Source organism: Xiphophorus couchianus, chromosome 11, assembly GCF_001444195.1.
Source record: "Xiphophorus couchianus chromosome 11, X_couchianus-1.0, whole genome shotgun sequence".
In the NCBI taxonomy this organism is placed as follows: domain Eukaryota; kingdom Metazoa; phylum Chordata; class Actinopteri; order Cyprinodontiformes; family Poeciliidae; genus Xiphophorus; species Xiphophorus couchianus.
The window spans coordinates 27,903,577-28,025,472 of record NC_040238.1 but is presented as its reverse complement, the minus strand read 5'-3'; the positions used below and the strand labels follow the sequence as shown (position 1 = coordinate 28,025,472).

The 121,896-nt window shown below is 37.6% G+C and overlaps 1 protein-coding gene across 1 annotated transcript; it reads left to right on the top strand.

The window, feature by feature from the left end:
* The first annotated feature begins 16,390 nt into the window (after positions 1 to 16,390).
* Positions 16,391 to 65,076, top strand: mtnr1bb (melatonin receptor 1Bb). The gene is made up of 5 exons (XM_028032287.1): positions 16,391 to 16,966; positions 17,062 to 17,620; positions 53,646 to 53,764; positions 53,870 to 54,214; positions 55,074 to 65,076. Exons 2-5 carry the CDS (start codon positions 17,413 to 17,415, stop codon positions 55,491 to 55,493), a joined length of 1,092 nt encoding a protein of 363 aa, XP_027888088.1. The 5' UTR covers positions 16,391 to 16,966; positions 17,062 to 17,412; the 3' UTR covers positions 55,494 to 65,076.
* Positions 65,077 to 121,896: the final 56,820 nt, after the last annotated feature.

Sequence of the window (121,896 nt, the reverse complement as noted above, 5' to 3'; positions counted from 1 at the left end):
GGACTTGAACATGCTCCAATCAAGCAGATTTGTACTTCAGTAGAAAGAAAAAAAGGTTATTTGTCCTGAGGTTGAATATGTGCTTTGTGTTCATGAGCAGTTTTGCTTTATTATTTCTCAAAGAGGACTACGTCAGACATATAATTCCCATAAATATTACTCTTGTCATACTTTTTATATGTTTTTCTTTTCCCACCTCACCAGAATCTAGTAGATTTGCTTAGCAAAGCTTAAGCTCGTTTAATGTCCGGAGATTGCACAGACGTGTAGGGACATTTCCTGGACTGTTTGCACTGTGGAATCATTCAAGCAAACAAAAAATCATTTTTGAGAAAACCTGAGGTTATTCTATAAAGCTGTTATGATTGTATCACATATATAGATTGTTGGTATTGAATGCCAACAGCTGTGCAGATTGCAGAATAATCTTTGCTGCATTATGTTGTTTTTGTTTTCCTCTGAAATGGATTTGTTTGCTGACTTGAATAAATGAATCCAGTTTATTGTGTAGCATTCCTCATGCCAGCAAATTTATTCCCAAAATGACCCAGTTCAATGATTGAATCATGCATCTACGATTAGAATTGTTAAACGGTATACAGATTGTTTTTTTTAATAGAACTGACAATGAGTTTCATATTTATATAAAGAAGTATTGTATATTTGCAAAATTTATCATTTTATTTAGCAGTTACATAAGAAAGAGCTTAATGCACATGAGGTCAAAGGCTCCAACCTGCATGGAACAGATCATATAAATGAACAAACACATGAAACAAAGAAGCTACCTGGAATTTGGTTTTAACGTCCTTGAAGCTTTAAAAATTCTCAGAATCTGTGAAAAATTCATGTGAAAAATAAATTTCTTACTTCATGATTGAATTAGCAGTTGCAATTATTTAGAGTCCTGGTAGATTTGAATTTTTAAATATCTCTACTCAACCAAGATGTTTGTTTCTGATAGGAACAAGACGGACATCTTTCACAAGATCAGAAAACAATGTTACGGCTATGAAACAAAAACATGTTTTTTTTTCTTTTTTAAAGCTTTATTTGACAGGAAAGAGGGTAATGAGAAAAGGGGGAAGACATGCGGCAAAGGTCACCAGGTTGGGAATCGAACCTGCGACAGCCACGTCGAGGACTAAGGCCTCTATATGTGGGTTGTGCTGAACCCCTGCGCCACCACAGCACACCCAAAACAAAAACATGTTGAAAAAATATTTATTCTCCATCCATCCACTGTCTATACCCACTTATCCTTCAGTTGCAGGGGACTGATGCCCATCACCGGGGACAACCAGGCTACCAGATCCAAACCCAGCACCTTCTACCTACAAGTAAATCATGTTACCTACTGCACCATTGTTAAGCCCAGATTACTTCCCAATGCTAGGTCATAACCATTAAAAGTGTCCTCAAGTCATATTTACTAAATGTGATTAAATAAACCTAAAATTTAAAAGACTATTGTCTCTCAGAAGAAAAAAAATGGAGTTCAAAGTTCTATTTCAATCTAAAAGCGATGAGATGAAATAAAAATGAGAAACGTTTTGTAGAAATTTTTTGACCCAACAGCATTTACTGCTAGAGCAATCCATCTCAGATTGTGCCTTATTCAGACGTGGCTGTTGAACTCCCCGCAAACCCAGAGAAAGCGCCCGTCTCCCTTGGCTGTAAGGGAACAATCAGGTTTCTGCTCCAACATTACAATTATGGACTTCCTTCACAGCACATGGGAAACACAGTATGTGCCCCTGCAATTTATCAGTTACAGCAACTTCTGCCATAACTTGGATGATTTATGCATAATCTGAATGGGAAAAAACAGTTGAAAGTTCACAAAGGCTACAAGCTCCCTTCATTTAGTCTAAATCATAGAATCCAGCAAGAGTAGCCAAAGTGGGCAGTAGAAGAAAATAGTGTTTGACAAAATCAAGAAGAGACCTGTCTGGGAAATAGATTTTACAAATTTAATATATTTGTAAAATAGTGCATTACATAGAGAATAACATAGAGGATGGTCACACTGTTGCATGTCTAGCCGTTTATTTTTAACTACCAAGGACATGAATCAAAGAACCTTTTTGTGGTTATTGTTTACTCCAGCTCGCCTTTCTAGTTTGTGAATAAACTTTGCTTTTATTGTCATCCAACCCATCTTGGGTTATCACTACTATGATGAATATTTTCTAGACAAGTACTTCCTTGGTGGACAGATCTTTGCCTGTCACATATTTCTTTTCTGTTTTGCTGTTTTATTTGTCATTCCATCATTATCCATAATAGGTGATTTTATTATGTCACAAAATATTAAACATGTTGGGGGCTATACGAAACTTGGGATTGGGGTTGAGATTCATATGCCAGTAAAAACGACACCCTAAAGCATACTGCCAGAACTATGGGATGCCATAGATTAAAGCATATTTAAGAATCAGATCCAATCAGAATTCCAGACCTAGATCCTGAGTGAGAATTTATGAAAAGATTTGAAATTATATTCACAGACTCTCTCAATTTTGTCTGATTGAGCTCAGCACTACTTTCTGTACGTCTACCTCATACAACATCAGTGTATATTATATTTTAGTTTGTGGTTATTATGTTGGCTGCTTTGTTCTTGCTTTTAGTTCTCTCTCTTAGCAGAATCAGATGAAGCACAAAAGGCTAAAACGGGTACAAAGAGGAACTCAAGGGAGTCGGTTCTCTGTTCTAGTCAGCCTTTTAAAAATGAATCCATCAACGGGTGAAATGTTTATAAAACCAGATGAAACTTGCCTCTGTAAAGTCATTAATGAAAACTTTACAGCCTAATAAGCTCATCTTGCAATCTAATGTGATTACAAAATCTTAATTTATATTAGGTAATGCGTCATTGAGGGTATTATTTTATTAGTTATCTTATACTATTCAATTTACGGTTTGGTAATTTGGTGTGTGTTTTCAAGGCTACATTGAAGTGAGCGTCACTTTTTAAGCTCAGTACAGCAAGGAATGCAGGCTGGACACACTGTAGAGACCTCCTTTTTCAGTGAGACGGAAGGCCATTTTGAAAAACATTAGGATATGAGCACTTTTGCCAAATCTTCATTGTGGTAAGATCATGTAAGTTTTTCTTAAATTTATGAAAATTTAACATCATGTATGGCCGGTTAGCTCAGCTGGTCAGAGTGTAGAACTAATAACTCCAAGGTCATGGGTTCAATCCCCATACTGGCCAATTGAAACATAAAGTCTTTCAGAAAATCAACACTTCAAAATAGCAGAAGGCTTTAAATTAAACCATTATGCATATTGATTTTAAAAAACATAAGCGCTTTTGTCAAGATCATGTAAGTTTTTCTAAAATTGATGGAAATTCAACATTATGTATGGCCGGTTAGTTCAGCTGGTCAGAGCGTCGTGCTAATAACGCCAAGGTCATGGGTTCAATCCCCATCCTGGCCAATTGAAATCCAAAGTCTTTCAGACAATCAACACTTCAAAATAAAAAAGGCTGGAAAATAAAATCAACACCTCAAAATGAAAAAATGCCTCTGAAATAATATCAACACTTCAAAAAAAATGTCTGGAAAATATACCTTTATGCATGTTGATTATGGAAAACATTAGAATATGAGCACTTTTGTCAAATCTTCATTCCGGTAAGATCATATAAGCTTTTCTTAAATTGATGAAAACTCAACATTGTGTATGGCCCGTTTGCTCAGCTGGTCAGAGCGTGGTGCTAATATCACTGAGGTCATGGGTTCAATCTCCATAGTGGCCAATTGAAACATAAAGGCTTTCAGAAAATCAACACTTTCAAATAGCAGAGGGCTTTACACTAAACCATTATGCATAGGAATTGATTAACAACATATAAGGCCTGAAACATGGCTGCTCAGTGGTCTCCATCTCAGCTTATTTTAACATTTGACAGAATGAAGAACTGGGGGTATCCAGCCAATGCAGTCCTTCAGAGAAGTTCCAAAAGAAAGCCCTAGGACAAATTCTGTTTTATTAAAAGTTAGTTTGACCCTAGAGAAACAGAGAACAACTATTTTCATTAAAAGATGAGAAATGTGACTGAGAGCAGCCAACACAACATGGTTCCACATATTTCTGTGGCTGTGCCCTGTGGTGTACAAGCTAGTAGAACAGACACTGAATGATGGTCAAGACCAAAAGTTAAAGGTGTCATATAGAACTAGAGACTCCCACATGCTAGAGCATTCTTTGCATACTCTGTGAGTCCACAGACAGTTGAGATTTTTAATTGAGCGTACCGTGCATTCATTGTGTCAAATTCCTTTATTTCCCATAATCTGAATGGAACTTGCAAGTTTTGTGAGCTAGTTGGGTGCGTAGCCCTGTTCTTCTCCACCAGGGCAGCCAATCTACTCCTGTTAGTACAGCACAAAGTGTCAGTGTGGTTGCTGTGTGCCATTGTGACTGGTTGGGTCAAATCAACCTTGTCAGATTGGTGTTGCATACAAAGCAGTTGTAAAAATGTACCTTCTAGTGGTCCAGCAGAGAGCTGCTTTCAGTCCACATTGAGCCCATTTTGAATACAAGTGGACCTCTGTGGAGGTATGCCTCAATATGTGGAGGCCTTAAACCTGTTTTCACCTAACTGGTGGGATGAGCAACTTGCCTTCCCCTTCATATTTATTTAGAACATTCACCAAACTCATAAATGTCGTAATCTGTTGATGTTTGCATTTCTGTTTCTCACTTGTTACTTCTCCTGTTTGTTTATTTGCGTTTTGGTTCAGCTCCCTCTTTGTTTACTTTGTGTTTTATGTTCCCTTTTCATTTCCCTGATCACTGTTCAGCATTCCCCTGACTAGGCTCTCTGCTTTGAACCAGCTGCAACACCAAAACCTATGACAAGAATTTTTTTACTCATTTTATGCTTTTATTGCACCTGCCACTGAAGAAGTTTGTTTTTTTCTCCAAATGTAAACTAGCTGTCTCCTTTCCCCAAAGGGAGTCATCGTTCTTTGAACAAGGAGGTGGTGACGTGGTGTTGAATTTATCCACTGGTAGAAAATTGTTCTTATTGAATTAAGAAAAGATTTGATGCTTTTTTAGATTGTCTCATTTTAGAACATATTTAGCTGTTTCAGTTTACATGCTTGGAGGAGTGATGAGACTCATTGCCTGTGTGTGGATGTTCACATTATAACTTTATTGCAGCTGACATAAGACTTCAGTATGAACAGTCAATGGCCTTGAAGTGACCTCAACATGTAGAACTTGTGTGACCTCAAATGAAACACACACAGTACACATGTGAGAGTGTGTGTTGACATTCTGACATTGTGCAATCTGAACAACAAAAATTCTCACAGGCTCAATCAACAGTGTCTGCACACTTCTTTTGCTTCTCAGTTTTATGTTGCTGCGTACAACCTCCTCTTCTGAAAAATTGGGATGTTTGACATTCTTCAATGATGTAAAAGTCAGATGAAATGCAGCAACAACAAAATCAACCCCTCCTTTAGAACAAGACAGGACAACATAGTCATAGTCATAATCAATATCATCAGAGATCAAAGCCCAGAGGAAAGGACTGTGGTGCTTGGTGATGGCACTTTCTACGAAGTCCTTATCAAGCAGTTACACATCTCAGCTGTGGAAATCCAGTGAGGCAGACCTGAAGCACAGGAAGAAAACAACCTATCTCATCATACGAGACCTTGGAGTAGTTTTGAAAGATTGAACAATATTTTGAAGAGGAGCAGCAGATTTGGAATGTCAGTGGTGGTTTCAAATTTATTATCGTAAAAAGCCTTTCTAGCAGAAGTGACGTTAGATGTGAAAAGACAGGATTGATTTATATCCTGCTGGATTGCTGAATGTGTGCCAGTTTTTCTCAACTGCCTTTGTTTGGCATCATTCAGTCTGTCATGTTTGCTTTCTAGTTGGACCCAAATGGAGCCGGAACTGGAAGAAGAAAGGTGAAGTTAAAAGTTATTTAAATAATGGAAAAAATTAAGGTATTGGAGTCATCACAAAGGGAACAGTCAGCGGTAACAGACAGTATAATGAAAGAAATGCAGGACCTTAAGTACTGAGGCAGGCAAGAAAAATTGCAAAGAAACCAAATAAACTAAGGAAATGTGATACAGCTGTGGCATGAAAAAAACAAGAAACCAAGGGAAGGAGACTAATTAGTACAATAGGGAGCAGCAGTAAGGCTCTAAGGGAAACATAAACCAAGAGGTAAAATTAATACAGATTTAAAATTCAAATTCACAAAGAACAAAACACAAGTTAAAAATTAACAAACTAAACACAATATAATGAACTACATTTACATTGTTTGTGTTGCGGTTGTCCACAACGTTCAAACTTTGCACAGCAGATGCAAAAAAACTAGATAAACAACAACAATAACAAAAAGGAAATGTAAAACTAAGCTGAGTCCCTAAGGACAGTGACTTTATATTTAGATGACCTCACCCAATCTAGACTTGTCATCTTAGTATTTGCGCTGCAACAAAAGTCACCACCCACCGCTGTATGCAAACTCACTGGCTCTTAAAGTTTGAAGATCTGACACAAAAATGGGGTTTAATTTGGGGGCACAGATTAGGATACTCTCACCTGACACCAGCAACAAACAATAAGCCACAAATTATTCAAGTATTTTGCAGCACACATGACTATTAAGAAATATTGTAGAAAAATTAACACTGATATTGCAGCTCTAAAAGCCTAGCAAGTAATTTGTAGTGTTTTTCAGCAACTTCTCTCTAAAAGGTCCTGTTCGCATAACATCTTTTTCTTTGTCTTACTCTTTTTTTGTCCTGTATATTTTACTTGTGCTGATGTTTTTCTCTAAAGTCTTTATAGGATGCATCCCTTCCAGCAAAAACTTGCATAGCATTATCTTCGCCTCAAGCATTTTGTGTGACGCAGTCAGAACTAACAATAACACTATAAACTGTACTCAGCAGGTAGAAACAGTCCTGCTGTCTTGTCAGCAATTTATTAATTCACATTTAGTTCTTCTTAAATAATTCTGACAGAGATTATGCAACATGCACCAATAACTTGCGCCGTCTCTTTCGTTTGATGATCGTCCTGCTTGTTTATTGTATTCCAAGTATGGTGACTGCTTTGGTGACAGATACAGGGTCAAACCAAAGGCAAATACAAGTGTGGGAAAAGAGAGGCGGTGCAATAAACAAAGTCACTGTTGTGTTTATTCATCATGCTACTGATGAAATTGATCAGGAGCTGCCAGTCAATGCCGTGCTGAGTTTTTATTTGTCCATCTGGCATTTACACCACACAATCAACTAAACCAAATAAAAGCTTTGTTTAAACCCCTTCTACTTTTTTTTTTTTCCCCCGGCTTCATTTTTCCTGCTTAGATTCTTTCAGTGTCTTTTCTCCAGATCTGGTTGGACACAGCAGGGTAGGAGAGGCATGAACGGAGGGATGAAAGAATGTTACATAAAGTAGGAGGGGATTGAAGGATATATCACGTAAGAAAGGCAACAGTGGAGTGGAGAACAGGGAAAAGTGCGAGAGATTACCATTCCCCTAGTTCTTGCTCATCGAGGGGTAGCTGTGTGGGTGATTTTAAATCCCTGCTGTTCTCAGTAACACCGGGATTACAAACTCAGCCGGACCTAATCTATGTGCCGAACATCTGTCTCTGATGACTAAAACACATGCAACCAGAAAGATGTATATATCTCACACATGCTCAAAAACAAGCACACAAATATCCATTAGGTGCAACCAGGCTCCTTCAATAGAGACTTTGATCAAAGATGCAACATACCTGAACTGCAAAAATAAAGGTAAAGCATCATTGAATGTATAGTAGGCAAAACAGATATTGAAAGTATCAATGTTTTATTGGTACAAATATGTTTAATTAATATGCTAAATTACATGGAATTCACACCAGATAACAGTCCTAACATACAAGGAAATGAAGACAAATGAGTTCACGAGTAAGGTTATTGGTATTAATTTAGAATGACACAAGGTCAACTTATTGCTTATTGAAAAATATTATAAAGGCAGCAGAAAAGTCTTTATTAATGAGGACAACTTCAAGATACCTGTGAGGAGAAACCATTAGTATGTATTGCTCAAGTGTATTTTTGGCTCAGTTTTAACAAGCCCAATAAGCAAACAGAATGAGAAGTTGTGTAAAATGATATTGATTTTCTGCACTGTTTTAGAAATGTACCCTGCCATGGTTTTAGTTTGGAAATGGCATGTTGGCCATGCTTCTAAATATTATGCAATTAAAGTAAGCTTAAAATAATGTATAAGACAGTCTTTTGACTAGTAAAGATATCTTGGCAATACTCCCCACAGGGTTGTTTACAGAGCACACAAATTCCGGTAAACATCATCAAGCTGACAAATTATACGCGTCAAGGGCAAACCTTCGTGATTGGATGAAATCAGATCCAGTCATTTAAACTTCATCAAAGTCCATGCCTTCTGTGAGTTATCATTTGCTCCTAAGGAAAGTGTGAACAAATTCAAATTTTAAAATTTTTTAACTTTGCCACTTGTTGTACGACTATGTGTTGCAACAGTATGGTTATAAACATTTTGCTTTTTCCCATCTTGAGAGACTTCTTGTGCAATAAGTTGGAGGCTTGCACAGTGAGTGTGGATGGAGGTCATGGCACTACATTCATGACTTATGTTAATATTAACTAACACTGATAAGAGCAGGACTTCTTTCTAAATGCTGTCAGATTTAAAGTATTTTCTTCGTTTTCTATGCAATTCTATTCCTTTTTTTCCCAATACCTATTCCCTGTGGACACATTTGTTTTGGTTACTTTGTAAGCATGAGTTGCTACCAACTTCACGTGTGGATTTAATGTCAATAAGCTAATTGAAAATGTATTTACTGAGAAAAAATTGACATGTCCAACACTTAGTATTTTTTCCCTGCTGTACATGTAAGAAGCTGTAAGGTCACATCCAAACTCTGCCTTCAACCAGGAAGCTGTGTACTGGCCCAATCCCTTCACAACCCTCCCCTTGCTGTTTGGAGAGATTATCACTAAGGCAAGCCGCTGGCATATGCCTGCAAAATTGCAATGTGAGAAACAGCAAAGTTAACCGTGCACTTCATGTCCCCTATTGTATTTTCTTACAAGATGAAAGCTGATAAATACTGTTGGATTACGCCAAATGTACAAAACATTAGAAATCAGTCATTGCTTCAAACATGGATACAGTTACTTGATTCATTGTTTATTTATATCTTTTTTATACCGATGCAGAATTTCTGCAAGTCAAACAAAACCAGGGAAATAAACGCTGAATTCAATTTTCCTGCACTTCTTTATTCTACCCTCATTAGGACTTGGCTTGAGCTCTTATGTGCTGATTTGACAACGTCCTTGTACTAACAGTACTTCATTTCAATGCTTTGCCAATTTGGTCCAAAGCTGTAAACAAAGGCTTCCTTAAACAGAGGTGAGACAGAATGATAGATCAACATGCTCCAGAGAAATCTGGCAGCATCATGGGCCCCAGTGCTCAGCTCGTTATCTCCTTTGGCTGCAAGAAATGGGTACACTGTCACCCTTGAGATTGCTGAGATCTGATTTTATTAAGAAGAAGGCCTGCTTTATGTTGTGCTTTGATCATCGGGGCTTTTTATACTCGCCAGCAGAATAAGCATCAAGATATGCTGAAGTTGCTGTGATTTTTATTAGGCTCTTGTTGGACTGAGGAACCATAAAAGGCTTTTTGTAGAAACCTTGTTCGTCCAAGTGATGAGTCATATGTTAGAATAACCTTAACACACTTGAAGTGTGTGAAAAGAAAACAGTCTTAGAGTCCCACAGCCTTAGAGAAAAAAAATATATAAATTGTGCTATCACACTTACATTCTTTATATTTGTTGAGCATCAACAAACCTAAAACTTCCCTCCCTAGGTTTTATCTATTTGCCATGTTCTGTGTTGTGACTTCAAAATGGTAATCTAATGACATAAATTTAAAATCCAGATTACATCAAAATCTCTTTACGTGTTCTTTGGATCAAGACCCAATTCCACCAAATTCCCTGCAATATTTTTGTTCTGTGCAAATGTGATGAAGTGACTTACAACCCATCTAAATGAGAGTTAATATTTTATTTAAAAATGGTCACACAATACAAAATCAACTATGCAGTTTGGTTTATATATGATTACCATGGTGATCACCGTGCTATTAATTTTGGGCCTTTAAGGATGTGGTGTCATTTTTTTTTCATTGTGAAATTATCATACAACAGAAAATATACTCCTCCATGGGCTGCCACCTTATCGTGGTGGAGGGGTTTGAGTGCCCCAATGATCCTAGGAGCTATGCTGTCTGGGGCTTCATGCCCCTGGTAGGGTCACCCAAGGCAGACAGGTCCTAGGTGAGGGACCAGACAAAGTGCAGCCCGAAGACCCCAATGATGAAGGAAAACCTTGGACTTGGTGTTCCCTCGCCCGGACGCGGGTCACCGGGGCCCCACTCTGGAGCCAGGCCTGGAGGGGGGGCACGATGGCGAGCGTCTGGTGGCTGGGCTTTTACCCATGGAGCCCGGCCGGGCTCAGCCCGAAGAGGAAACATGGGCCCCCCCTCCCATGGGCCCACCACCCGTGGGAGGGGCCAAAGGGGTCGGGTGCACTGTGTGATGGGTGGCGGCCAAGGGAGGGGACCCTGGCGGTCCGATCCTCGGTTGCAGAAACTGGCTCTTGGGACGTGGAATGTCACCTCTCTGGTGGGGAAGGAGCCGGAGCTAGTGCGTGAGGTCGAGAGGTTCCGGCTAGAAATAGTCGGTCTCACCTCGACGCATGGCTATGGTTCTGGAACCAGTCTCCTTGAGAGGGGCTGGACATACTTCCACTCTGGAGTTGCCCAGGGAGAGAGACGTCGGGCAGGAGTGGGCATACTTGTTGCTCCCCATCTCGGCGCCTGTACGTTGGGGTTTACCCCGGTGAACGAGAGGGTAGGATCCCTCCGCCTACGGGTGGGGGGACGGGTTCTGACTGTCGTTTGTGCTTACGGGCCGAACGACAGTTCAGATTACCCACCCTTTTTGGAGTCCTTAGAGGGGGTACTGGAGAGTGCTCCTCCTGGGGACTCCCTTGTTCTGCTGGGGGACTTCAACGCTCACGTGGGCAACGACAGTGAGACCTGGAGGGGTGTGGTTGGGAGGAACGGCCCACCCGACCTGAACTCGAGCGGTGTTCTGTTGCTGGACTTCTGTGCTCGCCATGGATTGTCCATAACGAACACCATGTTCAAGCATAAGGGTGTCCATATGTGCACTTGGCACCAGGACACCCTAGGCCGCAGTTCGATGATCGACTTTGTCATCGTTTCATCGGATCTGCGGCCGTATGTCTTGGACACTCGGGTGAAGAGAGGTGCGGAGCTGTCCACTGACCACTACCTGGTGGTGAGTTGGCTCCGGTGGCGGGGGCGAAAGCCGGTCAGACCTGGCAGGCCCAAACGTGTTGTGAGGGTCTGCTGGGAACGTCTGGCGGAATCCCCTGTGAGACGGAGCTTTAACTCCCATCTCCGGCAAAACTTCGAACACGTCCCGGGGGAGGTGGGGGACATGGAGTCTGAGTGGACCGTGTTCCGTGCCTCCATTGTCGAGGCGGCCGATCGGAGCTGTGGCCGCAAGGTTGTCGGTGCCTGTCGCGGCGGCAACCCTCGAACCCGTTGGTGGACACCTTCGGTGAGGGATGCCGTCAGGCTGAAGAAGGAGTCCTATCGAGCCTTTTTGGCCTGTGGGACTCCGGAAGCAGCTGATGGGTACCGGCGGGCGAAGCGGCATGCGGCTCGGGCGGTTGCTGAGGCAAAAACTCGGGTGTGGGAGGAGTTTGGAGAGGCCATGGAGAAAGACTTCCGCACGGCTTCGAGGCGATTCTGGTCCACCATCCGGCGTCTCAGGGGGGGGAAGCGGTGCAGCACCAACACTGTTTATAGTGGGGATGGTGTGCTGCTGACCTCTACTCGGGACGTTGTGGGCCGGTGGGCAGAGTACTTCGAAGACCTCCTCAATCCCACCAACATGCCTTCCACTGAGGAAGCGGAGCCTGGGGACTCTGGGTTGGGCTCTCCAATCTCTGGGGGCGAGGTCGCCGAGGTGGTTAAAAAGCTCCTCGGTGGCAAGGCCCCGGGGGTGGATGAGATCCGCCCGGAGTTCCTTAAGGCTCTGGATGTTGTAGGGTTGTGTTGGTTGACGCGACTCTGCAATATCGCATGGACATCGGGGGCAGTTCCCCTGGATTGGCAGACTGGGGTGGTGGTCCCCCTGTTCAAAAAGGGGGACCGGAGGGTGTGCTCCAATTATAGAGGGGTCACACTCTTAAGCCTCCCTGGCAAGGTCTATTCAGGGGTCCTGGAGAGGAGGGTCCGTCGGATAGTCGAACCTCGGATTCAGGAAGAGCAGTGTGGTTTTCGTCCTGGTCGTGGAACACTGGACCAGCTCTACACCCTCAGCAGGGTCCTGGAAGGTGCATGGGAGTTCGCCCAACCAGTCTACATGTGTTTTGTGGACTTGGAGAAGGCGTTCGACCGTGTCCCTCGGGGAGCCCTGTGGGGGGTTCTCCGGGAGTATGGGGTACCGGGCCCTTTGATACGGGCTGTCAGGTCCCTGTATGACCGGTGTCAGAGTCTGGTCCGCATTGCCGGCAGTAAGTCGGGCTTGTTTCCGGTGAGAGTTGGACTCCGCCAGGGCTGCCCTTTGTCACCGATTCTGTTCATCACTTTCATGGACAGAATTTCTAGGCGCAGCCAAGGTGTTGAGGGGATCCGATTTGGTGGCCTCAGGATCTCATCTCTGCTTTTCGCAGACGATGTGGTCCTTTTGGCTTCATCAGATCGTGATCTGCAGCTCTCGCTGGATCGGTTCGCAGCCGAGTGTGAAGCAGCCGGGATGGGAATCAGTGCCTCCAAATCCGAGGCCATGGTCTTGAGCCGGAAAAGGGTAGAGTGCCTTCTCCGGGTCAGGGGGGGTGTCCTGCCCCAAGTGGAGGAGTTTAAGTATCTCGGGATCTTGTTCACGAATGGGGGAAGAAGGGAGCGGGAGATCGACAGGCGGATTGGCGCAGCGTCTGCTGTCAAGCGGGCGCTGTACCGGTCCGTCGTGGTGAAGAGAGAGCTGAGCCAAAAAGCGAAGCTCTCGATTTACCGGTCGATCTACGTTCCCACCCTCATCTATGGTCATGAGCTTTGGGTCATGACCGAAAGAACGAGATCGCGGATACAAGCGGCCGAAATGGGTTTTCTCCGTAGGGTGGCTGGGCTCTCCCTTAGAGATAGGGTGAGAAGCTCAGTCATCCGGGAGGGACTCAGAGTAGAGCCGCTGCTCCTTCACATCGAGAGGAGCCAGTTGAGGTGGCTTGGGCATCTGGTCAGGATGCCTCCTGGACGCCTCCCTGGTGAGGTGTTCCGGGCACGTCCCACCGGGAGGAGGCCCCGGGGAAGACCCAGGACACGCTGGAGGGACTATGTCTCTCGGCTGGCCTGGGAACGCCTCGGGATTCCCCCGGAGGAGCTGGAAGAAGTGGCTGGGGAGAGGGAAGTCTGGGCCTCCCTTCTGAAGCTGCTACCCCCGCGACCCGACCTCGGATAAGCGGAAGAAGATGGATGGATGGATGGACAGAAAATATATTAACAAGTATGAATTTATTGTTTTTGTCTACAGAGGTTCAAAATCAAACATACAAACTTAAACATAAACATAGACCCTCACTGACATTTGTTGAAATTGGCAAGTTGAACTTTGATCAGATTATTTTTGTTTTAATTATCTCTAACCTTCCGGTGTAGTGCTAGCTTCATATGCGATGATTCCTGTCGTCAAGATTTGTCAAATTAATTTGGAATGGTTGGTTTAGGAACCTGAAATTTGCTACGTACCAGAATACCAGGTCCAGAGTCTTTCTGGAGAATATTGTCAGGGTCAGACAAGGCAAATGCTGAGCTATTTGGTTGCAGTGCCTAGAAGTACATTTGGAGGGATCTACAGTATATGTGGCTCTAAAACCTAAGAACACTCCACCATCTGTCAAGCACGGTGGCATGCTATGCGTCTGTTTGTAACCATTGAAACTTGTTCATTATGCATTGTGAGTGTCACCTCAAATCAAAATCTAGATATATGGATAAAGTTAGGTGCAACAACAGAAAAACGATTCCAAATATAGATGAAAATGTATCTTGGAGTAGGCTAATATTAAGTTTCTGAAATAGTCTAAACTTCAACCCTGTTGTAAACTTGTGGACTGTGACAGTTAACATACTGGTTTTAATGAATTTTGTCAATTTTTACAAAAAATTTTAACAAATGCCAGAATTTTATCATTGCTCTACAACTTGCTGGGGACATTTAACCAGAGAATAGTGGTAATGGTATGTATGGACAATATTCTGGTACATCAGAATTACAGACGTGGTTCAACAGGCCACAGTATTCCTAAAAAATAATAAAAGTTTCTAATCTCTATTTTGGCCTAGCTGGTTTCCCTTCCTTGTCTTGAAATTCCCCTCCCCAGACATTGTTTTGGCTGCACCATCTGGCAGATCCAACAAATCTCTATGTGGAACAATGACTCGAAACAAAGAAACACTGTGCCATCAATATTAATAAACCATATTTTCCTGTAGGTCACCACGCAGAATGTATCCATATGGAGCAGCTGTGTTCCAGTTTTTTTTTTTTTTTTGTTCTTTGGAGAGGATGGTGTTTTGTCCTAATGTTACTATATTCCTTATTTTTTTACAGTGTGTGATTTCACTGTTATATAATAAGTCAGTGCCATTATTGTAAGAGTTCATTCTATCGGGAAAAACACACACACAAAACTTACTATGGATTGCGAAACTACTCACACTCTGGGATTTCCTATATTACAACCACAATAACCAATGTATTTTATCAAACTTTTTGTGACAGACCAACACAATGTATTGCACATGTGAAGTGACAGGATATATGTGGAAAGGATATATGATTTCAGTATCAGAACATATTGCCTAAAGTCAAAACTACCTTACACTGCAATTACAGCTGCAAGACCTTTGGGGTAATTGCTCCTAGCTTCATGGGTGTAGAGACAGAAATATTTGCCCATTTCTCTTTCTGGAATAGATTGAGCTCAGTCAGACTCTGTGTAGTGTGTCTCTGTTCAGATTCACAATGAGCTTTAAGCTTTTGTCTTCATAATGTCATTTGTTGATTGAGGTTACATATCAATGCTCTGAAGCCTTTGCAGAGTAACTGCATTTATACAGATAGAACTACATTAACATCCGAAGCGGGTGACTGTCCAGGGTGTACCTTGCCTCTCGTGACGGACGGATTAAACTGCCCTAAATTGGAATGTGCTTACTCTGACTTCCACGGACAAGATTGCCCTGAATTTTATTTAAAGGTATCAAACTAAATGAAAACTTTTAAATGCTTCCTTTTTTAGATTTTATAAGAAGAATAAATAAAGATATATGTATCAAGTTCCTTCCATTTCAAAATTATGCACTACCCTATAAAATCCAACTTTGGACTTATGGCAAGACAATATCTTTAACTTTAATGAAAATGAATACTTTTGCAAAGTAATGTAGCTATATAGATCCAGACATCTGTGAGGCCAGCAGAGAATTGCCAGGGAAGTGCAGTTTCAATTAGCAGACTTTCATTTCTTTTGCCTCCTCCCATGGTATTGATTTTATTTCCCTCAGATGTGTGGTATTGTTATGAGCCCAAGAGCCCAGTACTGAATGCGTTTCCATATAAAGTGCATCTACATGAGAGAACAGGCTGCTCAGACTGACCTCGTAACCGGGAGATGTCTGTCTCCTGGCCATCACATCGGACCCTGCTGAACCCATCAGCTTTTCTTTATAGGCTGTCTCTAATCTCCGCTTGCTGACTTTTAAGGGCATCCAGCTGCAGACCAACAGCAAGGGGTTAAACATGGGAGTGATGGCACTGGCCCCAATGTGTCACAACTGACACAGATAATTGATAACTTATGAATCCAGAGAGCCTGACTGCACTGTTGCCCCCAGTCTCCCCACCCTTTTCAGTCACCCATGTTAAGCATGAATGGGATTAAACTGCCACCTCCTCTTGCTGTGACTCTGCTGCCCACAAATACTCCAGAGTCCAGAAACGTGCGCGTACTGTTCAAGCATTCATCAGATCGATAAATTACACAGTTGTGTTTACAACTTATATAATCTATATACCTCCATGTGATTTAGCGTTTCTGTTATTTATTTCACGTCTAAAATTAGATTTTGAGAAACATTCACAGCGGCAACATGTCTGATTTGATCTGTTTTACTTTCAAAATGTCCTCCCCGTTCAGCCCCGGTGGAAAAGAAAAAGAAAAGATTACGCGAAGTCACAGCGTGATCATTGGATTTCCCGAACCGACCCGACTCTGTGTGCTTACAGTCGGAGCACCTCCGAGCAATTGTGCCGAGATCAAAGGCAGATTCTGGGAGGTCACGCCGGGATAGAGTTGGAATAAAATACAGCGGGGCAAAAATGGGAAATATTTTTGTCTGCACGCAGAGTAGGGGATGAAGGAGAAAAAGAGAGAGGGGGACACACAGACACACACACACACACCGAAAGAGGCGAGTCTTCGCTCCATCCTCACTCTGTGGATGTCTCCACATCATCATCATCATCATCATCATCATCATCATCAGTGTCTCACCCGGGGCTGCTACTGTGACATTTCGCTACGTTCAACTCCAGTTGCGTCGTTTAAGCTGTACGGTCCTGTACATGGACAGGACGTCACACATCGCTAAAGAAGATAAACTAAGCTGCACGTTGAACACACAAATATACCCAGCCATTTGACCGCTTCCAAGGAAATCGCTCGCTTTCCCATTTTTATTTAGCCTTTTTTTTTTTTTTTGTCAGCACACGCAGACGAAGGAGATTTACAAATGCCAACCAGCAAGCCAGGTAAGGTGTCACATGAAGAGTTCAGAAACAAGAGCCGTGTTCTTTGAAATTTATTTTCTGAAAGAGAAATATTTCACATTCTTTTCTCCCGGCAGGAGGTATGGCACCGTGGCCGTGTGTCGTTTGTTGTGGGACGTGGAGCGGTCACTTTGCTTCTGAAGATGTGAGGGAAAAAAGGAAATCAAGAGTCAGAGTAATTTCATACGTCACACGTGATCACCACAGCAACTAATTGTCGCCTTTAAGTGGGGGACTTTACCTGCGCTCTCGTGGAACTTGGGGAAGGGTGCGCTCCATGTTTCATCTAGGACACACCGGTACAGACGGTGCCGGCGGGACGTTGAAATAATAATAAAAATACACTTATAATAACAAAAAGAGGGGGGAAAAAATCAAAATTTTAGCGGGGGACTTGAGGCGGGCAGCTTCGCGCTGTGGACCGAGTGATGCCGGACACGTTGATGCTCCTGAAGAACCGGACAGAGCCACGGCTGGGGCAGCTGGAGCGCAGCCTGCCCGCGGAGGGGACCGCTCGCCCTGCCTGGGTCATTGCTATCCTGGCCAGTGTCTTGATCTTCACCACGGTGGTTGATGTGCTAGGAAACCTGCTGGTCATCATCTCGGTGTTCAGGAACCGCAAGCTGAGAAACGCAGGTGAGGTGTTTTTTTAGACAATTCAGCAGAGGTCACACAAAGATGATCTGGATGATGAGTCAACACAATTTTTTAGAGAAACTGTCTTTCAGCATCTAAAAGTTTTACATAAAGTGCCAACAGAAGGTATCCACAACCTTTCACCTCTAAAATAGATTTATTTTATTTTATTTTTTTTAAAGTCTGCACAAAATAGCTAAAATTGCCAAGGGAAAACGTCTTAGATTTTTCTTTATAAATGTATAACAATATAAACCTTGAAACATAACAGGTACTCATACATTCACCTGTTTTTGCTGTCCGACTCAAAATTGAGCTCGGGTTTCTCCAACTTCCACCAATCATCCTTGAGATGCTTCTGCAACTTGAATGCAATCCACCTGTGGCAAATTCAGTTGACTGAACATGATTTGGATTGGAAAACAAGGTCTCACGGTTGACTGAGCACATCAAAGAAGCAACCAAGCAATGAAGTTAAATGTATGTCTCTAGACCTCTGGGACCTGTTTTGTTTCAGGGCACAAATCTGGATAAGTATGTAAAAATACTTTTCCACAACTAAACATAGCCGGAATCACCCTGGTATCCACTGCCTAGAAATGAAAAAAGTTTGGAATCACAAGAACTCTATTTGAAATTTTGCTATATGTCTGAACTGGGGTTCATTGGTTAGCTAGGTGAGTGCTAGGGCAGAGCCAAAGTATTGGTAGAGATAGAAGCATCATTTTACCTTTGCAGTTAGCATTTAATTGTTCATTGTTTCAGTTTTAATTAAAATTGTGCACTGTAATAAACATTGTATTAATGCAAGCAGCATTACCATTCTATTGCTATGTAGTTGACAGATTATCTTTAGATTCATTCCCTAATTATGATTATGAGAGATAAACGTCACTACGTAAACAATAACTTCATGTTATGTGACTATTTAGTAATTAAATATTAATAATTCTGATATTTAGATAATATTACTCAGTTGTAAAATTTGTATCATCATTAGTTCCTCAATCTCCACATCTAATTACAAGCTAGTTTTTCTTGATCATTAAATTTCAACAGTTTATAACGACATAGGGAATAATAGGATTACTACCCTATTGTGGCTATCTACTTAACCAAGGTATAACAGGAAGTGCTGATATTTTTCATACCGACAAGGAGATTACAATAAACTAAAATCTTATGCAGCCTGATTGGATGTAAGTCTGTAAATGCCAGCATGCACAGATGCCTTTAACCTCCAGGAGTTGACAACATTATCCAAACCTCCAAAGGATTCCTATTTTCCTGACAGGCACATGAACTGGCCACATGGTGCTGATGTAGTAGAATTCACACTACATTACGAGTTGCTGTATTGAGCCTACTACAGCCTTCAGCTTCCCCTGCATTCCTTTTTCTTCATATGCACTATTTTCTGATTAACGTCTGTGCACATGGGCAACAATAAAACACAAAGCATTCTTGGAAAAGCTAAATATAATAGTGGAGGTGGACATATTTTGCAAACGTGTTGACAGCACTTTTAGATTATTCTGATTCCTCATTAATAATCCAATTTCCCACACACACTGTGTGATGTTGTCTCTGCTCCTTATATAAATAATAATAAAATTATTGGACAACCTTATACGTTTATAATAAAATAGTAATAAGAGTAAAAAGATTTTCTTGCTGAATGGCTCTAAGCCAAATAACTGTTTTCCTGTATTACTGAAAATCTACAGAGTCCAGTTAAATCCTCCTGATCAAAATACATTAAAATGTCTGTCAACAATATTTGACAGGAAATAAGCCACATATTGATATTACTGTATGTGTGAAATGATTAAATTGTTTATTTGTTTATTATACTGATGCACTTTATGTTGGCATTTTGTTTTATATTAGAGACAACATCTCACAATGTGTGAAGGAGATTTGAGTCTGCTGCATACTTCTGGAGTTAATCAAGATTTAGTTTTCTCTTGATTATTAGAAAAGCTCCTGTTGGGTTCTGTAAGAAATAAGTTCCACACTGAAGAGTGTTGTCAGTTTGACTTGCAGGTGTGTTGACTGATTGGAGAAAGGCAGAATTTAGTTTTCATAAAATTGTTCAGTTCTGGTCACAAGAAAATATATGAGTCTGTCTCTATATAGTGGCCTTGATAAATTGACATTTATACTTGACTTCATGCAGTTATACAACATCACAAAGCTTGGAAAGTGCAACTCTGAGTGCATATCAGCTTAAGGGAAAAAATAGGCTTTAGTAAATATATGCATTTCCCTTATTAGTGGAATCTTTGCATTTCAGACTTTTATTAAGTCTTGCAAAATTATAATGGGTTACAGCCTAATAATGTTCTGTCGCAAGTATTTCAGCCAAAGTAGCAGATTTTAAATAAAGATGCCTGCTACAAAGGTGAAACCTAAAACTTGTCAACACCAATATTTTCTGAAACACACTGTGCTGACTGACCAGATTTTGGTTTATCGAACAACAATTAAGGGTTCCTGTGATATGCATTTATTTGCATATCCCACAAATCAGCAACTATTTTATATCAAGCAGGATGCAACAGGGATTCTTGCTTCCCCTCATGCATGTCAAAGCAGGTACAACCTTTTATTTGAAGATGTAATAAATTCTGTCTTTGTATTTGCTCACATGAGAGAACATTTTGTTTGAGCTTGTTTTCCTTCAGTCAGATAAGCACAACCATCGCTGGAGTATTTGAATGTAACCCTGACTCCCACATTGAGCACTAAAGCATGTATAAAAAAAATCTCCAATATAGGTATGCTAGATGGAATTTATAACTTCGAATTACCTTGACAAAAGAGGTTTCAGTATTTCAAGCTTTGCAAAAAAGTTTAAAAATCATGTGTCAAAAGCTCACTTAGCTGTTAGATGGGATTTTATTTGAGAAGCTTGACCTGCAGAGCCTCTGTTTTTTCCTCCTGTGTTTTCAAACATTTTTTGTCCTCTTCAGTCGAGTGCTGTAACCAATTAAACATCAACGGCAGTGTGCAAATCTCACATAGACCTTCCAGAGGAAGCGCTCCTGGCTTTGCATGTTTGAAAAACGTAGGATCCTGTTGGGGCTTCTGCTGAATTAGAACAACTACAATGCCAATGGGCTAAACAACACATTTTGCTTCCTTGGACATATCATACTTGCTTTAATCTCTCCTTCCTGGAAGACTTGCTTCTGTTTAATTGCATGACTTCACTTCAATTTCCCTTTATTTCCCTGCCTTAAAAAAAAGCTCCTGTTTCGCTTTTTCTTCATATACCTCCTAAGTGAGAGCATAACCGAAATAAATGTGCTTGAGTTTTAAGCTCTGACAGTACATTTCTGCCTTAAAGCTAGTCTCTCTCAACCCAAACAGTCCACTCAGCAGTTCTGTAACTGAACCCACAGAAGTCAAAGGATGAGATGACTGCTGTGGACTGAAACAACCCACTTAAACAAATATAAAGGGGAAAGCACCTGACGGGAGCGTATTAAGAGTCACAGCTAGATCTTAGGCTGCTGTGTGATTACGCACCACTGAGCTAGAGGAGCAAGCCTACCGCACAGTGCAGCATTATAACAGACACAAGGTTGGCGACTGATGAGTGGCCTTGCTGCTCTCTCACCTACCCGCTCTGATTGTACGTGCCGCCCCTATAGTAAATAGTATAATACCGACTCATTGTCAAGACGTCTGCGTATACTATAAACATTGGAACAAATATTACCTTTGAAATGTGTTATTTGAAACGAAATCCACTCAAAAGCACTTTAAACATAAACATTTGTGTGTTTGTGCAAAAAGGTACAGCGTAGGGAGGGTTATCTGCAAATGTTGATGTTTTTTTTTGGTTTTTTTGTATTGCACTCTGTTGTACAAATTTGTGAATGAACATGTGAAAAGCTGAGTGTACGCTTGTGTTGGACACGGTCTTTTGTCCCCAGAGATTTGTCTTTGAAGATGCTTGGGTATTGCAAACCTCAAAGAGAGTTAGACTTTGCTGAACCATTCTTCAAAGAGACTTTATTTACATCATTCACACACCTACCTCTCTTTCCTTCTTTCTCCCCCTTCCTTCTTCATTGCTACTTTTCTCATCCTGTGCAAAAATAATACTTGAAGTATTCCTTATTTAACACTGTGTAAACTTTTTTTTCCCCCTTGCTTACTTTCCATCTTCCTTGCCTCTGTCCATGGTGCTGAAACCTTGAACATCAGTCTTGCCATCAGTCTCTGTGGTGCTAAAACACTCAAAACATAGATCTGTCTTCTTTCATGTAATTGTCTGTTTGTATACTTGTGTAGACTTGATCAGCAACATAGCTATTATTCTTAATATTTCAGGATGAAGTCACACACTTTCGCTAGTATAAAAGCTTTAAAAGCAGTAAGGCAGCAGAAATTTCCAAAATTCTTTTCAGAGTCAAAATTACTTTTTGTCTTCCATTCACAAACCATAATGTGACATTAAATTGAGTCAGGATTCAAGTACGTTTCGACCATCTGAGCCCAGTTGGCTCATGGAAAGCTCTTTAAATGATTGTCTGAATTGACTACAGGCACACAAAATAAGACATGCTGTATCCAGGGAGGCCATTTAGTAAACCATGTCATGTACTGTTAGCTTATCTTTAGGTAGCCCTGCACAAAAAAGTAGATGCATAATTATTTGGCACAAGGATCTTCTGTGTTGCTGTGACTCTTTAAAGAATTGCAAAGGAGATGGCATAGAGTCAACAACTACAGGCAGAGTCCAAGAAAATAAAATCACCGGTGAGAAAACTGGGCACAGAAAGACCTTGTATCTTTATGGCAGCTCTATATTAAGTGAAATACCAAGAAATATTTGGATAAGATGATCTGGCATATTCAGCATAATCCTGACCCACATAACTGAATCACAATGAATGCTCAGTGATGATATTAATGTAATGACTCTTAAGTATTAGGGATTTACATTTATGGAGCTCTGTCTGTAACTAAAAAGTGAATGAAAAAGCAACTTACCAGACTTATGAGCAGTGGCTGTTTTTGATATAGACACTGTGGCTCCCTGCTCAGGGTGACTTTACATTAGGATGTGGCACAAGGACTCATAAAAGAAAAAAAAGAGAAAAGGTTGTTGTAGTTTCAATTACTACCAGATTACTCAATGAAAATGTTACACTGTGGTGTTATGTTGTAAGCATTGCAAGAAAATATAGCCATACACTATTGCTTTTGATGATAAATTAAAGGGATATTCCTCTCCCTCTTTCTTTTATAGGCTATCTGGAGTGATAATTAAAACCCCTTTTGTTTAAAATATCAAACATAAACCATTTACAATGGTTAGACCTGATCTGTATGATCCTTTAAATAACACTGAACATATCTTGAAAAGCCCAACTCTTTATGTAAAACATACAATTGGGGCTTTTTTTCCAATGGAACCAACTGAGATTGAGAAAAGCGTGAAAAACAAAAAATATAAGTCAGTCAAATGTGGTATGAATTATTGTACACTGATCACACTCTTTAAAGCACAGTTTTGCTTCTAAAGGCTTTTAATCTACATGGAATAAAAAGGTGCAGAAGTCTGGGCTTGTCTTGAGTACCAGACATGTAACAAATAAAATGCCCTAAAGGTTTGTTAGGATGATCCCAACAACCATGTGAGAATTTTAATGGGAGATAATAATAAAAAATGCTATTTTAAATGTCCTTTGAGTGTTGTCCTTGATTTTTTTTTCAGTAGAAGAGAACAAACCCTTACCTTGAAAAAAAAGACTAGAATAGAATATTTCTTAAGGAATGACAGAACCATTGCTATTGGGATATATGAAAGACTTGTATCACTCATGCCCAGGAGGACTAAATGTGTCATCAAGAATAAAACTGGACATAGGACAAAAATAAAACAAGAAAATGATAATAAAATAAATTCTGGAAACGGATATACCATGTAGCACAGGGGAGTATTTCTTTGAGCTATGTCAATCTGTTCCTGTAACTCTTCCTTTTTCTTTAATATGAAATATCCTCTCACATTTGAGTCCATCCAACAGTTAACAACTCCTATAAAATGCTATATATGTACCTGCTGAACCCTGTTTGTGAGCTTTGACATGAAGTAAAGTAGCTGCACAGTTGAGTTTGAAGTATAGTCTGCAACCTCAAGCGGGAATGTCAGTGAGGAACACTTCTGCTGCTTCAACAGCATATAGAGTACCCCATCCTTATGTTTTGGGGATTTTGGATGCTCAGACAAGTTTGAACTGCCAAAAGTGCCATTGTGAATTTGGCATACAGCATATTTAGAGAGAGAAAGGGAGAGCCAGTTTCTCTGTAGCACTCTTCATACCATTTCAGTCTCCGTCTGAAGCGCTCTGTTTCAGCCAGCAAGCCTCTGGGTTATCTCTTGCTACTCTTAATTTCACCATTGCTCTGTCCCAGCTGTGCATCAGTTGGCTGTTTCTACACTGATAAAACATGACAAAGTGTTTAAATTATAAACACAGCAGAGAAAAAAATGAGAGAGAGAGAAAGAGAGGGAGCTGCACAAGTGCATGGCAGGATACTGCTTTAGAGAAGTAACTCATTCAAAAAGTGAAATGTGATGGTTTGAAGAGAGTTCACATTTGGCTAAAGTTCCATTTTTCAAGTACAAGTATGTTTGATGTCTCTGAAATGTTTTGTGGTTTAACAGTTGGAAAATGCGGGTGCGCGCATTCCTTTGATTGACAGAGGAATTATTAAAAAACTTTGATAGCGAGACGATTTGTGTAGAGTTTATAATGGACAGCCTCGTCTTTTCAGTTTATTGGACAGTTCCTAAGTCTGTATTCCACGTCTTTAAATTTGAGGCATTCAGCCGACAGCATTAATCCAGAGCGTCTCCGTAGGAATAAGCATGGGGGATTTCTGTGTCTTGCTCAAAGACATTTTGACAGGACATACAGCTGTTGGCAGACTATATCGAGCTATCCCTCTGAATACTAACACCAGCCCTCTGCCCCTTCTTTACAGATAATTGTTACTAGATGTACGTTAACTGTCAGTCACATCAATGGGCTATTAGTGGCTGGTCCACACAGTGATTTAAAGTGAATTAGAGCTGACACATCTACACTACACACAAAGAATAAAGAAAATAAACTCTTGCTGTTGCACATTCGTGAGCGATTTGTGTAATAAATGCCAGAGAGAATTAGGTCATTTCTTAAGGAATGACCTCCATCTGACCTCCATCCACCTATTGTATAATTTTCGCAGTAGAACTTTTGACTTGACAAACTGTTCTTCCATTTGACTTTTACCTTAATAATAAATTGCTTATTCTGAGTTTGATGTTTAATTTAATGATCCAGAAATGTTTCTTCGTATCAAATACATATTTCAAAATGACAGGAAGAGAAGACGGTTCCAGGACCTTATAAAAGTGTTAATACTTTTTGAACTGTTTCACATTCTGTCACATTATAACTATAGTTTAATGTGTTTAACTGGGATTTTTTATGATAGACCAAAGCAAATTAATACATAAAAAAGCTTAAGAAAAGGGATGTACGGGTTTAACTAGCTTTTTCACAAAGATGTGAGACATGCATTTGTATTCAATCCATGTGAGTCAAAATGTACTTGCTGTTACGTCGAAGCATTGACAGCTGCATGTCTCCACCACCCTTGTACAGCCAGCAGTTTTTCCCATTCTTCTTTGCAAAATAGCTCAAACTCAGTCAGATTGAATGGAGACTGTCTGTGAAAATTGATTTTCAAGTCTTGCCATATATTCGTAATTGGACTGATGCCTGGACTTTGAATGGGACATTTTAGCACATGCATGTACTATTTAGTTGTAGCTCTTATTTTACGTTTATCTTTGTTGTCCTGCTGGAAGACAAACGTTTGTCTTACTGTAGATATCAAGTTTTTTCTGACTTTTAACAGGATTTCCTGTTAGTAGGTATTTGTTGCCTCAGAAATTTGACCCACATCCTTGTCATTCCTGAGGAAAACCATCTGCACAGCATGATTCTGCCACAAGGGCTCACTGAGTGAATGGGGTGTGTTAAAGAGTCACACATTACCTTCACAGAACAGCTGTATTTATACAGAATTAACTTACATAGAGATGTAAGTAACAGATTTCTCAAAGCAAGTAATTGCACTGGACTCAGAGTACCAGGGTAACTTTAACATTAACTAAACTTTCAGCTTCTTATAACTTCCTCTCTAAGTGACTTTCCTCCTACTACTCCACAAAGGCCAGATTTGTGGTGTGCACACAGCTGTCCTGTTATGGTTGGACTCTACAGTAGTTTCTGATTAGGTGACATGTAAAGATAGATAGAGAGATGCTAAACCTTTCAAGTTTTTATTTGTAATTATTTTAATAAAGCATGCATTACACTTTGCAATTATGCACTACTTTGTGTTGGTCTATCACATACAATCCCCCCCAAAATAAATTAGAAGTTGTAACATGACAAAGTTAAGTGGATGAATATTTTTTGCAAGGCTAACTTAGGACTTCATCTTCTGACCTTGATAAACTTTATCTTTTCCACTTTTCAGACAGGAATAATTCATATTCTGTTATTCATTTTAAAAAAATTATAATTACCTCAGTTTCCACCATGACCCAGTAGTAGTTTCCACTAATATTTATGCTCCAGACCAAGGCTTTTTTTTTTGCCATCGGGGTGCTCTGATGTTTGATTTTAATCCATTAAAATCAAAACAGGAGGTAGGCACCCTTAACTGTCAGATCAATCAGACTCCCTTTAATCCTGAGGAGATTTTTTTCAGCTTCCTGTTGAACAGTTAACTTCTCCAAATCAGAGAGCTGAAGGTAGACTCAAAACATCCAACCCAATGACTCTGCTGGAACCTTTATTTTATGTTCATATCAGGAGAGGCAAAGGAAACCAGGCACAGTCAGTGCACACTCAGATAATTTGCAGAGCAGATGAAGTGAAAACAGAGGAATACTAAGCTGTAGCTCAGAAAGAAGAAGGGGGAAAAGATTAGATGCAGAGGCTCTGTTGATAGTTTGATTTGAATTAATCCATTTACTTGATATTGAGTAATCTGGATTCACGCGTGAAAATTGTATTTGACATCCCATTATACATACAATGTGACAAATATTAGCCACTCAGTCTGGTTTCATCATGTCACTCCATGTAGACTCCATAGGGGAGCTGAGATACCACTGATCTATAATGCATGGGGGAAGAGTATCTCCGGGTTTTGGGGGGGATTTTCCGAGTGTGTTAGGCTTCGCTATATAATTCTTTTATCATCTGGCATTACTGTATTTTTTCTCTTCCTTTCTTTTTTGTCTCGGAGAGTATTTAGGCTGAAGTGAAGGTTGAACATGACTGCTGGTGATGTTTTCAGCAGCATTAAGTGCTCTGGGAGCTGACGTCTGCCTGAGCTGTGTGCCCAGGCACTGTCCTGTATCTTCTGGGTGAAGCATGACTTCTGTAATTCCCTCGAACACAGACAGCTGGGAAAAGGGAATCGGAGATGAGACCGGCTAGAATGCAGGAAGAACAACAAGGGGATGATGAAAGAGGTAAAAAGAAGGAGGAAGTATTTGGAAACAGCTAAACAGGGGATGAAATACAGAATGACAGTGCAAGATTCAGAAAAGAGGAGGGGACATGACTACTCTAAAAAAGTGGGAGAATGTAGGAACTACTGCCATGTGTCATCAGAATCACCCAGTTGTTATCAGTGCTTTGGTGCTGAGATGGGAGATGATTCAGTAGCACAAGTTCACAGATGTGCCGAACACACACACAGCAGCTGACAGAACCATTTCTGTTAATCTCAATAACTATGGAAATGATAGATTGACCCATTTAATCTGCAAAGCAAGTGATCAGAAATTTTATTCCCCCGTCTTTCTTATCACATCCTACAATGTCTGCCATATCTGCCCGTATCCATAATGCATACGCTGTGATAATTTGAAGTGTGTTATGTAACAGCTTCTGAAAACCTTCCGGCAGCAGTGGGTGAAGAGGTGGAAGGAAGCGAGGGATTTGCTGCAGGAGAAGGAGGAGAAAGAGAATGAAAGAAGAAGGAGGGAGGTGAAATGGAGAAGATGTTAGAAATCAAGGGCAACGTAAGAAGAGAAAATGAGACTGGAATAAGGAAGAGAGGAGGTTAGGTGTTGCAAGGATGCACACAACTGTATCCTTGCAAATGAATCCATAGACAAAACTGTCACCCAGGATGTTTGTGTTAGGACACAGAGACAAACTGGGTGTGGGTGTGTGTGTGTGTGTGAGAGAGAGAGAGAGAGAGAGAGAGGACAGAATAATGTCTGATTTAGGTGAAAGTCTGGACCAATTTCTTTTAAACTGTGAAACAGAACACTGGTCTTAACCACAGACTCATCTCTCTGAGTGGTTGTCTCATTTTTTTCATTTATTAATACAAATTTATGACTTCAGATTGAGGTTTGAATGTTTTAGGGCAAAACAGTGTGCTTGGACTCAAATACCTCATTATATGACAATTTGCAATAAAAATCTGTCTGGCTGTCTGCACAATTTCATGTCAGTATATTAAATTGCACAGAGGAAATGCTCACAAAACTGCTCCATAAAGGCTTATCATAAAGACCAACATAGGAGACTGTTTTAGCAGGGTTACTTTAAAAACAATGTGGCAATGTGTGAATATCTCATCTCATGGGTTGCTGTTTAATCTATCATCTGAAGATGGAATGAGTATGGCACACCTGCAAACTTGCCAAGACATTATGGTTCATCTAAAGTGGCAGGCCATGCAAGTCAAGGAAAGTATAAATTAGTTTTTACTCCACAAAAATTGGTCATTAATAAAGATTGTATGGAGAAAAGTGAACTTTCTGGTGTACATACAAAATGAAAATTCCACGTCCATTGCAATTCATGGTGGTGAAAGCATCATGCTGTGGGGATGATTTTATTAAGTAGGTAGGCTAAGCGGAGTCAGGTAAGTGTTGATGGGAACACTGATGAAGCTAAATGCTGTGAAAAAGTTGATTGATAGTTTGTTGAGGCAACAAAGAAGTAACAGTAAGACTGCTATTGAAGTTCACCTTTCGGCAAAACAATTACATACTGCCAGAACTATAATGGAAGGCTTATACATGCTTTGAAATGGTCTAGTCAAAGTTCAAATCTAAATCTAATTGAGGATCTGTCAAGGACTGAAAGATACTGTTAACATGTTTTTGACAAGATATTTGTATTTTTGCAAGGCACTGCAACTCTTGTCAGATTATTAAAACAACATAGCTCTATTTTCTAGGAACAAAAAGCTTCACAATGCTCTATCAGCAAACCAACTGAGGTTATGCCAGGCTAAGCTACATCCTAGTGCAATGTAAGTCATTGAAACCTGTTAGTATTAAAGGGAGCATCCTTAGCCTCAAAGAAAATTAAAAATGGAACAGGTTTTATTAACCAGCTTTCCATTTGTGGACCCTGAAGTCATGTTAAATACATTGCAGTAGCACATCTCATTAAAGTTGGCATAATCAGCCTCTTCCAAGATAAAATTAATAGAAAATTATGTTTGAAAAGAAATCTAAGTAGTTCTTAGATTTATCTAGAACACCTTGGACTTAAAACTTGCTTCAAACTTATTGTTTACAATTCTTGTTCTGTCCTGTTTTAAAACTGCAGTTGAAGTTGTTCAAGGTTTCAAATGCAAAATCTGAAATACATTATTTCATGCATGGATTTATTCTCCCAATTTCCACATTTTGAAAAAGTTATTTAGCCTTTTTTTTTTTAACTTCTAATCATTTTGCAGGTGAATGGGTTCAGAATATGAATGAACCCATTCAAATTTGTCCTGAAAGCATTAGTTGGTTTAGAAAATGTGCTTGCTGAGGCTCATCAAGCTGCTCTCAGGGCATATTCATTGCACTAGGACACATTAGGATTACAATTAATTAGGCAGAAGGGATATTTTTGAAATGACAAAAAAATAAAATAAAGTCTGTCCTCTTCCTCTGAGGGTTACACATCCTTCAGTTCTTGTTAATCCTTTTCACAACTCATGATCGGAGCATGCTTTTGGATCCCTAGCGTAACAGGCAGCTGTACCACTTGTACAGTGCCTAAATTAGGGTCAACTAAAATTCCTATGCTTTTTTATTTTGATCAAGCACAGAATGCCCAGATAAATTAAATGCATTCAAATGCTACGGTCAGTCCGTTTGAAGTAATTCAGCAAGTGTGTGAGGAGATGTAGGCAATATTAATCGGAATTTTTATTTTCTCTGTATTCACAGTTAAAATGATGAGTTAAGACAGCTTTCTGATTTAATCATCTGCTTTGCTTTTTGGTTCAGCGTGCACTTCAAAGGTCAATCTCCCAGCACTGACCAGACTTAATTTTTTATTGCTGTCCTCAGTGGAGATGCCAGTAAGCTCAAGTATCCAAATATTTTTAACCTAACCTACATTTTATTTTTTTTAAAAGTCATAGTTTACGATACAAAAGAGTTTGTGCATAGCACTGCTGTTAATTTGCAGCACACTTCCTAGCAAGATGTTAAACTACAACAGATATCTGGGACAACAGAATGAGGTGAATCAATGGCAGTTTTGATGCGAAAGGAATAGAGGAGAAAATCAGCTCTCTTGCGGTGCATCATAAATGTTGGGGTTTGGATGCCGGGGGCGGGGGTGGGTGTGGTATGAGGTAAGGTTTTTGCTTGCCTGGGGCAAAACATCCATGGAGTGCATTTTGAATTTGAACTGCCCTGACTTGAGTTCATCTCCCTGCTCTATCAAAAGCTTTGCAAAAGGTGATGGCATGCTCAAAAACGTGCGTCTCCCTCTCATCCTGTGATGAGCAGAAACAGTCCTTTGTATGTTATTTGTTGTGGAAGATGCTCAATAGATTTCATCTGGCTTTGAGAGGGAGCTTGAGCTGGATTAAAAGCTTTGCAAAAGAAGAACAGTTGGCAGCAATATCTCTGTTATCCTAGCATCTGAAAATCTGACCAATAATTGATTTTTTACTTGCCTCATCAAATACTTAATAAGTAAAGAGAAACCTTTTCACTTGAGGTCAAGCATATAAACATATAAATAGAAAACATACCTAATGTAATTTGTCGTCATATAGAAAATCAGTACAACCCTGTCTTTCGAAATAAACATTTACATGTTTATTTATTTTTTATATATCTGGGAACAGGTGAAAAATTAACTTAGATTTACTCAGTAAACACCAAACCCAAACTATCCAGTTTTACTCATTTTGGTGAAAATATCTTCTGAGTCGGATAAATTCACTTTCCTTGAATGCTGTGTTTTCTTTACATCAAACATGTCTTCAGTTCTGGCCTAGAAAAATTTTAGATTTTAAACAAATCTGTCCAAAGAACCTTGTTCCAGAAGAGTGCTGAGGTTTCTTCCTTTCATCCCTCCCATGAAAACTAAATATACTTGAACTTAGTCAGATGGTCAGGCCTGGACATGTGGCCAGTTTGCTTTAAATATCCTCCACTAGAAGATCATTTTCTATGCGGAGGAATGATCGGATGTCTTTTTCATACAACTTCAAATCCCTTACCAGACTCATGAGCCGCTACAATCCTCTTTCTGAAGGTCTCAAGCAGCTCTTTCGAACTCCCAATTCATAAATCAGGAGCACAGCAAGCTAAGTAATTATGATCTCATTGTTGCTGGCTGAGATCAGCAACAGTGATCTCAGCCATTGAGATTTTTAGTCAGAATAAATGTGGATATGTCCTGAATTCTATGAAGCAATACTAGTGCTAACATTTACAGTAAATATCCATTAGAAAATAATTTGAGATTTTATGGGGTGTCCTTTTTTCATACGACTTTTTGTTTTCGGGATCTTAATGCTTTGTGGAGTGTGATTTCTATCATTTTTGTAAAGTCTGATCACAATTTTCCCATTATGAAACTCACAGAGGAATTGTTTGGGACTGTATTATGTGGGTAACATTGTTAGAGCTCATTATTGAATCAATATTTATGTCTTTTTCCACCAACTAATACAAAAATCTACCAAAATGCTTGTTAAAAATTTTTAAATGGAGAAGGACTTTGTTGTCTTCTGAAGGTTTTCATGTATATTGGTCTAATTATGTGTGGCAGAGGCATCCGCTCCATTCCCCTATGTCTTTGTGTCCTTGGGCAAGACACTTCACCCACCTTGCCTGCTGGTGGTGGTCAGAAGGGCCAGTGGTGCGATATAGCAGCCTTGCTTCTGTCTGACTGCCCCAGGGCATCTGTGGTTACACAGCGTGCCATCATCAGTGTGTGTGAACGGGTTCATGAATGGAAATTGTCTTTCCTGGTCCAGAAAAGGATTATACAAGTCTGATGTTATTTCCTTTCATTATTGTAACACATGGATGTGGTTTGATCAAAACCATTCCATTGTATATCTGGTTGAATGTTTAGAAAAGCAGTCCTACTGCAAGGTGACTCTCTACGCCTGTCTCAAATCTTGTGTGACCTCTAACAGGTTTTCTTCCAGGATTGGCTGGTATTTCATCCCCTCCACCTAAAGTCTCCACCATATTTCACAGAGGTAATGGTGTGTTCAGGATGATGTACAGTATTAGTTTTTAGAAACATATTAGACTTTATGCACAGTTAGTTATACAATAAAGGACCGGTTTGTGGAGTGAATGACTTATAGTTGCCCCTTCAGTAGATTCTGCCACATCAGATGTGGATTTAAATGATTTAAAATGTTTTGCCTTTTTATTTTTCATTTACTTATGTTTACTTAATCTTTTGTTCTAAAATCAATTTACCATATGTTACGTTAAATTTTGTTGTTTTTGGTTGGGATATATAAGCAAATTTGACACTTATATAAGGGTCTCAGTTCTTCTGCAATAAAAAAGGCTTCTTGGTAAAAGCCAAAAGCCTTGCACTGAAAGAAAAAGAAACTAGATGAATATGTGTCAGTGCTCACACACCTCAGCCTTTCCGATCCTTTTCACATGTCAGATCCTCTTATCTTAAAACCTAACCTGCCCTCAAGCATTTTAGGTTTTCATCATAAGTTGCCACTGTGATAGATCCCGCCAAAGCGGGAAGCTACTAAAAGATCCAGAACTGAACGTGAAGTAACATACAAGCCCCTGAAAAACAAGGGCTTGATCTGGAAGAAAAACAAGAACACAAACATGGAACTGAGCATCAAAGCTACTAATCATGACAAAAGTAAACATACATCTAATTGTTACTGGAACATGTCACATGGAAGTCCAAACTGGCCTGATGCAAAGCGATAATTTGTAAGTTAAGTGTTTGTGGTTTAAAAAATATGAACCTCCAAGCAAAGGTGAGAAAATCTTAATTTCTTTCCTTGAAACATCCCACTCCAACTCAGCAGTCTGCTGTTCTGTTTGAAAACACATCAATTACAACAACCAGGAAACTGCTCCCACCAGTCACACACTTTTCTATATGTAGCTCTGCTACATGTTTCCAAGACAGGAAGTTTAATTAAAGAACACAGAAAAACTAATTTGTACTTGGAAATTGAAATACTATGGAATGTATCAATAGTCCTAAGTATTTTTGATGAGTGTTAATTCATGTTGACGCAATCTTAGGGTGAAACTGAAAAAAAGGCATCAGTAGAATGATACATCTGTAAATGTGTCTTTTGTTCATTGAATTTTTAAGTTATCAATATGGAAATGCAAAAAGAAAAAAAAAAAATTTTTTACATCTAGACTCATTAAAATCTTAAATATTTCTTTGCTTTATATTGTCTTATTCATTTGTCTTGTGGTGTAGCCACCACTTTTTCATTTCACTTTGTTGGTATTGTTTTTATTTCTTTCTATGTATTGTTTCACTGTAGGGATGTTTTATAGTGCAGTGTTTTTTTCAGACGTAGCATTTTGAATGTAGGCCCGGCAGTTCAATTTTAATCTCGTCTTACCACAGCAACTATATCCATATGTTGGCTGTATCATCTACACGGCTTCTGACAAACTTTAGACAGTATTTTTATATATATATATATAAAAAAATCTCTTCTAACAGTGGCTTTATTCTTACTGCTCTTTCATAAAGGCCAGATTTTTGGAGTTCACAACTACTAGTCCCCTCTGGGCTGTAGACCGTGACAGCTCCTTCAGTTGCCATGGATCTCCCGGCTGATTCCAACGAAATACGCTGAAGATTGTAGTCGCAGTTTGACAAAAGGTGAAAAATACCAAGGCACTGTCAGTAACAAGGGATTCAAGGATAATATTAAAATTTAAAACTGCAGTTGGTCCGTTTAATGTTCAAATAGAGAATGTATGATAATATGAGTAAGAACATAAAAGTCAATTTGAATATTTTATTTCTGTAATCTGATGAGATTTTGGAGAGAAGGTGGGGGCTTACTTGTATCGTTTGGACATTCTTCCACAGTTTTATACCAAAGACACTCATTATCACTTTGCAGGTGACTGTTATTAGAAATAGGAGCTTCTCTTAAAATGTAAGTCATTTTCCATTGTGAAATATTATTAGATCTCTTGCTAAAAATGCTCTTACCCATCGGGTTTCTTATATGTGCTCAGAGGTTTCTGTGAATGGTAAATATCCTTTGCAACATCTAAATCGATTTTAAAATACTGATTTCTTGTTTTTGTGAAACTTTTGATTTCCTGTACTGACATTAGTAGATTATGAGAGCTATAATTTTACAGAAATCAAAGTACTTTTTTTCTAGCCTCCTAATATGTTTAAATTAAATAAACGACAAATAATGTAAATCATTTTGTCTTTCAATGCTCATTTCCAAAAGCAAAATGAGATTAGAATTGAAAAACATCCAGTGCTGTTACATATCCTACAAGTCTTTTTGGATGAGTACCTTGTGTAGGCTGCCAATCCAGAGCTGTGTTCCACTCCTTTGATCATAACGATGAATGCACACACAGTGCCATTTTACCGATTAGTTGTAGAATGCGTTGATAAAATGTGTTACAAATTATATTCCTTCACCTAACAACTCTAATAAATAATGTGCGCTATTACCTGTGCTGAATTTGCAAAGTCCAAACTTTTTTTTTAAATCTGTTATTTAGTGCATGAACATGCCCAATAATGCATTATAATTCAAAGAATGTCAGGAATAAGACTTGAATTCTCAGTCAAAGTTCCTTTCTATTTTTTTTTTTCTTTTTTTACTTATACAAAACTGTCACACACATGCAACTCTACACAGCAAAAGCATGATAGATTCCATAGGTGTAATATATCATTATTTGACTGGAGGGCAGCATGTTTACCTCAAAGGGGAATTGACTTAAACTGCTATAGCTTGGGATTTATGACTTAACAGTTTTCACATTATATTTCCTAGCTTTGCAGTACAGACACAAACTCTCTTTCGTACGGTTCTATTCATCATTTTTGACAAAGTGCTCAGCTGCTACACTTTCTACATTTCAGTGATGCATGTAGATATAATATGAAAATATTACCCTATCTTCGTATATATCATGACAAACAAAAGAGTTGAATGGAACTTTGCAGATAAGTTCGGACTCACCCCCTAAAGCAGAGTAGTTACTCATCCATTTTCCAAGCTCACTTTGTCCTGTTTGGGGTCAGAGTGGGCTGCTTCCCATCTGAGCTCCCATTTGGGAGTGAGCCAGGGTCCATTCTTGCAATGTCAACAGTCCATCACAGGGCCAGTACAGAGACACACCAGGCAAACGACCGTGCACGCTTACCCCTTCAATCAAATAGAATAGCCAATTAACCCAACACAGACATTACTTCCTTCTTGCTATGTAATTAGCAAAAGCAGCACAACTAAACGTTAACCCGACAATGTTCTCACAGTGGGTTAAACATTTTAATCAGTACACTTGTATCTTTGACAGCTGCTTTAAACACAAAACAGAAAGTTTTGCATCCATTACCCTTCATTTCCATTTCAGTTTTTTTATAATGCCCTTTTGCTTCTACTTTTAAGTTCAAGCCCGAAATAAAAAAAATGTCATTCATTGCCCTAAAGTGTAATGTCTTTGCTTGATGATATTTGAACAAAGAAGGAAATATGTGGACATGATTAGCAGACTACGATAGCACTGATTTAGTAATAGGAAAAAATGCTTATCAAAAAGATTACACACTGATTAAACATCCATATGAGCTGCTACACAATGATTGACGAGAACACTTGAAGAAAATGTAAATCTTTAATATTTTCCAGCTTGTTTCCATGCATTAGTCAAACCAGTGACATGTTTGTAATGTCCACAGTCACAGTTAGCCCAGGGCATAACTGCACAAATGATTGCTTGTGGTTTCACAGCAACAACATGGCAACACAGAGCATAAAAAGGACAAAGAGAATTTGTTTTTCACCTATTTTGCCAGAAACGTTCTTCAAATGCAAATCTATTTTATTTTAACATCATGTTTTTTTCCACTATCTCTTGTTCTTTTCTCTCTTGTCATGGAAGACATTGTAATCTCACATGAATAAATTTGCAATTACAATTTCCAGATTCATGTTTCACAAAGGAGTACAAAACCTCAACATATAACACAGAGACATTTACCCTCAGATACTGGACCACTATTGACATTTTAAGGCCATTTCAGGTCTGCCAGTCATTGTCCCTACTTGATCAAATTTAGCATATACAAAGCTGTATATGCTTTGTATATACAAAGTAAGGTTTGTTTAGCTCATTTAATCAAACAACTTTTCAACCACCAATGACTTTGTGTGATTATTTTTTCCTTTTCCCTTTTCAATTACAAGTAAGATAAAGAGCATCATTTTCTTTTCTCCTTTTTCTACTAATTTTGTTTAGTAAAAAAAAAAAAAAAAAAAAGACATTTACCCTGAGATATCACTGAGGGTAAACATTCACTATGTAGGACAACTTTTGGTAGAGAATGTATGAATGGACATTACATGACTGGTTTTATAGTTTTTAAAGTAATTTTGTTTTAATGCACATTCTACACGTCGAGTCAGGACTGGGTAGAGGGTATATAACTTTAGCCATGATGTCACTCTTATTTTGTTGTTTTCCAAAGCAAGGCCTAACATATGGAAATTAAATTCCCATGCTCTATGAGTGACCCCAATAGGTCAGCCAATTATGCACAGTTATTCAGAATGTAGTTCAAGCATTCACTATCAGGAGGTGTGTGAACATTCATCATTAAATACAGAAAGAACAATTTCATAGTGTTTGGGTTTTTTTTCTTTAGATGATGTCATGTCATTGTACCTGAGCTTTTGTTGCAATATGTGAGTAGCAGTTGTGTAAATGCTGTAGCAGTGGTGCCCATGTGAGAACTGGAGCACATATGTTGTGTAATTCTTCTACATGTTCAAAAAAATCTGGAATCTTGTTTAACTGTTGATTAAATTAGGTATGCTTATATAGCATTACATAGAATGCAGATATGCAATAATGTGTGACAGGGGCATTACTACCAGTAGGGCAGAGTAGTTTGATTTGTCAAATGATGGAGAAGTTGAAGTATCTTAGCATAGAGCTGGAGTCGAACGAGCAGAAGGACAGAGGAAAACAAGATTTTGAACACTATGATATTATAATATGATAATTGTACAAACGTGATAATATATTGTTCAAATATGATAATAAATTGTATGACCACAATACTTACATTTTAGAAACGTGACCATGTTATTGCACAGATATGCTATTATATTGTACAAACATAATATTTATAACATGATAATATATTGCATAAACATGATTATTAGATTTCATTAACAGGATTAATATATATAATATAAAGGTGATGATTATTTTACATAAGCATGACAATTTTAGCTAACAAAGATCTCATCCACATTGTGCAGCAGAACCATTATCTTTCCAGTTTTAGACCAAGCATGAAGTAAAATATGACTAACTCATGTAAATTAGCCACTCTACTAGCCGTCATTATGCATGCACTTTAAACACACTACCACCATCATCTGGATGACTTTATTACATTTATACAAGATAATTATCACGTTTGTACAATCTAATTATTATGTTATAATGTGATAGAGTTCAAAACCTATTTTCTTCCTCGACAGCAATACGCTTCTGCAGATTGAGGTCTCATATGCAGCAATGTAAAATCTGTTCCAGTCTGTTGTCATAAAGAAATAAAAGCTTTCAGTTCAGGTACATATCTACGTTCCAATCCTCACCTATGCTTGAGATATGGATCACGATCAAAAGAATAAAATTTTGGTTACAAGCAGCTGATAGGAGCTTTCTTCGTAAGGTAGCGGCACACGGCTTTGTGATATGTTGATGCAATCCACCAACCAGGGGAAGCTTGGCATAGAGTCTATAAAACCAGTTGAGGTGGTTTTGCATCTAATGCGAAGTCTCAATTTGGAGGTTTTTCAGATGCCTTCTGCATCCTACATTGGGAAAGGCATGTCTGGATTTCCTTCCTGAACTGCTCTCTCTGAGTCCCAAATGACTGAATGACTGAATGAAGTATAATTTGGCCTTTGTACGTCTCACAGGCCTGCAATAGAGTAACTTTTAAGAAGCTGGGCACAAGCTTTCAGTTCATGTTAAATTAGGGACAAGCGATCCACTCTGTGTGGATCTTTAACAGAGTTTTTACAGAACAGTCAAATGCAGATGGAGGATTCTTTTTGAATTCCCACATTAACATTACATAGGATGTACCATTAAATACCCTTTAATCATTAACTACACCGTAAAGCCAGCTGCTTATCTCACCTATGTGCTGAACTCCAAAAACCCGCTTACATTTTTCATGATATCTTCACGCAGAGCTCCGTCATTGAGGTAAGAGCAGTTTGGAGATGTTACGGGAGGCTTCAACCTCCCATCTGACCTCTGCAAATCAGTGTGCATGGCTGGTGAGCTGGATGAACTTGAACAAATCAGTCGCCAAGTCTTTGAAACTTCTGATATTTCTTCAGTGTTTCCCAGATCAATGAAACATTTTAACTTCAATAAAGCCTTTTAAAGTGTTGGGTTTTCTCAGATGTGTTCTGATCTTGCAAACAGATCTCTCGCCTGTGTTAGTTTCATTATCACTTTCCATCTCTCTAATCATGTTCAATTTAGGTTAAAGATTATGCCCTTGGCAGCACGTCCTACCAACAATCTCTTTTCCAACTATAATAATTGATTTTTCTTTTGCAAACCTTTCCTACTCTTTGCATAAAACAAAAAATACACTTTCAGCCACAGTCATAATGAACACAATCTTGGTAAAAAATTAAACCTAAATGACAGACTTAATAGAATAACTGCGTTTGAGATGTTTTAAATGTTTTAGCACTGGAGAAAAACCTGTTCAAAAAACAAATCATTTGATTGTCTATCATTCTTGAATAGTCTTTCATTTCTACTTTGATTTATTATCTGATACATGTTTTTCTCCTAGGTTTATTGATGATTCTTCCTGGCACATATTGCCTTTGTACTTCCAGTTCTATTATGTAAGATTCTGTTTGTGAGCTGGCCACTGTCTTATTGAGCCAATTTTCTATAATTTATGCCACCTTTGACAAATTATGAGGAACTCATTAGCTTTAAATGATTTTGGAAGATTTTTATATGGATCCTGTCTGGATAGCTGCCTTGACATATCAGTTTTTCATAACACCTTCCAAAAGTCTTTCAATACAAAGTGTAGCACACAGAAGTCCTGAAGAGATAATTCTGTTTCCTTACCTATGAATAGTTCACATTATGGAGCAAGCTACTGTGACTTGCAATACATTTTGTCAGGATTTTAATGTAATTGACCAACAAATGTGTGGTGTCCATTTCTATTCAGGCCCATTGTCTCTACTAGCTTTGCACATCCAGAAAATATTCTGCCCATTCTACTTTAAATAGGTCATCTGTTAATATATTAGCCTGGAGTTTGTCCCTGCCATGCTAACACATTGATTAACTTTTATCTAAACAATGCCATTGTAAAGCTGTAATTTTAACTTCCTATCAACTGTCATCAGCTTTTCTGTCCACACACCATGATGTGGCCACCACCATGTTTCATAATTTAGACCGTGTTAGCTTTGTTTGGCTTAACGGCCAAATGTTTCATTTTGGCTGCTATAATTCATGTGCGTTAGTCTTTTGGTTTATTACCTTGAATATGTATTTTTATTATTTTGAGCTGTTGACTTTTATGAATAGTTTTTTTGTGTGTGTTTTAATTATTAATTCTTTCTTATGTTCTACTACTCTTGCATTTGTTTTTATTTTATTGCTTATTTTACAGCACTTTTTAAGGTGATTGATCAATATAATTTATTGATTTTCATTATGTATCATATTTTAGTTTTTCTGCTTCATGTCTCAATCTAAGCCCCTCTGTGTTTATTTCAGTTTATATAATTTTTACTCGTCTCCTCTTTGCACATTATCTCCAATCTGCTCTACATTCCTCTAATTACTCACACTTTGTTCTCATGTCATTTATTCACCTTTCCAGCAGTTACCTGTACCTCTCTGTTTCAGTACCTCTTTGCCAGATTCTCCATTTCCAGTGCCTGTAATCCTCCATGTTTTCCTGCGCTCCTGTTGCTCCTGTTTCTAATCTGTTTATTCTTCAGTTCTTCTGAAAAATTTAATAAGCAGGCAGCTGCTTATTTACTAATTAGGTGACTTCTTGGGGCAATTGATTGCACTGGATTTTAGTTCAGCGTTCTGAATAAAGGGGTTTGAATGCAAATGGATGCTATACTTTTGAGAATTTTAAATAAAAAAATAAAAAAACGTATTTCCTGGTTATAAAAATGCACTTCTTATACAATACATTGAAGTTTATGGTTGTAATGTGAGACACTGTAAAAATTTGAGGAATATTACGCACCGTTAAAAACATAAAAGATAAAAGTTAATTGTATGTCTATGTTATGATGACACAGTTCAAATGACTTACTCAGAGGTTCTGACTGAAAGAGAAGCATTTGCTTTTATTTCCTATATGATTGTATAAAATTTTATTTAAGAAGTAAACATGGGAAGACTGATATGTTTGTGAAATTTGGGTTCTCTGCTTCTAATAACACACAAAATAAGATTTAAAAGCAAACTTAATTATATGGATCTCCATATTGGATGCACAGTCTGCATGGCAGAACACAGCCATGATGCAGAAAAACACTTCACAAGACAGATCCTGAGGGTTTTGGCTCTCTGTGTACAGAATAAAACCACTGGCTGTAAATCCTTGACTCACCTCTTCACCTGACAAGCTTTTTATCATTCCACCACAGTGGATCATAACTCCACTGAGGTTTTCCATATGCCGACTTTCTCAGGCAGAGCAAGGCTCGTCTTAGCCAAACTCCGACAAATCCCAAAGTACGTGCTTATGCGAGAAACAGCCGCATGCACTGACAAGCCTCTAATTATGCAGTAGCCAGACAGGATGCGGACGGCCAATCCCTCATCATTGTGACATCAGATGGTGGAGCAATTCAGCCAAACTGCTGTGACAAAAAGAAATTTTGATTTATTAAAGGTACAGATGAGCCGGAGTCATAAACTGAGGGATTTCACTTCACATTCAGAATTTTTCTCTGATCTTAGTCCAACTCTACTTGCCCTCATGTATATGGTAATTGAGCCACATTTTCCAGTCATCACGACACACAAACATCTGTCACCTCAATGCTTTACAAATATGTTTTACACCATACCTACCAGCAATGTTGTTTTTTTAAATTTAGTTTTGCCCTTATGTTCCTTGTATATGTTCTAAAATGAAATGTGTTTGCCTATCACTCAGTGCACCTAATTATGTAAATTGCAGGAGCCACCTAAAACTGCACTAACATTTGGTTCACTTCACATTAAATGTTTACATCTGCACTCCTATGTATCACAGCTGTTTTCTAAGTGACAACTTGATGTAGATTGGATGCATATTGTTAATAATAAGTGAGCCAAGCTCTTAAGCTCAGAAATAAGATAATTTCTTTCATGGAACTGCTACTTAGTGTAGAATGCAGTGAATGATCTCAGAATACTGCAGTCTAATGCCAAGAAGGTGTCATTTCCCCATCATACACATAATATGATGAATAATTTATTGTATGTGCAGTTATGTGGTAGATGCACTATATGCACACATCTGAGTAAATTAACCCATCTGCTCATATGCCCACACAGATGCACAGCATTCCTTGATCTGGCACAGCTCATAAACTGGTACTTAGCTGAAAGTAGGATCAGAAAGACAAAACATAAATTGCAAGCAGCACATGGGGATGCTCACACAAAAGAGATAAAGGTTAGCGTCTGCATGACAGCTTAGCTGAGGCATGTCACAAGAACCCATAAATGTGCAAATAGCGTTATACAAATTAAGCAAAATTAAGCAATTAATCACTGAAAAGTTATTTTATCCAGCAATTCAGTTTAAAATGTAAAACTCATATGCAATAATAAACTATTTCACACATACTGGTGAAATCCAGGCATTTAATTTTTTTTCTACTTTTGATGGAAATGCTCTCAATACTTGGTTTGTCTTTAGTTTGGATGAATTACTGCATCAGTGCCACATGACTTGTGCTTAAGGACGCACAGATTAATTTAACAAGAGCCTTCAGCTTCTCTGCATTGTTGATTCTGGTGTCTTCAATCTTCCCCTTGGCAATGATTTTTGGATTCTGTATGGGGTCTATTTCAGGACAGTTTGCTGTAAAGCACAATGATAGTGTTGTCTTTAAAGTAGACATTGCCAAATCATGCTGAAGAATTAAATCAGAATCTGCATGAAGATCATCTTTAGAGGAAAGCATGAAGTGCCTGACAAAGAAAAACTGTGGACCAACAGAATCAGATGACATGGCTCCAAAAGTCATTGACTGTAAAATCATCCAACTGGACATCAGGTAATGTTCTCATCACTATTCTTCCAGGTCCTAGAAGTTAGATTTTCAAATAAAATTTACTTTGAGTTGAAAATAGGAGTTTGGACAATTGAGTGACTCTGCAGTCATTTTTCTCCTTAGCCATTGTAAGACACCTTTGGTGTTGTTGAGGAGAGGATTAACTCAAGGAATGCAGCAGCTGTAACATATTTCCTGAATATGCCTGTGTGATGGCATATGGTGTTTAAGTCTTTGGAAGTTTTCATCCGCATCATAGTGATTTAATAATCAACATTAACGGTAACAAATAAACATGTGAAATTTATTCTTCTGTGTGTAATTAACTTTTTCTTAAACTTTTTTAACATCTTGATCTGAAATGAAATAAGTACACTTTTTTATTATTCCAATTTACTGAGTTGTAGCTGTATTAAAGAAAATAGGTTAAATAAAGGAAACTATGTTTAGATTTTTAGTAGGTTCTTGTTTTATAAGTGTTGGAACTACTGTATCTTATCACAAATATTACTTTACATATTACTTTATATTGCTATAAAGTAATATGATAACACTGTTGTTATTTCTGGTTTGCTGTTTTTCCTTCAAGAATATGAGAGCTACATACATTGGGTGCTTTCAGTGCACTTCTTTCTGTCTATATGCCTGACTGACCATGATTTAAGTTGCTCCCTCATTATGGAGGTGATTTTCTCAGCAGAGAAAACTGGTTCAAATTTTTGCCTGAAACATAGGTTGCGTTGCGAGGCAGTAAATTGCCTTTCAGCTAATCAGCATGCAGCAAGCGTTAGGTTTTCACAGCAGTGTGTTTTGTAACCTTTTAAGGTGTGCAAAAGCAGTAGTACAATGATATAAATGCACATCAAGGTGTTATTTTCTGAGGGTAAAAACTGCATTAAAAACAATTCTCACAACAGAAGCAGCAATGATAGGGAGGTTTGCTCTACTTTAGTCCTGTGCAGTGGGATTTCTGGTGTACGGATCGGGGTGTGTGTGTCTGTGTTTACATAAGTTATAGGGAATTATTTATTCTCCCACAGTAAAAATGTGTACTTATTTCATCATCTTGCATTACTGGCATTGCATTTTAACACCTTTGCTGTCCATAATAAAAAATATGCAACTTATATTTGAGACGTCATATTGAAAATTACACATTTGCACACCAAGTTCGTAACCATACGTTATGAAGAGAAGTGTCTGTGGCAATAAAAAAGACCTGAAGGAGGCAGCTAAAAGCAGAGCTTCTGTAGAAAGGTTCAAAGCAGCAGTCGACCAGCAGCTCCTACACACTCTCCTCCAGTGAGTCTATCTGACTCAGTAGAATCTCCAGTAACATAACAGCGGTTGAAGAACACTTGGTGACCTCCCAGGGCCACCCAGAGTTCTGCAGAAATGTAATACAGGTGACAGACCCCACCTAAAGTTACCAGAGGTTCTTATTCCTAACATTGCTTTCTGACTTTTAAGTTAAAGATAAGAAGAAGAAGAATTACTTCATTCATCCCAGCAGGGAAATTATTTCGCAGTTACAGCAAGAATTTTTTATACACAGATTAACACACACACGGCAGGAACTGCGTCTGCAGGCAGCCAGCTGAGCCGGCGTCATTTTTGAAGGAGGACATGCGGCAAAGGTCGTCGGGATTGGGAGTCGAATCCGCGACGTCCGCGGGTCTAAGGCCTCCAAATGTGGGGCGTGCTAACCCCCTGCGCCACCACAGCACGCCCAGACTGTGGGCGTGCTGTGGTGGTGTCCAAAATATGGACACCAGACAGCGGTGTCCATATTTTTGACTCCCTTTGTAAAATGCCTTGAACTCCTCTTTTACTACAGTATCATAGTAAATCATTTCTTATACTGAAATGAACAAATAAACCTGAGTTTTTACTCATAATTTACACATGAAATTGATTTTTACCAAATCAAATTTTCCATAATTATTGAGACCCATGAGAATTTTTAAAACATAAAAGAAATGGTTCATCTGAACTTTCAATTACTAATCCATGATTTTTTATAGAGGTATAAATACAACTATTGATTAAAGAATTTAATCTGCTGTGATTAATCACGATTAATTAGCTTGTAATATAAAAATGCACACAGTTGTGGTTCTTACAGAACTGATTCCCTGGGCAAGCCCCTTCCGTTGCCACATGCCAAGTAATTAAAATGCAAGCAATTATCATGTATTTTTTGTAGCAGAAAGCAGGGAATGTAGTCTCCCATTACACAACAGCAACTGAGGGAAACTTATTCCACTACTCATGCATACAAGAAGTAGCAAACTTGTTCAGGAGAAAACTGACAGAAAGGTATATTTTATTTTCTAGTTCTTGGGTGCCCCGTCCCTTTCTCATGCTGCCCTGGCATATAGCCCATATCTAACATTGCCAGTGTATGCATGTTTTCAAAAAAAATGTTTAAGAGCATGTCTGATTGTCTCAAACCAAACATGTCTGAAGATTCTCAGTTTTCCAGGTTTTTATATTCAGGAAGCTTCAAGTCATTTTGTTTTAAGCATTATTTTAGAAATGTCCCTCTCCATTCATTTACTGTGGAACTGGAGTGATGAGGTGACAGTTGCTTGTCCATCCGAGCGACCATTGTAATTTGTGCATGTGAATTTTTGAGCTCCTACACGTAGATATACACACGCAGTAACACAAGAAAGTTGAACATTTTTCAACTTTTGTTGCTGGCCTGCTGTCGCAAAATTGTCATCTTTCGTTGTCATTCGTCACTACCCGTGTGTCAAGCCTATAATGCACTGCTGTGAACTAGGTAACTCTTCATGTGAGACAGGTTTTCAGGTCAGGATAGGCAGTTTGATAAATCTGCATTATTTAATATTAACACGTTTTACATGCGGGAATGCCTTAAAGTTGACAGCCTTAAAAAAAAAAAAAAAACATTGTAGTAAGAAGATCAAATCTGATGGTTTAGTAAGTTGCAGACATGATGTGATTAAAGTTCAACCAAGTAAATTTAACCACTTTAGTTAAAAATTTGGCTGATTTGATTAGATTAATATAGTGCTGCGAAGATAAGATAACAAAAAACTGTGTATGTAGGAAGAGATTCTATTCAAAAAAGGAAACCAGTTCTGTTAGAACTTTGCTAGAAAATTGCTAAAATATTGGAATTTTTAACCAAATAATTTTTTTTTTTATTTTTACAATATTAGTGTATTCACCTTTGAAGTTTTCTGCCTTAAGGCAAAAACAAAAATGTACCTTCTTATAAGTGATTGACATCTCATTTGAATGCATGTTTCTATGATGTGTTTCAGGTGGTTGTATCAATTACTAATTTCCAGGTAAATTAACTTGGTCAAATTCAAAGAATGTAATTTTCTTCACGTTTTTTAATTAAAATGTAACCTCAGGGATGTTTGTACCAATTAACTCAAGCCAGGTTGACGTTAGTCAGGAAGTACTGGAGGGTCAGACAAATGTGTGTGTCAGAACTAATGCTTGGGAATAGGAAATGTGGTGAGTAATGGATAAAATACACACTGGGACTCATGCACTATAGGGTATATTTGCCCTTGCTGCTTCAGAGGCCCTAACAATATATTTGCCTGAGGTGATAAATGCTATTCACTTACAGAAGACATATACTGAACTCTGCAGACATTGCTCAAACTTTCTTCGCTTCTCCTACAAACCCCTTTTCATATGTCAAGAGGGCGGTAAAGAGCAATTTTATGGTAATTTCTGTCACATAGTTGAAAGAAGAAACTCAACTCAGGTCCATTTCAGTAGAAAAACATGCTCTAACCAGCCACCACCCTAATCTTGTAGTCTAAGGATGTGTGAGTTTTGGTCTTTTCAAAGAAATACACTCCCTGCCCACTTTTGTAGGTACACTTGTTTACAAAAATATGAGCCAACGAATCACATTGATGCCACTTGGCATCAAGTTGTGCTGAAGACAACTTGCTGAAGTTCAAACCAAGCATTAGATTGACAAAAACAAAAGGGATAAAGAGACTTTGAATGTGGCAAGGTTTTTGGTGCCACATGGATTGAATATTTCAGAAACTGCAGATCTACTGGAATTTCCATACAAACCTTCTACTGGATATATAGAGAACAGTCTTAAAAAAAGAAAACATTCAGTGAGTGGCATTTATGTGCACAAAAACACTTTGTTCATTTCAGAGGTCAGGGAAGAACAAGCAGACTCACTTAGGATAACAGAAAGAGTACCTCAACTAACACTTCACTAGAGATAAGGTGGATGTAATAACAAGTGTGATAACAACATAGCAAACCTGGAAGTAGATTTGCTACAGCAGCAGAAGACCACACCATGTGCCACTCCTATTAAGAAAGCAGATTGGAGCATTAGGTAGAGTCAGAGTTTGGCATAAAAAACCTGAAAGCATGGATCCAGCATGTCTTGTATTAATGGTCTGGCAGGCTTTAGGCCTCTTAGTGTCAACAAAGACTCTTTTAAATGCCCCAGCATACCTTACTTCAAGCAGGAGGAGGTGCCTTGTCTGGTTTCTTGAATTTGACACTGAGTTCTCTGTACCCCAGCAGCCTTCAGTCACCACATCTCAGTCCAATAGGATACATGTAGAATGTGATGACACAGTTAGTCTTTATCATTAATGTGGAGTCAACAAATCTGCATGACATCGTGACAATATGGACTAAAACCTTTGATGAATTGAATCTATGCCTAACTGACCCTACTTTGAAGGCAAAAAGGGAGGGTGCATTTAACCTCTGTGGGGCAAAACGTGTGTTAAAGGTGTGGAGAAGAAATGTTTTTTAGAGATACACAGTGAGTTGTGTTGTTTAAAACTTAGCATCCTCAGTTTAGAATATAAAGTGCAGTTAGAGTGAATTGCCAGAAAAAAAAGGTGAAGGAGGTTGAAAGTCGTCTGATTGAGACTGATATGTATGGTCAGGCAGTGGGCTGACTGTGGAAGGAGGAAGCTGCTGACATGGACAGACCTGCACCGCACAATGATGATGTATAGCACTGATGACAAGATTGTTTATTGCCTTGTCTACAACACTATAAAAAAGAGAATATTACCTTTTCATCTTGTGTTTGTTCTCATCAGCCTCCGCTTGGTCTCTTCCTTAACTGCTAATAACGCAATTCTCTGGGGACCTTTAATCTCTTTTTATGTTTTGCCATCTTCCTAAGTTTACTTTTCTTTGTGACAAGTATGTTCATTAAAATCTATAGATAGTTAGATGATGTCTCTTTTGCTCTTTTTGTGTTGTTCTTCAAAGAACTTTACGTAAATAACAGAAATTACTAAATATGACAGTGTTGTTAGATAATAACGCTGTTGAATGTGTAGGTCATGTGTTGTGGGAGTTATGATGTTTATCCTTCTTAAGTGAGACTGGCTTAACACTTTTAACCTTTACAATTTTCACATGAAAATCCATATTTTAGCATTGCCTGACCACTTTCTCCCCCTCCACTTCACTCACTCTGAAACCTGCTGCCTATTTTTGCCTCCTCTCCTTCCCCTAAAAACAAATATAAATGCAAACAAGGCTAATCTGACTAGCATGTCCTCCCACAGGAAACACATGAGTTTAAGCTAATGAGAGGAAAATCATTGCAATCAGTTCTCATGGGTAATGGCTTGCAGGAATGCAGGGAAAATTCACAAAACTACATTTTTGTTCTAATATTGTTCATTACAGTACTTATTCACACATTACTTATGTCAAAAAGGATTACGTTTTAGCCAACGGTTCCATATGCAATCAAGTACACATGAATAACCATGTGAAGAGCTGTTCAAATTCTGCATCAGGAACATAAAATCTATCCATTTGGCATAAAAAGAAAAACAAGTAGCAGTGCAAAAAATATAGGTTCTACAGTACTTTACAAACTGTTACAGCAGATTAAATGCATTATGCATTTTCTTTCATCTTTTAAAAAATATCACCAGTTTCTTTTCTCAATTTAAACCTTTGTATTTCTTTTTTGGTATTGCATAATCCAAATCTAGATCCAATTGCTCTAAACCTGAAACAACATTTGCACTTTTAGTTTGGATGATCACTTATCACTGAATATTTATCAGTGATACGTGATAAATATTCACTTATCACTGAATATAAGTGAACATTCATTTGTTAAGTGAATATTTGCTTGCCAACAAACAATTTGCTGGCAAGCAAAATGTTTTTTAGGTGGGTCACTAGGTAAGATGTGACATCTGCATGCATGTGTGTAAAGAAGTGCTTTTTTCAGCAATGATGGAGGTTTAGGCAGTTTCAGATGGTCCATATAAAGTGAATTGTTTCAATGGCGTCTATAATCCTTTTTTACGCAATTCTTTTTAGTTGTGCTCATGCTTATTTTATTTATGATATCACAAATGGAACACTAAGCATCAATGTTTATTACAGTAGCCAGCTAAAATGGCAGAAATGGCTGCAGAGTATTCAGACTGACTGCAACTTCAACATCTATAGTAACTCTCAATGGAAAATTATATGTGTTACAACAACTTCTAATTTCCCTTTGGATAGTATGGATAGTACTGATAGTATTTTAGAACTCAACTGAACTGAATAGAATATGGTAATCTCCCATTTTTAAGAGGCATGGCTCCAAAGGCTTTTTCCTCTGTCAAAGATATGCATTTTACAGCCATTTATTTTCTTCAATAACAATAGGAAATAAGGTCAGTTTCAATTTGTTATACTATTTTAATAATTTTTATAGCTCTTCTGGTTCTACAATTAACACATAAACAGTTTAATTCAACACAAATGTTTTTACGCAGCAGTTTCAAAAGAAATGAAAATAAACAACATACTACTTTCATGGTCAACTAAGGACTCTAGATCTGAAAAAGAAATAAAATATGTGGAAGTTAAAAAGGGCAAATTGAGGACCTATACTTAAAGCACAAAAAGTGAAACAAAAATTTTTTTAAAATCCTTTCCACATCAAAGTAATGCTCAGGCTGCATGGGACAAATAAAAGGTAGACATTTTGTCAGAAAAAGTCACTGAATACTTTTCCCCTTGCAGCCACGGCAACAGCATCTGTGGAAAAATGAAATGTTCACTCAGGCTTTTCTGATGTACAACCTTTGGTATCTGCAGAGCCGGAGATATAAAAAGCACATTCTTTATTTTGTACGTGTATTTTTAATGTGCCTCATACATTTCTTCCCCAGACATATAAAGGCTACTGTAACTTCACTTTTCTATATTTTAACTTTACTTTTCAAACAAGAGCAGTAAAATATTTGAAGAATCACAACTGTAATGATGATTCTTTTAGACGTCTTAGAGACTAAGAATTAGAGGCACCAGGTTTTGATCGAGGAACTGTTTGATGGAGCTCAGGTTGAACAAACAGCCAAAGTCCTACAGCTGTTGTAGTTTCAGTTGCTTTATCCTACAAATATGGATTTTTCTATTTGTTTGCATTAAATAATAACATACAAAGTCACTGACTGTCTGCTAAAGTATTCCAAGAATTTAAGTCCCAAGAATTTTATCAAGATAGTATAACTTACATGATCCATTCAGCTATGTCTAATATAACACATATATATTTACAAAATAAAATATCAGTCTGACTGTTAAGAGATCTGTAGTGTCTTCATGTAAAAAGTAAACAAAGCTGTAAGAAAGGATATGTTTGAATAAATTGCATATTTCTTCATAACCTTCATACTGTGCACCATGCATCATTAGTGTGCTGGTTATTATCCACTTCACATCTGTAAGCATGTGAAGTGCTTACAGATGTGAAATAGTGCAAGAAACCAAAAGAATGTAACGTTTTTATAAATAACATGCCACTATACACTACACTGGTCGTGTGTCATAATTTTAAAGATACCTTAGAGAAACTTTGGGGTTCAGACAGGTTGTTTTTTTCCTTCTTATTTTCCATTTTGAAAAGTAGTGTAACATTTATTCAACATGAGTATTATATGTATTATTTTCATAATATTGCTCACAAACCTTATGTGACAATATTCACTAACCTACTAGTTTCTACATACTTTCTCCTTCTAAAGATTATCCTAATAAATATCCACAATGCTTTTTAAATTCTTTTTTAAACAATTCAAGTAATAACCACTACTATCTATCTCTACTATAAAATGTAAAAAGTAAATTAAGTTAAAGGGTCAAATTTGAAAACCTTGGAATAAATAAAATATTTCTGCTTCAAGGTAAAATTAACTTGAAGCAGTATTTTCTCACTTTTCATGTTTTTCACTTCACATATCTGTATGTGTGTAATTTCAACTTCATTTTGAAATGTGGCTTTTTTCTTAATTCATTTGCAGATGTTAGCCACACATGCCCACAAGCACAAAACTTGTGCAATGAACTTTAATCTTTCCAATCCAAAAGGTAATTTATACTTTATCACATTTGAATGACTATTACACACACCTACACACAATCAATTTCTATTTAAATGCACTGTAAAGGGTTAGTAGAGTCCTATCAGACTATAATTAAAGCAATCTTGGCAAATCTACCACAAATCCATACATATGCTTTTATCAACAGACAGTTTTCCTTATCAGCATAGATTTGTGGGTGGCAGCAGGTACATTTATGCAACCAGACAAGGCCATAGTTAGAACTGGCAATTGTGCTAAAGGATTTCTTCACTGATAATGAGACTCGACAGTGAATAAAGTCCTTTCAATATAAAATCAGCATTTCATTCTATGCAAGTGTTTTCCCCTTATCTTACACATATGAAGCAGGGTTTGGGCACCAGATTATTGCGTTCATCAGAATGCCTGATTAGCTCAGTAGGATGCAAAAAGTGCTGAAAATGTAAATATCTGAATTCAAGAGCACTTGCGTCTTTATTCTTGCCGGTCTTACCTCTTTGATATCAATAACAAACTTTAGCATTTAGACTATGATTTGTAGAATTTTCCTAAGATATCTAGGAAAATGTTTAGAAGTTTGCTTCGAAACTTTGTGTCTCAGAGGTGAAAGGCTGTTCCCATAAGGATATCTCCTGATGTCTAAATTGCACTGAAAAGTTATTAAAGTTCATCAGATTGGCTATCCATCTGGCAGAGGCAATCAAACTTTTTTACAAAATCTCCTGATATTTTAAAGTGTTCTTGATGCTGTGGACTCCAAATGGGTCCCCAGGGTCTTTTGGAAAAGAAACAGGCCTGCAGGATCACAGATCCTCCTTCCTGCAAAGGGCACAAGATGCATGCGTCAAAGCCACCTCTTGTGTTTGTTGTCAGGGCTCAGTGGTTCCTGTTAAGGTCTCAGTAGCATTTAAAATATTCTACACCATTTTGTTTTTACCTCGCAAGTGTCAGTTCTTATGCTAGATAAATATACACACTAGAGCAAACTGGAATTTAGGATGAATTGCCAGATCTATCTAGCAACAGCGCTGACTGCCCCCAAACTTCTGTAACCTAGAACATTTTTTTAAGTTTATAGAAGTCAAGTCAAATGGGTTCAATGTGTGCATAACACACTGGTTAAAAGCCCATTTTTATACTATGCTATTAAACTAACAATATATCAATCCCTATCTTATTGATTTTTAAGACATAAATATTTAATACATTTAAACAATGCTACAAGATGCTGTACAATTTGACATAAAAAAAGGAAGGTGTATTTCTTTGCCATTGATAGCATTGTGCAGCTGGTGCTGAAGTGATGCCTCCTTTTAAAGATTTACAGAGCATCGTGACATTTCTAGGCTGACAGTCACACATCGAAGGCACATGTGCACATTCTGTAATTATAAAAACAAACGTGTAACAGCATGGTGGTACTACAGCAAGGCTAAAAATACATTTCCTGTGTACTTCATGCACTTTTGACATGGTTGGGTGATTATACCAGACACTAACAGCTCTTGTAGTCCCTCAGAGGGTTTTTCTGAGAACGTGACACACCAGAGAACCCCATTCTCCAGCATCATTAATGTAGTTTGAGGCTTGGGAATATCAGTTGCACTTCTGTAGAACTACGGCTGCCCAGCAAATGAGCTTTTCATGAACTGGCAGGTGAAACACAAGGTGAGCTCTGTTACATCTGGTAGTTATTTGTTGCTGCTGCCAAAATAATAAGCCTGAAATGCTGCATCAAATAATACATTGCACCTTTTGGGAGAGCCCACAGCTCTTAGCTGTAGTGGCTCTGATACTTTGCAACTAAACAAAATGCAAAAAAGTGTATGAGTGAAATGGTTAATGTCTTTTGTTTGATCGGGTTGTTTTTCTTGGCCCTGTGTGCTGCCATAATATGTCCTCCCCCAACAAACAAAATGAAGAGGACACCCAGAGATAGATGGAGCTACCAGCATTGGCGGTGAGGTGACACAAGGATATCAGCAGGGCGAGGAATGCCACATCACTAGTGTGCACAACTGTATAAATAGTTGTCATAAATGGATGTCATATGGCTACTGATTCTCAAAAATAAGTGCCACAAACAGATTAAATTTAAATCAGGGAAATATGTAGATATGTTGGTGATCATATTATGCTTATATTAATAAAAACACTTTGACTTTTTGTGTGATGCACAAACCGGATTCTGTGAACAAGTTCTCTTTGGATTAGGCTGGTTAGCAGCAAGATGAAAAAAGAACTGCATGGCCCAAGTGTTTTACCCACATGCTTTTCCCTCCACTCTGTCAAAACACTGACTCTGCCTGTCCTGATAAAACTTTGTCTAGGGCGAGGCAATCTGCTGTGGGGCACAAGCTACAAACCTTTTGTAATCTCAGCCTCCTCTGCCAACAATCACAGCAGGCTGAATGTCCTGAGATAGGCCTGCTGAAAATCACTTCCCATGCAACCATCTAGTATTTGCTCTGTTTTGACAGTGCAGGGTATAAGACAAAGCAGTGCGAATCGGTTTGAACCATAGTTGTATGTGCTTATCTTTAACAGCCAGAAACAATGAAGAAAGTCTGCAGGTCTGCCACCTGATCAAATCTGACCAGCTGTGCAATTTTTTTAGATGCATTGAGGCAAAGTAAAGAAAGATTTGAACATTTGCAGAGAAAATTGTGTATTTTTATAATCTGGGAGCATAAAACAAGACTTTTCAGTATGTTTTGGGAGCTAACCTCATCACTTTACATTTTCCTCCCCAGGTAATGTGTTCGTGGTTAGTCTGGCATTTGCTGACCTTGTGGTAGCCTTCTACCCCTATCCCCTGGTCCTTTATGCTCTCTTCCATGACGGCTGGGCGCTTGGAAACACTCAGTGCATGGTAGGACCACATCAGTCATCTCTTCACTTTATTAAAAGACAATGACTTTAAAGAATATTGTCGATGAAGATAGACAAAAACATCAAATTTTTTCTATTATTTCAGGTCAGCGGTTTCCTTATGGGGCTGAGTGTCATTGGCTCCATCTTCAACATCACTGGGATTGCAGTGAACAGATACTGCTATATCTGTCACTCCTTCTCCTACAGCCGACTGTACAGCTATCGCAACACGTTGCTGTTTGTTGCCTTAATTTGGGTGCTCACTATCGTGGCCATCGTCCCTAATTTCTTTGTTGGTTCTCTGCGCTATGACCCCCGGGTCTACTCCTGCACCTTTGCCCAGAATGTCAGCAGTTCCTACACGGTGGCGGTGGTAGTGGTTCACTTTCTGGTTCCCATTGCAGTAGTTACCTTTTGCTATCTTCGCATTTGGATTCTTGTGATTCAGGTAAGTCCTAAAACCTTTTTTTCCAAATTCAAAATGTGAGAGAATATGTATGTTTCACATTTTGCAACCTTTAATTAAAAGACACATTCATTGATGTGTCATCTTTTAGCTGCCAAAATACACAAGAAATTACTATATCTGATCAATAAGATTCCACTAGGACTGTAGTGGGAGTCCAAAAGTCCAAACTGACTCATATGGCTACATCGTCTTTCAAAATTTACAATACATACATTATAACTAGAAGGAGTACTGACACTTGGTTTTCAAAGCGGAATACTTAAAATTGTAGTGTGCAAATATATTCATACCCCTGGAATATTTTATTTTTGTAAATCAGATTTTACTGCAATGCATTTTGGATTATTCTGTGCTATTCTTCTGATGTTCTGAATAGTATTCTAAGATTGGGATATGGTTTACACAGCAGCTGTACAGAGCAAACTGCACACAGATAGATACTTACTGATTAGGTGATATTTGAAGGCTACATGGCTATTTTTTTAGGAGCATCAGAGTTACATGGCTAAATATAGTCAAATTTTACACTGTGATTTTTATCTATTTTGAAAAAAGTTTATCATTTCCTTCTGCTTCTCAATTACACACTACTTTCTTTTGGCCTATGGCATAAAATCCTACTAAAGTACATCAAAGTTTGTGGTTTATCACTTTTTAAATTGGAAAAGAAAACCTGTAAAACATTTAAAAGTTATAACTTACATTTCCACTACCAGTAAATCCGTGCACAATATGTTATATAATCTTATGTATTTATGAGTAAATGTGTTATATAGGCACGTCTTTTTTATGTGTGATCTATAACACGCAGTCTAATTTATTCTTTTATAATATCCAGGTGCGACGCAAAGTAAAGACTGATGACAGCCCTCGTCTCAGACCAAGTGACTTGCGGAATTTTATCACCATGTTTGTTGTATTTGTCCTGTTTGCAATCTGCTGGGCCCCACTCAACTTGATAGGATTGGCAGTGGCTATAGATCCAACTCGCGTGGGTCCCCACATCCCCGAGTGGCTTTTTGTTGTAAGCTACTTCATGGCCTACTTCAACAGCTGCCTGAATGCCATCATCTATGGTTTACTCAACAGGAATTTCAGGAACGAGTACAAACGCATCGTCACCTCTGTCTGGGTGACGCGGCTGTTTGTGACGGAGACGTCGAGGGCTGCCACGGACGGCAGGAGCATGAGGAGCAAGCAATCGCCCCCGCCGCTCAACAATAATGAGTCAGTCAGAGACCGTGCAAACAAAGAATGAACCTTGGATATTTGAGGGTTTCATGTGGTAATTCCTGTTTTTATGTGATATCAAGGCAGTTGTGCAGCTAAAGAGTAACAAGAAACTAATGAAACTGGAAACTGTGGCTTTGGTTCCTAATTCACAGCAGAGATTTGAACACTTAAAGAACACACAAAGCTTATGGAAGTCTCTGAAGTGCTTTTAGAATTAGCTCATCTTTTAAAGAGATGACGTGTGCTCTGTCGGAGTCATTCACATCCACAAAGCAAAAAGCCCAGCATTGCAGTTTCATTATGTAATTATTACTCTTGACAGACTGATTGGTACTATACGATTACAATGAAAATGTGATATCCTTTAACTTCTGCTGCTGTAGACGTGTTTCACAAAACTGGGTAAGCACCACTAGTAAACACATTTTTTAGTAACTTCAAACGCCTCAAATAATTAAACTCGCCTCACCTGGAAGCTTTAGAAGGAGCTTTTCATAACTGAGATAGGAGAATGACAGATAGTAAAGTCTGTCATTTTATTATCAGAGTTTAACATGTTATGTGGTTAGATTTACTCTATCAACATAAATGCTGCAGTAGCATACCTTATACTGCCTAGTTTGATCGTTTTTGCACTAAAATAACAGGAAAAAGAACTTAGTAAAAAATAACTTAGTAAATGAATTCAGGATATTAATTAAGGTTTGTTTGACAAGTTAAATCTATCAAGTCACCTCATAGGAGTTTTTAATTAATTTCATTTTTTATATCTTTTGCATGTGATGTGGAATGTGGAGGAAACCTTACTCTTGTTGCTGTTCCAGCCTATAAGCCCACAGTTTACAGCTACTGTAATTTGATCTATAGCCTTAGCAGAAAACTATATACAGTGAGAGGCATAATTTTGTTAAACATAATTTATATCATAATTTGGTTAATTAACACAAGCATGTTATTTTATTGTATTTTTTATTAACTTAGTTTATAAAATTAAGTAACACACTGCCTGGCCACCAAAAAAAAAAAACGGTCACGCACTATAATATTCTGTTGGACCGACTTCAGCTTTGATAACAGCAATGAGCTTCTGCACCATCACAAGCTGTATTTCCATCCAGTGTTGTATTAATTTTTCACCAAGAGCTTGCACTGATGATGGCTGAGTCCGACGGCTGCACAAGGCCTTCTCCAGCACATCCCAAAGATTCTTAAAGGCGTTAGGGTCTGAAGTCTGGTGGCAAATCCATGTGTGAAAATTTTTCATGTTCCCTGAGTTCTACTGTTGTTTTTCTGCAATTTGATTTCACCAAACGCCGATCCTAATCATTCAGAATTTTTTCCCCGACCACATTTCTTCCTCAGACAATGGGTCTCCACTATCATTCCAATGAACTCTTAACCAAATTTTAGTAGTTTCTGAAATCTCGTTGGCTGTTTTCTCTGCTTGATGCATGCCAATGATTTGACCCTTCTCAAACAGACTGACATCTTTTCCATGACCACGGGATGTGTTTGTCCAAATGGTTGGTTAAGAAATGAGAAGCAACTGATAGCACCGGTTCGAGTTAAATAACTTATTGTCAGCTGAAACATGATCGCCCATGCTGTAATTATTCAATAGGAGGCTTGTACCTATTTGGTTACTTAAATCCAGGTGGCAACTTTTTTTTTTGGCCAGACAGAGTAGTATACCTGTTCAAAGAAGGTAATTAGCTAGCAATCAGGTTAAAGTAACATTTAAATACCTACAAATAAAGCAGAATTCTATCGCTAAAAACACTGCTAAATGAAGTAAATGATTACATCTAAGGTTATCATGCATGGGCAGGTTAGTGAACTTTGCGACACTATTGGTTCTTATGAAGGCAGTTGATAGTCTTCTTGGCTTCTTCTCTATCTTTCTCATTATTTTTATTCATTCCTGGGAAGTAGGGCAGAGATTAAACACATTTCTTTCCAAAGTGGATTGTGAGTGAATTATAAGCTTTAATAATTTAGACAGCAAGCATGTAAAATACAAGCTATATTGCGCTCAGTTACTCTAGCTTGTCTGAATATTTCCATTTGACAATGACTAGTTTTTGGAGAAACATTTATGATAATTGCTTTTATTAATCAATATCAAAACAATGTTCAACAGCAACACAAAACCAGTGTACTCTGCAATGATTATCAATTCTTGATCATTGTTTTAGAGCCCTGCTTTTCTAACATCCTTATTATCTTATTGGAAATAGCCAGCTGAATATAGGTGCACTTTGGTTGTTTTCAGGTTGGCTGTAACTTTTAAGTAATGCTCAATTAGGAGTAAAGGTCCCAAGAAAATACCAACAAATCCTTTCACCATCGTCAGGTACCTGATCATCGATACAGGTCAGGATCGATCAATGCTTTCCTGTTGTTTATGCCAGATTGTGACATAAACAACACAGTATCCGAATGTTAAGACTAAAATAGAGACTCACCAAACATTAAATTGTCTTACAATATGTTAATTTTAAAGGGTAGTGCATCTGCTTAGACTGTTGTCTCAGCTTCCAATTCTTAACTGACAGTGGCATCTGGTAGGGCCTTCTGCTGTTGTGGCCCATCAATTTCAGGCTTCAACGTATTCAGGCCAGTGTGCCACTTATCTTATTCCTTCTATCATCCACACAACACTTACTGAATGCTTTATCTTTTTTAAATCATTTTGTTTGAGCTTTAGGGATGGTTGTGTGTGAAAATCGCAATAAATCAAAAGTCTTTTAAATAGTTAAAACAGTCTGTCAAGCATGGCACATTTCACATCACTTACACCCCTTCCATCCTCAATCTAAAGCTCAGTTTAAAATTCAGCAAGCTGCCCAAACCATGTTTAGATTCTTAAATGCATTGAGTTGATGCCATGTGATTGGCTAATTCTCTATCTCTGTTAACAAGCAATTTATTAAACAAGTGTATCTGATAAATTGACTGTCTCAGCTTTAACTTTCAGTCCCAACTGCTTCTCTTAGTAACACTTGTAGAAGATTCCATGTTGGATGGATGAAAGCCACTGGCAGGGACAAGACCTTATTTTCCTCCAGTTTGCCAATGCGTAACTCCTGCTCAACATATTTTACAGTACACCATAGTTATAGTTTTAACAAATCTGAGTTTATTTAAAGCAACAAATACCAATTTTACTGCCTCCATATTTATAAATAAGTTAAAAGACATTCCTTAACAGGAAAACGCTGCAGTCATTTTTGGCATTTTGTATTTGGAAAGTCAAACAGTAGGACAGAGACTTCTCATTAAAGAGCTCTGTGCACTGATGTCAATCACCAACTAAATCTAAATGCAATAACTATCTTTCAATTTCACCAAAAAGCCCAGTGCAGCTGCATGGGCATGATTCTTTATGCACACCAACACATCACTGCAACACATCACTGCAACTCAAATGCAGTGTTTGTCACAGTTCAAGGGATTCACAGCGGTCGGTGTGAACTGATAACAGAGTCCATCAGCTTAGGACAGCTGTATTGCCAGATGTCACAGCAAATCACAGATTTATCATGAAAAAGATATGAATGATGTTGCTGGTTTCCAGTCTGTGTCATATGAAAAAGAGGTCAAGATTTGTCCTGGTCTACTAAGTTAGTATATATTCCGTACCAAAACAATCAACCGTGCTTAGCAACATCTATATTGGTTTCAGACAGTATATTGGTTTCCTCTGCATTCTACATCATATGCTGCACAATATGTAGAAGTCTCTTGCAGTTTGAGTTCTTACTCTTAAGTCTAATACTTATATGCAAAACATTAGGCTTTCATTTTTAAGATATTTTTTCTTTTCTTTTTTTTAACAAACAAAACCAAACTATATTACCAGGGTTGTAATATTTCAATCCTTTCACTGTGGATTTAACACAAAGAAATATGATCAGCTGTTTAAGGAAAAGTGTAAGGAGTTGGTCTCTTTGTACTATTAAATTTGACTAACTGATATTTATCACTTCTTTATCAAAGAGTGATTCAAACAACTTGGATTGTGGAGAACATACAGCTCATATCTGTATTCCCATCTCAGGGTGCCTATTGAATATTTTGTTGTTTTACACACTTGTCCAAACATTCGCAGTTGATCAGCTGCAGCATAAGGGAGTCTGAAGACATTTAAAAGGAATATTTTGTAAATTAGTGTCAGTGTGGTTTTTAACTGTTGTATATTGTTATCAGAGATGTATTTAAAATGTGCTTTTAAAGAAATATATATATGTATATATATCTATATATAGATACAAATATCTATATATATATATATATATATATATATATATATAGATATAAGCTCAGTAATTCCTACGCAGTTAAATGTATGTTCTTGAATATTACTTAACCTCTCCTCCCATTATTGCATTGCATTTGCTAAGTGCATCTAAAACATGTCTTGTACATTGGGCCCATTCATCGCATTTGTACAATGTAAATTGATTTATATAGAAAAAAGATATCTCTTAAAATGGAAAGTTTGAAAAGTAAGGAATGGCAAAGTAAGTGTGTAAAACATGTTCTTGTGTTATTTTACTTTAATATGTAAATTGCTTTTGAGAACATCTTACATGCTCTTAAACAGGGTTTAAAAAAAAGTGCAAGCCATAGGTCAGAATGTTGCTTTGATAAATGCAGAGCTCACAGCCAGTGTTGTAGTACTAGACCATTTTTTGATAGTCTCAGTCTTGTCTTGGACTCGGCCACATTTGGTCTCGGGCGCTGAAGACTCGGGATTTTATTTCAAGACCAGTCAAGACCGCAACTGTGAAAATATCATTAACTTACAGCATGCTGTCCAGTTTATTTGTGAACATTTTTTTTTCTAATGGATGCAAAACGCACCGATTAAAATCCAAGCAGTTAAGTGACTTACCAATTACGTCATTTTCTGACATAAATGATATGGACAAATGTCAAGACCATTATCTTTTTTAATATTGGTTAAATTTATTTCAGCTTTAAGTATTTAATATCTAGAAGTTTTTATGGTAATGTGAATCTTTCAGATCAATTTGATTAGCAATTTTGATCATATTTCACATTTTATTGTGTCATGTAGCTCTGGGTGCTGGTCTTGGTCTTGACTCGGTCTCGGACCCTAAAAGTCTTGGTCTTGTCTTGGTCTTGATACACTCTAGTCTTGGTCTCGGATTAGGTGGTCTTGACTACAACACTGCTCACAGCATTAGTGAAGCAGAAAAGAAGTGAAGCAATTGTAGTTTGGATGAAAACAGTGACTTTTGTGATACACAAATGGCTAAAAACAATCTGTTGGAAAATAATTGCTTTGTTGAAAAGTCGGGAGTAGATCAACATCAGCAGTTACGTCAGAGGTAAGAGAAAATCATTGAAAAAGTGATGTCGCTACTTTACAATGACACATTAAAGCGGCTACAGAATGTTTTAGATGCACTTTGAGGGAGCTAAGAGATCAATCTAAACCAAAGAAATGTGTATAGATAATGGAGATAAGATGTACATACTCTACGTCATGACGTTATGGGGAGAAATCTGAAAAAAAAAATACACATTTCCCCCCTAGTGTCTGTTTTATTTGTTGTTTTGGGTTTTTTTTTTAAGAATACTGCCTTACAATTGATAAAATTGTGCCATAGTTCCTTGTATGTACCAATTTAGCAAGCCTGGTTTGCCTCCATCCTGCTTTTTTGTGACACCCTCAAGACCGTTGTCTATTAAATGTTTTTTCTCTTTGCAGTTTCGTGCAGACACTTATTTGCTGAGCTTACAGGCATGAGATGCAATTAATGAACCAGAGGAAAAACTATTACCTTTTTTCTCTTCTGTTTTTTTTATCTCTGCCCTTTGATAGAATGATGTATTTGTATTTATGTTCCTTTAAAGTGCGTTCTATGTCAGCACGCTTACTTTACTGGATTAATGTATGTCATCTCAACAAATGGTTTGCCAGCTCCAATGTTCTGTTTGGCTAGTTGTCACCGAGATGCTGTATCTCACATGTAGTAAAGCACAAGCTTTTCTCAGCTTTTGTTTAAAATACATTTTCTCTGCTGCCAGTTCAAATAGATGATTACTTTCCAAAAAGTTAAATAATGCGTCTTTTGTTGATACAGTGCCTTGTAAGTGTATCCGTACCATTTTACTTTTTCCACATCATGTCACATTACAACCTTAAACTTCAATGTATTTTTTGTGGGAAAATTTTCATTGTTCAAATAGAAACAATATAAGTCCCATTTGCAGTTTGGCATAAGCCACAAAGGGACACTGGTCAGAAGAAACCAAAGCTGAGCCTCTAGACCAGTGGTCTTAAACTGCATTCCTCAAGGACCAGAATCCTGCAACTTTTAGATGTGTCCCTTGGCCTGCACACTTTAATTAAATGGTGAAACTGCCTTCTTAGCATGTAGTCAAGCTCTACAGAGCTCTACTAATGGACTTATATTGGAGTCAGGTGTGCTGAAGCAGAGAGACATCTAAAAGTTGCAGGATAACAACCCTTGAGAAATGCAATACGAGTCCACTGTTCTAAACCTACATGCAAAATGCAATGTGTGGTGGAAAATTAACACTGCACTTCTCCCTGAGCAACACTATGCCCATTAGAAAGCATGATTGGCAGCATCATGCTATTATTCTTTTCTTCACCAGGTACAGGGAAGCTGATTAATTTATTGGAGGATGGATGGAGCTAAGTATATGGCAGTGCTGAAATACAACTTGTTAGAGACTGAGAAGGACTTGAGATTGGTGCAGAGTTTCACCTTTCAATAGGACCATAACTCTAAAACAGTTTCAATTAAATGGTTTGAATCAAATACTCAAATGCAAGAATGACCCAGTCAAAGTCCACACATCAACGTATTGCAAAAGCTGTCCAAAGACTTGAAAATTGATGCACACATGTACTTTCTATCAAATCTAAGTGAGCTTAAAAGATTTTGCAAATATCTACGGACAAAACCCTTTAAACTTCTGGATGTACAAAGACAGTAGACACTTACCCCAAAACTCTTGCATATATAATTACAGTAAATGGCTATTTTCCAAAGTATTGAGGGGAATAAAATACGCAAGCCACAATTTTCAGATTTCTGTTTCTAAGATGTATTTTTCTTCCATGTCACAATTAGGTGATACTTTGAGTTGATCTGCCACTTATAATCTCAATGAAATATATGGAAATTTGTGGTTTTAATGTGACAAAATGTAAGATAGCATAATGCTACGTATACTTTCACAAGATACTGCATGACAAGTCTTGGAATTGAGCTGGTTGCACTATAAGTACAATACTTGGTCCCAGTTTCATAAAAAAAAATTACTCCCTTGTATTTAATTAGAGATCTACATTTCGGTTAAAGCCAGTAAAATGGTGCTGCAAAATGTTGTGTTTGGTAACAACTGATATGTTTGCACTGTAACTGTCACAAAATGTAAGCATTTGACTTGCTGATTAAAATGTCAAACTTAGTTTAGTTTTTGTATTAAGTGAACTGAAAAAGCTATTTTTAATTTACTTAGGAAGGCTGTAAATGCTTCTCTGCCTCCAAGAAGAAGATTAACGGCAATTCTTCAGTATGCAACTACTTCGATTGAATGGCGTACTTTGTGAGGTCATACACGCCTTGAATGCCTACTAAATTCTGTATTTAATTACAGTTGAGGCAAGCTTTTACTAGATGCTGCATGCAGTACAAATACATTGTTTTGTTCTCCTAAAAGGATTGGACTTTTTTACCCATACCACTTAACAGAATCAACAGATATTCTAAATTAATCAGAATTTCAGATAACCACGACATAGCACGATCCCATACAGTCAGAGTGCTTTGCAAAGTATTAAAACTCTCAATCTTTCTCACGTTTTTTCAAATTGAAACTACAAATTTCAGTGTACCTTACTCTGTCTTTTATCGTTGTTGAAGTTTAAGGAAAATTATATATTATTTTCACAAATAAAACAAGGCTAAGTGACAGGCTTGCATTTGTATACATGTTCTATTTAGTAGAGCCACCATTTCACTGCAGTTAGATCTGCAAGTCTTTTAGGATGTGTCTCTACCAGCTTGACACATTTGGGGCTAAGGTTATTGCCCATTCATCTTTTTCAAAATGGCTCAATCCAGTTGGAGGCAGCCATTTTCCAGATTGGCCATAGATTATCATAAATATAATCTATTCCCAATACTCAGATTAAATTACATACATTCAGGCAGTTTGCTGTGCTGGGTTTTATTTAGGGCATGAGATTAAACACGAGGTTAACTCAAATCTTTTCTAATTAGGTGAGAAAACAACATATCCTTTTACCTTCACCTCAGAATTATGTACTAGTTTGTGTTGGTCTATCATAAAATGATCAAAAAATATACTGGAGTTTAAAATATATTACTTTTGCAAGTCATTGTATGTACTAGGCACCAAGCCAGGTACTCTGTTTCAAAGAGGAGACATTTCAGCACTGGAACCTCTGCGCTTTATTGACTGCATGGCATGACAAAACTGAATATGTCACATACCTGGCAAATGATTAACATGTCAGTTGTGAACCATTGCTTTTCGTGTCCTTTATCTTAATAATGAAAGGACATTGTTGCGTGTGTGCTTGAGAGAGACAGAGCCTGTTTGTGTGGGGGTGTCATTAAAGGATTATTTAACAGCATGACAACACCAGCTGACTAGGGAAAACAGCGGAGGGTGCAACACTGATCAAATTATTTGCAACGTACCTTTGCAAAGATGAAAATAAAATGATAAGCCTTGGAAGCATAATTGAATTCTCTGCCGTCAGAAGAGTGACATGAATAGTGAAGTGTTGAAACGCTCCATACCTCCTGTAGTGTTTCCAAACAAGACACTAATACATGGTACACTCTTCAGGCCTGCAACCATATTAATGAAAGCTAGACTCAAACATCGACAAAGCACAAGCTCTTCTCTGCTGATGAATATTAACACTCACTGGCCCCCTAATTGTCTGTAGCACATTGCACACAGGTAGCATTTTTTCCTGAAAACTTCTAGGCATGCACTGCTTGAAATGTTTGCCAAGATGTCTTGTTCATACCGACCTGATGCTGTTATGAAACATCCACCCAAAAGATGTGGTATCTTTAAGCCCAGTATGTAATTAATTAAATATGGCAACCTGACCTTTATGTCATAAAAGGCTTTTAGGAGTAATTAATTTACAAAATGTCTTTTTACAACCAAAATAAAGAAGAAAGTTGAAATGTTGGAAACTGTTGACTGAATTTGCATTTTCAGCATTTAGTCACCTGACTTTCTGTGTCATGATGCATTTCTTTTGTTTCAGAGGCTGTGTGAATACTCATGCTTGCTTGGTGTTATTTGCGGCCGTTGGCCGCCGACAAGAATTCTCTAACAAGGCCAGGACGATGCCCGGAGGAGGGTCTGAGTAACCAAAGGGAAAACACTGGAATGTAATGGAATTTAAAATTTCAACACTTGAGAGTCAGTGGTCAGAATGACTCTCATTAAATGAACTATGTGTGTGTGAGAGAGAGAGTGTAAAAATATACATTGTATGTACAGTTTTCCTGAAAAACAGTGTTATGAAAAAATAAAATTGGTACATCATACTCTGTTGGGTTTTATTGGTCAAGCGTTTAGCACATATTTATAGTTATATACTTTAGTTTTCACAATACATTATAAGCATTCATACAATTTGTGTCATATAATGTAGATTGTGAGGACCTAATGGTATGGCAATAGTGGAAAAAGGATTTTATAAAGACCTTCAAAACTTTCAAACCCGACATTAGAGAGAACAAGATGTGGTTGACTGTACAGAAAAATCCATTGAGAAACAATGAAAGACAAAGAGATTAAATACTGAGGTAATGTAGAATAGCTTTGGCAGAATGATAGCAGAAAGTCAGAGGGAGGGATAGACCAACATTAATTAGTATTTACAGCTGCAAGTCTTTTGAACTGCAGAGCTGCAAATATTTCATTCCTGAGAATTAAGTTTTTGCCTGTTCTGATTTGCAAAGTAGCTGAAACTCGGTGTCTAGAGATCCACTTTCATGTCTTGGTCTGAACTTTGACAGGTCCATTCATATATACGAATATGTTTTTTTCTAAACCATTTCATTCTACCGTTGACTGATTGTTTAAGGCCTGCTGGACAGTGAGCCTCTGCATCGGTCTTAAATCTTTTGCAGCATGTAACAGGCTTTCTCTACTAACAAATCCCTTGTTTGCTGCCAGACTTTTAACATGTAACAATGACGGTTCAAGCACTGTTCTATGAGATATTTCAGGCTTAAGGTCTTGTTTATTATAGCCTAGCTCTGATATAAATTGGTGTTCAACTTTTTATATCAGGTAATTTGTTCTCTACTGTTATCTAGCAAACCAGTAATACTTCACAGGTGTAAAACAATTCACACAGATGGACTTTATTTACCAATAGGGTGCTGTAGTTAGCTTAATGAACAGACATCACAAAGTGACATTAATCAAAAATTAAAATGTGCACAACATTTTGAAAGACGTTGGTTACACTAGATTTAATTTTAAACATTTAGTGTAAAAGGACCAAACACAAATGTGCACCACACTTTTTAGACTTCAACTTGTATACAAAAAGTGAAAAGTCTGTAACATGCTTCTTTTACCTTGCAATTATGAGCTAATTAGTGCTAGGTTATCAGACAAAATCGGTTTTAAATACATAAATAAACTGTAGTTTTGCAGTTGTAATGTGATTTTGTTTTTTAAAGCAAAGGTTTGGCAGGTTTGAATATTTTTGCTAAGTACTGTGCATATATTACTGCTTTTATGGATAAAGTATAACATTTCACTGTTTGACCTACAACCCCACAATCCAAACACTGACCTATGATAGTTAAATCTCTGAATGAGCTGAAAAGCTTCAGCCAGCAGGTGCATACATTAAGCCCCACAGTGTCATCAGGCACAGCTGCTTTGCTTTAGGAAGCACACATCTGGCTTTTCATACATATGGGACGAAATATGTGAACGGTTTGATTAGGGATGCATGTTTGTCTGGAAAATGTAATTGGGAAGTGAGATGTAAAAGCATGTGCAATGCACTTGAGACAGGATAAAATATTTACCTCTGAATTAGATTGTTTTTTTTAAATAAACCTCTATGTTTCATAATAAGCACTATGTTGTAAAAATGATTTAGCACTAGACAGAATCCATCAGACTGTTCTTTTTTTAGTGTTGGGAGTGAGAAGCAACAGAGCTGCAAGAAAATGTGGAAGTAACGTCAGATTAGATTTTATGCAGAGGGAAGGACAGTGACAAGTGGCTGGAGGTGATCCAGCACCAGGGAGCCAATGATTATGATTAAGAATGGTGGGAGTAGTTAAAAGAAGTTGCCCCTTGATCATAATGAATAATTGCAGGGTCTCATCCACATAATCAAATTCACTGCGCAGATCACCATTCCAATCAGCCTCTTCAAAGGTATGAGATAGTCACACAGTGCTTAACATTCAGCTCTCTCTCTCTCTTTATGACTTTCTGCACATGACGTAGTAATTTTGGGGAAGTTTGCATTTGGGCTGCATGCTTCCAGGATGTGCCCTTTTCATTAAAAGGCGGCCCCTGAAACCGTTGGCTTACCCCGGATTAAAGAGTCATCTGATGTTCAAGTGATTAATGGGAAAGTTTCGTAATTGGGTTCCACTTATTCGCTCTTCAACAAAAAAACGTTGCCCTTTTGACACTGTCTATTAGGAAGTTTAATAGATCAGAAAAGAGTTTCCTTCCCAGATCTGCTTTGAAGATCTGTGATGAGCCATCAATGTGCCAATAAAGACTTTTAATGGAGGCTAATGGATGGATTAACAGACACTCTCTAGTTTATAGTACTTTGTCAATCCAACTAAACAATAATAAATTGCAAATTTTTGGTTAGTGAAATACTGACAGCTGATTAAAGTCGTTACTGTATCATCACTGAAAATATTGAGATAAGATGTCACTTGACGATATATAATTTTGGGCTCAGACAGCCATGATGCATACTGTAGTTTGAGGGGAAAATACGCTCAAGTTCACTAAGTAAACACGTGCTCTCAACTCGTGTGCCCTTTTGTACTCATGGACCCCTTCACATTTACGACAGGAGCAGTGTGCCTGTTGTGCAGGTCTCAGTGGGCCTCTGGAAAGGAAAGGGATCAAAGGACTTTTGGATTTATTTTCAGTAATATTACAATTTATATGTAAGCTGCATGAGAAAGGAGCTCTGCATGGGTCTTTTATAAAATTCAACCCTAACAATAGCGGCTTAAATTGTGTTTCTACCTGTCTTTGTGTAGCCTTGACACATTTGGTGTCAACTTACAAAACAACTAATGTAGAAATAGTGATAACTGAAATTGTTATTCTTGGATTGTAAATTCTCATCTCTCTTCCCCATATCCCTTACTTTACAACATCTGACTGTATAGTCATGGTTTATGTTTCTGTATCTGATTTTTAAGTACGCTATCTAATATTTATTTTGAATTAGGTGATAAAATCCATGAATGTGGCTGAATGTGAGTTTCAGTTTTACTTTAAAGCACTTTTCAGAGTTTGGGACGCTGACTTAAAAATTGAACAAGGGAGGTAGAAAAATCTGACAATAAAATAAAACAATTCAAAATATAATTTAAATCTCTAAGATGGTTTATATTGCAAGGCTTAAAAATTGAGTCTTTGGTAAGGATTTGTAAATTGTTAAGGATTGTGTAGATATGATATGAAATAGTAATCCTTTATAAAGCTTACACAAGGACTACTGAAAATGTACAATCACCCTTTGCTTTTTTCAGTTGTATCCTGCTTACAGAAACACAAAAATTCTAAATGTATTTTTTAAAATAAGTCAAATCAAAAAGGTGTTTGGCACCAACTCTACAAACAGACCAAACCATTGGAACATAAAACTATGAAATCTATGAAGTGATACAAGAACACTGAAAGTACATCCTAATCTCTAAAAAACCCTCAACTAACTTATCAAGGACGTAGATTTTTCTCAATTCTAATGGAAAACAGGAGAAAGAGTTTTATCTGTTTGTCTAACAACGTCTAGCAGATCCTATATCAATTCAAGGCCTAAGTTGTGTGTCTAACTAAACAGACACATTCTTGGCTGTTTTGAATTGGAAACTGACAATGTGAGTCGACCTGGGAAAAAAAGGAAAAAGAAATGTGTTGCATGTGATGGTTGCTAATGGTCAAGGAAATGGCACTTTTGAATCGTGAAAAATTATAGTCTTGAACCATGAAGATTTGATTGGTGCACACAGATATTTTTCATACTTGTTTGGCAACAAAAACATCTCTATAGACTAAATAATCTAGTCAATGTGATGATACAACCAATAACCTGGATTTTGGAGATGGTTCATTTAGGATTGGAAGGTCATAGCAATTGTCTATCCTTGCCAGTGTTGGCTGTAGAGAAAACCAGTAAACAAATCAGGAAATTGTAGGAAGTGTGCTCTGGACTCTAAAGCTGTGTTCACTTTGTGAAAATTTAATCTGTTTCACACAAAGAAACTGTCGTAAAGGAAAGTCTCTTGTCACAAACAAATCGATAAAAAGAGGTATGGCCTTTTTTCCACAACAAGAAATTACTAGAATTATGCTTATTATGGAATTGTACAGTAATCCTTGACTACTGACCTTATAATCCTTCCAACCAGTTAGAATATTTTCTTGGAGTAAGTTTTGTTCAACATAAAAATCCATCTAAATCTGTTGACTTTGAGCTGCTCTGTCCAGATTACAGCCTGTGTCCATCTGCCAGTCAGCCTCTATTTGACTTTTGTCAAAGACATCTACGGTGTCATTACTACTGCAGTATTTCAGTCTTTACATTACTATTCTTTGTAACTGCAAAAAATAAAAATAAAAAAGTGCGGCAGCAGTTGCCTGCTCTTCGCAGAGGACCATGGGAGCCTGAAGACAGCTGATAGCGGCTGAGACCTCCACCATGGCCCTGTGGTTGTCATGAGAACAGACACCGGGCCCCGCTCTGTCAGCATCAGCTGCCCAAAACAAACAGAAACTTGGCTGTATAGCAGCCAACTTGTCATGCTCCTCTGAGGCTGGCTGAGTGTTTAGCAGCAGTGATTAGGTATTTCACCTCGTATCGCATTTGAAGTCTGTCTTTTTTAAACTCAAAGTAGGCAGATTCAGCTGCTGTCCAATACCATCATGTTGTTCTATGGCAGATCTTGCCCTGATATTCTGGTAATAAAAAAGTTTGTTAGCTTATCATTAGATGTACCTTTAGCTATGTGTTTTTGAAATCCCCTTTATATCATTACACTTTAAATTTAATGCCGTGTTCGAATCACGAGCCAAGAAATAAATTCTTATAATCAAACAAAATTTAAAATAAGACTAGTGTGATTCCCTTGTGCTATTCACAAAGGTCTACATAAATTAATAAAACTGTTTCTCGTTGAGTGTTGAGGATGAATTTAAGAGCCTCATGGCCTGAGGGGAACAAAGTGCTCTGAATTCAGGAGGTACAGAAGCAAGGTAGATATTATTTTGAACTACTATGAGGTCTCTCAGCAAACATTTCATTTATAACAGATACCACCAGTGTTCCCAGGACATGTACGAAATGATGTTCTCAGCCAGTAATATCACCTGCTGCAGAGCCAAGCTGTCTTGGCTGTGCACCACCTTGTCTTTATGAAGCCAACCGCAACAATCCCTCCCCTGACAAGCCAGAGCAGCTTTTTGTCCCTAGGACTGTATTATTTGTTCTTTACTGTTTCACTGCTAAATCAATTTGCATTAACTTGTTGCTATCATTAATTTTATGCCTAAATATGCATGAACATCTGTGTGTACTGTGAATTCCTCAGAAATTTGTTTAAAAATGTCAGTGAAAAAACAGCACCACAAAGACCAATCTGTTCATGGGACAAAGACAAGTGAAGGAATCCTTTTAAATTTTGTTCGCTTACATAGAGAAAATTGAATTTTGTTATTGGGTTGATATAAACATTTCACATTCATCTTTGGGATACAGAACCCTTTTTCTTCTTGAGTGGTACGAGAGGTGGACATTCCCATTTTGTTTGTAACTGTGCATAATTCTTTGTACAGATGAACAAAGCACCTTCAGGTATATGGAAATTCCACCCAAGGATGAACCAGACTTGTGTAAGTCCGCAATCCTCTTCCTGATGTGTTGACTGATTTCTTTCAATTTGCCCATGATGTTAAATGAGAAAGAAGTGTTTCAGGTGTGCTTTACATTACATCAGCATTGTGTGGTTTTAAGCTTATATTCATATTTAAATATCCATACAAACCCAAATTATGTTGTTTTTTTTAATCTTTTTTCACAGATTAATTTCTCTTAACAGTAAATTTCACAAAAGAACATTTAGACCCAGCAAACTGGTGTAATTTAGCTGGAGGTGAAAACAATTATTCTGGTGTTGCAGATACTTTAATGGTTGATAAATTAAATGATGACACATTATGCACTGTGGTTCACACTGAAAAAGCAAGAATACTTAATTTTAAAGAGCAAAACTAATAATGCCAACTGTATCTAGGAAATTAGAAACATCAATAATAACCACAGTGTTGTTAACTCTAACTCTGATTTACTATTCTACATTATCAACAAGCTGCAGTTAAATTTGTGTTCAATATATTCCCACAGAAAAGTAAAACTAGGGAAGCTATTCTTCAAACTGGCTTGCACTGTGTAAAGTTTATTTTAGAGTTTTTTCCAGAACAGTTTGACTACTTTACTCTGAAAGTGGCAGCAAAGACGATGAAGAAAAAAAAAAATCTGTATAAAGTATGAAATGTGCACATAATTTAACCCGTGGCATAAAAACAGTTTTAATAGGGCAGCCAAAGTTCACCAATGATCTAATCAAGAATGAAAAGATAATGCAACCTCTACTTTTGTGGGGATATTATGGTCTTTATCCCAACTCCTTAGTCAGGCATTTGACTAATAAATGGCAACTTTCTTGTTGGTTACACATAGGAAATTCTTCAAATATGACTAAATTAAAGCTGAAGCTGTCATTAGAGCTGTTATACATTGGCATGTCTACTTCGCCCATTTGCTAAATACCTAATGAAGCATGTGTGTCACTTATGATGTTTTCCATATTGTGTGTTTTGGGATAGGGTTTATTAGGGCATAGTATACTACTGGAACAATATCAGACATGTGGAAAAACTTAATCCGGTGTATTTTCTTATTGTAGTGTTAGATAATTAGCTAACCCGTGGCATTGAAACAATGGGCAGTGAACTGTCACTTTCACTGATGTCAAGGCCTAAAATTATCTATGCCAAAATTATATAAAATTTAAAAATACTTATAGATTCACATCCCAAAATGAAAATATATATTCACTGAAAAGTTACTCAGTTGGCAGCAAATGTATTTACACTAACAAGAAATTTCTTGACATTATGCAATCTGTTTTACTGTTGATACTTCATGTTCTACATATTTCATACATATCTTGCAAAACTATAAAATAGTCTTGGCATCAGTACAGTCAGCACGTGGGCGCTTTTAGAGTGAATAATTACGTTTTTTTTCCCCTCTTTCAATTTGCATTGAACATGCAAAATGTTGAGATTTTTTTCAGACATATTTTGATTTCAAATTTAATCCAAAGAATTACACAAAATCAAAATGGTCTACAACTGGTGTGCAGGTTATGATTAATGAATCTGCAATTTGTATTCTTTAATTTATCAAATTTACTTTGATTTCTAAAGCATTTCTTGAATATAACCTGGATGAGTAAGTGTTCATTTGCTGAAAAGTCACTGGTGCTGATTGACAGGAAGTTTCAGCTCTGCTGCTCTAAATCTGCTCAGTAGAAGCAGTCCATGAGGTATCTCAGTGTCCTGACTGGAAGGATTAAAGACAACATTGAACAGTAATCTGCAATCTGTTCATTACAGCTCCTCTGATAAAATGGAAATTTGGATAGGGGTTATCCAAGTTGAACAGAAGGGACCATTTGCTGAAAACTGAGGAAGTAGTTCGATAGTCTGAGCACAATGAGAAATCAAAAACAGCTTCATCAACATATTGTAGGTTAATTTGCCTTCAGTTATGCAACACATCATAACCCTCATCCTTCGCCACTTTCAAGTATATGTTTAAGACATACTGTATTTTCTATTCATTTATGTCTTACTGACCTTTGCAAGTCTTCATAGCATTTTCTTAGGAATTTGATGCTATTACAAATAAAAATCTGAAAAAAGGTGTGTACAATTGTGGATAATAATGTTTATTGGAGAATGACTAGATGAAACCCATCGTTACAAGAAAGACAAATTGTCTGAAGTTTGACATATGCTGTAGATGAGACCAAAGCTGTCCTTTTTGGTCCAATGAATACGCATTTCAGAAAAATTGTCCTCTATAGATCATCTTGACTAACCTGAATCACATGGCGATATTTTTGCTAAGACAATCTTGACATGTACAACCAACATTAATGGACATTGAGATTATTTTGCACTGTATAACAAAAATTGTGCAATTTGCATTTGCTGTAAATTAGTGCTAAAGAGATTAACTGAATTTTAAACTCAGTTAATCTCAGCATCTATTCTACTTTTCTATGCACTTCTCTACATTTGAGTCCTATGACTGCATGTGATTCTTGATTGTACTTGTAGTCACTTCTCCACATCCATGTAAACCTCCTCTTCCTTGCCTCAGTAGAGGATCTCTGGATCAGATCCCCAGGACAGGTAGCCTGTGCATCACAGGGCAACTGAGAGACACACTGGACAATCAACCCTGCGCACACACACTAAGCACAATTTAGAGAGACCAGGAAACCTAACAGTCAGGTTGTTGGGCTGTAGGAGGAAGCTGGTCTACTCAGAGAGCTCCATGCAAAAAGACCCAGGCTGGGATTCAAGGCCAGGACCTTCTTACTGCCAGGTAAGAAATACTACCAGCTGTATGGGTGTGCAGCCCTAGTCACTTCCTGTTTTAATCTAAACATCCATTTGTCTATTTGCATAAAAAAATAAAAATTTGCTTCAGTGTATTTTTTTATAGCAGAATGCTACACATGCTACTTCTTTTCTCTCAGACATAGTTTTTCATGTAGCTCGGAACGTTTTATCTGACTAGAGCACCATCTCCTACATGTTTCTGTGTCCTTGACATAACTTGTGTCAAACTACAAATAAGATGTCTTGTATGAGCTAATAGCCTTAACCTGGTGCCCTTTTCTATTTTATTGTTGTTTTGAAACCCTCAGCCTTCCTGTATCTCTTTAAACAACTAGTTTTTCTTTAAAGGATTTATGCAAAAATTAACATCTTGGTGTGAATTGATATTTTCTGTAGTTAGTTGGGACAAATTACACATATTACATACAGCCAGAGATTTGTTAAAACTGCTCTACTCTGACATTTCATGGAAAAAAAAATACAGCATGGTACCAAAGTGATAAACATAAAGTAAGAGTTTGGTGGAGTTTTGCTAAAGCATCCATTAACAGTTTATCACAGCAGGAGTACAAAGTAAAATTGATGAGCTGTCACTAGTGTATAAGAAGATAAAATAAGCTTTTTGTAGAATGAAACATGAAGGGTTGTGTTTGTTCAGCAGAACCACAAACAATAAAACACATTCAGGTTTTGGGATAACAAAGCTCCCTGAAGACAGTGTGGTAACAGTCCCAAAAGACTTGGCAAGTTATGTGGAGGGTGTTTTTTTTTAAAAAAACAAAACATAAGGCTGTGAAATGACTTTCTGGAGACAAACAAATATTACTGAGGAAATGTTGCACTGGATTTCAATGCCTTTTTCTGTCACTCCTTCGGTCACAGAACTGCTTAGAATGTATCATCAGATTGATATCAAATTGATTGTTCCTCTGCTTGTTACTGGTTAAATTGTGTTTAAGATTTAGCGCACCCTTCAGGCACTGTGTGAAATCCAGTTTCGCTGCCTGCCCTGAATCAATTAGCCAATCAGATGGCTTTGTTCTCCAGCCAAGGAGTAGATAAATGGGTTACTTTTCTCCTGAGTTATTTAATCAACCATTAAACCCCAAACTTCAAGTCCTTCCTCATAGAGGAGCCAATTACATGAACAGGCACAACTAATTTTCAAACTTGTCAATTGCTTATTGCTAAACCTACTATTTCTGCCAGAGCTCACAAGTGAAAAAGCCCTTCAGTGTTACTGCTGAAGTGGAACGGCATGGGTTTGCTACTTGCTATTTAACAAAGATAAACTCATTTTATATGGGGAGCTGAAAGCAGGGCACAGATTTATCAAGAACAAATTGACTCAAGATATTATTGCATGCAACAATCAAGAGTTGGAGAAATTGAATTTTGGTTAGGAGACTAGCTTAAAGTTTTGCTCGTCTGAGATTCAAATGTCACATAACTGAATTTATTTGACTATAGAAGTTGATATAACCTGTTAAAGATATGCATCTTTTGGCCACACAAACAGCTTTTTAATCAAAGGTGAGATAGAGACATAGATGGAAAGCTAAGAACGAGAAGTGAAAAAATGTAATTTGTCTTTGTCACTTTTGATCAAATGAGCTGCAAATCAAGTCCACAAATGCCATTAGTGGTATCCTTCCCCTGTGTCCTTTACCTTCAGCTACTAATGTCTGCAAGGTATGGGATACAAAATTGGCATGTACTACACACTGTATGCCTTTTTAAAATACAGTGTCTTGTAAAAGTATTGATACAACCTGAACTTTTACCACATGTTGTCACACAACCTATCATCTATTTTAATGAGACTGTGCTACCATGACCCCATTAAATCAATGCTGTGAACATTTCCCTGCAAGTGTTTTGATGTTTGTCTTTTACACCTACGCCCATTAAAGGTTTCAGATGATTTCCTATTTTTTCCTTTCAAAATAGCTGTGGTTAAGTCAGATTCAATGGAGGGTTTTAGTGAAAAATCGCTTTCCAACTCTTGCAACAGAGTTTGAATTTTCTTAAAGATTCTTTTGTTTTTAGACTCTAAAATAGTGTCTTATTACAGACAAAGCTTTAAGACTGTATAATGACTTTCACTGATATTGATTTTGAATTGGATTTAACAATGGACAAATACAAATTTCAGAAATGTTCTTCAGTCATTAGCCGGTTTGAACATATTATTGATCAGATTCTTATTCTCTTGGAAGAAATATTTCTAAGTGTGTGGTTGCAAGGCAAATCTTACCTGAACATTTTATAAGCCATTTTCTGACAATAAATCCGTATCAGACGTGGATTTTTAAAATGCACCACCTACTCATGAATATTTTCCCATGACTTAAAATTTGAAAGGCAGTTAACCAGATCCACTGGAAAAATTAAAAATGTTCTTCCTCTTCCTGTGCTGCCTTTGCAAAGCTTGATGAAACCCAGGCTGGGAGTTTTTGCATAATCTTGCTGGCACACAGACAAACAAAGAGGACTAGAAGCGTACCTGCTTCTCAGCTCTGCTTTAGTGTATTATGTTAAATCAGAGAGCATTTGAGCATGCCTCTCCATAGAGCTGGGAACATAACACAGCCTGCTAGTGTTTCTTCACATGTATACACACACTCAATGTTGCACAGTGTAAAAGCTAAAGTGGAACACAGTTCTTCATCTTTTCCTGTTTTTTTTTTACAAAAACCTACTCATATTCCAAATTGTGTACCTAACACTTTTACGATCTACGTAAACGTTATGGATATTTGTTTTGTGTGTATTCTACTCTGTTGGTTTAAGTGAACAATTTATCAGACAGTAAACATGTGCCAAGCTTTGCCATAAGCATACTTCTGGCAATAGAGAGATAAAGATATTCTTAAAATTATTTATTTTCTTTTTCCACAAGGGTTTTGATTTTTTTTTCTCTTCTTTATAGGTAGCAATTAAAATTTAACTTCTTTCAATTTGGATTTTATTCATTTTTATGAAATCCATTGATTGGTGTTTGAAGTCCAGTCCATAAAATATGCATTATTGTGAGCAAGATGAAGAAATGTGAAAACCTTGTTCTCAAAGCACAGTGAGGATCTATCCAGCCAGTCAGCAGGCATCAACATCCTGAAGACCTTGGCAGCTCTCATCCTGACTCATAGTCACTTCATATACAGTGTTATCAAAAAGTAATTGTCCCTCTTTCAGATTTCTCTGGTTTTTACTTTGTTTGCTATCTTTGCTGTAGGATAACAGGGGGCTCTCCAATGATCAATGGTCAGAAAAGCTAATTGGTCATCTGTATATCGCAGATGTTTCAAATGATCAAACAAATATTAAAATCAAAAAAATCAAAGCATCTCTAACCCCACAACATCGCATTGGGGATTATGTACTCAGGGTCATTTTATTTGATTTTTTTTATCAAAGCACCTTCTTTTTGTGTGGCGTGTGTGCCTTGTTTTGGTCTATCACATGATGTACCAATAAAATAAATTTAAGATTGTAATAAATGTAAGAAAAATAAGAAATTAGGATGCAATAACATTTAAGCAGTTTACGTGGCAAACAAATGAGAATGCAGATAAAAGTGTTGCACCACGTTGTTTAATTTAATTTTTTTTAAATTCATTAAAATTTTTCCATTTGCTTGATGTAACTGTATATTTTTCAGCTAGGTACAAAAACCTTTCCAATTCACTCTACAATAGAAGGCCTCTCTCTAGTAACAAGTTGCATTCAAGTCACCTTCTACTCAAAGTTAATTTTTAGAAAATTAATAACATGCAAACATTGCTCTGCTCCAGCTCATTTGAATTTCTTTCACGATTTCTGTCTTGTTTGGCTCAGTGTGAAGTAGCATCATAGGTTGAAATCAACACTGCAGATTGCTCCAGGTCAGCCTGAGGTGTTTGAAATGTCTGATGCAGTTTTTTTTTTTCCCATAGTGTTTAGAAAAAATCTTTTTTGTTTTGGGAGAGAGCGATACACTGAATCAAGCAGAAAAATGCACATTTGTCTTCAGATATTTTATTTAGAAAATCAGAGTAAATATCAGCATCTGAGAAAAGAAAAGCAAGAGAGAAAAAGAAAGAAGTGAAACTTAACACATACAATTCTTCTTTTATATCTTATCAGTCACGTACACAGTGCCTTCCACCCATCTCTCTCCTGTAGGGAGCTTCTCTAAGTTTCTCCCATCTCTGGTTAATTGGTACCTCTGTCCCTAAATCAAACCTGGTACAAAGGAGTTTCGGTTGGACAAGGAAGAAAAACATCTTCACTGAAAACTCCGTTATCAGTTCCATAAGTATAACACTTGCTCAGAAATCTTCATTATCAATTCATTCTTCCCAGTAAATAAGCAAAAGTTTTATTTTCCAAGACAATAGTTACAGACGTGACTTACTGAGATTCCATCTAACACTGGGTCCTTGAGAGTTTCAGAGCTGTGAATCTTTCTGGTAACACAAAGAATTTCTATATCACCGTCATAGGGGACCTTGTACCTTGTAAAACTTTCATAAAGAAAATATCATTTTTGAGTTCTCTTTAGTATTTCTGAAGAGAGGCTGGTAACACTTTAAATAACATGTAAATAACAGATTAATGTAAAGGGTGTCTGAAAATATATGTTAGTATTATCCAATTTCCAACACAAAAGAGGTTGCTAACCGGTGGGTACATTGAATCCACCATGGCTTAAAGAGCAAGAGCAATGCTGGTGCTACAATTTTTGAAAATTCTGAGAAAGCTTTGTATTAAAAGCAGAGTAATATTTTTGGTAATTATCTTTTAAAAACACAGTTGTTTTCCATAATAGAGTGGCACCCTGCTCGGTGGTTGCACATCAACTGGATTTTTTAATCCCACAGAGGAGTCAAAAAGTCAAACGCGAATTGGGGTTTTGCTTAGTGTCTTTATACCCGAGGTTGGCTTTTTGTGTAAGAATAAAGATGACATATCTCGACGTGATTAAAAATGCTAATGTGGAAACCCACCTTGTGCATGTCCGCTACTATGTGTGCTAGCAATTGCAACAACAATGGAGGCTATTTATGCTTTTTTCCCCCCCATCTGTCTTTTTTCCAAACTCCAGCTTGATTAAACTCGACATGTAAGATAAGCAGGTAATTACAGAGAGGACGGATCAGACAGTGCCACATAAAGCACAAACTGCAAATGTTTTGGAAATTCTTTAACTAAATATTTCAATCCATGCTCAGTATTTTTTTGTTTTGTTTTATTCATTTAGAATTTTTATATTCTAATTGTGAACATGATTTCTACCTTCTTGTATGAAATAGGTACTACCTGGAATTCCATAACTGCAAAGCCAAATATAATTAAGTTTCAATTGAATGTTACTAAACTCGAAGGTTTACTGACACATTCTGTTCACTAAAAAGAAATTCTAATAACTCCTGATTTACTCTACATCCATTTATCACTTGACTGATAAATACAGTAGGTGCACAATCATCAATCAAGGCTACAAAGTGATGGATTACGATTTTTAAAGCTATATATATGACTGTCAAATATATACCTTTGTTCCTCAGCTGATAAGAGCTGCACATTGTTGGCGTTAAGAGAAAATATCAAAGCTTTTCTTGGGCTGAAAAGTTTGGATGAAACCCAGTAATAGTGGAAGAACAGAAACAGACGGTCTCTCAACAGGCAGTCATTTAGTAAGACAATATTCAAAGTAAGTATATTAAAATGGTCAATTTGTTATACTTGCTTTAGATATTGCTTTAGGTTTTACCATGTTAAATGGTAACTTTAGTTTAAGTCAGAGTTCTGTGATCAGGAAAAATGCCTAAAGCAAGAGATTGCAGGGGGTCTATAAAAAAAGAGGATTCAGTATGGAGTTGGTGAGAAGCATGCTGAACAGACTAAAAAACACTGAGTTTGGTCACACTGGGGGGCAGAGAGACCATTTTGTGCTGGTGCCCTTCCTGTCCAAATAAACATGAAAATAAAGGCATTTAATTTCAAAGTACTTAATATCAAAACATGCACAGAAAATGGGTCAGTTTAATTTTTTCTTTCAGTAATGGAATTGAAAGAAAATGAAACATCATGTTTAAAGCCTCGATTGGTTTTTGCTTTCAAGGTTTCATTGCAGGTGAAGTAATTCTCTTCCCTTCAAACTTTTGTTCAGATAATATATTTCACTTTTTTCACCAGGAGGAACGGTGGGCTTTTAAATTATTTAATAATACTAATTAGCAGTGTAACTAATGGTTAATCCAATTGTCAGCTTGAAAAACAATTAACTCAGTTTAAATTTTCCAGTTTATTAAGTTTGTCAATGTACAAAACCCTTGTTTAACTAGTCCCAGTGGAAGACAGATGACCCACTTTTTTTCTTTTACACAGCTGCATGGAAGCAATTTAAGTTGTTTTTTTTTTTTTCATAACTTTAAATTCCTTCCACCACCCGACTTTCTCACCTTTGCTCTCTGCCTTGCTTCACATCATCCACACATTGTCCTGCAACATCATTCTATGTTGAATTGGACATTAATCGTCTGCTTCAGAAAATGGGCTGCCGCTGTGCGGACTGCTGACCCTGTAATTTTCCATCTGTTCAGGACCAATCAAAAGCACGCTTTCACTCCTCAGTTTTCACTATCGTCACTGACTACTGAACTGATCGACAGAGCTGCTCTCTATTTACCCTTGAGTTGCCGCATGGCCCAATCACTTCTTGTTCCCGTAACTCCTGCTGGAAAAGCAGGGCATCTAATTTAGCAGGGCACATTTTTAATTTAGTTTTGGGTTATTTTTCGGCAAGCTGAATAAACAGCTCATTTCACTTTGGCACCAGCAGCTCTCTAGCCAATGTTGTATCTGTTTTTCCTGGCTTGTGCAAGCAAGCAGTAAGGTTCAATCAATCACTATCCGTTTTCCTGTTCTTCTTGATTCTTATTAAAACCTCCCAAAACAGGAATATGAAGAGGCTTATACAGAAGGCAGAAGCTATCAATTTAAATTTAGTAAGTTTGTAACATCATTTTAAAAGTGAATACATTATAATTGGAATTATGATCCGCTAAATTGAAACAACCACCACTGAAAATCAATTTAAGCATACTCATCTGCATGCTACTGTCCACTGTCTAAGAAAATCAACAGATTTTGCACTTTTGCATTAATGTTCTATGTGCTATTAATTTGTTTTATTGTTTTTTTGTTGTGTTTTTTACTTTTACCTCAACCTCTCTCTTCATTCCTTCTTGTTTTTCAATGCAGATTCTCACGTGGCTCTGGTTCCTTTATCTCTCCATCTCCTCCTCTGCCTCGTCACTTCCTTCCACCTGCGAACACAGTAATACTACTGTAATACCTTTCAAATATTTTATAAACAATGATTTAAATTAATATTTTTCTAAAACAATATGTCTTTTGTTAAACAATGGTGGTTACCTCAATTTTTATATACTTGCCGAGATCTTTTTTGCACAGATGATTAGAGATTTGTTAAGCTGGGGATATTTTCTTTTTGCAAGCTGATATGTGTACATATAAAAATATATTGTAGGGGTGAACACTTCACAATGCAATGCACTACCCTCCCTGCATTCATTTGGCAAGACTCAATAAACAAGGAAGGAATTGCAGCCCATAGCCACTAGTGCACGTGCCAAGTAGAGTCATGAGTGTTGAAGTGGCCAAAGCTACAAGCACCAGCTCCCGTCTTATACAAAATTCATCAACATTTGCCTCTCTCTACTACCCCAGGACTATTTGCAACCCTGCTCAGTGTTACTGTGGAGAGAAAGTTGTTTGTGTCCTCGAACGTCACCACATGTTCAGTAAAACACAGGGTTTCCTTTGTTACAAGAGACATGGAAGGTTTGTGGACCTGAATTCCACTCTTCTATCTCAGAGGAAAAATATCAGGGAGAGAGACTCTTGAATGTAAAGGACATAGCACACAGGAAACACACTGTGTGTTGCAACAGTGACAAGACTGGCGTAAAATGCCTAATACACTTGGTCAGAGATGTATCTCATTGACGAGAGAACTTTAACATCGGTGGTTAACACAACTCAAAGAAATTCACTGTGATGCAATCAGTGAGCTGAGCTGTAAAGCACAGTGACCTGTTTTTCTGTAGGTGTTGGTCTGCAAAGTGTCGAAGTCTGTCACATAAACTCACCACACACATACAGCTGTGTTCAAGAGCAGGGGTGTGCATGTAAATGTCAGAAAAGCTTAAAATCTTTATAAAGGATTTTATTTCCATGTGCACATTCTGATTAGAACTCTGTATATTCTATTCGAAAGCATTACATCCAAAAACAGCTGGCAAGATTGTTTAATCAACAGAGCCTGTTCAGAGCAACATTAAGGTCTACATTTTGCAGAGATCACAATGTAGACTAAAAAACTGTTCTATATTTGGCTTGCCTTTGAGTCTGTAAATAATATTTAGCATCTCCTGTTTCTGAAAACTTCTCAACATCTGTGTTGTATGGACTCGACCAACCTGTGAATGTAGAATAAGTTCACTAGTCTAGCAAAATCAAATATTCCACTAATCCTATCCTAACAATTTTCCAACATGTTTGGTTTCCACTGCATACATTTTGGCACGAATTAAGATTTGGGAATTTGTCTGATCATTTATTTTTATATTTTCCCCCAGATCCCTTAGGACCGACGTTGGTTTCAATTTGAATGCCTTTGAGAATATTTTCTGATCTTCATATGTTTTATCTTCTCTAATCAGTGTTTATTTAATGCTAACTGACTAAAATGAGTCATTCTAGGCATTATTCAAAAGTATGTTTTAGTCAGAATTTCAAGGAGAATGCACTACAATTAGCATAAACATCTGATGCCTTTGCCCTTAAATACTTGTCACTTGTGTGACAACAGTGTTTTCACAGAATGAGTGACCTCACTTATTGCAATCTGCACTGCTATTGTTTTGAACATGATTCTTCAAATTGATCATTAAAATTAGAAGAATATTCAGAAAGCTTGATAAGGCTAATTATGTTTTACTCTACTATGACGACAAGTAAGTTATTTGTGATGCAGAAAAACAGTAATAGTGATTGTGAGGTTGGACTGCTATTATTTTAAACACAGCTGATTCTTTCTGTGAGAACTGCTTCACATTAGTATTGCATGGAGTCGACAAAATTATTGCCTTTGTGTGACTGCACTAAAATCATTTGCATGTTTTGTATTCAAATAATCTTTCGTTATCATCTTTGTACTCTTTGTTGTTGAGTTTTACATTTCAAAGTGGTTTTCTGCCTCTTGACTTTGTGTTTTTATGATGAAATAAGGCTGCTCCTCTCTTAATTGCCCCTCCAACAGAGAGAGACATTTATATCTCCACTGGACTAAAATACATAATTGCCACTCAAGCTTCAAAATATGTAATAAATAAGTTTTTTTTCTTACAATTTTGAAATCAAGTACAAAACATCTTTCTGTCTATTGTTGCTCGGATAAAAGCTTGTATCATTTATGGAGGTTAACATGCAGATAAAGATAGCAAACCTAATCTGTTCCTCTATATTTCCATCTACCTTTAGATGAAAACACATATCTACATGCACCAATGAAAATACACACATACTTTCTCACTGTCTAAAGTTAGACAAATGTCTGTTTCTCCTTCATTTTGGCAAATAAATGTACACACATAGTGACAGTGCTAGTGTGATAATTTTATCCTCAGTTGGCCAATATAATTTACAGAAACAATTATGTATACACACACATCACCATTAAAGTATACTATAACATAAAATCTAATGATAAAGAGAACCATGAAATCTTTCGGCCTAGTGGCTGTTTATTGTCTCACTTGGGTCCCAAGAACATAGTATTTTCATTGTGCAAAGTGCAATAAGAAAAATATTTTAATTTTAGAAAAATAAATTACTGCACTTTCCTGGAAACATTTTTATTCCAACTTTTAAGTGCCACTTTCATGTTTTGTAATCTACTTTTTCTGTCATGTTGTGTGGAGGTGGAAGTGAATCAATAGGCAAAGAGGCAGAAACATCAAATGGATGGTGGAGGTTTAATGAAAAAAAATATGATGAAACAAAACTTACAAATAGCCAAATGAACACAGAGCAGGAACAAAACAGGGACCAGGAACATGAGGAGCACAACCAGGGGGAACAAGGAACAAATGGGATTGAACAGGAAGATCCAGCCAAGAATGTGAGCAGGAGAAGAGTTTAAACACTGTGAGAGTGAATGCTGGAAGAACCGACCTGTGCAGATGAGCCAACGGGTTGCAGGTGTGAGGGAAGAGAGCAGAAGGCAGACTGAAGACAAAGAGAAAGAGAGAGAGAAAGAGAAAAAGAGAGAGGGATAGGAAGTGGCACAGATGGGCAAGGGAAAGCACACAGGAAAATAGGAAATAAATCTAATATTAAAGAATGACTAAACATAAGGAACATAATAAAACTAGAGTAACTAAGAAAGGGCAAGACACAAGAAATAAACATAATAAACACTAAGAAAGGACTGAACCAAAGTGAAATACAAACATGGCTAATCTAATCAAAGAAAGGAACACAGAAATTAACAAAAATCAAAACCAACTCACACGACCCTAGAACTTGACATTTTCCTAAATTTGCAGTTACTCTTGGACTTTTTAGCAACATGTCTTATATGGGTCCAAACGTCTTACATTTACCACTGTTGGAGGCCACTGTGTTTATTTAAAGAGATTATTTTAACACAATTTCGAATAAGTCTGTAGCATAAAAGTTTGGAAAACGTGAAGCATTGTGAATACTTTTCAGATGCACTGTACTAGTGTCCCAAGATCACTCATACCAAGAAGAAAGACAGTCTTAACATCTCGATCAGGCTGCATGTATGTGCTTAGTGTGGTTGGCCTTAATGTTTAATTTTTTTATATGCAAGTAAAAAAAATGTGTGACAAAATACGAAAAAGTTTGATGGGTATAAATGATTTTGCAAGGTGCTGTAAATGGTGCCTTGCAAAATCATCATATAATGATATTTTCCTCAGTAGTGATGGAAGAATCCATTATTTTTTATTTTTCCTTGAGTTTGTTTGTGTCCATGAAAAACAGCTTGAAATGTTTTTTTTTAGTGCCATGGCTATTTTTATGTGGGCATGGTATAAAAAAACAATCATCTTGGACTTTCTTTTGAATATTGTTTTCCTATTTCAAATCCCACAACCAACAAAACATCCTTTACTCATGGTTTTTCAGCAGCTCCACTGGCTGTAATTAATATTAATATATGGTCTCTGATGAGGCAGTTTTAACTCATTCTTTACGACACACCAGTCTTCAAAGTACCTGAGTATTTATCTACAGCAATACACTATCTGAAATCCAACTGTGTTATACAAGCACTCCAGAACTGGTAAAAGAGGAAGGGAGGAGAAAAGTAAGCCTTTTTAAACTTGCATCCAAATTTGTTTCCTCTGAACATGGCAGCCCTGAGGAGATCACATTTTCCATTTTTAACATGCATAGACATATTTCTTGTGCTGAGACAAAATGGCAATCTGTTTGAGATGGGTTTAGCTTCAAACCAAATAAATGCTTAAGTAGACAAGAGCCCTGAACTGTATGAAAATAAGCAGAAAGTAGGGGGATTAAATTAAAAGTACAGTGTATATCCTGTCCAAGCTGTAGCACTTTCTAAAGAGACGGATCTCCCCACGCAGAGACTCACAATAAAAAAAAATGTCATGTTTTAGAGTAACCGTGTAATCTTTACCAGCACTAAAGCACAGCCTTGTGCCATAAATGTGGTTTCTTTCGTCCTTTAGATATACACAATCATCATAGTCTTTCATGTAATTTTTATCAATAAGGCAGACACAATATGTTTTGTACTCAAAATTGCTCAGATATGCTAGGAAAACAAAAGGATATAATGAAGGCATGCAGTTCGTGGATATGAACCTAACTTACTTTGACAATGTTTTTTTTAAGCCATTTCAAAAGGCATTTACAAACCTCAGAGCAAAGTCAAAACAAGCTTCTTATCCTTGCAGGTGGTAGGATGATCTAAGGATGTTTTGTTATGCTCATTTTTTATTTCTCAGTCCTGTCAAAAATCTATTTTTTTAATTAAAAAGTCTTATTTATCTTGATTATGACATCTAACCACTTTTAAATAAACCAGTGATTCATAACATGGAATAATGAAGACTGCATTATGCAATGAATGTGAATATGCTGTTTTCCATTTAATGTCAGTTGTATACTTAATTATATAAAGGTCTTTCCAAAAAATAAAAAATAAAAATAAATCTATTTCAAATTATGTGAAGAGTTTTCAGACCCTTACCAGAACACACAGTTGTAGTCCACAGCTTGCTATCAATTGTCAGAAGCAATTTCTGAATTGGTAACAAACTTTCGAACTTTGGACTGACTTGATGAACCAAACCTAGTTCAAATTTGATCAAAAAACACTTTATTAGAACCTCTCATTAGTCCAATCTTATAAAAAGTCCCTGAAAGACTGTTTCTGCATTCTATTGTACTCCTTCACAACCTGCTTAAACAAGCTGGTTTTTCTGTTTCTTCCAGTTGTCACACCAATAACCTGTCCTGATGGGATCCAAAGAGTGATCCATCTAAACATCAAAACCCTTGGCAAGGCAGATCAACCAGTTGCCTCCTCCTTACCTAACAGCTAATTCAGACAGCTGTGAATGCTGACTTCAACTAACTGAGGACAGAGAGCTGATTTCAGGTTCGCTTGCCTGCCAAAGTTCTGCAGCTTCTGTGAGACGTAAAAGAGCCAAACTAAACCTAAAGTTCAGGTGTTCTATTTTCTCTTTTGAAGCTGTTCTGATGATGTGAAAGTGGATAAGTTGAAGTGGTTCTGATGGCTGAAATTCCTCTCTCCCATAAGTCACCTAAACCGTTTCCTTCACGGTTTAAAAATCTGAGGCATTCTTCGATTTGAATCCTATCAACCAGGGATCTCAGATACATCTGCAGTTCCAGAATCATATGTGACTCTTAAAATGGCTCTTAAAAACTTTGACTCAAAATTACATGGGACAAATTAAATTTTTGTGGAACAGATGAAAGACGTCTAACCAACACACAATTGTGGTTGAAAATCGAATAGATGTCTACAAAACAATGTCTAGAGATGTCTAATAGAGTTTAAAATGTGGTTTTGGTTCATCTGTAAACAAGCTTCATATTCAGTGTATGTTCTGGCATACTCTCCTATGAATGTTGAGTGATTACAAGACCAGAACAACAATGTTTTTAAGTATGAAATTCTAAAAAATTATTTTAATAGGCTTTAAACTATTTTTAATGAAAAGTATTAAAGTTCCCACACTAATGGTAAAAAAGTTATTAGACTCCTGCTCATCTATGTCCATAAATAATTAATCCTCTGTTAAAAATTACATATTTTTGTAAAGATTTGATATTATAAGTTCTAAAATCTTTAAATAGACGTAAAATCAAGGTTACTTGACCATGGCAAAAACTAATTATATAAGTACTCATCAAACATGGATAAGCATGGAAACATGTTTATGGAGATTTATTCTGCACAGAAGTTTGACCCCAAGGATAAGTAAGGACATCATAATTAATTTTACCACGTGTCTTCCCTCCAGTGGAAAATTCATCCCGGTGCTTGTGTGGATTTCATATATTCTATAAAATTAATAGACAATCTAGTTGTATTTTTAAAGTCCCTTGTGGAGGCTTTCTGTGTGTTTTAGCTTTTTCAATTAATCAAGCTTCCCTTTTGCCTTAAAGGACAAACATTTTTAGGTGTTTTCAGCCTGCCAACCAGTTTATATTTGCAAATTGATGCTACTGAACTGTGAAAAGAGCTTTAGTCTGTGGAAATTCCCTCCCTTTGTGATTTTTATTGAAAAAACATTGGTGTTGTTTAAGAGGCATTAATGCATGAGAAGTTTTGTCTGGAAACCAAAAACAAACATGGAGCCATTATAAAAACAAGAGGGTGAAGGTAAAGAATTTAATCTAAACCACTCTCTATTCCATTTGCTGGATTTATGCTGGAATGTGAATGTGAAAGTGCTCATTTTTAGATTGCTTGTCAAAGGTCATTGTGAAATAAAAAAAATAAATAGTCTATGTAATTCATATGTAAATCCTGGCAACATTTCACACAAATAAGATGAAAGGATGAGGCTTCTCGAGGCCGTGACTGATGAGCAGAAGAGAACTCGAACTGTATTCCCTGTTACATGTTGGTGTATGCTGAATCAGAAATACACACTTGCATAGAAACTGTTTTCTGATGGACTCTGAGAGGCAGCACTTCTCATTTACCATCACTGGAACTGAAAGCAATTAACTTTTTGAGGGCACTGGACATCAACTAACTGTAAATTTTAAAAAAATAATTATAATGCAAAATGTCTTACATTAGGTACAATCTGGACAAAACATAACACAGTACAACCTGCGAAATTCTAGAATTTAAAGAAAGCTCTAACCATAAAAAATGAAGCCAAAAATATCAATTGTTTAGCCATCATTTTGGATTTAACCTAAAAAATATGATGTACAGTCCATATCTTTCAGTCTACAAAAGCCTCTATTTTAAAGATGACAAAAAAATGAGATTTTTAAATGGTTTGCTTTTTGAGCATTGAGAGAAACCAAATAAAGCCTCAAAATTAATGGAGGCAGGTGTGAAGTTAAATATACTTGTCAATCCCTAAGTAATAAACCAAGAGCACTGGAAGCAAGTCAGAGAACATTAGAGCAAATCAAATCAAGGCGTGAGGCAGTCTTGCGACTCATAGACGGGGAAATAAAAAATGGAGAACATAACATAGCAGGATCCATTGGGGGGAAAGACTATAAATTTAACACAGATCACAACTGTAATTTAACATAGATAAGAAAAAAAAATTACTTCAAACAGAGAACTTAATCTGCACCAAAGAACATACTCTCACCAACTGCTAACTTTCATTAAGAAAAGTTGCATGTTTATTAGTTGCGTGTTGGCACAAATAGCTCTGGTTTGCAGAGAATAAACCAGGTTTATTCCAAAAAACAAAACATGGTTTGGTCTGTTGAATGTCAATGTCAGCTGCAACATTCAGAATCCGGTAGAACCAACCTGAAAGCATGGATCCATACTGTCTTATATCAATGGCTAAGGCTGCTAGTGATTGTGTAATCTTCCTGCCATATATTGAGCCCCTTAGTCCCTAGTAAGCAGTGTTTAAAGCCCTGCAGCCTGCAGGAGTATTGCTGCTGATCATGTCCATCCCTTTATTACTACTGAGCAGTTCTGATAGGTAGTTCACAAAACTCAGATTATCTGACTCTTTAACAAGATGGTATCTTTATTATTCTCTACTTAAATAAGACAATAGGGTGGCAGTATGGGGGCTATTGCCACCCTTCCTCATCTGATCGTCTTTCAGCTTAAAAAAAATTGTTTTTCTTTTTGTCCACCAGTCTAATTTGTCTGTCTGAAGAAAAAAACAAATCCAAATTTTGGGCAGAATTTCAAACAAAAAACTATTGCCATTATTATCCCATGAAATACACTAGAGTAACATAATGAGCATGGCAAAAGATTCTCTCAAAACAACTGCAGTTTGTGTCTTGATAGTGTGTTTCATGTCTTCTGTCTTTTTAGCTTTTTTAACCACTTAACGTTTATTAGAAACATTATCAGGACAAGTTGAAACTCATGGGAACAAACAAAATGGGTCTATTGTTGTGGTTACAAAGACATAACAATTTATTTTCAGTTTTATTTTCCTTTTTATGCATACTGAAACACATAAAAAGGAAATTGTATCACTGTTCTCTAGAGAATTCTGAAGTAGTATCTTCCTTCAGATTAATGGGAGATAAATCAGACCTAAAACCTCAAGTACAACTTCATGTGTCGGATGTCTCAGGAAAATTTGGACATGTAGAACTTCCCCTTGATTTTTAATGCTTTCTCTTGAGGCACCCTCTCTATATTTCCTATGTTAAACAGTGGATATCACCACAGATCAATTTTTTTCCAAGTTCAACAAGTTCTAGCAAAAATGTGTGTTCCTAATACAACACAAGCTACAAAGTTTCAACTTATGAAAAGCAATGCACTTTGGGAGGTGGGATCAGTTTTGAACCCACATCAACTGCTTCTAACACCAATTCTGAAGTGTGACTGAATACTAGACCCCAGCTTTGAATAGTTTTATCAAAAGTGTAATACTTCTGAATTGCTGGCTCAAAAGAAAATACCTGGCCGCCCTGCCATGGATCATGGTACAGACCATTTGTGGCCTCTAAGGTTTATTTGCTAGAAAATAACAATGGCATATATTCTGGCATGTGTTTGGTGCTGCTGATTTGTATTGAGTGTTATTTTTTAGCCATTTATACTCAACCAAGAAAAGGGTTCTGAAAACTAACTGCTACCCTGCTGATCTTCTTGGTTACTGAGAGCCCCTCATGCTATGTGCCAATGTCAGAAATGAATGGACAAAATGAAAGTGTAAGCAGTGGAAAAACCTGTATCAAACTGTTGTCACTTTGCAATTTATGGTGGAATACAGAAAAATTCATGTTTCCTGAGTTTAGGTATAAGTAAATTAGATAGATTTTGTTTACCATCAAATATAATCACTCAAACAATATCAATCAATAAATTTATTCACTCAACAAAACACATTACATCACCAATGAACATAAACATTGTCTTGCAACAACTCATCGACATGAGCGAAAAGGAGCAGGAAGAGGAGAAACCTTATAAAACATGCCTCTTTCTCAAATACTGTCATGCCTTTGACATATTTGTGTCACTTCTGATAGCTTCTGTTGTGAATAGTGTCTGTTCATTGGGATCAACGGTAAGGGTCCTGCTGCACTAGAACAGGGTAGATTAGTTAGTTCAGAACATCTATTGTTTTTAATACATATATTCAAGGATCAGCAAGGATCTGATGATGAAATATCCATACAGGTACCTACAAGTTATCAGCTAATTATTATTCAAACTAATCAGAAAGTACAGTGGGTCAAGGCTCAGTTTCAATTTCAGATTTATGCATTCCGTATTCTGATGTTCTATTATAGGGTCATTGCCACGAAATATGAGTCTCACTTCAATTACTTGGTAAATTAGATTTTTCCATGGAAACCTGATTTGTAGTGTGAACAAATCAAAGGCTTAGAGAGGAAGCATTGGTTTCCTATGCCACTGTCTCCCTGCTCATTTGGAAAAAAGAGAAACTACAAAAAAAGTGTGTCACCACGTTAGAAATCAAATGACACCTTGATTAGTAATGTCTTTCTACTTATCTGTGCCTAATCTCTCCTTAATTGACTACTTCATTAGCCAATCTTTGTAAACAGCCCTGACTGGGTCACTGTTTCCAGATTTTGGTGCTGATATACACACAGTATTTAGGATTTGTTACAATCTGTTTCCTGCAGGTGAACAAGCTGAATATTCACTTACTGCTGTAAACAGTTAAATCTGTTGTCCAAGTGAAGAACATTAGAGAAAGAGAAGAGGGCTCTTCCATTGATGAATATTAGCTGTACGATTTCTCAGCTAAAAGCCCAAATGCCCAATCATCCACTTCCCAATGCATCTCAATTTGTGTTCTCACTTGGTCATAGTTTTCACACATCAAAAAATGTAATTATTATATTCATTGACAACTGAGGAAACTCTGCAAGGAGCCTTCTCTGAAGGCAAAGGAGACTTTTAACTTGTGTTGTGTTTTCTCTAAATCGTTGCTAAACATTTTTATTTACTTTACACACACAGTTAGAATTTTCCCCCCAAAAAATCCTGGCTGTTTTTAAAATGTATGTTTTTCCCCCAAAAGATTATGCATATACCAGTGATAATTGGATATCAGAAAAAAAGATGCTTGTTTTGGATAGTATAACCTATTTTACAGAGGAATTTGATGATCCACTTTAAAAATCTCTTAGATAGGAGATTAAGTTATGCTGAATTTTAAATGAAATGTGTGCAATGTTGTTTTTTTGTTCTACCTTTTTAAATTACATATAATGATCAAAAAGATCTCTATGATTAATAAAACTAAACAAACATGTTCACGAGTAAGAAGGTTTCTTACAAGCACCTGCTAAGCAGTTGTCTTTGCATAAAGTCATGCACAGCTGTCACATAGTAGCACCTTAATCCCAGATTAAGCTTTGAAGCAAGATTACTTGGTGATTAATATTTGAAGCTCTACATCATTACGTTTGTATCCATCAGAGTTTTACTGTCAGGTTGCCAAATGAAGGATGTGGCTCACGAAATGAAAAGCAGTTTGTGTTTGACAAATTCAAGTTCATTAATGATGCTGCATTTTGCCTTCTCTTAAGCGTAAATCCTTTTCATCATGGTTTATTAGTAGCCCAAATAACTTTTTTGATAAAACCCCTTTAGTTTTGTGAAGCTTTTTAGACAAAATAAAGTATTAGACCTAATTTGCAAAGATCCTTCCATGTAAAAAAGACTCATTAATCAGGGGCAGAGATGACTTAAAGATGGAGGGACACAAATTGAAACATCAGGTCCACCCTAGTTTTGAGATAAATTATAGAGTTGGTTCTACATTTTTCCTTTTATACTCTGTTGATCTACAAAGAGGTTTTGAAATCACAGACGGATCACATTTATTTAGGACTATGTATCCTATCATATGTGTCTTGATCTTTTTTTTTTAACCGTCAGTGTGCACTGACTACTGATTAAGTTGTTGCTTAAAAAAGCGGGGGGCTTGCACAGTAGACACACTCACATAGAGAAAACTGCTTACTCACAACAATAGAAAGCTAAAGAGTCCATTTAAGGCTTAAATCAGATTGAATAATACACAAAATAAGCAAACACAATAACACAAATTTAGTAATCTTCCTGGAATTACTCCAGGAAGATTACAGGCCGTCATCAAATGGAAAGCATCTAGACCTCTGATGTCGGGTACTAAAAGGCAGTGCAGACCACCTGGCTGGAGATTTTACAAAGATTTTTAACCTGTCTCTGTTCCTCTCCATTGTTCCACCCTGTCTGAAATCTTCCATGATAGTCTCTCTGGCCAAAAAACAGTCCATCACGAGTCTAAATGAACATAGGCCATTTGCAGTGACCTCTGTGGTTATGAAGTGCTTTGAGAAACTTGTTAGGGACCACATTATGTAATTCATTCCTCCAATGTTTGATCCCTACCAGTTTGTTTAAAGAGTGAACATGTCCACAGAGCTTTAGCTGCTGCTCTCCATGTTGTCTTATCTGAAACAACAGGGGAACTACACTTGGCTGCTCTTCATTGGTTTTAGCTCCGTGTTTAATACTACCTTACCCCACAGATCGGTAACTTAACTGTCAGACATAGGCCTACCACTTTCCATCTGCCATTGGACCAAGGAATTACAAAGTGGTCACACTCAGTGGGTTAGAGTCGCCTCCAACACTAGCTCCCCTAGTGTTGGAGGGGAGCTCGTGTTGGAGGGGAGCTAGTGTGCTAAGCCCCCTGCTCTATATCTACTCAGAATTGCATTCTGACCTACCACAATACTAGTAATGCCATTGTGAAATTTGCTGATGACACCACTAAGACAGGGCTCGAAGTCTGCCTACAGGGATGAGGTGAAGCAGCTGACAGCTAAGACTAAGGAGCTTATCATGAACTTCAGGAAGAAGGCTGACATTATGTTTGCATAAATGGAGATTGGGTGGACAGGGTTTCAAGACTTTTGCTTTTTAGGAGTCAGGGAGGTCATAGGAACCTGGTGTACACACATTGCAGACATGGTGAAGAAGGCCTGCAGGTGCCCGTTCATTGCTGTACCGTGAAGTGTGTCATCACTTACTGTGCGTGGATTCCCAGCTGCACAGTGCATAAAAAAGAGCCTCACAGGGTCATTTAGGTCGTCTGGCAGATAATCGGACGTACAGGGTTAAGTGTTAAGCCTCTGTTTAAAATCTGAATCAGTCAATTACTGCACATTCTTCACAGGACTGCTACAATTTGTCACACAATAAGTGTCATATTATTGCATTAGATTTTATCAGCTGTAGTAGTGAAAGTAGGTTGTAAGCATGCAAACAGCCTGTAACAAAGCAAATGCTGTAATCACGAACAAAATGCATCTCTTGGCTGTGAACGCCTAGTATGCACAGTTAATTGAAATTAATGATCAATAGTTCTACTTCAAATATTTTTGAAAAGCCAATTTTCTTCAGCTCACTTGTAGTTTCCATTCCATCATAATCCATTTCCACTTTAATCAGTTAGAGTTGTATCAGCTCCACTTCATCTCTCAAAACTGTTAAATAATTAAAATGACTGGAGTATTTTTGTGTAGTTTCCTGTTTACTAGTTACTTGAAGGTTGAAGTTGTGAATAATATAAAAATATCTGCAAGAATTTCCCAATTTTTGCAGATGGGCTGGTTATCTGGAATTAAACGTAGTGTGCATCCACAAAAACGTCTTCAAGTAACAGTTTGTTATTAGCAACACAATCATTTCTGAACTTAATGAATTTTGAATATTTCTTGCATCTACGCTGAACTCTGAGCAAAGAGTGAGCAACAAAGCAGTGAGATAACCCTTTTCTTTTTTTAAATCAAATTGAAAATGACCTTTGAGTAAATTCAAAAATATCTTAATTTATCCTCCATTCATCCTGTTTATCACTGACTTTATCACGCAAACTCTCATTTTCCACGCTTGTGTCTTGAAGCACCTCTGCAGTTCACAGCGCAGCAGAGAAGAGAAGGGATACAAGCAGTGTAAATTAGGGTGCTCCTGAACTGCTGCGATCCGCCTGCGAAGTGCGCAGCAGAGCACAGCAGAAATGGATGAAGTGTAAATTGGGGGTGTCACTACCTCCACTCTAAGCTATTTTGTATTGACAAGTAGGATGTTGCTAATTATTCAGGGACACAACCCATAGAAAAAATTCTCTTTTCTGCAGCACAAACAAAAATATATTTCCCTTGCAAATGGTGCACAATTTAACTACCCTCTGAACCACAGCTGTCCAATAACATATTAAACACAACAGCAGTTTATTTTAGAGGTGCCTTATTTAATTGTCATTCTGAAAATAGAAAGCTGTGTATGCCTATTAATATATTATGAATTAGATTTTGATTGTAACTGGTGAGGGACAAATGAAGCACTTACATTAGCATTAGCAGTTCTTAGCTAAACAGCCATGAAGAGAGTGGAACAAATATGACAAAACCGCACAAATTTAGAAAAAAATATTTTCACTTTTTTACAACCCCAATTCCAATGAAGTTGGGACATTTTGTAAATCATAAAGAAATGGATAATACAATGTTTTGCAAGTCCTTTTCAGTCTATTTTCAATTGAATTCACTACAAATGGAAAATTACATATTGTGTAACCACAATTGTTTGCACATATAATCTTCATTAGTGACATTCATTAAATTATTTGTAATCTTTTTTTTCTGTAAAATATAAATTTTTGGCTAAAGCTTTAAAAATAACGCTTTCATTGACTCAAGACTTGAATTATTTTTTTTAACAAACACAGCAGAGCAATTGCCTAGTAATTATTCTATTGAAAAGAGGCAGAATAACCACAAAAACTACCCAAAATCAATTTGTTCCTTTTCCATCTCTACACTACATTAAAATGCAGCCTATCCAAGTAAATAACAAAGCCCTAGTAGAAATTTGATTTTAAGAAAAATAATAAAAATATGAATAAAAATAACAGAACTGCTAAAGTTAATGCAAAATTTGCTAAAGAGAAAAGTTTATAGTTTGCTTCTTAACATTTAACATTCTCAGCTTCCCTCTGGTTTCCTGGAAGGCTATCCCGAAGGTGGAGGTATAATAAGAAAACGATGGAAATGGAGAGTTTGATTTTTAACTTTAGGTGCCAACTGAAGACCTTTCTCAAAAGACCTAGAAATTCTGGAGGGCATTTAAAGTGTAGCTTTTAAGGTAACAGTATCAGATAAATAAGTCAGACTAAACCTACCAAAACTTTTAAAAAGAAACATACGCACTTTAAAATCAGTTCTAAAATTCCCAAGTAACCAACGCTGAGAATTTAAGCCCTTTTTCTGGTCCTTATTACAATTCTTGCAGTTGAATTTTGCAGGGCCTGCTTATTAAAAACAGAAAGCACAACATTGCATTGATCAATATGGTATGCTGTACTAGTCTCTGAAGCAGTATAAGAGAGAAACTGTTCTTCTGATGAGAGAACATGTTTTTTTTGTATCATTTGAATGCTATCCAAGTAAGTAATGTATGTCAGATTGTCAAATTTAATACCTATATCTTTTACATGATCTGAAGTTTTCATTGCCAGTGTTAAAACTTGTGCTGCGGGTTTTCCTCTATGTAGGTTTACCTAAATATTCAATCTTGTCTTGATTGGGCTGAAGAAATTTCCATGACTTGATTTCTAAAATATTGGTAAACAGTACGCCACATTGCCTTTTTAAATGTTTTTAAGTACACTGGATTTTATTTAGGGTTAACAGAGTAGGAGAGATTTGCTGCAATTACAAAGTTCATGTTCAAAATAACTAAGAACCATAGTTTTCCTTTCTACTAAACAATAATGTTTTACTAAGTGTTCGTCTATCACATAAAATCCCAATAAAATATATGAAAGTTTCTACTTTTATGAAAAGTGGAAGAGGTATGATTGCTCTTTCAAGGATTTGTATACTAAAACCTTTTGGAACACATGAGCAAAAACAGCCTCTTGCTCCTTTTCCCCTCTCGGCAAGTTTGTAGTTCTCACATCAGTCATTAAGTTTTCTGCTCCTCTATATGGAATATTGTACATTTCCTATACACCTGACACTTAGAAGATACATGTACTGCAGCTTCAATGTAAGCTTTCTACAGAGATCTAATAGCATAATAGATGACAATCCTGCAGCTTTTGCGAACAGCCCCGATGTTCCCATTAACATTCAAGCATTTCAGAGATTTTGAGACTAAAAACTGAGTACTGCAGTGAACACATATAAAGGAGAGAGGAAAATGTATGTCAGGTAATTAAAAGTGGCTAGTCTCGAAAATGTCACTCTTGTCACTGTTAATAAAAAAAAAGTTATGTAATTAAGATGCCTAATTAAATCCCATCAACATCCTAATGTAGAGTACTGCCTATAAAACATTTTTCAATTCAACTACAGAGTCTACTATAATTAAAATGAATGACACATGGATCAAATTTATTATAGTCTGCTATGCTGCACTCACCATAAAGGGGAAGATGAATGAAGATGTTGGGTGGATCAAATGAAGTGGGTAAATGAAGTAAGAGGTGTATGAAATGGACCATATAAAAGCGTTTGTTTATGTGTCTTTCTGGCCCTTTTGCATTTGATCAAAGACATCATGGTGCAATATTCTATCGCACTATCAATTAAAAAAGTGTAGCAAGCAGCAAATGTTAATAAAGCTTAATAAATGCGGTTTTGTTATAAACGTCTTGGCTAAAACGTGTTGCATAACATCAGAATGAGTGAATAAAAGTGGGGAAATAAGGGAGAGGAATCGCAGGGTGGTAACAGAAGAGATTTTTTTTTTTTTTTTTTGAAAAGCAAAAGAGCAGAGAGAAGCATCTTGCTACTGAGCCTGATGGAGAAGCTGTTTTCCAGTCACAGGGGTCAGAAAAGGCAGGGAAGTATAACTCACCATTTGAGCATGACTGAACATGACACTGTACACCGACTAACACGTGCTTGGGGCACAGGTTTCTGCAAGACTTACAATGTCATAAACAGGCTTCATATTTTCAGGGGAAATAAGCCTCCTGGCTGTGCATCAATTTTCTACAAACAAGATAACAGCTGTGTGTAGCGGGACTAAGCTATTTTTTATGACTTTACATTTTTCTAAATTAGTCTCAGAAATATTTAAAATGAATCTAAATTACTGATTATTTTCCTTTTTATCAGGTAGTGCATATTAGATGTGAAAAAAGTAGTGTTGGTGTAAAATGATAACCTAAATAAATGATTATAACATATATCAATGGTACCCACTAATAAATGTAATCAGAAATTACACCTCTCATTAATCACATTAGTTCCTATTTACTAAAGATTAATTAAGCTAAAACAATCATACAAACATTATTCAAATACAAACAATAAAGACCAACAACATTAATTTTTCTCTGCAACTACAATTAAAAACTTTTTAGTAGTTGTACTTTTTTATTTCAGGTATTTTACACAAAAACCATAACAGAATCAGTTAAAAATAGTTATTATTGATTACTTTGGTTATGTCAGCCTCATATATGGTTAGTGATTGAATAAGTAGTTATAAAAACAAAAATACTGTGCAATTGCTTTGATACAGCCAGCAGCTTCTCAATAAGAAGTCAAATCCAGACCATTTGAAAGCCACTACTTAAGATAGTCAGTAGGAAGAATGGATTTTGTTCATTTTCTAAGCAACATTATCTACATTCAAAGAGAACACTGAATTACACCTAATCCTTCCACTGAATAGAGACCGCATTCACATTCAAGGTCTAACATTTAAGGTTATGGCTGACTGATTATTTTAAAGCTTTTCAAATTCCTACCCTTATGGAACATGATTATTCATATGAGAAAACATCTCATTCATTGAACGACATTCAGACTATAGTGTCTGACCGCACAGGAAGTCCTTTTGAAATATTCAGGAAAATAGTCAGGTCAAAGGTTAAAAGACACGGAGTTTGAAACATAATCTAATCTGTGGATTCCAGGTGCATTAGCAAACAAACCGGCCAGGACTCAAACAAGATGTAAATGTGGAACATATGCATGTGGTAATATGTTTAATTTGGAGAATATGTGTTGGTCAGAGTCCTATAAGAGGGACTCTGTCCAGAGATCAGGGGGACTTCTCTATGATCGGACCAAGGTTTCCTCGAGATTCAGTTGTGCTGACTTCGGCTACAGCATCTTAAAGACATGGACAGAATACACCACAAGACAAAGTTTCATTTGAGCATATGTTTGATGTGTGTGGGTATGAAGTACATACAAATATTTATAAAATGTTGTTTTGCTGGACCTAAAATTCCAATAATGACATTTTTTGTGACTTGCAGAAAAGCAGCTAAAGATGGTGCCAGGTCTGATCAGAGGTGTTCCCGAACAGTACACATGTAATCAATGTGGGTGTTAATGTTGCTAGAAAAAGAAAACATCCTGAAATCTTATGTTTTTCTAAGTGTTGATTAGTCACTGTTTGTACAATAAAAACAAAAACATAATGCTTGGTTACTTCTTTTTCAGCTACAATAAATATGTGCATCTTTATCGAGTGGAAACAATCACAGCTTTTATCTAGTCAAAGTGTGAAGATGCATTTTCACGCCTCATACTTTAGCTTAAATTAGATGTCGGTGTTTAGCGGGTCAGCATTGCAGAAAGTGTTGACCATAACTTACAGCATGAGATTCTCACCGTCGGCCTTTAGATTATGTTAACATTCTAAAAATTCTGCCATGAGTACTGAATAATTATATGCCCTTTTTGCAGTCTCAAATTCCTCAGAAATAGCGTATGTTAGATGTCAGGGTTTTCTTGGAAAATTCTTGTTAGACACTTCTGGATGTGTACAATAATTGGTAGCTGACATATCTTAGAAGGCAGTGTATTCCTGAAGGAATCTCAAGATGACACGATCTCCTCAAATGCAAGCCAGAGTTTGTGTCTTCATGTATTTATGACTGCAAAGAGAAATATCATCTATGAAGAAAAGACATGCAGAGCATATGTACTTTTTATGTTCACAATGAAAAACTAACAACTTTTCTTAAAGTGCTTGCAAACAAATGCGTGAAAGCAGTGTAGGTGTAATCATATGTGAGAAGTGAAGCACACCAAGCTGCAAGAGAGTTTAAACACAAACTTTAACAGCAGCACAAATAGTCAAAAGAGGAATTACAAAGAAATGAATCTGAAAGAAACAGATCGACAGTCATCACCAGTTCATTAAGACTTATTTTTTGCAGCATGCACCAAGCCGTGTTTTATCGAGGGGGACAGCTCTATCATCCCCTTATGGGAGAGCAGTATAGAGTGCATTTGGAAGCTCTGCAACAGCAAGCTGCTGTCACACTATGACTTGTCACATGATGCTTCGAGGGATTATGAAACCAAAACACAAATGCACGTTAAAGACTTTCAGCAGAGCATGAAAGTTGGTACAGGAGACGTTTTTGTGGATGCACACTACGGCTCTGGGTCACACTGAATATGCATGTATGGAGGTATCAAATTTGCTCCTTGGAATGGGTTTTGCATATTTATCAACTTTGTTTTGCTCAATCTATTAACATAAAACCCATTCAGGTTGAAATTGCTTTACAACAAATGCAAGTAATACAGTTTTATTGGAAATGCACGTTAGAGAAAGGACAGGAGTTTTGTACTTTAATTTTGAAGGCAGGGCTTTGTATTCTTGACATTTATGAGAGTAGAATTATTTTAAAAAGGGTCTTTTTGTCTGGGTCTACAATTATGCCATTGTTTTGTTGCCTAGAATCAAACACGGTACAACTTAAAATGCAAGATCAATCTTTGGGTGTGCATGCAAGAACTTCATTCTTTTCTTTTTTGTGCTTTTTTCCACCTGGATGCACATCATACCTAAGCTTGCCTGTCAGAATAGATTTCTTGATGCTCCAGATGACTTCTCTTGCACTTAAGCAATGAAACAGCAATTTTAAAAATCCATGAAAATAAACCCTATAACAGAAAAGCAACTATCACATTCTGTTTTGCATATTCTGTTATAGCTCTGAAGTTTCTTTCCAAATTCTTTATTTTTAAAAAACACATAGTATACAATGTCTTAACATATCAATAGATCACAAAGGCTATACTTATTCATGTACTTTTTTGTCTGGGGTAATTGTTTAATATGTACTTAATCATAATAATAATTTCTCATAATTTGGCATGAAGGAGAAAAGGATTTATATTTGTAATAGCTACAAATATAAATACAAATATAAAGGGAAGCAAACACAAGGTCCTTAGGAACTTAGTGTTCAGAATATAACCATTTGCTCAGTAAATCACTTGCTCTCAGAGGATTTAAAAAATTGTACATTTGTCTTGAGTCATGGTTTAACACAATACCCACCCTCTTGATAACTGTTATTAACTGTTGGAGAAATAGTTTAGGATTATTGAGTGAGATTGGATCAAAAAGTAAAAGGGAGATAATATCTCACAATAGTCCACATTTATTATACACCTACATCAGCTGGTCCTAGAGGTTGAAGCTAATGGGTATACGGAGTCAAAGCAGTCTTTCATTGTCTTTAAACGCTTTCAATCTAAAAAAAGCTAAATGTTTTGCAAATGTTTTTTTATCAACCTTTAAACCATTCTTATTAACATAGCAAATGATGGGAGGAGGCGGTGATCTTTTGGAGTAAAATATGCTGAGAAGAGAAATTGTAAAGTATTTCTGGTCAGAATACCTGCCAAATTTAAATATTTTTAAAGGTGCATAAGGTTGTGTTTGCATAAACCACCGTGATGGTATACACAGGAGTTAATCCATTTTAAGCCTGCTAAAATCCTCTTTAGCGTTAGCCTCTTGGACCAAATAATCTGGATTTATACTATATAAAGACTCTAACACAGTAATAGTTAAGATATTGAGTGAAATAAGCCTCAACTCAAAAATCCGTCATGATGTGTGGGACCCAAGTTCTGTGTTGCTCTGGGATTCTGCCTGCCTCCTGCCTGCATTCAGATCTAGTTCAATAACAACTAAACCTTCACATGACAGTATTATCAAGAATGGTAAGAATTTGAAATGTTACAAAAACAAAATGGCAAAGTGGGAAATGGACTGAACTCATGTAGCGCTTTTCCAGTTATTTTGACCACCCAAAGTACTTTACACTAGAGCCACATTTACACTCACAAATGTACACCCCAATACACACATCGGTGTATAAATGTGACGGGTAATTGAGACCAACTTTGCCACTGAAATCCTTTAAAATCCAAGTCAATATTTTGGACTTCACTTATTTTAGATAAATGATGAACTGTATAAAAAGCCAGATTAGAATAATATATATACAGTATATATATATATATATACACTTTACATTAAACATCAAAATCGGTACTATATAGATACCAACTTTAAAATCAAAACTCAAAATAGAAAGATGTTTGTGGGAGAAAGACATAATAGGTCTGCTACAACATCATCTATTTTGCATTTTGTAATCACACTGCCCTATTGTCCATATGTTGCATTGGCTTGGAGCCTACAGTTCAAATAGGTCAGCCAGCTCACCAGCTGGATAGCAGGAAGCAGATACTGTGACCAGGTTCGTTCTCAGTGTGTGAATATTGGAACTGCTGTTGCTGCTGTGCTTTACAAACTAAGTGACTGGCTGTTTGCCTAAAACAAGGACAGAGGCTGTTGCATAAGAATAGGTGGAAAAAGGAAGAGAATGGAAATGTCCTTTATTGACCCACAATTTCTGTTCACCAGCAGCAAAGTGACATGTCATCAAAGCAAGTAGAGTCACACAAATATAAAACATTTGCAATATATAAAAAAAAATAAAGGACAAAATATTTTACAGTATTCAACGTGTAATTAAAAAAAATAGTGCACTCTGGTGCACTTTGAATGTGCAAGTGAGTAGATTAAGGATGAGATTTGAGGAGCAAAACCAGATGCCAATTAAATCCAAACAAGTATGAAAAGATTTTGTATCTCTGTAACTGGAGTCAAGCAATAGAACGTACTGAATATGGAATGAAAAACAATTTGCAAACATCAACCAGTTCAAAAGTTATTGTGAAGTGCTAGCAGCATGGTGTTGAATTGTGCGGCATTTTGTCAAGGTTTGTGGGACAAATAAGGATTGTTGAACTTTGCGGTGGGATGGTTGGACTATGACAGGTTTTTTTGGCATCGGAATGGAGTTGTGACGGTTCTGGAGCGAACGGTGAGGGTGAGAGAGAGAGAGAAAAAGAGAGACCGCAGAGAGAGAGAGATCTGGTTCCTCAGATAATCGTAAAAATATTCTATAGAGTACTCGATTAATAAAATGTTCTTTTACAACAGCCCCAGTCATTATTACTATTATTTTTATGGGTCTGTACATTTTCTTGTCCTGTAATGAGATATATGTTTGTACTCATTTTGTTTTTATGCAATATAACTTATTTGTTGGTTCTTTAGCACAATAAATTGAACAGGCATAGGAATGCCACATGTTTTTAATTACAAATTTCTGATAATTACTGAATCAGTAAGTGATGTACATCATTAAATTGAGAGAAGGGTAAGAATTAAATAAGTGTTCACTTCTTATTCCTTTTCAAACAAAAAAGAGGTAATTATATTGTTCTAGATTATTTCGTACATGTTTTCTTTTGTTCTGAACCATTGCAGTCTGGAACCCGACTGCAGTGGTTCAAGTAACAACTAGTAACTTTTTTTTTTCTAAACCTGTTTGAAATAAATAAATAAAGATAATTAATTAAATACTGAGATGTCAAATATGCAATCATCTCCTGATTTTTAAAAAAAAAGATAAATCACGTACTTCTATTTTCCTTAACAATATTTTGAAGGTGTGCATATGTATATAATCTTCAACCTACTTTCTTTGTTGTATTCTCAAACTGATGTCGAAACAAGGAAGAGCAGCAATTTACAGCAACTAGACCATAAGAGTCCTATTACTGAGACTGTATAGAAGGCACATTACCAGTTGTTGATAATTTGTAAAAACAAATTAAAAACAGCTTATCAACACCCTAAACGGTACATATATATCTTTATTTTCAACCTTTTCTTTTCAGCTTTGTTCTACTTTAAAGCTCATGAGAGTTTTTAAGAAGTGTAAAAAAATGTAGCCAGTCCAAGATGCAACAAAAAGTCGCAGAGAATTGATGAAGCTGAGCTTGGAGCATTGTCTTTGGGCATCAGTGCACAACATTATGTCAACTCAAAGCAAACGTAATGATAGCAGAGGCTCCAGTTCTAATTTCAGTTAATTAAGAAAAGATTTATACAGTTATCCAGTAAGAAGGAGGAAGTCAATAGACCTATTGCTTAAGTGCAGTACCTTGGAGATTTAACAAACCTCAGCCTGATGTAGGAATTTGGAAATGCTCAGCCACGGTCCCAGTCTGCATGGAATTCTGCCTGTGGCAAATAGCATCTTATGACGAAATATTTTTTGAAAATATGTCTCCCAACTACTATCACCTGCATGCTTTATATACTTTATATAAAGGGACTCACATTCAAAGGTTGTGCAGGTCCAACTTTTCTCCACATAATCAGTCCATGTTTTATTAGGGATTGCCTAGTCTACAGTTATGCAGCTGGAAGAAAAAATGAAAGCACTCAATGGTATTTGCAATAAAAATGTTTTCTCTGTTAAACCATATTGCCATAATAACTGATAGGGAAATAAAAGTTTTCTGTCTTGAGAAATGTCTGAGAAACAACACGTTGTGGGTTTGGCTCTTGCTGCTGCTCAACTAATTGGTCATAGATGTGGCACAAGCTGTGTTGTGTCCTGTTCTTCAGCTTTGGTTTAAGCGAAGAGGATAATCCTTCCTCTAAAATCCTGCTTACTTCCAGGGAGCTCACTGACATTCCACACATGGATAATATTAACTTCCAAAGTTCTTTTTTGTTTCAAAAAATCTTTTCAATTTTGATTTGATTTTTTCAATACCTGTCAATATCAACTGACAGAGACTTATAAGATATATGATAAACTATGGTGATAAAATCACAGTAAATATTATATCAAAAATAATTTCAGGATTTGAAAAGAAAAGAACATTTGGTCATTCAATGGATCTCCCTGCATCACATCACAATCCAAGATGCTATTCCAACTTTTTACAGACTAAATAGACAAACCACTAACAGCAGTTAAGAAGAGAACAATGCAATTAGAATCTGCATGAATAAACTTTGAAAATAGCGTTGCTTATTTTATTACTTACACTGAATAAACAGCAGCTGTGTAATATGGAAACTAGAAAATTCCTGAAGAAATTTAACCGGGGCCTGCCAAAGTGTGCCCGTCGGTTTGGACCCAGCGTTCTGATGCTAGAAATTAGCATCGATGCTAAAGAAAGCTGCAAAGTAATCAATAGCATGTGGAGATTGACAAGAATGTTTACTAACATGGACTTGCACCATTCAGTATGATAAAGTAAGTGTATCAGCTAAAATTAGCAGAAATGCTAATGCTAGCGTGATTGCTGTCAGTAGCATGTGGGACATCACTAGGATGTTTTCTATAATGGACTTACTCCATTCAGTAGACTAAACATGGCTAATAAGTCAAATAAATAGCTTATAGCTTATATAAGCTAAAATGCTAATGCTAATGAACTGCCTTGCTGCGCAAGGCAGTTCCCTGACCTGAGAGAAAAAGATAATGCAGAATAATATTATTGCACCGCCTGTGGCGGTGCACTAACCTCAGGGGCATGTTGAGGCTTTTATTTTGAAATTTTTGTTAAGCTTAATTTCAAAGGTCCAAACTAATCCCATGTCTAATAGTCATTGGGTTAAATCAGTTATTTATTGCTCAAAAGAGCAATTACCTAATGTAAGATTTCTCAAGGCTTTTATTTTGAAATTTTTGTTAAGCTTCATTTCAAAGTGCCAAACTAATCCCATGTGTAACAATTGCTGGGTTAAATCAGTTATATAATGCTCAAAAGAGCAATTATCTGATGTAAAAATTGTCAAGGCTTTTATTTTGAAATTTTTGTTAAGCTTAATTTTAAATTGCCACACTAATCCCATGTGTAACAGTGCTTTGGATAAAAAAGTCACATAAAGCCAAAAAGAGCAATTATCTGATGTAAAAATATTCAAGGCTTTTATTTTGAAATTTTCAGTATGCTTCATTTCAAAGAGCTAAACTAATATCATGTGTAACAGTGCTTTGGATGAAAAAGTCAAATAAAGCCAAAAAGAGCAACTACATGATGTAAAAATATTCAAGGCTTTTATTTTGAAATTTTCAGTAAGCTTCATTTTAAATTGCCACACTAATCCCATGTGTAACAATGGTTGGGTAAAATCAGTTATATAATGCCCAAAACACAAGTAGTTCTAAAGGCCAGCTCAGTCCTCCTCTGTAGTAACTGACAGTTCCACCATGTTGTAGTTCTGACATTCAGCTCAGACCTCTTTTGTAGGCACTCAGTGTCCGCCATGTTGTAGTTCTAACCTTCAGTCACTGTAGTTCTAAAGAGCAGTTCAGAGAGGCAGACTAAATTCTATGTCTATTTTGAGTCTAACTGACACTGTTTTGTGTCAGTTAGACTTTTGTTTTGAGTTAAATTTGGCTCGTTTTTTGTTAATTATGTCGCCACAGTTACTCGAAATGCCAACAAAAGTAATAGCTCCCCTCACGGGATTGAGCCTCACGTTTTGATATATATATTGTGAGGGGGCATGCAGCGGTACGAGCCGCATTAACGGTAGTAGGAAGCGGCAGTTATTTTGAGGTGTAGAACAATAGGTGCCTGCCATGCAATGCATAGGGATTACATCCCAATGCATTGCTATGGGCAGGCCCCAAATAGTGAAACTTTCTACAAAGAGGGCATTGGTAGCGTATTCTATATGAATGATGGTGATGATGGAAGAAAAAGCAACTCCACTGTTTCTTTAAATATCATATCGGCCCTGAAGTGGGTAGTTTACTGCACTGCCAGAAATCATATTTTATCCCATTTTTCTGATCTTTCATGAATCAGTGCAGTGTTCTTCTGTGAGCTATAATCTATGTTCTTTGTGAAAACCTTGTTAAAGGGGCAGTAAGTGAATCAATATCTGAATAGAAATTAAAATAAAATCATCACATTCCTAAAATAATGGCCTAAGTCAATTTTTGCCAAAAGGTTTTTTAGGCACAAAAAATGACTTGGGCCATTATTGTAGGAAGGTGAAAATATGAAGAACTCTTGACATACTGTATGTAGTCCTGTGTTATTTCTCTTCAGGCCCACATTCAAGTTCAAGTATTCACTGTGATATATGCTTCATATCAAAATCCAACAATTATTTCTGTACAGAAAGGAATAAAAGTATTCAACATCTATGTATATAAAATTAAGTGAATAGATGGATAAAATGTTGCAACTTTATAAAAAGACAAATACACAGATTTCACAAAACACCATAAGCATTGTTACTGAGTTTAGCACGTTTGCCTCCAGATTGAGGGTTCACTACATCAGAGCTATCAATCATTCAATAAATCCAATATGGAGGCACAGAAATCACGAATGTACCTTGCTTGAATGATAAATAGGAAATAACGTTTTCACTGTTCAAATTAAGAGTTGGCATTTTACGCAATTATATAAAACGCCATCATATTTTAAATCAGTCATTAAATGCCCTAGCACTGCTGTTTTACGCATTTCTATCCCTCATTGTTACTTTCAGACACTTTTTTCACAGTGTTTTCACTGTGAAAATCGTTTTTAACAATTAACAATCAACGTTGATCTTTGAGGATCCTAATTATAGCAGTTACCAAGTGTCAAGTAAAGATCTTTTTGTCAGAGGAAGCAGAAGAGGAAAACAATTGTAACTAATTGCTAAAAACATGGACATGCAATTAGTTCCAAGCAGAATAATGAGTCATATCTCAATGTGACTCTGTCAGGTCATGCCAACACCGCAGCACCTTATGCCACTTCAAACACTGCTGCCCAGTTGGCAACTCTGCTTACTTTTGTAAGTTGGAAAGGACTGCATACACCGTGAAGTAATTGGTCAGCACTTTTAGTGCAGCAAGGATAAATAAGTAACCTTCATCTCTGACTTGAATTTGTCATCTCATCATTTATCAAGTCAAAGCGTATAACAAAACAGGAAAAAGATGCACATACGCAGAATCAAGTGTTTTGACACTTTGAACTTTTTTTGAATGATGTCAAGTTATAGACATAAAACTCAAATGTTTGTTTGTTTGTTTGTTTTATTCCTCGGGTTAGATCAACACAAATGAGCACATCAATGTGAAGTGGAAGCAGAGGCAATATGTGATTTTCAAAGTTGTCTATTAAAAATAGCAACAGTCTGAAATGTTTTCATGTTCAGACCACCTGATCTAATATTTTGTAGAATCACATTTTACTGCAGATATAGCTGTAAGCATTTTGAAATAAATCTCCATTAACTTTTTCTGTACATCTGTGCAGTTTGTGCTTTTTTTTCAAAATAGCTCAAGATCATTCTGACTGAATGTAGAGTACCTATAAACATTATTTATGATGTTTTGCCAGTTTATCCAATGTAAATACGGTCTTTACTTTGACTGGGCCTTTCATGCATAAATTACCTTTTGGTTTATACCTTCCACTAGAGCTCTGTCTGTGTGATTGGTAGTTGCAGCTGTCTATTCTGAAGGAGCAGAGTGTGGAATTTAAGCAGGAGGGCTGCTCTGTGAGATGGAAGCTCGGATGTTTAAAAACTGCAGCTCCAAGGAATAGCTGCATCTTGAAGGCTGTATTCGGTCCACCCAACTGTTTTGCACAGTTAAATGGTTACCAAGTGATCAATCCAGGTAACGCTCCAAGTATGTTTTCGATGAGAGAATAACATTATAACATGGTGAAAAGATCAAAAAAGTTTGATAATTTGATACTTTGTTTGCTCTTCCAATCAACTCTAACTAGCTTCTCTATCCTTGCAGAAGAAAAGTTGTCCCACAGCATTATGCTGCCAGCTCCATGCTTCATAGAGAATTTTTTTTTTCCTCTTTCAATTACTTGCTAATAACAGCAGACCAGAAATATGCAAAAATATGTTAACATTTGGAGGAAGGGTTTGATTGCTGTAATGCCATATGATATATTGGGAAGAACATCATTTTTTTTAATATGCCAAGTACTGCAAATATAAATATAACACACTGCTTTGCCAATTATTTTATATGTTTTTTGGGATGCCTCTCGCATTTCCTATCAGAAGCAAACTTTCACTGGAATTGAAAATGTTTTCCATTTACCAGGGGTATGAATATTTCTTGGCTTACGTTTACCTTTACCTTACAGATTTGGGTTAATAACGCCTTAAAACCCAGGGAAGCTTAAAAAGCCCCATCTGCCCTGAAGTTTGGTGTTTTTGAGGAGTCACCAACTTTCTGCATTAACTTTTCCCTTACAGGCACTAGATCAGTTAATTGTGCCAGATATGCTTGGGAGGAATCATGGTTCCTTATTTGTTTAACATCGTATGTCTGTGATAACAAAATGGTAACATTTTGATGTACAGTATCTCCAACAGTTGGAATTTATTCATGCAAAGATGATGTTTAACCATCAGAATTTTTCATCTTTTACTTTCTTAATAGGTCTAAAACTCTCTCATCCTTTTTTAATAGATTTTCATTTACTTCTGCTGTTGCTATTAAAAAAACTAACTATTAAAAAAAATTTCTAAGTGTTTAATGTTGCTAAATTGAACTTAAATTGCAAATCAAACTCAAATAATTTTGACAAAATGGGCATTTTTTAAATATAGGTCAGTTAGTATGGACAAACATACACACAGGCTTTATCTAGGAACTAACTTTAAAATATCTTCACACAGGACAGCGCTACCAAGAGAGCGTCTATGCATTTAAAATAAATAGAAAAAGGCACACTAACTCTACTAAACACTTGTCTTCAATTGAAAAGAAAAGAAAAATTAAGTGGCTTTCCAAACACAGCTGCCCAGAAGATATTTTCAACTCGATTTTTGGTTTTAGGGGTCACTGTGGTTTTACATAACAGATCTATTTCAATTCCAGATGCTGGTGGTCAATTTATAAAACTAGACACAGAACACTTAATTAAAGAAGTCTTCTGAATCTAAATCAAGCTCAGCTTGAGGAAACATGAAGCAAATGGTGGTCCTGGGGCTTTCTAAATTGCTTTTTAGTAGCCAGTAGCTATGTTTATGTTGAATCTGCTAAAATAAGTTTCAATTAATTATTTCTCCCCTTTAATGAAGTTAGTTAATGCAAAATAACATTTTATGCAGGCTTTTATCCTTTCAAAATGAAGGCATTCCAGAGGACAGGCTGCACCTCTCAAACAGAGAAAGCGTCCTTTTTTAAAAAACAACCTTGTTGCTGGTAAGGTGGGGAATTCAGAGGACCCAGAGTATTTGATCTGTTGTTAATGTAAAAAAACTGCAGTGGAGGTGTCAAAATTAGCTTAGACCAGTTTTTATTGATATTTGACATAATTTAGCCATCACTAATTAATATTCCATTTATTCTGGTATTTATTTCTTTTCTAAAACAAGTTTTCAAAACTGGTAGCTGTTTAAATCAGTTTAGGCAGACTTCCAGAAAACCTCAAATGTTTCCTAGATTGAAGGACTTGATAAAAGTCATTCTGTACATTTATTAAATTTAACATTTTTTATTTTGTGTAATACACTGTGTGATAACAATGGATGACAGAACAAGTTTTAATAGCACATTTATACTTCTCAGAATGTTTGTGGTTTATCATAAGATTTCAAGCACATCTGACCCTCATCAATCGGTGACAATCACAGCAGTGACAGGACAGTAAAGAAAACATACCAGCTGAAGGAAGGGAGTTGCATGTGGTATCAGTCTTTTTACACAATTCTGTACATTTAACAGAGTCTGAATTTCTAATCTGTTGGATTAGTTCTGCCTCATTGCAATAAAAAGGATTCCCAGGAGTTCTGTGTTCAAGCGAGAAGCCGGGAGAAATGAGAGTAAGGAGTCCGTTAAGCATAAGTAAAGAAATTCCAGTATCCCAGTTTGTGTTTTGTTTAAGGCGCTTTCACATAAGAAGAAAACTGTTGTGCAACAACAAGATAACCTCTATTGACTAAACTACAAAAAAGCTAATTTAATAGATCTTTGTGGCACCAGTGCAGTGTAAATGAAAGAGAGTTTAAAGAAAAAAGATAATCACACTCACTAGAGTGTCTCAATGACAATAGAGGGATTTAAAATAAGAATGTTATGCTTCTCACAAAGAGAAAATCCAAAATGAAGTTTTTGTCTTAGAGGCTTTGTCATCTCAAAAGACAATGTAATGTATATGCACAGATAAACGCCTCTTCACAACTGGAGGGAAGTGGATGGATGCCATTTCTTTTGTTGTGCAGTGAAGCAATGAGGTGGGGAAAAAAATCCTTTTACCATTCAAAATTATAGATATCTGTCACATTCACAATCATGTACCCTCTGTTTCAAAGAGATATCTTACTCGTATCACAGGCACAATTGAGCATCATCAGCTCTCAGATGGCATTTTAAAAAGAGCAAACAATCGCTGCTCTGAAAAACAAAACAGCATAATTTTGTAGTTCTGTTATTTTCTTATATTTTTCTGTTGTTGGAAAAGAGAGATAGCATGCATAGATAAAACTACAGACAAATAAATCCAGTAATTTTAGGCTTCAAGATGTCTACTCAAATAAGTCTCTGTTATGCAAATGAATATTGTTGTGTTTTTTATTCTTAAGTTGCTTTGCTCCATTAAATTTTGATTACTTTATGCTGCAGTTAGAAACTTCGGGTTTTAAAGACAGATTTGTTTAGCATTCTAAAATTGTTTTTTATGCAGAATTTTGTTACTTTTTTTGTGTGCCGTTACTTTGATTTGTTTCTTCATGCAACACTGAGCAACACAAGGGCTTCGAATCATGTTGAAGTTTATTGTTGTTCTTGAGTTCTTGAGTTAAAGAAAAACTTTGCGGATCTTTTATTATTGTTACACCAGTAAAGACATTCAATTATGTAGTATTTTTGTCCATTTTGTTTAAACCTTAACCGCTACTTGATATTTTCAGAAATTACTTATGATCATCAATTGCATTAACTGGACACTTTATTGTTTTCTTTTTGTTTGTTTCTTTTAATGGTGATGGAAAAATTTGAAGGCTGTGTGTGAACACAGACATTATCAACTTTACTCTCAGTACATCACAGAGGTAACTAAATTTGTTGTTAATCACAATTAATTAACAGCAATCAATGTCATTTTAATCTAAAGTTATATACAGACCAAATAACATCTTGAATTCCAAAAATGACTTAACATCTTCAATTCCAAAAATGACTTTGCTGCTAAATTATTGAATAAAAAGACTAATAACTTCAACAACAAAGTTATGTGTTGTCTTTAATCCGTTATTTAGGTTATTCAATCATCACATAGGTGCATAGTGATATTACAGACAAACTATTGTCTGATATAATAACTAGTGTTGTAAGATCTTTTATTTTTGAAAAATACTTCTTTAGAGATGTGGGCTGTGGATGCTGACATTAGCGTTGGAGGTGTCTGTGCTTACTGCAGTGTTTTGCATTGAGACAGTATAATAGGACTGAGTAGCTTCAGTGATAGGCCAACAGTAGTCTTTTCCAGAGTCCCATCAGATCGTCACATTGTTTTTGTGAAGGAATAATTAACACCCAGTGGACAAAGAGAAGTGATTTTGTCATCCATCACTGTTATTTGTGGATATTGCTTGTGCATGAGATTTGCAAGCAAATGAGAAAAGCGCAGATACCTTTGTATTTAAAAAAAAATGCAATAAATTGTGTTAACATTTTTACTGATAAAATAAACTAAAACAACAAAAAAGATTATCATGAGAGCATCTAAACATCATTTTAGACCTGGACAATGAACTCAATGCATCTAGCTATCCAGGAGCTAACATGGGGTAAGAGAAATATGGAGGCTTTGGAGCGAGTCTGGCCAAAACAAAACTAGGCCTCTACAGTATTTTCAGGAGTCACTAAGTGACTGGTGGCCTTTTTAAAAACAGCCCCTTGTTCTATGTGTTGCTTCAGAGGGTCTTGACTCAGGTTTAGAGAAATGATTACTTCCTGGAGACACTGACTCTGTTAAAGTTTTAAATTTTACTCAATCACTAACATTTGCCCAGGACGCATGTAATGTGCCAGTTCAATGCTATGAAGCTTACCAGAAATGAAGTCTTGTACAACAACCACCCTCCACTACGAAGAGAGAAGTGCCGATCCGAAAGAGGTGGCCAACACAGACTGAACGGCTTCTTTCACTTCCTCTGCTGCTGTTACCGGCACCAGGTCTAGGGGAATTGGAGCTAGTATCAAGTGGTGCTCAGGCAGATGAATCTTGTGCAAACAATATCTGTGAATCACAGAGGAAGCAAGTTGATACAATGTTACTCTGGCAAGAGCTTGTTTATTCTGACACACAATTTCAATTAAAGAAAAACAAATAAATTAATAAAAAAATACAATTACAATACAATTCAAATTCAATCAACAACATTCGGAGTTTCCACAAGAAATAAAATAAAATGCACAAATAAAATAACATACTCGCAAAAAATGAATAAAACCTAATCTTAAATTAACATAACCAAACTGAACAAAACATTCCATCTACAACACACAGTAAACACCAACGTTTGTCAGTTACAACTGTTTTCTTAGTCATTAACGTTTGGCAGTTATAATCGTTACTAAAGAATAGGGATTATAACTGCTGGTGGAAAAGTTCAGATCACTGTGGTGAGTCCGGTTAGAACTCCGCACTCCAATGGGTTTAACTTGCAATTTATTCCCTAACGTGAAGTAACGGTGTGGTTCTAGAAAAGATAAACAATACAACGTCAGTGTCAGAATAATCCCAAACAAATGACTGAAATAACATTACACATACTAAATAACTGCAATATTAATAGGCACCAACATTCCGTTTCTAAACAAATACACGATACGACAAAACCCACGTTGTTTAGCTTTTAAGTGCACACGTGTACAAGGCATGCTAGCAATTAAGGGCAAAACTGAAATACTCTGCTGAATAAACAACGTCATTAACTTCCAACATTACTTACTCGGATATCCACGCACACACATTAACGGAAGGTGACAATAAATTGCAAACAACAAGTTAAAGTTCACAAGCTACGAACGGTAAACTCTACAGCTCCTTTTTTCCTTCTCTCCCCTTCTTCGTCTGCATGCTGCTCACCTGTGCTCTAAACTCCGCCCCTTAAAGGGCTCAACATAGCAGACTGCCAGGTGGCCTTTTTCACAGTTACAGCGGTTACAAAGGAGATCAAGCCTACCACAAATAAATACACTTTTATGAGAAATAAAAATACTACAACACTACCCAAATACAAATACAACATTGACTAATAAAGCTGTTTAAATAAATCCAAAATCCCAAGGCTCCAACAACGAAAAGCAAGCCATATGTCGACACAGATCAGCGCTAGCATAAAACTGTCCAAATTACACATATAAGTTATACAAAACACTACAAAACTAATCTTTACATATTTACAGAACATTTTAAATGGGCTTATAAAAGTTGCCTTTTATCCTTCCTGTGGATCACAGAGGAAGTAAGTTGATACAATGTTACTCTGGCAAGAGCTGGTTTATTCTGAACTGCGCATGCCCAGAGCCAGGAAACTCGTTCTCCCTGTTACACCCACAGCGGCACGAGAGCGCCCCCACTGGCAAGAAGATACACGCACACAACAAACGCGTCTAAATACATAAGAAAAAAAAGAAGAAAAAACGAGGGCAAAAGACAAGACCAACTCTGATTCAAAAATAGGGGGTGTATTGATTTTTTAAATTTTTTTTTATTTTTTACCGTTTCTCAACCCACTACACTGTCATTGCTAAAAATACAGAAAGAGTACAATTATAAAACAGCACAGAAAATTAACGTCATTCAGAATTTCTGCTTTTCACTGATTGACCCAATAACCGTTCTCAAATGACTGTTCTCTTCGCTCCAATAACATTATTCTTCTGCATGTCCCACGCTTTCGAACTGAAAAAGGGAAGCAGGCATTCAGTGTGTTGGCCCCCACAGCGTGGAATCAGTTGCAGTCTGAACTTAAGATGTCGGAAATGATTTCACTGGACTTATTTCGAGCAGTTCTTAAAGATAGGCAACAAGATTCTATGAAACAGTGTCATTGTTTTTAAATTGTTTTTATTGTTTTATACTTGTGCATATATATTAATTGTTTTTATCTTGTAACCAGGTTGCTATGTATTGCAAATTTTTTGCTCAGGTCCCTCTTGAAAATGAGATCTAGATCTCAACAGGGTTTACCTGATTTAATAAAGGAATATATTTTAAAAAAAAAATACATATATAAAAATTCCAGTGGAGAAATCCAAGTCAATGGGGGGAAAAACAGACTTACCTGTGAAGCAGGACTATAATCAAGCGTTATTGCATAGGAAGGCAATGTCCAAACTAAGTGGCTAATGAATTTTACTAAATAAGTTTAGACTTTGCATGGAGTTTGGTGTACATGGTGTTTAAGAAAGTTTGCCTGTTTAACTTAATATCTTGTCAGATTTCTTGGATTATCTACTTTGCAGTAAAAGTTTGCTTGTGCTTGCTAGGGCAATCAAAGTATTAATAAATTGCTGCCAGAAGCAATTCAAGTCACCACAGCAGATGAACTTACAGCAACATTGTTAGATCCACACAATAGGCACCTGTAGAATGTGAACTCTTATCTAACAGCATATTCTAAAGCTAATTAAAATGACTTACAAATATCCTTGTACTCCTAGAAACACAATAGTCTGACTTCTCAACTGCCTGGACGCACTGTGTTCAGGCTGCAGTATGCAATTTGTCTGATATTAATAAAAGAATTGCAATTTTCAACATTGTTTACTATGTTGTCCACTGTTTGTGAAAACCCTACAAACAATCCTGATGTGAGATGTTCTGCAGACAGAAATTAGATTGTTACATTTTTGTTGATTTAATATCAGCAGTTCCTGGACTTATTTTCAATAGTAAAAAAGTAATCAATTCTATCTTGGGGAGGTCTATGTTTATTTCACTGGAATTATTATTGGTGTCTGAACCAATGTATATGCAAATTTAGCTAAACCAGGAGTGATTCAATTGCTTTTATTTGATTAAAAGTATCGTCTTGATTCACACAGGTAATCTGACAGGCAGAACCATAAACAGAACAGCTGCAAAAGGAGACATTCTGTGTGAAATAATGAGAATTGACAATTACTCCTACTGTGGTCATTATTAATAATATGATTATTAGGTTAGGTTAAAATAAAACAGGAAGCAGAGCCAACAAAAACAAGGAATGTTTTAGTTTGGTCCACTTCTGGCCAAACTAAAACATTTAATGTTAAGAGATGTCTCCAGGATACTTTTCATGGAACGTGAAACAGTTGTTTATGTGTTTGTGTATTTAGTCTAGTATTTTGGTTTTGTTGCTGGTTTTATGCTGCTGCCTTAGTTAAGTCACTCTCAGAAAAGTTATTTTAATCTTAATGAGGTTTTTTTCTGATTAAATAAATAAAGATTATTAAGGAGGAAATTTACTAGTTAGCTTAAATTTTGGAAAAAGCTTGGCTCTCTTTTCCTCCTGTTCTCCCAGGCCCTGAGCGGATGGCGTCACGGCTGGAAAGAAAACGGCGAGGCGCGATGACGTCACAGATCACAGAGTTTAATCCATACAAACAACGCATGAATCAGTTAACATAGCTGCAGAGGTACAAAGATATGCATTTTCATAAAATAAAGACAGACAAACACAAACACAAAGACAGACAGAAATGACAAAGGCGCCCTTGGAGAAAGTTGCTGGGAAAAAAAATGGAAACTCTCTGTATATTTCGGCGTTACGTGAGACTTTAGACCTGCCTCGGCTTCCAGAGAAACTCGGAACTCCCCCATTCACGGTAAAGTGTCTGGTTTTTGTCTAAGTAAAAAGGGGAGGCCCCTTAATCCTGGGCGTACCAGGCACGAATGTCCCCAGCACCGAGGTCCTGATATAAATCTCGCAGATTCCCCTGGAGTCTTGACGTCTCTTCCCCCACGCCAGTTGCCGTTTCCATGGAAATGCTAATTTTATGGCTTTTGTAGAGGCGCCTGCTTGTCTCGATCGGCCCATCTCGAAGGGTCACACAAAGCCTGTTTTTCAAATAAGAGTGCTTAATATACCTTTACACATGTTGTAAGATTAACTGTATTTTTAGCACTAAAATAATCATTTTTCCTTAAGATATACAACACTTCAAAACTAGGACAACTTTGAAAATAACTATCATCTGCCACAACAGTGTTTAACAATTTATTTTATTAATAGTACTGTGTTGTTGGGGATTTATGTGTGTGTATATGGGTGGGGCTTTCCCTTTAAGAGGTGCGGCCCAGCTGCATGTCATGTGACTTTGGCCAGGAAGCCAAGCTGAGTTAGATTTATGTCACCCATGTGTTTAATCAATCCAGTTTAATCTGTATCTATCTTTGCCCGGACGAAGCATTGTGGGTAGGTTATGTTTAATATATTATTATATATCATTATTTCTTACATCATTTTTTGGTTGTTGCGGTGGATGTTAAATATTTTTGAATATGTCTGTAAGTCTTGTATCCCCTTTTGTGTGTTTCAGTTTCACACTTCCTTGAAATCATTAAACCTGTGGACAAAAGGTCAACTTGCCTCAGAGTCTTTGGGTCAGGGAAGAGTTTAGCTGTACTGTCTAGTGCTTTTCATATGGCGAAGGCAGTATAAGTACCTTATTCTGTGGCCCATTGTGTACAGATCTGACAAGTTCCAAAACGTATTTTTTATTGCACGTAACGTCTTTTTGAAATTGTCTTTCCCTTCCTCACTCCAAAGTCCTAAAAATTTCACACTCCCAGAAAGTTTAACATTGCTTAGACTTTCCGGTCGCTTTGTCATTGCTGTACTTATTATCTTTCTCTGTCCGTTCGTCTTTGTAAAGAAAGAGTAAACTTTTTGACACATGTTGGGAAAATTGTAGATCACACAAAAGAGCCCTTTAGGGATGTGTAAAAGGGGTGAAAGCAATCACTGCAAATGTGAGAAAATCACAGAAAGTTGCCATCTTCCCCGTAAACTAAGAGCCAACATAAAGAACCCAAAATATTGTGTCTCAGTATGGCAATCTGTTTTCAGCCCTCTGTTCAATACCTGCCTTTTTTGACTTTGATTGCAGCACAAGCTTTGTTGATTATCTTATTCTACAGTACAATTGCCCAACATACTGGGTCATCATGTGATGACTGGAGCGAGGCCTGAGCAGAGATTTCAGATTGACATTAGTGGTTTGACTCAGGTTGCGTTTTACAAATAATTTCTAGAAGGATTATTGTATTATGTTGGGTCTCGCAGTTGGGGTCAGGAGGACACTGCTATTTTTCAAACACCAGGAAAAAATTAATTAAACAATTTTAAGAAAATGAATTATGCTGAAGCACAAAATGCATATTTAAGGATCACAAAACATATTTTTGCAGCATTGTTTTTAGTTGTGTTTGGAATTATAGCTTACAATATTTTAAATACTCCTCCATGGGCTGCCACCTTATCGTGGTGGAGGGGTTTGAGTGCCCCAATGATCCTAGGAGCTATGCTGTCTGGGGCTTCATGCCCCTGGTAGGGTCACCCAAGGCAGACAGGTCCTAGGTGAGGGACCAGACAAAGTGCAGCCCGAAGACCCCAATGATGAAGGAAAACCTTGGACTTGGTGTTCCCTCGCCCGGACGCGGGTCACTGGGGCCCCACTCTGGAGCCAGGCCTGGAGGGGGGGCACGATGGCGAGCGTCTGGTGGCCGGGCTTTTACCCATGGAGCCCGGCCGGGCTCAGCCCGAAGAGGAAACATGGGCCCCCCCTCCCATGGGCCCACCACCCGTGGGAGGGGCCAAAGGGGTCGGGTGCACTGTGTGATGGGTGGCGGCCAAGGGAGGGGACCCTGGCGGTCCGATCCTCGGTTGCAGAAACTGGCTCTTGGGACGTGGAATGTCACCTCTCTGGTGGGGAAGGAGCCGGAGCTAGTGCGTGAGGTCGAGAGGTTCCGGCTAGAAATAGTCGGTCTCACCTCGACGCATGGCTCTGGTTCTGGAACCAGTCTCCTTGAGAGGGGCTGGACATACTTCCACTCTGGAGTTGCCCAGGGAGAGAGACGTCGGGCAGGAGTGGGCATACTTGTTGCTCCCCATCTCGGCGCCTGTACGTTGGGGTTTACCCCGGTGAACGAGAGGGTAGGATCCCTCCGCCTACGGGTGGGGGGACGGGTTCTGACTGTCGTTTGTGCTTACGGGCCGAACGACAGTTCAGATTACCCACCCTTTTTGGAGTCCTTAGAGGGGGTACTGGAGAGTGCTCCTCCTGGGGACTCCCTTGTTCTGCTGGGGGACTTCAACGCTCACGTGGGCAACGACAGTGAGACCTGGAGGGCCGTGGTTGGGCGGAACGGCCCACCCGACCTGAACTCGAGCGGTGTTCTGTTGCTGGACTTCTGTGCTCACCATGGATTGTCCATAACGAACACCATGTTCAAGCATAAGGGTGTCCATATGTGCACTTGGCACCAGGACACCCTAGGCCGCAGTTCGATGATCGACTTTGTCATCGTTTCATCGGATCTGCGGCCGTATGTCTTGGACACTCGGGTGAAGAGAGGTGCGGAGCTGTCCACTGACCACTACCTGGTGGTGAGTTGGCTCCGGTGGCGGGGGCGAAAGCCGGTCAGACCTGGCAGGCCCAAACGTGTTGTGAGGGTCTGCTGGGAACGTCTGGCGGAATCCCCTGTGAGACGGAGCTTTAACTCCCATCTCCGGCAAAACTTCGAACACGTCCCGGGGGAGGTGGGGGACATGGAGTCTGAGTGGACCGTGTTCCGTGCCTCCATTGTCGAGGCGGCCGATCGGAGCTGTGGCCGCAAGGTTGTCGGTGCCTGTCGCGGCGGCAACCCTCGAACCCGTTGGTGGACACCTTCGGTGAGGGATGCCGTCAGGCTGAAGAAGGAGTCCTATCGAGCCTTTTTGGCCTGTGGGACTCCGGAAGCAGCTGATGGGTACCGGCGGGCGAAGCGGCATGCGGCTCGGGCGGTTGCTGAGGCAAAAACTCGGGTGTGGGAGGAGTTTGGAGAGGCCATGGAGAAAGACTTCCGCACGGCTTCGAGGCGATTCTGGTCCACCATCCGGCGTCTCAGGGGGGGGAAGCGGTGCAGCACCAACACTGTTTATAGTGGGGATGGTGTGCTGCTGACCTCTACTCGGGACGTTGTGGGCCGGTGGGCAGAGTACTTCGAAGACCTCCTCAATCCCACCAACATGCCTTCCACTGAGGAAGCGGAGCCTGGGGACTCTGGGTTGGGCTCTCCAATCTCTGGGGGCGAGGTCGCCGAGGTGGTTAAAAAGCTCCTCGGTGGCAAGGCCCCGGGGTGGATGAGATCCGCCCGGAGTTCCTTAAGGCTCTGGATGTTGTAGGGTTGTGTTGGTTGACGCGACTCTGCAATATCGCATGGACATCGGGGGCAGTTCCCCTGGATTGGCAGACTGGGGTGGTGGTCCCCCTGTTCAAAAAGGGGGACCGGAGGGTGTGCTCCAATTATAGAGGGGTCACACTCTTAAGCCTCCCTGGCAAGGTCTATTCAGGGGTCCTGGAGAGGAGGGTCCGTCGGATAGTCGAACCTCGGATTCAGGAAGAGCAGTGTGGTTTTCGTCCTGGTCGTGGAACACTGGACCAGCTCTACACCCTCAGCAGGGTCCTGGAGGGTGCATGGGAGTTCGCCCAACCAGTCTACATGTGTTTTGTGGACTTGGAGAAGGCGTTCGACCGTGTCCCTCGGGGAGCCCTGTGGGGGGTTCTCCGGGAGTATGGGGTACCGGGCCCTTTGATACGGGCTGTCAGGTCCCTGTAGGACCGGTGTCAGAGTCTGGTCCGCATTGCCGGCAGTAAGTCGGGCTCGTTTCCGGTGAGAGTTGGACTCCGCCAGGGCTGCCCTTTGTCACCGATTCTGTTCATCACTTTCATGGACAGAATTTCTAGGTGCAGCCAAGGTGTTGAGGGGATCCGATTTGGTGGCCTCAGGATCTCATCTCTGCTTTTCGCAGACGATGTGGTCCTTTTGGCTTCATCAGATCGTGATCTGCAGCTCTCGCTGGATCGGTTCGCAGCCGAGTGTGAAGCGGCCGGGATGGGGATCAGTGCCTCCAAATCCGAGGCCATGGTCTTGAGCCGGAAAAGGGTAGAGTGCCTTCTCCGGGTCAGGGGGGGTGTCCTGCCCCAAGTGGAGGAGTTTAAGTATCTCGGGATCTTGTTCACGAATGGGGGAAGAAGGGAGCGGGAGATCGACAGGCGGATTGGCGCAGCGTCTGCTGTCAAGCGGGCGCTGTACCGGTCCGTCGTGGTGAAGAGAGAGCTGAGCCAAAAAGCGAAGCTCTCGATTTACCGGTCGATCTACGTTCCCACCCTCATCTATGGTCATGAGCTTTGGGTCATGACCGAAAGAACGAGATCGCGGATACAAGCGGCCGAAATGGGTTTTCTCCGTAGGGTGGCTGGGCTCTCCCTTAGAGATAGGGTGAGAAGCTCAGTCATCCGGGAGGGACTCAGAGTAGAGCCGCTGCTCCTTCACATCGAGAGGAGCCAGTTGAGGTGGCTTGGGCATCTGGTCAGGATGCCTCCTGGACGCCTCCCTGGTGAGGTGTTCCGGGCACGTCCCACCGGGAGGAGGCCCCGGGGAAGACCCAGGACACGCTGGAGGGACTATGTCTCTCGGCTGGCCTGGGAACGCCTCGGGATTCCCCCGGAGGAGCTGGAAGAAGTGGCTGGGGAGAGGGAAGTCTGGGCCTCCCTTCTGAAGCTGCTACCCCCGCGACCCGACCTCGGATAAGCGGAAGAAGATGGATGGATGGATGGATGGATGGATATTTTAAATAATTTTCATGTCCAAAATTGGAAAAATATAGAAAATAGCATAAAAGACAAAGGACGAGGGCAAATGCAGCCAAGAACACAGCCACATGTTGCCAAAGAGACACAATGCTACATTTTGAACTCAGAAGTTGGGAAGCAGCTATGTATTATGTTATGATAGGAAAAGCACCTTCAAGTTCATAAAGCAAAGATCTATTTGGAAATGTATCATGTGAGGAGGAAGAAGTCAGGAAAACGGTTTTCTGAAAGCAGAAGTTTAGAGAGCTAACAATCTGGCACACAGAGGAAATAAACAATGTTTTTTGATGAGTACAGTCTGCCTATAATTCACCCAAGTGCAAAATGACAACTTGAGGCAAAGACTGTAATTCAAAGCAGAACAATCCTGGCAGTGTCTATGTAGATGATGCTGCTCAGTTTCTGCTCCAGTTCTGACCAGCATTTTTGCACACATTATCATAGTAATTAGCAATTCTCTTTCATCCTACAACTGTGTCACCAAAACAGCCTGCAGTAGATTCATGGGTTGTGCAAGTCTCATGATACTTTCAAGGTTTTAATTGCACTACATCATTGTATGTCAATATTGAGCTGTCTATGGAAAATGACAGTAATGCTAGTCAAACTCCACTACATGTACAGTATGTT

Coding starts and splice junctions, on each gene's coding strand:
- mtnr1bb (XM_028032287.1), top strand. CDS start 17,413: ATGCCGGACACGTTGATGCTCCTGAAGAACCGGACAGAGCCACGGCTG. Junction 17,621..53,645: donor CCGCAAGCTGAGAAACGCAG/GTGAGGTGTTTT, acceptor TTTCCTCCCCAG/GTAATGTGTTCGTGGTTAGT. Junction 54,215..55,073: donor TTTGGATTCTTGTGATTCAG/GTAAGTCCTAAA, acceptor TATAATATCCAG/GTGCGACGCAAAGTAAAGAC.